We start from the raw sequence: 144,179 nt of genomic DNA on the forward strand, positions 1-144,179 counted from the left end.
CCTTTGGAAACCAATTTTAGAGTATTTGTCATTCTACAGAGAATACTGCACACATCTGTTTCCACTGGATAGATACTTCGGTTTCTGGTCAACAAACAAACAGTTTAGTTTAATCATATCTTTTAGTTATGCTATTCAAGGAATAGAAAACTGGGTTGCGTGATTTTGCTTTTGTAGATATGTGTACCAACAACCAAAAAACTGCAACACACCTTTTTTTTTTTTTTTATTCAGAACTATTTTTAATCCAAAAAGAGAAAAAGCAGTGTTCTTCACAGACATATATTAAATATTTATTATTTCTTCATATGCTGGAGTCAAATATTACAACCATATTAATAAATTCACTCAGAGGACACGTAACTTCTGTAATTTAGTCTGATATGACTCACTGGAAACAAAACTGTAAGAATAGTTACAGAATATTCTTCCACTTCTTGCAACCAAAGGATACTAAGAACTTTGTTTTTCTTCTCCCTTGCTCAAAAACAAATGCTATAGTAATTTAAGATATGTACCTCCAATTTTATACACAAGAATAATATTCCAGCGTATATCTTTGAACACAGCATAAGTGTTGACGTTAAAGCTAGATAGGTAATATATGAGAAGAAATGACTGAAATGTGTTAAGGTGCTCTACCATTACCATTCTCCATTCTTACTAGTCTAGTTAAGCTAGAAACGTGTTCACTACACTTCTTGGGATAAGTACTTTCCTAAGTGTAAAACACTAAGGCTTTGTTCCCTGTCAACATTCTCCTCATCAGACAAATGACACAAAGATAGAAGTAAGCAAACAAACCGTATCTCTTGACACAAAAAAGGAAGGAGATGAGTTGTGACCGCATGCTTTCTTTAGGAAATTTGGCCTTCAAACTAGAAAGTTTCCTTACACTTATGTTGTGCTTGCCCTATTTTGTCTCTATGAAGAAGAAAAAAAAAAAGATTTCTTAAACAAATAAACAATAGCATCAGTCTCCACACACTGAAAATAGGCTTTACTGAGAGAAACCTTCTATCTGCAGCATCTGTCGACAGAGACCAGCTCTTGGTATAGCACATTGGAGAGAACACCGTACTGTGAAAGCTGCAGTACTGTTAGTTAATCACTTACCAGATCTGAGAGGAGTTTTATTTTGGAAATGTTTTCAAAAAGAATTAAAGAGTTCAGGAAACACTGTTGATTTCCTGAGAACATGGAGTGCATTCACCATGAATCATTAACTCTCACTTGAGATCATCGCCACTCTTGTAAAAGCAGAATTGTAGAACAAAACGTTTTAGGAACAACTTACCAACCAAACAATTGGATACAATTTGCTAATAAAACCATGAGTAATTTGGGAGAAAAATTGATCCACAGCCAGATAAACAACAAGATGAGTAAGCTGCTTTAAATGACATTGGTCTCTTGTAAAACAAGTAGAGATGAGAACAAAGTTTTCAACCATCTTTCACACTTTCTTTTATATTCTAATAGGCTACATTTCAAAACAAATAAATTTTCATATATATGAGGGAAGGAAAAGTTATGGGCTATCCTTAAGTCAGAATGCTAAGAGATTTTTCTTCTAACCTTGCTAACTAGTAATACAAGATGTTTGTGAAAGGTTGACACCTGATTAAAGCCCTGATTTTTTGCCTTGATAAGGAGATGACATTAAAAACCTAAACTTCAAACATTAAGTTTTTGAAGAAGTTCATTCAGCAGCTTCACAGTCTTTTGGTTTTCTTCTCCATTTTGGTTAATTCTGTATGCAGTACGGATAAGAAGGCTACGAACTTCCTTGCTTATATCAGTTGTCTCAGTGATCTGAAGGAAAATAGGGAAGATGGGAAATAATGCAATTAAGTTATTGGGTACTAGCTATTCTCTATTTAGTATTAGCAACATAACCACAGATCTGTCCCTCAGATATCTGAACATGTGAGATGCTCTGATAATAAAAGCTGAATTCAAAGAAACTTCCCTTCTGCTTAATCAGTCTTTTTTTCACAAACCTTGGAGGAACTGAGCACCTTTGAGATTTCTACTGTTCTCTCAAATTTAAGTGAAAAAAATCAAGCAGTCAATAAGTTTTCAAAGGAAACACAAAAAGACAGACAGTACAACAATTTAGAAGCTATCTTCTTAGAAACCAATTGAAAATATGTTAATGGGTTTGGGGAGGCAATTAAATTCTTTAATGTTTTAAAAAGTAAAAATAAATCCCTTCCCCAAAGACTAAGAGCCAGGAAAAGACCCTAAGGTGGAATTTCTGCAGACCATGATGGACTTTCTGCCACATATCTGATGTGTTAATCCCAAAGCTTACTATGCTAGCCAAAACAACTGCCATGCATCCCAGTTTGGTTCTGTACCATTCTGCCTTCCATATATTGTTTCAGGCCTTTTCAAATCACTTCGAAAGCCTAGTTATAAATCAGTGATTACACAGATGTAATCAAAACAAATCAGACTGACATACTCTGGCCTATAACAGCTCTTGACCTCCCTGCACTGGAAATTGTATACTCGGAATTTTAAAAGTCGTTTTATGTTACTTTCTATGAAGAAATAAGAAGTTCCTTTCAGTCAGCTTTACAGCAGCATGTTGGCATACTACAGCACCACTGCTCAACAATCAAGTCCTCTAAAGAGAAAAGCTGAAGGCAGCAGACTGTAAAACTACAAACAACCCCCTTCGTTTTATAATATTACGGTCTTGTGCTGGGCAAAAATTGATCATTTCTGAACCTATATCTAAAATATTTAAAATATCTTAGCCCTCCTTAAACAGATAAATGTCATGTCTCTCTAGCCATTCAAAAGGAATAACCACCAAAATAGTTTTCCAGTTCTTCCTGTCACAGAATCACAGCGATTATGTAAAACATATAGCCTATACAGAATAGAAGGGCTCACTGCTGCTGGAAGGAAAAATTTTCAAAGTGCTAAAACCACACAGTACCTGCTTGTACAGGAAACTTGTACTTCTTAAGAAAAATCTTGAGAGACACAAGCACATTTTACAGTTTGCACCAATATCCCTGAAAGCTTTCAACAAAAATAGCAAGATATTGTAGCAAACATGCAACATTTTACTCCTTTTTTCTTCATCTTTTTTCACACCCTAAGTGACACTCTCTTGGGTCTTCGTTCTTTTTTTCTCTCTCAGTTCTTAAACCATTTTCTCTCTCTGGATTTGTTAAAGTACCAAGCATCTGCCTTATCAATACTGACACTTAGTACTTGTTTTACATAAAGGAAAACAGAGAGAAGACAGTTCCAGCACCTCTGCAGCAGCTGGATAATTAAGGTAGTGATTTGCAGCTGGGGAAGGCAAACAGCAAAATTTACAGCAAGATGTTTACACATTATGCCAGCTGTAAATTAACTGTAGGTATCCCTTAGTCGCAAGCTACTACTTGGAGTATTTCTGCAGTCAATACAGCAATTTTTTCAGTGGGATCTTGTCAAGATATGTCAAGAAGGAAAATACTTTGACTGTAGCTGAAATAGATACATAGCAGGTTAGCTATAGTTGCTGTAGTATGTAGTTTCTTTCTTAAGAGGATTTAATGCAAATCCAAATAGTAAGAAAAATACGTTTTGCTTAAACTGGAAAAAAAAACCACAAAAAAACACTTACATGGGAAATAAATTCCTGGGCAATCATATGTCCACTGGAAGAAAACAGTAAAAAGTTGGTAAGAAGATGTGTTGTAAGATGCTGGGTATAACATTGCTCTGTATCTGTTATATTGTTTACAGCAGCCTGCAGATCTCTGACAGAAAGGGTAGTAGTGTTGAAGAGCGCCATTAGATGGTTGTAGACTGCTCGAGCTTCTGCCTGTATGGAACAATTTCAAAGGATGCAGGATCAGAGAAGAGTAAAGGTCACCTATGGTATTTTTCCTATGGATTTATTCACTAACAGGACACTGAATACTTGGCAGAAACTACCCAAACATGAAAAAAGTCAGCATTTAGGCAGGGAGAACAGGAAAGGAAGGGCAGTACACATTTCTTTTACACTGATTCACACACGCAAAGGTGAGCAGAAAGGATTTGTTAACTTTCTTTAGTCTTGCAAACTAAGCGGGCAGGGCATCAAGCCAGGATTTGACCTTTTTAATAATAAAAGGAAATAGAGAAAGTCCCTCAGTAGAACATGGTCAGGTTTTTGCATTGTGGGAAAAAGAATAGAGACTCCTCAAGGGCTTATTTCAGTTTTGCTGGTACAAATCAGTCAAATCCCCATGCAACCTGACCTCAACTGATAAAATGTTCTGGTAAGAATGCAGTTCTTTCCTTCTTCCTGTGTTGTTTGCAACTTATGTTTTTACCTTTTGAGTTAGCCAATAAAAACTCATTTTTACTGGGTGTAGAAAACAGAAGACTTTGGCTCCTACACAACTGAAAAAGAATTATACACAACTATTGAAAAAAAATCATAACAGTAATTCTGTCCACCCTATTAAAAACAAACCAAAAAATGTGTGTTTAAAAATAAAAAAAGGAAAAGAAAAAAATCCACAACTGCAAACAGGTAATTGCATGGACAATGGAAAAATGTAACAACTGCAAATCCAAAGGAAAAGGACATCCATTTCTCAACCATGTTCATTAGGACAATTTATGGCAATCATTTACCTGACATCATTTTTCTCATCCCTTCCCCATAAAATAGCTTCTATTTTTGAAAAGAATTATGTTCACAATTACTTGTAATGCAACAAATGATACCAGAATTTAAAGAAAGGTAACTGGAATTCTCCAAAATCCTTTCTCCCTCTGTGCATCCTGCTCATGGTGTGCCTCCATCCCATGTGCCGGAGTAGGGAGACTGATAGCTAACAGGACCTGCTCCATGAGCTCATGCACCCTAGGACACTCATTCTTAAAGCCAAAGTTACTATGACCAACCTCCAAATTTTGTTCCTTCAATGTTTCACAGTCTAAAGGTAAGAAAGAGCAGATGAATAGATAAGTGAGGAACAGAATATTCTGTCCTGCATGTATAAGTGAACTCTAGTGAACAGCAAAAGCACCGCTGCCTTCTTTAAATCATTTTAACAGTATGTATTCCACTCTTTCTGATATCTAAGCTGCTACCTAAATTCAGTTTCAGGAATACACAATCTTAAGTCATGAGTGTGCACCTTTCCAGACAAAAATATACTGAATGAAAATGTCACCAGCTTGTTCTCTGCCAGAAAGTGCCATCCCATCTTAACTCTTAACTGGTAAAAGGTGCAGAGGTTGAAGATGAAACAGCTTCATTTGACAGAGCTGAGAGCTAACCTGGCAAGGAACAAATAATGGCAAATGTTTCTGGCAAAGAACAATAATAATAATAATAATAATAATAATAAATAAATCAAACATCTAAGTAAAGGCAGAAGCTTAGCATGAACTGTGGGAATACTTTTCAAGTAGCCTGACCTGTGCAAAAAGTCTTTTTCACTCTAAGTAACTGAAGAAAAGAACCATACTGAACTGAAATATGAGACCTCTGGGAACAGATGAGTAAACTGTGTGGGCTCTAAATGGAAAACATTTTTTTCATTGAAGTTTATCATACACTGACTGAGAATAACAAACTGATAGCATAAGGGACACACGGGAAGATGACTTTATATACGTGACAATATGATTTCATTCTGTGGTGCTGGAGGTGGACAATGCTCCATATATATAGATATCAGCACCTAAAGTCGTTTGGTTTCATTCACTCGTGTTTGTTTGGGTATTGCCTTCTCTCCCAAAACTGCACTCTAAAACCCTTGTTTCTTTGTTCCACTGTAGCTCTAACCTAACTCTACTTGATCAATATTCCACCCCTGCTCCTGGAGCATAAGAAATTTAACAGAAAGAAAGTAAAAAGTGATTGGCATGTGAGTTTGCATATATAGTAGGGGAAGGAAAGGAAATGAAATATTGCAAAACATACTGGAGATGTGAAAAACACACTGGAGATGCAAAATGAAAACATGATGTTAGTGTGGTGTATTGAGCTGCATTTTTAAATCTTTTTTTTTTTTTTTTTTAATTAAGAAAAAATAGATACTGCAGCCAGACTTTGAATCTGTGCTTTGTAAAGCAGATAGCTTGGGCTAGTTCAAACTTGTGAATAGATCTAAATGCATTTAGTAGACTTTCATGCATTTAATAGACTTTCATGCACTTGCAGGCACACAAAGACATGCACCAGTCCACTCGGTTACAGAGAGCAAAGTTAGAACACTGCTTCATTCTGTTAGAAATTTAGCATGTGAGAATATAACATACGTTTTACAGCCTCAAACATGTCAAGAATCAGTAAAGAGATGTAAGATAAATCAGAATAGATGGGTGAGGTTGGGATTCAGGGCTGTGTGTGATGAATGTCTTTACTGCTTCGACTGCTGTTGTGATTTCTCTTGTGTTTTGTTCTCAGAAGATGCCATAACACGGGAGTGCTGAATTCTGCCACACAGAGATTTCAAAAATACCATTCCCAGAGTAGTTTTATGTCTAATGAAAAGCACATGAGTTATTTCAAAGAAAGCTAAAATGATGCTAATATATATAACAGTCTTTAAAAGGGGAAAAAGTTTTCTGATTGTCAACAAGAAAATTCACAAAAATTAGCTTCCAGCTTCACTGCAACACTATTCCCAGGAGACCTTGTAAAACCAATACCTTCTCCAGTACAGACCTTTCATTTTTTCTGGTGTGTACAATTTGTTTTATAGCAATAAGACATAAGCAGACTATTAACTGCTTATCAGTGATTGCTACTGTTACATTACTCACCATTGTTTGAATCCTCTGTAGGTTTTCATTCTGAGGACAGTAGTAAAATGCCAACAGCCACAGCAAAGCATCTGGTTCTACAGCTGCCTTCAGCAATTGTTCTGCAGCAATATCCAGCCACTCTCCAAAACAAGCAACCAAAAACCAGATTTCTAAAAGGTCAGAGGAACTGGAATATGACAAAGATCCAGTTAAGTATTTCTTCTTATTAAACACTCAAATTTCTTACATTAACTGCAAAGGGTGTTGGCATGAAAATAAAGACCACTAAGCTATTCTTCAACAGATAATGTCTTACCTGTTAAGCAGAGCCATGTACTCTGTTATCTGCAATAAGGTCAATAGGGACACCGCCCAGTGCTATTAACAGATTAATTTTATCAGCAAAAGAGAACATCCATAACACCAGTTTCCAATAAATAGCAGTGACAAAATATTATGTATTAAAATATACATCATAAAAGTATTCACAGTTTATGCTCTTCAGTCTAAAGATTTTCAAAACTTTAAGTCATATATTATGTATATTACTGTATTATAAAATGCTGTTGCCTTATATTGGTTTTCTGTTTCTCTGTTTTGCTTTTCTGGGTTATTTTCTGTTAAAAGCACATGTTTTTGGTAATTAATGAGGAAGTACATTTAGGTGGGATAAATATAAAGTTTTTAAGGATATTTATCTCCTGACTTTTAAAATTTGGATCTTCTTTAACGAATATTTTGAAGATATTACAATCCAGGCTATTGCATTAAGGAAAAGAAAGATTAGAATGGACCACAGCTCATCTCTACACTCTCTCACATTAGTTTGCACAGGGAGACGCAAACTATTGATGGGCTTCCCATAAGTAAAAAGGCAAACAGAGTGAGGAAGGAAGAAAGGACATCTGGAAGGAAACCAAGAAGCAGGAACTAATATTACTATTAAGTGTGGCAAAAGGTTTGAAGAATCAGAGGTTTTCCTTAAGTTTTATTCATGGGGATTCCAAGAGCTGCTGTACCACCCCTTCCAGGAAACTCCAAAATATTTTAGAAATTTCAGGAGTTAATGCAGCTGTTTGATCACATCACCTGGAGAATATCACGAGATGATAGTTGGAAAAAACTGCTTTATCTTTAAGACTTTCTGAAGGAGGCATGCCCTGTTGTATGATGGAAAATGTAATGCACACAGATAATATTCTATGTCTAGAGTATACTGTTGACTCACGTTGTCAATGAGTACCCCAGAAATTACTGACCCTGTAAATCATACTTTTATACCACAGAATCCCAGGATCTCAAAATTCTATTCCTAGGACATAAATCCGCCAAAAAAGCTTATCCTTATTTTTGGATAAGCTTGGTCACTGACATCAGACATAAGAAGTTGATATAGGATGGGCTGGAAAATAGTGTACTGAGGTAACTGCTACAGAAGTCACTGCTGTTGATATTCCACAGCTTTTGGAGAGGTAACAGCATGTCTCTGACTGCAGAGAACTAGATATGTATGACAAAATGTGAGACAAAAATTCCTTAGATAAAGGAATTGGATCAGCACTAGTAAAGTATTTGAAGTTATTAGAATCCAGAAATAGAACATTTAAAACCTTTAAAAAAAAATAAAATGACGACAATAAACAAATGTGACAGTGATCTGGAAAAACAGCCTTCCCCTCAGCAAAATAACCTACTTATCTGACTATAATTCAATGTTGTGACAATGTAAGTGGATAGGCTAGCTCTGAAACACAGTGATTTACAATCAAACAAACAAAAAAAAACTAATTAAAAGTTAATTACAGAGAACAGATAACTAAGGGTACCATTGACAATATTTACGGCTGGAAGCATTCATAGCTCAAAGGGTAAATACATGTCCTTAAACTTGAGCATTAAACCGATTTTAACAGGTATTAAGTAGAATAGAGTCCAACTCTTTCCTAGACAGTCTAGGCACCAGTGAACTTACAACTCACTATGACTTTCCATCAAACTGCCTGGTTTGGAATCACATAACCTCCACTTCTGACCCCATTAAAGTTTCTGTCCACTCTGTACTGACAACTATGTCAACCACACTACTGCCATTGCCAAAAGTAGCCCTTCACTTCTTCTGGGACATTTTTTTTCTCCTAAACTTATGTGAGTTGATTTAGTTTTAAAATGTCACATGATATTTACTGTTTACTGAGATGACTGCATATAATAATAAGTAATGGAACAGAAGCAAATTCTTCATTAGAAATGCACAGAAAGCGCTTTGCTGTAAGACTTAATATTTGGTGTAAAACAAAATCACTGAAAAATGAAAGCATTGTATAAACACAGAGTAGTAACTATGAGACCAGAGGATATGTTGTATAGTAGCTTTTTTTGCTCCCCTGTTAATCTTATTAAGTAGAAAAAATAGAGAATCAGGAATAATGCAATGAAAAAGCAAATAAAATACAGTTAGTCATTGATATTAGTACTGAAGAAGACAAGTCAGATCCATTTTCTTCACAACTGAGAGGGATTTGATGGAAAAAATAATTGTTGTGTGAGTCCCAAAGAAAGTAAGAAGATATTCTGACAAGTACAATATTTTTCAAACTAGTATATTATCAAGGCAGAAGAGGTGAAAAGCCAAGAAAGGGCTAGGTAACAAAAGCAGAAAGACATGCTTCTATTATTGTAACACATTAAGATGGATGATACTTGTTTGTTCAAAGTCTGAGTTATTTTTCTTTAAGAAATCATGGTCAGCTAGTGGTCCCACTTTAAGGGCAAAAAGGTTTGACATCACAGCAGAATGGGCAAGACGTTGCACTGAACCGCAGCTCATACAGAAAATAAGAAGCAAGCAGCAGACAGCCAGGTCTCAGGGGGAAAAAGCAAAAAGCTTTTTTATGCCACGCAACAACAAAAATAAAAGCTTTCATGTGTTAACTGAAACCAAGTATGGATTTAAGGATCTGCCTTCCAGGATGCTATGAACAGGGGGACAGTTGGGTGTCTTACTTTGCAAATCTATCTGGCCTAGGCATTCTATATTTCTATTTAAATTTTCAGTTTTTAAATCAAAAATAAATTGGTTCCTTGGAATTTAAAAGCAGTTCAATATTCTTTGGAAAGCTCATTCTTGGAGCAGATCTATGCAGACTCATATCTAAACTCTAGCCAAGTCAAGTCTTGTCACAAACCCAAAAAGAAAGAATTACAGTGCAACAACAGATAGGGATGTATCTTTTTTCCCTGTAGTCCTGGAACATACACTACCAAAGCAGAATTCATCTAGACAAACACTATCATTCATTACAGTAGCTATTTAGGAAAACAAAACAAAACAAACAAAACCCACAAACAAACAAAACACCTAAGGGCAACAGGTCAGAAACACTGGGTGTCAGCTCAAGGAGCAATATAGCAAACAATGTAGTAGTCTAGCAGACATATCTTTATGAAACAACAACAACAACAACAAAACAATACAGGAAGTTTGAAGATTGAATGTTCGTACAAGCCTGCGGAAGCCCAACACCATCTCATACGTAACAGAGTAAACTCACAACGGACTCTTTCCAATGCTAGCTGTTTTGTTTTGGTTGGAAGAGTTCTCTTGTTACAGCAATAAAATGGAGAAATGTCAGATCAACTTTCCAATAAGTATCCTCAGCTCCCCCTCCTCCAGCTCATAGCCTAAGCTCTGTTTTTCCCCTGACAATCCTCCCCATATATTTTCTCACACTGCTTCTTCAGGACTTTACTCCTGATGCTTTAATGAGCCAAAATGGGCTCATTTTAAGCGTGCACTGTGACTCTGCGTCCTAAAGGCAATGGCAATGCCCAAGGACAAGTTCTTGTTGGCAACTTGCATCGGACCCTCTCTGGATACATTATTGCCCCAATAACTTTTGAAAGTTCTGGCTAAACAGAATTAGAAATTCAATCCAGAATCAGTTTTAAAAGTTTCATGGGACAAATGGCAAAGTAGGAAAGTAAGCATTTCTGTTACACAGTTAGCTATTCGCTGAAATGAAAGCAAGAAGACTTTGTTTACACAGGAGCTTATTGGACAGGTCTATAAGTGCTACAAAGTTCTGGTTCAGTAAGTAATCTAAGTTTTTAAGCCAAAGCTATATTTACAGAAGAAAATTACACTTAATGAAATGTAGCCACTAAAGAGTTCAAATGGCATGACTTTTCACAAAGTAACACATTCAAAAGGCAAAAAGTTAAGAAATACTGCTTACCTAATGTTTGTGTCTTCTACCAAGGCTTTGAGCATATCAGAAATGTGCGTCAAGTGTTGAGACCAGTGTGTAGCTGGCAATTCTGAGGAGGAACGATGAAATAAAGTTCTTAAAAGATGATTTTTCAAATTCAAAAGATGACTTTTTTTTTTTAAATGAAAACTTTCTGTCCAAGTAGAACAGAACAATGAAATTAACCACATTTAGCAAGCATTAAAACTTGTTCGGGATTCAGTTATTACAAAGCATTTATAATTTCCCAATTTTCAACAATAACTGTCCCTATGTTTCTTAGAACAACTCATTGACAGAGACATGTGAGGAATTACAGCTAGGAATACTCTCCAAATTAGGCCGATGTACCCTTGTGTAAATCCTGCCTCAATATTAGCATATAATCAGTGGAGTAACATTCTCAAAGGCTCTTGTATTGAACAGAAATTACTGCTCATGAAAAACTGTATGGCATTGAGCAGTGATTTCTTGATCTATGTAAATGGGAAATATAAAAAAAAAAAAAAGATAAAAAAGTTTGCAGAACCTAAAAGAACAGCAGAATTCAAGCTTCAGAGACAAACAACAAAGCAACACAGTATTTCTTGTCATATACACACTAGAATTTTAATAATGACAATTACTGGTATTATAAGAAAAGTGTGTGTGCGCGTATATATGTATAAATGTATATATGCAGACCTCAGCAACCTATCTTAATTCCTAATATCGCAGTTTTCATAAAAATATAATGTACCTTTTGTTATCCTCTTTTAGTTTTTCTTGAAGTTAATACGTGTATATGTTTGTAGATGTTCCTACAAAAAATACACTAAAAGAATATTATTAAAACTGCTAAGTCAAAACACCCAATCTAGAAAATGGCAAAATTTAGTCTTAGTCCCTTTGAAAGTTATTTTAAGACATATGGAAACAATGCAAGTTGGCTAATGCTGCAAATATATCATTTAGAAACTTACCAAAAGGACGTCTCAGTAAAGCTATTACAAGGGGCTGGTGATGGTGAGGGAAGTAGGCCTTCAGTGGAAATTTATGCTAAAATAAAAAATATATATATATTATTTTAAGAGCTTTCAAAACAAACAGTCAGTTTTCAAAACAAACTCACAGCAAACAATCCTATCTAACATAGTAACTAGCAACACAGTCTGAAGCAAAAGAACACAAAACTAACTCTAAACTCAATTTTAAGATTTAGTATACAGAAGGAAGGGAGATACTTGTGAAAAAAATGATTATAATAAGTAATTATTTATGCATTTAAAAAATATATATGCATTAAAAAAGATTCAGACTATAACAAAAATTACATCTTAATATTCTTAACCTTTTTTTCCTGTAATCAGAAAAGTCTTCACTCTTAATACACAGAGGCTAAGAGATACTAATTAGTTTAATTTTATTTTCCACTGTAAACAGGTTCATGGACCATATCAAACCAAGAAATAATAATATCCACAAACTCTGAGGGTGTAATATAGATTATTGCATTGTGTTCAATTAATGGAAAACTAAAATCCTTTGGATCTGATTCAGCACAACGTAAGGTTGTCGTAGATAAAAAACCTGTCCTCTATTTATCTGGGTGTGTGAAATTTGCATGACGTGAATGTCGCTGCTTGTGTAAATGTGAGACTAACAGCAGAATATCCTTTAATCTTGTTGTTCTGCAAGCATCTACGACAGGAATGTTCAACGTATAATATGAACTCCATTTGAAGTGAATTGAAAACTGGCTGACACCCAGGCCCAGAGAGTGCTGACGAGTGGCACAATGCCTAGTTGGAGGCCACAATCAGCAGAGTACCCAAGGGGTCACTGTTCAGTCCAGTTCAACATCTTTATTAACGATCTGGACGATGGGGCAGTGTGCACCCTCAGCAAGCTTACTGATGACACAAAACTGGGAGGAGTGCTGAATATACCAGAAGGTTGTGCTGCCATCTGGAGGTGTGGGAAAGGAATTCGCAGGCGGCTTCGTGCTGTTTCACACGTCCCTGAATTAGAGATAATGAGGAAACAAGCGGTAGAAACAAAAACTTGAGCAAGGTCGCGATAAAGTAAATTGGCTACAGTGTTAAAGATGAGCTTTGGACCGTGGCCAATTGCTGGCTGGCTCGAGGCGCGTGTCTGAGGGTCTCTAACCAGTTGTATGACAGATTCGGGCGCGTGGACAGTGTGTGGGGTACGGGGAAAGTATACGTAGTAGTGAAAAAGGGCAATAAACGTCTCCTGTTCAAGAGCCATCAGGAGTCCGTGTCTTTCATCCCTTCATGGAGGCACCTCAGCAGGCTGGAGAAGTGGTCTGATGGGAGCCTCATGAAATTCAGCAAGAAGTGCAAGGTCCTGCAAATGGGGAGGAACAATCCCAGGCACCAGTACATGCTGGGGGCCACTCAGCTACTCAAGTAGCTTTGCAAAAAAGGACCTAGGGTTCTGGTGGACACCGAGTTGGCCATGAGTTGTCTACATATCATTGCCACAAAGAAGGCTAACAGTATTCTTGGCTGCATTAGGCAAAGTATTGCCAGCAGGTCAAGAGATGTAGTCCTTCACCTCTACTCAGCATTGGTGAGGTGGCATCTGGAGTTGTGTGTCCAGTTCTGGGCTCCCCAGTACAAGAGAGACCTGGATATACTGGAAAGAGTCCAATGTAAGGCCACCGAGGTGATCAAGGGACTGAAACACCTGTCCTATGAGGAAAGGCTGAGAAAGCTTGGACTGTTCAGCCTGGAGAAGAGAAGGTTTGGAGGAATCTCATTTATAAACACCTGAATGGAGGGTGCAAAGAAGACAGAGCCAGGCTCTTTTAAGTGGTACCCAGTGATGGAACAAGAGGCAATGGGCATAAACTGGAACACCAGAGGGTCCCTCTGAACATCAGGAGACGCTTTTTCACTGTGCAGGTGACTGGTCAGGCTGGGCTGACACAGTTTGTCCAGAAAGGTGGTGGAGTTTCTGTCCTTGGAGTTATTCAAAAACTATCTGGATATGGTCCTCTGCAAACCTGCTCTAAGTGACCCTGCCTGAAAAGAGGGTTTAGACCAGATGATCAACAGAAGTCCACTCCAACCTCAGCCATTCTGTGATTCAAGTCTCCATACCAATGACCTTGGAACTCTTCTGGCTTCTTCCTTTAGGAATAAGAGACTAGTCAGCAAACAGATCACCTCTTGAAACGCAGATTGGGAAGACAGACTATAGAATGTGACAAATCTCTAAACCCAGTGAAGATGACATTCAGCCTAAGAAAACTTACTTAATTTGTGAAATTCATCTATGCACTTTATAAATAAATGGAGTGACACATTGTCTCTCTACTATTTTTGTTGTTATTGTTCTGTAAACAACAGTTAATTTTAATTACAGCACAGTAATATGTGTAGTATTCTCAGGCAGTCAATGTATCACTAGTATGGTAAGACTCTAAAAGTGTACTTGTCAAATGGAATCAGGCTAATTAAAAATAATCCCTGTACTAAAGTATGCATGTAGCCAATTAGCTTCCGTCAAGAATCCCCATGAAAAAGCAGCTCTTGACACAGTCGGTAGTGGCCAAGACAAACTGCAGTGTGAGTTACATATCAGAACAGTATTGCAAAGCATGTAAAAACCAGTTTTCAACATATGGTTTAAGCAAAGTAAAAAAAATAAATAAAAATTGCCTTCTACCATACACACAGTATTTTAAGCAGTTGTTTCCTGACATAAACCATCTAGAACTGCAAAACAAGGTACCAAGAGATGGAACTACTTTGGATGTAGCTGATTATAATAATTGCCATGATATCAAATGGGAAATAAAAGTTGATGACTGGCTTAAAATATTTATGCAGCTATTTAAAACAACATTCCCAGGTGAAAAACACTGACAATCCTAAGGGAAAACAACCCTGGAGAAAATTATAATTTCCATCAAATGAAAACATGAGCTTTCAGTTCATTAATTTACAACTAACTTGACCTCAAGTCAGCTCTCACTACTGTCACAAACTGGAATGAAATTTGCTTCTACACAAGACAGAGAAGATCATCCCAACAGTTGAACCCAGTACAGCCTACAAAGTTATTAGAAAAAACAGCACACACTGCAATAGGGAATCATTCTCCTCCTACCTACCTTGCAAACCTGTGCAGCTGCCAGACATGACCTGGTTCTTCAAAACATTTTTTGGACACATCTGTTTGCATAGCTTTTTTTCAATCAACTGTACTCTAAATTCCTATGGCCTCAGATGATCCAGCCATAACCTTCTTCATCCTCTGTCATTAATGATTTTACCATTAATATTTACCATAAGAAATGTTACTGGAGCAAATTGAATCCCCCATCAAGGACATCCAGATACTACAAAATGGTTGCCCTATGAATATATGTAGTACTGGTACGACCACAAAAAAATAAATAGATAAATAAATCACAGTGATTTAAACAATATTTAGGAAGTAGTCTGTGCCTGCATATTTTTATGTCGACTGTTAGTTAACATTACAGTTGATTCATAAACTGTGAAACAAGGGATTTTAAGTTCTAAGAATGAAGATAGTATCTAAATTAAAAACCCATGAATTAAACTGTACAAAAGTCAAATACAGGCAACCTAACATTTAAAACCACTTTCAAATAATTGGGCAATAGTCCATGTTGCGATGTCAGCAGATGAAGAACTTTCACCATGAATCAAACATCACCTGCACAACAGGATTAGCCCTTGGGTGTCTGATGGGTGTGGGATCTTTACTTGTGTTCTCCACCCAGTCACCCACACCTGGGGCTACACAACATGCTGCTGCCATGAAACCAGGGTGGCATAAAATTATGCCGCACGCACGGCACCAAAATATTAAGCAACACAGCTGCAGTTTCATCCTTAAATCATATTGCCTGAAGCTAGAAGATAGATTCAATCACAATGCTAATTAAAGGTCAGTACATCACAAGTTCCCGGATGAAGTCGCCACATTTTCTTAACTACCATCTCCCCAAATGGATGCAAAAATCAAAGGAATGGAAAATTTCTTTGAGTCTAAACCAAAAACTATTAAATGATAGGATAATTTCCAAACTTACATCATATGCATTGGAGTTAAAAACAAGCAAAACAAACAAAATGGTCAGGATGCGAAGTGACAGTGATATCATAATCTAAAAAAAGTTTGTAACCTATAAACAGAACAAAACTTATTCATATCTCCCATTGTAAAAATGTAAAGTAAGAAGCTGATCTTGCTGATGGTTAAAGTAGTGCATACAAAAGTAAATCTACTTAATTCAGTTCAGTAAGAACAGTGTAAAATTCTGTGCAGAAGAAGTGATGTGAAGCTGGAAAATTTGAAGCTTTAAACTGAGGAAAAACTTCTGAGGCATTAATGACCAGAAACTGAAACTGTTTTGTATACTGTGTGTTCTACCTTTTGGTATTTGGTATCCTACTTACTGTTATTTGTGGAGGGATTGAGTGGGGGGAGACAGACAGGGAATGGGAATGGGGTTGGGGTTATTACCTCTGTTTCATGTATTATCAAGAACCCTACAACTGCAAAAGAAAAACTAATCTAAAGTTTTTCATCCTATCTGTCAAAGGTGCATGACGATAATGATGCTCATTGTACAGGCAGAAACTTCAGCACCATGACAACAGCTGCTCTTGAGAAAACAACAGCTTGTATGTTCTCAACATGTTGTAGGATTATTCCAGGATAAACTCAGGTAAATTGCTCTGGTATATTGGTTTCATGCTGCATTTTTATTCACAGGTGAAAATATCTGAACTAAACTTTGGCGTGCATGTACAGCCATAGAGTCACTACCATTTCACTCATTATATTCAGTCACCATTCCTATCAGTAGAATTGTTATTTTCTTGCAAAATTTTGTGTCTTCTCACTGAAAAGAAACATTAAGAAGTAGGTCTTGACCAACCTGCTTGTTCTCATTCTGGTGAACCTGAACGAAGAGCTGTGTAAACACCTGTATTATGGTCATAACTTCTGGAGTTCCATCAGTTTCCAGCAGTGCATTCCTAAGCATAAACATTGAAAAGTTAGATTATGACAGATTAGCAAATTAGTCTCCCAGACACACCACTGTTATTGAAAGGAAGGAAAAAAAAAGGTACATTCCTTCTAGGCTATAGCTTCAAGCTGTGTTTGAGCTCATCATACTAATTATGCCAGTGTGGAAACTGACAGAATACCAACTTCACATGTTTTTGTTTTGTTTTGTTTTTAAGAAAACATATCAAACCCTACAGATACTCTGGATTTATGTGCATAGAGTACACACACAGAAATGTAGAATTTTCCTTACCAACAGGGGAAAAAGGATAAAAATAAAACAAGACTATCAGACTATCACAACTTTACTAGGCAAATTTACTATTGGAACAGTCTTATTGGGTTCAAGGCAAGTATTCCTATGCCTACAGTTAGGCATATTTCTTTGCTTTGTGGGAAGGCATCCATGGCCCATCTCAAATTAGAGAGAAATTACGATCTCCTGGGGCATGGTACCTGGAGGAAAAACATGAGAGAGAAAGAGGGAGAGAGAGACTTAAATTGTTAAGTACTGCACTCCTAAAGTAGTCAGGAGAAAATAATAAAAAAAAAAGTTGTCAATCAAATTTAAAAGTTCCATCTATAGCAAACTAGACAAGGAGACCAAACTTAAATATTAAATAATACAGCTGCTGTTCAATCACTGTGACTCCGTAGTGATCATCAAGTAATGAATCAGCAGCGCAAACAGAAATGAGTATACACCAAAGGCATACTTTAGATCAGTAATTACTGCAGATTTAATTAGAGACAGATTCCAAAGTCCTTTCATTGGTGAAATCATAAAATCCATTCTGGAGGTTCAGGAATGTGAACCCTTTAACTGGCTTTCCATAAGGCATAATGAAACCTTGAGCAAATGGAGCACAAAAGCACGTGGACAGCCAAGAGTAATTTTCATTCCCATCTTTAAAAGGTGTGTAACGGTCAGGAGAAAATTGTTCAAAGTAAGCTGCCACTGGGATTTAATATATTTTTTTACTATAGACTTGTTTATTTTTTTACCGTAACTAACACATTCCTGTAATTCAGAAATTTCATAAAGCTGCAGGCAAATATAATCTCTAGTTTAAACACAAGAAATAGTACACAAACTCAGGCTAGGCTTATGGACTCTATAGCTGCACAGAGCAACAAAGTAAGCTTCTACTTTGGTGGGGGAAAAAAAAAAAAGTTAATGTCTTGTATCTTCATTCATTAATATCTTGTATCTCCATCTCCCTGTGATGAAACAAGTTAGCACAATAAAGCTCAATAACAAGCATGCAAATAGTAGGAAAAGCTATTCCTGAAAGAGACAAAGTTTAGATGTGTGCTTCTAAGAGTGTGCTGGGGTCGCCTCTGCCCTGTGCTACAGTTTCTGCAGTAGAGGCTCTTCTGTCAGTACCTGAACAAACGTAAGCATGCACAAATGCCCTGGGACACATGCACCTGGGAGGCATTTTTTTTTCTTATAAAGGAAAACACTTGATGAACAAAGATCATCAGCTTCTTCTTAGCAGGAAATACACTACTGTTGTATCAAATCTGATTACCACAGCAACAGACCATCTTAAAAATGATAAAATAGAAGAAGGACAAGCAAAGAGAAAAAATCATTGAAACTACAAAGGACTGGAAGCCCCCATGTGGTGAACAATATACATAGCTTCAAAATAATCTCAATGCATCCAAACACAAACTCATTAATAACAGGCAGATCAATAGTTTAGTGCAAATAAGAGCATATCTGATGTCAATCCTGAAGATAATTAACATAATGTAAAAGATGCCACATTGGTAATTGCAAATGTTATAGCTACATTCCATCTTCATGCTGGCATGGGCCAAGCTATTACAGAGTATTTGCAGTTTTCACACCAAAATAATATTTCAACCACAAATCTCTACTATATAAATAAATTCTAACTTCTAAAGGCTAAAATACAATGTAGTCAATTGCATCAATAATTGTTATAATGTAACTTTCAAATAAACTTCCCAGGATTTTTAACATTTGCTATTATTTGCAATATATTGCACAAAGGAGTATACTGAGGCATTCTGCTAAAGAGTATATCATCCAGAAATTATAACACAACATATTCTCATGAAGAAAAATCTCGGTGTTTAGACTAGTGATTTGAGACACTTTCCACTATAATTTCAAAACTTACTTGAAGATTTCATTAACAATTCTGAAAATGGCAGGATGGCTTGCTGCTTGTGGCTGTTCGTAAACAAATGAAAGGAAATTAGTCATTAAGAAGCAACTCAAACAACTGTCACTGTATAATCTATGGCTTAATTCATGGATACTATTATGCTGCAATTATTAAAATGTAAATCTCAACTTAGTTCTTACTAAACACTCAGATTTTCTCAGGGTTATATTCTCCAAAATAACTACATGAAAATTGTGAAGGGACAGCCACAACGATACCAAGCAGGCTAACAGCTGATAAATGCAAACACCTGGGATACCAAACTGTTTATGACAACAATCACTAAAAATACTACGACTGGCAGATAAAACAGGTTGTTGCATGCAATTGCTGGAGGCAAAAGACAGGGAACAGATTTTAAAAAGTTTTTTTCTTGCCTTTAAAGACAATTCCTTTTGGATGTGTTTAGAGATTCTTGACAAACCTTCAAAATGAAATTCCAGAAATTAAATTTATTTCCTTTGTCTTTAACACTACCACATGCATTTTGGTCCAAGACATATTTTCATAGTATTATGTTCTTCTGTGAACTTCAGAGTTGCTAATATGAGCTAAATATCTCAGTGCATCAAACTATTATTTTTTTTTTAATAGTGAAGCTTTTTGTATTTGTGGTTCTACCACATAAAAGACTATTTTAAGAAAACTATATTAAACGTGCACGGGTAAACACACTACTTACTAATCCCATGTTCTTAAATTCTAAGATTTATGTAGGCTTTTATACAGCACTAAGATTAAATTACTATTTACATGTTCTCCAAAGTGCATTAGCTTAAGTAAAAACAAAACAAACATAAAACAAACTCATGTTTTTTGTTTGTTTGTTTGTTTTTGTTGTTGGTGTTGTTTTTTCCTGAAATTAGCACCTGAAGATTTTGATGAGAACATAATTACTCAGCAATCTGGAATAATGCATGTCTGGTTAATTGCATTTTACATACTTCAGGATGCATGGAAGGAGTACACATGGCATTTGTTGTAACAGCTCTAAGTGTCTGAAGCACCATTCCAAAGAAAACTTTTTTGCATCTGTTTCAAGCTAAAAAATATCAAGTAAATGTGATTTTTCTTTTTGCTTTTTAGTTACACACAGACAGAATGAGGACTTTACCCTACACAACGTATTTTTATGTTTTACCACACTGTCTCTTTGTCACACGGCTGTAGCTAGGTTTGTCCTATTGAACGTATGCCATCTAGCGTTCGTGAGTATTTACAGTTGGTTGCTTTGATGTATGAAAAACAGCATGCAGCTTGGTGCAGGGCTGGTCTCCAAAATTCCACAGTTAGAGGGAGAAAAAAAAAAAGCTGGCTGGATGTGACAAACAAGCAAACAAGACTTATTTTTTTCTTTTAAAGAAAACCTGGACTAGACAACCTCTAGACATCCTTTCCAATCTCAGCCACTGTATGGAATCAGTGGAGAGTTAAAGCTATGTTTACCAGTCCTGCGGGTTAAATGGTTGAATTCAGCAATTTCTGTGCTGCCTTCAGATACTCTACCCACCTTTAACATACAAACCCCCTGTTGCCTAAGACATGTTGAGTATAAACTAGAAAGGGTCCACCAGTACACTGCCACACATACAAAGATCAAACCATAGCTCTTTTGCAAAAGACCAAAATAAATTTTCAATACTGAAAATCTTTCCACCCCTTCCTGACCCACAGCACCAATCTACAATACCACCTATTCATTAAGGAAAAAAAAAAAAGACAAAGAAAAAAAGTTACCTAATTTCACAAGACTTTGATCAACAGACTGTATCCAATTCATTTGAAAATACTCAAAATAAGAATACTAACCATAGCACCAAAGACTCCAAGGCTATCTGAAGATGTGCTTTTGGTGTAGCATGTCATACTAGATCAATTTTGGAGTTTGGGAGAAATTCTCAAGTTTGGGAGGGTTTCTCACAGGGTTTCTGGGTTTTAACATTATTTTCTTTTTTTTCTTTTTTCTTTTCCGCCCAGATGAGAGCTTTTTATATTTGAATAATCTTGTCTGTAACTACATGATATTTTTCAGAGAAAGCTCAGAAAATCTAACATCTTGTCTACTGGCAGCTTGTTCAATCACTTTTCAAACATGCACATTCCATATAGCACAACACATGCTAAGCTGAAAAGATCCAAATGCAGGGAAATGGAATTGCATGTATAATATCATGATTACATATTTTCAAGCGTGTGAGATGTGGAGCTTCAAAAAACAAAACAAAAAAAAATCAAAAACGTAGCCATTTGCCATTTTTAAAAGGAGGAAAATAGGAAAAATACGTTTTCCCTTTTTCCATTCACCAGTGACTTTGCCTGACTGCCATGCCTTTTCAAATATGATTGAGATTGGTTTGGCAAGTACATCAGAAGATGACTAATATTAAGCCTTCTCAACCTATTGCAATATGGTAGGGTTTTCTTATATCTTTGGATGAAATAAAACTTCTTTGGAAAACTATCTAAGAACAGAATACAAATTATAATTGACATTGATTTGTTTGCATACTTCTTTACAAAAATGGGCTTAAAATTTGTGTATATATATGCATATATCTCTAGTAAAGTATAACATTCTGATGTGTTTTTACTTAGATTTTACTAGTTAATTCACACACAAAAACTTCAACATTACTTCAGCAAGGAAGACATCCATCCACCCACCAAATTCTGAAGAAGCCAAAAGACAATTTGTGATGGTCACTTCACTTGTTTTTGTTACTTCTCAATAACCACAGAATTTCCAATATTAATTCCAGTTTAGACCAAAACCCCAAAAACCTAATAGCATACCACATAAAACTACAAGTTAGTGGACCATCACACTATAATTACACTTGAAATTCAAATATGAGTATTTCATATCAAGTTGCTATTACAACAGAAGTATAGTATTTTATAACCGTAGGGGTACTGTAGGTCACTATGAGGTTTATGCACAGTTTGGTTGCTGTTTCAAAATATTTTGCTTAGATAAATGGCCCTGATAATGCAATTACAAAACAGCTTAATGATTTTTCCTTCTTATCATATATTATAGTCAAAACACTAACATATATCTGCCTATTTGTACTCTGTAGGTCTTCTTGCAAACAGAAGAAATGTCTAAACCTATCAACTGGCGACTCGTGTTTCCACTTTTTTATTACTATACCCATAAAGCAAAGAGGTCACATCCTATAAATGCCTTAATCCAACTGTCAAAACATGCATACCCATACTCCTAAATAAATATTCAAATGTCTTTCAGGCAGGCTGTTGGATTCAAGGTGCTGACTGATCTAATACCACACAACTGTCCTTACAGTACCAGGTACAAGCCGTACAAAATATCATTAGATACTGTAGACCATAGTTTCTAGATCCAATCTTTTCCCTCTATAATTCTGAAGATTGTCATCCCATTGTTTTTAATTGCTAAGCCATCTCCCTTTTATACATCCTCTCTCTTCTATCAACTCCTACCAATAAACTACATCCATCTTCCAAATGCTCTCATCTTTATGCCTGCCTTCATTCCACTCCTTGTCCACAGGATGTCCTCTCTAAACCAGCATTCAGAGCTGCTGCACTGGTCTTTCCCCTTCATGAATGTCGTCTTCTGAAAGCACCAAGTCTTTGGAGCAGAGACAAAGAAGTATAATTTAAGTGTGCTAGCAGAGTAAGGTTCTGTTATTTTCAGGTATCAGGATGCAATAAAACAATGTAGACATGAAAGTCATTAACAAAACAACTATAAACCAATAATTAAAACAAACATTTTACTTCCTGCTACATCTTAACTTAGACTTTTTTCTTCTCAGCCACGTGTGGTACCATGTACTGTATTCAATTCATACTGTATCTGATACATAAAACTACGTACAGGCCTTGTGTATAAGCTTTGCCTTCTGGGACACCTAGAATCCCAGATGATGCATGATACGCTGTTGATGCCAAGCATTTATGAGATTTGTAAGTATTATAAAGACCCCCTGAAATAGAAATTTGCAGATTCAATTAAAACAGAAGAATTTTTAAAACTCTAGTCTTCCTATCTAAAATACTCAATCTTTCATAGGCAGAAAATAAGATATGATGTACCATTTTTGAGTGCTATCCATTTTAAGAAATACGTAATTTAAATGCATAGTACATATGTTTTTTCACACTCTAAATAATAAGTTTGCATATAGCATTGCTAACTATCTCATTATTTTGTAAGAGGTACAGCATCACTATGTTTTTCTAACAGGAAAGATTTTTGGTGCATTTTAAAATAGACTGTAATCACAGTTTAGGAAATGTTTTGTATTAAGAATTTTGTTCAAGTTTTCAAACAAAACCAAGTAACTAAGCAATCCACAATAACAGTAAACTACAAGGCATTTCAACTTTAGCAGTCTAAACTGCTAAACTTCAATGGGCACAGAGACTGAGATAAAAACAGATTCAAATCCTCCCTGGCAAAAGAGGATAATATTTAAAGACAGAGGCAGGTATGCAGCACTCCCACCAACAGGATTCTCAATTTCTTCATCTGTTTTTCATCACAGGATGAAACTTCTTTTTTGCCTTCAATCAATTAATTATTAAAAATTAAAAATTTAGTGAAATTTATAAGACTCAAGATTTGCCTTTAGTAATGCCAAAGTTATTGCCACATGACAGCCCGGTTCCCTCAAAGATGCTGACATATTTGAAAACCATCACTTCTTAAGCCTGAAAGAGCAGTATCAAATGTACTACAACATTGTACATACCAGAAATGAATCTTTTATGACACAAGCCGCTTCTTCCAGTGAATTCATCTGAATGGAAAACAGCTGGTCTAAAACATGTAACGTAGTGTTTTCAAGGCTTGGTAAGTGACGAAGCCAGAGACTGAAGACAGCTGATTCAGAAAGGGAGATTTTCTTCCTGGGTTAGAGGAAAAAAATACTATTTTTTCCTTGAAAAACTGGAAGACATGCAAAAATGTAACTTTTACTTTTTCTCTTTTGCTGCAGGAGATCAACCTGCAGCAAAAGAGAAAATCTTGTTTGCAGTACTCTATTCAGTATAAAAAAATAGTGGCAAAGAGTAATAAGGAATCACCATCACCTAAAAATGATACTTTCTTACACATCTTTAAAATCTAAAAGCATGGTTAAGCCGGACCCCATCAAACGGAAATAGAGGGTTTGAGACTGGTATTTGCTTAGCCCCAGAGAAAGGTTAGACTCTATGCCTACTCATTTTCATGGCCAGACAGTTTCCTGTAGACCTGTCTGCCCAGAGAGTATCAGCAGCTGGCAGGTAAGCATGAAGGTCCTATACAACTTTAGTACTGGCTGCATCAAAGCATTACCTTTCTTTACAAAGAAATAAGGAAAAAATCAAAAAGAACAAGGCAGAGGTAGACAATTCTTGACCCTACCAACACCGACAGGAGCCAATGCTCCTGTCAGATAAATGCTTCAGAAGAGAAATATCTCTTCACCTAAAACTTTCAGCTATAGCTCAGCTGAAGTATAGTGTTATATCGCTAGGAAACAGAAGGCATAGTTTATTTTGAGACAGCACCACAATGTGCTGGCACACATCAAAACCTTTTACAGTAACCACCCAAGAAGAACAGGTATTGCAGCACAAAACATCCTGGAACATTTTTGCAGCTATTATTATTGTTTCAGATCAAAAACTTAAAAACAAAACAATACCTAAATAACAAGAAATACGTGTCTTGCAGTTAAGATTAAAAATAATTAGACAGAAGAGTACATGCAGACTGAAGCTACTGATAAAAAAGAAAAGAATATTAGCAGGAAGATTTAACACCATTTTAGATTCTCATTTTTTAATGTATTTTATCATAGTCTTGCTTAAATATCAGCCTTCGAAATTCTGATTTCCATTGAAAAGCTGTTTTTTCATTCACGTCTATTTAATAGCTTACTTTAAAATTATACTTCTGCAGACAAGAAGAAATATATCCTTAGAATTTCAATTTTTTTTAGTACTGCTCAGTTTTGAGATGCTGTATAATTAATATGGTATCACTATTAAAGCACATACGCACACCAGAATAAATTACGAATCATGACAGATATTTTTCCACAATCCTCTTTTTTTCTTTATTTTTGCAGTAGCACAATAGGTATTGTAAACGTTATGCCAAGAAAAGAAATCTAAGAAGGTGTTCTTAGAGATATTCCAGCTCCTAGAGTTAAAAACCATATAGGAAGCAAACTGTAGTCATTATCTTTCTGCAACTGAAATTTCAGTCTCAGTGGGACACCTCTAAGTTCTGGAAGCACCATTAGCCACAGTTTTCTTTCTAGCATTTAGTGACCCTGTTTCTTGGAGCAGGCTTCACCCGTGTTCGGAAAGAAAACAGCATCCAGAACGTAATGAGAGAGTTAGGGAACAGAATTAAATTATTAAAGTGGAAAAGAATACAAGTACATTCATCTTAAGATCACAAGATCTTCAGTAGCAGGCTAAGAGTGTACCATGCAAATGTCTTGTGAGCCTACATCTGCTCTCAGGGAAACCAAATACTTTTGTCAAGGGCCCTGCATGAGTCACTTTGTCAAAAGACACATGAACTGAATTATTTTTGCTCACTGTGATAAACAAGTAGCTCAAAGATTAGCAATGTTTATTTTAATCAGAAGGACCTCTTACAACTATCTAAAGGATTCAGATTCACTTTATGAAGTGCCAAAAGTATGTCATGATCGACTGCCTGTTGGCTCACTGTCATTAGTAAAAACTGTCATTGCTGAAACTGTGTACTTGCTCTGCATTTCTGCTTGTAGACCACATTCAATCTGAAGCCATGCAAAAAGGACAACTGAAAGGTAGGTCGTTCTTTTTGGGGACTCATCTTTCACTACAGACTTTGCACCTTTCACTACAGACCTTCACACTCCTTTTCCACCTGTTTTTCTTGACTTCCAGGAGCACGTGCACAAACTAGTACCTGTGCTTTTTCTATTGATTACTGATTTTTGCTGGAACCCTCAGAGGAGCAATGATATATATAATGTTAAAACATCTCAGAAATAATGCTGCTGGGTACAGGGAAGCAATTAAAACTTTGATTAAAAAAGAAGAGTAATGGATAATTGTAGTAAAGGATTCACAAAGGATCCTTTCTAGTATCAAAAAAAAAAAAAATCTGTAATACATAATTGCAATTTGATCACTGTTTTTTGTTGTTGTTTTTGTTGTTGTTGTTGTTTGTGTTTTACATTTTTATTTGCCTTTTTATTTTTAAAGCTTTGATTTATATTTCCCTAGCATTAGGTGATCTTTTATTTGTCCCATACCAAGATCACCAAGTCCTCTGAAAATAATGACAGTCCTAAAGTAAGTCAAGAGAAATGAGCAGTGCACAGATCTGATATTCTTGCAACTGCATCCTATGTTATCTCATAAATATGTTGTAACATCCTGCATTTAAATAGGCTACTTCAAGTCTGGCAGCTTCAGAAGGAGTTCAGAGAAAGTCATTTCACATGCGATCAAAACATAAGATGCCAGAGACTCCTAGACCAAAGATAGGCTGTCATCTGTCATGATTGAGTGGAATTTCCTAGCTAACCAAAGGTGACAGAAATTGTCCAGTGACACAGGTACACAACTTTGTCACAAAACAAAATTCAGAACCATCTTTCTCAGTTACAACTTGCATAAATCAAACTGTCTTCTTCCCTGGCACAGCCAATCTTGCTGATGTTCAGCTTCTCTCAGCTGGCTTTCATCCATAGATTGATTTTATCAAAACAGTGGCTTTAGTGGCAGCAAAACAAGCAAAACTGTATTTCACAAATTGCTTCTATAAGCCTCATTAAAAATAATCTGCTGAAAATCAGCAGAACTGAAAATCTTGAGAACCATTTGCACAGAAAAAAAAAAAGAGAGAGAAATATGGAACCACTTAAACAAGAATTTATCTTGCGCATTGAAAAGTAAAGATGGCTCTCAAAATGTCCAGTTATGCATGCTGATACACCTAGATGAAAAGCAGATAACATTTCTATTAAAAGTGATCATATCTTTCACCAGCTTCCTAAAATCCTAAAACTTTTACCTCCGTTTTAGAGAAAAGGTGGGATGAAGTCACAGTCAATATTTAAAGCTGTTATGCCACAATTTGTATACCAGCACTAAAATTCTGCTTTGGCCAAAAACCTGAGCTCTGCTATTCAAATGTAAAGAAAATATTTTATTATAACACAGAAGATGTACAGTGCACTCAGCATACAAATCTGAATCAAAGACATTTAATTGAATTAAGAATTTTTATCACAGAAAGCAGAAAGATCATACAGACCTTACTTTAAATCATACAGCTACTTACTTTAAAAAGGCATCATTCACAGCCTCCAGGAACTGTGAGCTCAAGATTTCTTTTGGTGCGCCTCCATGGTAAAGAAGAAGAGTTTCCAGCAGTGGAGTTATATCAGGCAAAGTAATAAGAGGGAGACAGAAAAGGGACACAGCATTCACACGACTGGCTGGAACTCTGAGGAAAAATAAATACAGTTCCTGTTTTAGAAAAGTCAAAATTTAAATTTCTAAACCAACAGGGTAAGAGAAACGAAATTAATTCCAGAAGATTATACACAACAGATGAATACGTTGATTTATAATTATACATTGCCTATTGCATACTGTCTGAGAGAAGCGTGGTATTTTAGTGCTCAAAGAATACCATGTGAGGGATATCAACCCAATTCTGAAGTGCAGCTAGTTATGTTCGCTCAGTAATTACTGCCTTCCTAGCAGGAAATGCTTTGCCCTTCCCAGAAAACAGCAAAGCACAGGTAAAGACGACTACAGTTTCACGGCTCCCATGTAGGTTTGCTAGATTCTCACAAGAGACAACCTAGCTGCTTTTAACACCTCCTGTTTCCTTGACCTCTCTCCTCTCAACAGAGAGAACTTCTATAAACCAAACACTACAAATCCTGCTGACTTCAAGCATTCGGGTAAAAACTGTTTGTCTTACAGATGAAGAAATATGTAATGAATTTCAATCTTTATGTACGAACCACTCACTTGACCTGCTTGCTAAAACTGCATGCTTGGAAATGACTAAAGATAGTGATTTAGCTTGCCACAAGACTAAGAATAAAAATGTCACTTATAAACATATTTTGAAACATGGAAGCTGATCCCAAAATATGTTGCCTAAAGGTCATTGGCATATGTTGTGACAAAATGCTATGATTTGTAGACACAGAACCATAGTGATATCCAGAGTGAGATAAATAAAACATGACACCTTTTCAAAGACTCAAATTTCTGATTAAGTACCCAATCAAACATATACTTAAGGTTTTTCACGCTGAAATACTTTGAGATGCAGTTTTGCTATGAGAAGTGATTATGTAGGAATGGTAATTATTAGGCTAATATTTATTCTGCAGTAGTATTTTCCAGGCTATACATGTAAAGTTCACAGGCCTTAGACTCTTTTAGAATCAGTTTCCTTTAAAAAAAAATTCCAGGATTAGCAAACGTTAGCTGCTTACTTTACTGTTACTTTTAACTCTGGAAGAAAAACCCTGCAAAGGCATTTTTTTCTTCTTTTACATAATCTTTAAAATATGTTCTTGGAGAACACTGTGCAGTGCATGCAGCTCACTGTGTGCAATGAATTTCCACAGATATTGTCCATGTTGCTGTGAGCATCACTAAACAGAGAAATGAAAACAATGTACACCTCTAACTGCAAGCCCTATTTGGGGGGTTGGAATTAGATGATCTTTAAGGTCCTTTCCAAGCCAAACCATTCCATGGTTCTACGATTTGTCTCTGTAAGTTAAACAAACAGCCATATCATCATTTCTATACTCCAAATCCACTTGAAGTTCAAACTTTTCCTTTTTTCCTGGTAGAAAATAGATATTCCCCTTCTCAACAGTCTCATTAGCTTTTCAGCTTAGTCTGCTTCACCCTATATTATAAAATGTGAGCGTTTGTTTTCTACATTCAACAAAGCTTTGTGGTGCTCCTCACTAATCTGTCTACATGATCATTTATACTTTTTTACACATACATCTAGGTGCAAGAAGGAAAGGAGGAAAATAGCCAAACTATGCAAGAAAAACAGAAGGCATCACAACACTGTGAGGATCTTTCAATCAGCCTCCTCTTTCCTATAAATTTGCTGGCTATATGGCATTATATAGGTAATAAAAATCATTTCATCAGTGTCAGCAGCTTTGACTCTGAAGAACAGGATATGCACCAATACACTTTGAGAATAATAACTTTTAGAATATTTCCAAAGATCATGATTGATGTTTCAAGGCCAGTAGAAAGGCACAATCATTTCGAAAATAGTTGTAACAGGCAAATGTATTCCTTTTTTTTTTTTTTTTACGTAGTGTGGATGAAGAAGGTGATTATTCACACTGACTACATCTAGACATGTACAAACACACTACACAACATTGCAAAATGATTATTAGCATCTCCTGATAATCTGGATTGGAGATCTGCCCACAGCACATCACAATTTCCCACACACCCACTTTTCCAGACTTTCTTCCTTAGAAAACCAGGGCATGGAAGCAGTTAAAGGGTGGAGATGCTATGTGCTTGGGTACATTTAAGATATTTGTTTGTGAAACACACGGTATTGCCACAGCACTATTTGGTACCAGATTAAGGAACTAATAATAGAAGGAAAATGAGGGAGCTTATGTAAATGAGCATGGAAAATTTTCTCATTAATAACAAGTGCAAAGTAACACTTACATATAAAACCATTACACAAGAAAAAAAATCCTTTGGAAAAAAAAAAGTGTTGTTTTGTTTTGTTTTTTCAGTAACTGCCAGTTAAGTTTGGCTATAAGAAGGTATGCAGCAGTAAACACAGTGATTATCAGGTAACATGAAGCACAGCTTAGCAAGCTTCTCCACACCTGAAACTATCTACATGCATAACCAAAACTTATCAACTGAAGCCTAAGTACTTGCATTTCCAAGACTGCAAAAAGGTCCTCACTGTACTGTAATGATCAATATTAAACATATCAAAATAATGTCTAGGTAACACCTACCTCCCTTGAACAGTAAGTCCATTAAATTGATTTCCTCTGAGTTCTGTTACTAATGAGGAGACCATCTGTAAAATAAAATAAAATAAAAATAAAATAAAATACACATACTGCAAAGAAATAGACATTAGTCGCATGGTTCTCTGTATGGCTGACATTCTGTGAAGTTAGAAACTTTCCCTGCTGTTCTATTTAGTTCTATTTTTCAATGCATTGGGGCCAAATTAAAGTTGTCCAGATCACTGAGTAAACTGTTCAAAATGTTTTTGATCATGTTATTTACCTTCCACATTTGAAAACTAACAAACTATTTTAGCTCCGCCAAGAGTGAGGCAACATTTTCAGAGAAGCAATAATCCTAGATGTTTTGTCTGATTTAAGCCAACCTATTATGAAATATTACTCCTATTTTTTAATATATTAAACATAAAATACACTTTCCTTAGGATTTAAGGCATATCTACAATTTTAAGTGCAGTCAAAGAAACATTTAAAAAGTCATGTTCTTGCACACAAAATAATATATGTAACTTAATCTTCACAGGGAAAATTGAATGATAGGGCAGGCATTTTTGTTACAAAGCCACAAAAAAATATCAACCTCTATTACAACTTCTATGTTTTAATCAAAAATATTCTCTTCCGTCCAAAGATCTCCCACCTCATTTTCTCCCTTAAAAGGCTGTAAAAGGAACGGAGGTAAGAAAAGATAAACAAAGTTCAGTTCATGTTCCTTATAACAATGACAACTCCATGTATGTGCTTATAAACTGGTGATTTATTATAAACAAAATCTCAATTGCACAAAACACTTACATTTTCAACTAAGTGACAGTAATAATCTGCTGATGTGTAGCCAAGAGCTGATATGAATGTACCGGTTTCAGCTTCATTACTTTCCCACTTAGATGAAGAAAGGAGATGGCACAGCAAATTCTGCAAGAAATTAACAGAAAGGGAAAAAAAAAAAAACCACGATGTGTTAGGCTACAACATGGCTTGTGAAAAGAACTGACTACTATTTACCTGTATCTGGGGAAGATCTCTTGACGGGTTGTGGTCATTTTATACCATATCATCAAGACAGAGGAGCAAGCAGCTCCTCCAAACCATTAGGAGAATGCCTGAGCTACACTACAGTCAAACACAGGTCCATATGCCACATGATTTCCGTAGTTCTAGAATGGCAAAAGAGCCCATGTCAAAGTAGACTGAGCTTAGGCAGCTTTCAGTTCTCTAGGAGCCATTTCAGCCATTTCAGTCAGATATGGCCCAGACAGCAGTAGTCATGTTGCAACACAGGAAAAAAAAATAAAACAAACAAAAAACTATGCATGTAGCAGTACCCTGATCAAGAAGAAAAAGCATGAAGTTAAGGTTTACTTTTCCATATCACTCCTATAAGAGGCCCCAGTATGTGCAGTCATACCTAACACCTTGTGACATAGGGCTAGGATTAGCAAACACTGCAAAAGACCTACATTTTAAAAATATGTTATTAGAAGAAAAGTTCAGATGAAAGCTCAGTGACTTCTATGGTCTTGGGGGCGTTACTCTATGTGTACTTTTTAGAAGGGTGATCTGATTAAAGACTCTAGAATAAAAAAACAAAACCCACTTAGTTAATTTTCTGCTTTCAGAAATCCAAAAACATTTTTACACGTTTTTGTTGAATATCCCTAGACAACTGCTTCAGAAGTCCTGGAATTAGATATATGCTTTTTTTGATATATTAATGTAGAAGAGAAGATAAAAAAGGAGAAACACACCAGAAATCTAAGAAAACTATTACTACAAAGTAAACAACAAGCATTTGGGACACATTATTTATAGTATTTTTGTTTAGGGTTACTTTACTATGTTGGAGACTGAAATGCCTAAATACCATTTTCTTTCATTGTAAACTTTTTTCCTGAATAGTCATCACCAGAAGAAATTGCTGCTCTTGCGCCATCTAGTGACGTTCCTGAAACTAAAGAAGGAAAACGCTAAGGCAACACAGTTTCAAAAGAAATAACTTAAAAGCAACTTTTGCATTCCTAAGGGAGGAAATAGGTGGGGAGGGGAGGGGATTTTCAAAATGTGTAAGTGATTAAAAAGACTAAAATCTGTTAAACTACACAATCTCATAACATGCCTTGAATAATTTATTAATATGGAACCATTAATTATATTTTTTTCCATTTCAACTATTACTCAAGTTAGCCTTTGTTTTCGGAACACTATCAAGGGTTCAGACAAGTAGTTCCCACGTAGCAGGAGGGTTTGGCAAGTAGGATCAGATCTCCAGCTGAAAACAAAATAAAGCAGGAGGTAGATGAGATGCTGAGATGACATTTTGCTAGAGGTAAGGTGGAGCTTGAAACACACAAAGTCAGTTGGACTGTTCAGTGAAAGACTTCAATAATGGGATGAACAAACTGTTTTCCTAAGGACAAAACAAATCAAATGCTCTTTATGTGAAGAGTAATGCCCTCGTGTAACAGCCATTGTTAACCTTTTAATGAAGGAAAAGACACAACAAAATTATGAAACATCACCAATCTGCTTATGGCCTCCGACACTTACCCAAGGATCTTTTGCTTGTTTGTTTTGCAAGGCTTTGGTTTGTTCCCTCACCCCTCTTCCATAAGTTTTACTACATCCCTGCTGGGATTTTGCAGATCACTTCAGCTATTTTTCTGGAATACACAAAACCTCTGAACAGCCAGAAGGGGGCAAGGGAAACAGGGCCAAGGAAATGCTGTAGTCAATATGAATGATGTATTAGGTACGTATAAGGAAAGGTAGGTATTAAAAAGTGAAAAACATTAAGAATTCAGCTCCATGTCTTCTATACTTCATTTTGCAGACCCTACTGCCATTGCAAAGCTTGAGACATACTTACGTTCAACATAGATAAGAAATTTGGTGACAATAATATAAAGCATTTATTTTTCTTTAAATACGTTTAAATGCTTTCTTTGGTGAAAAAGATGCCCAGAAAGTTCTCATCCTCTCTAGAAAATTTAGCTTATTTAGTGCACTTAACTCTGGTTGTAAGTAATGATTCTATACTACTATACATTGCATTAGGAGATAGCTGTCTGAAAAAAAAAAGTAAACATAAAATCCACTTCAATATTTGTATAGGCACATTGTTTCTTAAAAACAAGATGCTTTACTTTATTCTATCACATCATCTTATAACAGCATACTTATGTGTAAGCACATAAATGGAATGGAAGGGGTAGATAATGGCCAGAAATAAAGCTTATACCTAATAATCTTCAAATACAGGTAATTTTTTTTTTATTATTATTATTTTTTTTTTTGCATGTGTGTTTTCCAGCCACTTAGCAGACAATCTCCATAAGGCAAACTCGGTAGTTGACAGAGACCAAGTTATCTAGGTAGAGCATGGTAAGAGAAAATGAGCAAACTATTCCAAGAGGCTACCAAGTCAGGTAAAGCCAGAGGACTACCACACATTCCTACTCTTTTGTGTATGGTTGAATGAGGCTGCAACAAGGAGACAGCAAACTATTGAAAGGGACTTTATATCCCTTGGAAAGATGTCACAGGGATCAGGAGCACATAAATCTCTAACCTCCCAGATGGAGAACGGAACCCAAGAAGAAGAAGAAGACAAACAGATTGGGTGAATGGTGGGGTGCACAGCTGGTGCCACACTCAGGGTTTGGGCTTCTACAGTCTCAGATGCACTTTTGAGATGCCAGGTGTGTTGACACCAGATGGGATGCACCTGACAGGGGGCAAGAGTGTTCTGGTCCCAAGCCCTTATTATAGCAAGACTTTAAACTAGATTCAGCAGGGGAAGGGGATGTGCCTCTGACTGACAGAAAAGAACCAGGGAACACTGACATGTTAGGAAGCAACAGGGAAATATACCTGTGAGTTGTCCCAAAGGAATTATGAAGGGCTCCTCTAAACAGGTGATGCAGCTGAAAGCCCAGCTGAAGTGCCTCCACACCAACACACACAGCATGGGAAGTGAGAAGGAGTTTGAAGCTACCGTGCGATTAGAAAACTATGACTATATTTAGAAAATTATGATATGGAAACGTGGAGGGACACATCACATAACTGGAACACTGGAACGGAGGGCTACAAGCTTTTCAGAAGAGAGAGGCATGAAAGGAGGGGCAGGGGTGCTTCCCTCTGTGTTAAGAAATGGAAAGATTGTGAAGAGCTGCCTCTAAGAAACAGCCATGGACAGGCTGAGAGCTTGTGGGTGAAAGTTAAGGATTGGACCCATAAAGTACACTTGAGTCTATGGCAGAAATAATGCATTCAGAATGGAAAATAACAAGGTGCCACGGTTCTGGAAAATGAACAGCAGCAAGGCACATTGTCATATCAGAAATTATTTCTTTCTGTTCTAGTTTGATTTTCCTCACCATTGATTCAGCAGGAGGGAGAAAGGAAACCATCTTAGTTCTACTTGCAAGAGGATACATCCATCCCCACAGCCTTGGATTAAAGTTCTGTGACAGAATCCCTTTCAACTTGAAATTGAATTAATCAATTTTCATAAAGCTTTCATAGTGAACAACTTCCTTAAACTACCTTGCCCATGTCTTTATTTTACTGATGCATTTTATATTGAGTAATACTCTACTAACTGAATTTGCCATCACCTGATGCACTGAGGTTTCTGATATCTTTAACAGACAGAAAATCCTGTAAGTATGTGCATGAAAATATAAAATTATTTACGTCATCCATGTAAACATGGCGCTTGGTATCTACCAAGCTTTGTAGCAGAGGAGGCCTGATGTAACTTTTACCCCTCTGATTCATAGATTGGCTATAAGAGTGTCTCTCATCAACTCACTCAAGGAAGGTGGTGGGAATGAGAATAGACTTGAAACTGAAGTCTTTCCTCTAAGAATGGAAGTGGAGAAATTGAATCGCTGTGTTCCTGCTTACTGTTCACCTGAATGTAAACGAAATTAAGTAACTGAAAAACATTTCCTTCATATCACTTTTCCATTAAGCTAAATACCATTTTCCAATTAAGCTAAGACAACTCTTCAGATACTTCTTTTGAAGTAACAAAGGCTGATTTCTGTGTGTTACAACGGGTTTGCTGAGTCGCTCCATTCAGTTTGTTTCCCAGAGACAAACCATCTCTTTGAATGCATGCTTCAACAAGAGCCTGGAAACCACTTTCCAGAGCAGAGTTTGCACCTCTGCTGAGATAAGCTGCACGGCACTGGGCAGGTAAAACCCAGCCAGCATACACGACTCCGTACAGGAGGAGAAGGTGTTTGGTCTTTTGATAGTGCTATTACTAAGCAGGGATTCAAACAGGTCTAAAGGCTTTTCCTCCTTCTTTCTGTAATAGCAAATATCACCTCCAGTATTGGGGGGGGGGGGGAAGCCAGATTTAAAGGTATGATTACTTTTGAAATTAAATAGTGGGGGCTTTGTTTTGTATTTTTTACAATTACAGGATTGTGTGACAAGTTTTATTCTGGAATCTGCATTTGTGTAGCAACTGTCCTGGAACTGCAGACACCAAGGCCTTCCAGAGAACCAGATAAACCAATTTGTTTCTGGAAACTTCTCAATGCAGTCTCTCTAATGTATTAACAATTTTGAATGTCCTTGAAAGCAGATGTTAAGATCAACAGCAGCAATATGTTTTGGAGAGAAAAGATGGATGGTTTCACTGGGATGTGCCTATTGAATCTGATACTAATTAGGACTTCCCAGTGACACTATTGTGCTTTTTTGCCAACTTGGATGAGTCAGTCAAAGTGACAGGTAAAGCAGGAGGGAACAGAAGGAGCTACCATTTATCCTAAAGGATATTTCTCCTTTTTTTTTTTTTTTGTATATTATCTTTCTAAGTAAAGTGCCATTATTTTTGAGAAGAGATTATTAATGACATTTTACCGAAAATTACAACATATGTGAATTTGTTGGAATTCATACAACACGGATACCCAAGGGTAAATTTCTTAAATCTGATCACATAACTGGTTTATTTCTGACCTTTCCATCTGCTTAGACATGAACCAGATTTTGTCTGCTGTGCAAAGAAAAAGCAGGTATAATGCAAAAAGCTAAATCTTATTCAGAGGAAGCATTAGAAGTAAATGTTATTTCCTCTTCACATTTTATCAGGTTTGGGAATGAATATTTCTCGTATAGCAATGATTTCAAAAGTCTCCAGATAAGTTTTGTTCTGAAGTGCTCCCTGTACTGTCAGATGGGTCCATTGCTTTCAACACAGGTCTAGAAGAGAAGAGATCTCACTCTATTTCCAACCCGGCATTAAAAATGCTTCATGACTATCTAATAAGTTGCAACATTAGTGATGATTTTGATTCAACATAATTTCCAATCTTTCATTCAAAATTTCTTTCTTTAAAGAGGAAGTGTTCCATCTTTTCAAATTAATTCTTAAATCATTTGACCAGGGTCCTCAGGAAGCAAGGTAAACACATTGCCCTGATGTGTTTAAATTATTCCCTGGTTGCTTTTTGTTTGTTTGTTTGTTAGCTTTCAGCAGCCCAATCCAACCCAAATGCCTGCCGATAATTTTTAGTCAATTTTTCTTTAAAATCCTGCCTGAAGGCTTGAGAGTTTTAATGTAGATGGTATGGGACACAATAAATGATTGTCAATAAAACACAAGCTGGTCTGGTATTTTTAGAACCTTTTTACTATGAAATAAACAGACAGTTATGGAGAATCATAGCAGCTAAGTCTGTAAATGTCAAGGAAGCCTGCTCATTCAGAGACCAACCATTTACAAAAGCAATTCTGTCAGCAGGATGCTAACATATCACAATTTGTATTATTTCCAAACACTTATCCAATCATAACAAAGTCTGTGACTTTTAATTTTGCTTACAGGACCTCTTGCTCACTTGCTCCTTAGTTCCAGGAAAAGACAGAAAATTAGTTTTCCACAAACCAAAACCAACAAGAAAATAAGGTAGTAAAACATCATACATATTTAAACATAATGTAGCTTTTAGAGCACTAGTTTACTCTAAACAAAATTGTTTTCTAAACTTTTTATACAAATCTCAGCATTTAAACTAGGGGGAATTACATGGCATATATTGTTAACAACTTAATTATTACCAAAATGTAAGAGTGTGTTTTACAATCTAGTAAAAAAAAAAAATCTTTATTTACTTATCAATGATAACCTAATGAAAATCTCAAATTTCTGCCTTAAAATTCAAACATTTTTAAAACATATTCAAATACACAAGTTGCTATACTACATACACTAAACACAGTAAATGCTATACACACATATTTAAATGATTAGCTAGTCAACAGAACCTCCCACTTTACCCAATTGAGTCTATTCCAGTAACCACTCAAATGTTTTGCACAAACAAATCACTTTAGTTTCAACATAACTTTAAACTTAAAATATTCCTCAGTAAATACTGGATCATGGCCAAAGTGCCTAAGTATAGGGTGGGGAGGGGTTTTCTTCCTACATTTCTTTCTGACATTTACTGTCAGGAAGTTTTTTTGTTTCAGCCCAGTTTATGGATACACATTTTTTACATTTATGGGATGGTTTTCATCAGCTAAATTTCCATACCAGCACATTAAATAAAATTGTTGGCCATAAGTACATGGTTTGTATTTATTGGAGCTTCTCATTTTTCTTCTTATTCACTTGGAATGACAATCCAAAATCTGCCCACATCTAAATCTCCATTGATAACCATGAAAGACTAGCCAATAGTAAACAAATTACTCTGCTAAACTCTCCTACAGATACAAGGCCTTGGCATTCGAGAATCTGATCAAGTTAAAGAAAATCTATAGACAAATGACTATACTGAGTTAATATTACTTTAGAGTTTAAAAAAAAAAAAAATAATCTGGAAACAATATTATTGTTTCACCAAATTGATGTTGCCAGATGTACAGAATTCATTGATTTTCACATATTACTGGGCAGGAAGGCATAGATTCTATCAAGTTCTCCACACTTTACCTGATGCAAGAGAGACCTTCATCCCATTTTGCCTTCCAAGCACATAAGCAGGCTTACCTTTAGTCCATGTTTACAGCAGAACTGCTCAAATGTTCTTACATTAGGCCAATTTCCTTAATTTTGCATCAACAATTGTAACTGCAATTTGTTTTTTTTAATAAAATAATAACTGCTAAAATACACAGAAGGACTATGAAGGACTAGAAAAGCTTAATGGCAAAAAAAAATATATCAAAAGATCATTCAGACTGATTTCGTTTTTTGTTAGAAACTAATAGATGCTATTAATTGCATTCATCTTGCTAATACATGTAAATTCACTAAAAGTGTAGGCTTACGTTTTTCCTCTAATTCTTAAAATGGAAGAAAAGTGTTACATTCTTCCATACAATTCAAAATTAACCTGATCCTGGTTTCCAAGTGGTATGCAGCAAAGAAAACTATGGGAAAGGGGGAGGGAAGCTGCATTGTTGTTCTCTCACCAGTTTAAGCTCTGTTAATTTCTGTGAGACTAGGATAGGAAAAACATGTTGCACTACTACTGTGGCTAAGACCACACAACTTTGTAATGGATGAGTTCCAAAACCTAAGTTCCATCTGCAAATCACTAACAAAACCCTTGGAAATCATAAGAAAAAGCTTAGGAATTGTGGGGCTGGCAAGCTTTGAGGCTACACTTGGCCTCAAACAGGAAAAGCAGTTTCAAATCTCCTCTTTTCTTTCTCCTCTCTCTTTTAAAAACACCCACCTAGAAAGCACTATTACTCTTTGTATTAAAAAGGAGAGACTTTTGCTGCTGAAATAAAACACACATTTACACTAACTTACAAAAGGAAATTCAATAGCTTTACCAGAGTCAACCGTAAATCTCTTTTTTTTCAGTCCTTGGGTTTAAGTAGCCAGAGATTTAGAATTAATTTCCCTCTTCCTTCCACAATTTTCAAAAGCCAAAATGCAAGCTTTCCACAGAAGAATTCTTTAAATAAAAGGCAAAACAAAACAAAACAAACAAAAAACACCACAAGATGAAGACAATTAAGTTTAGGAAGACTGTGTGCATCATAATTTTTTTTTCACTTTTCAGTTTAAATCTTTAAGTCTAATACTTTCCAGAGAAAATAATTTATCAATAAGTGTATGTCCTCCATATCAGTTTTTTATGTTTCCATTTGGTGTGTGTTGCAAATACTCAAAGGTCATCCAACCTAGGATGATGTTCAGGAGAAATTATTTTTAGCCTGTTGTTTTTGGACTCCATAAATATCAGGTTGTTAAAAGTTTAAAGGGATAAAAACGTTCTTAAACTTTTTAGTTAAAAAAATGCACATATAATGGTGATGCAATAACTGCTGGTCACTAATTATAGTAGGCTGAGCAAAAATAGATAATGCCAGCAGAACTTCTTCAAATGGAGACCACTTTCTTGTTTGTCAGTAACAAATCATTATTCTTTACTAGAGCCACCTGGCACTACTAAAGTGCTTTGAGAAATGTCAGCTGGCTAGCAAATTGTGACACTTGCTGTTAAACCTCAAGCAGCCTTACAGGAAAGCAGAATCCTTAGTTTCCCATTTTGTTCTTTGAGATACTTAGCTTTTGTTTATTTTGACCCAGAAGCCAAGAAATTATTTATATTCATGTTAGCTTGGCATTGTTAAAGAATTGTCTATTTGAAAAAGTAGAATTGAGATCTGCTTTTCCACAGCCTTTTGTTATTATCACGCTATTCTTAACCAGAAGAATTTGGTAAGAAATCCAAATACTTTCACGTCCTACCAAGCGATTATCTATAGGTAGATAGAGAAAGTCCAAATCAACTTGTAAAGTTGATTTACAAAAGGGTTAGTGAGAAGGCTAACAATCTAGATGCATAATCTTCGATAGGTTAGAAATGACTAAGAACTCCTTCAGGTTGACTTCCAAAAACTGAAAGATCAACATTAGAAAAAGTTGTCAGTGAACTAAGTAAAACTTGGGATAATAATCATCAAAAATTGATTATGCGCTGTGTGTAAAAATCCATCTCCATTCCTAAATGTTCTCTCTATATTAAAATGAGCCAGCCCCAATTTCTTCTTGTATGAATCTCTCTTAACACCCTCAATCACTCTTTGATCCTTTATTAACAACACTGATTTAGTACATAATCTATTAGAATTCTTGAATATATACTATGACTGTATTAACTACTTACTAAGCTTTTATTCACAGGTCAATTGGCTAGAGTGACACACTCTAAACAATCCTAAGAATCTTGATTTTTAACCTACTAGTGGCAGAATTGTGTATTAGCAAGTAGAAGAGGCAGATATGTCAAACCTTAAGCAAGTATTATTAACTAATTCTAAACAAAACGTAGTTTTTAGAATACTTGAATACTTTTTTTTACTACAGAAACATTTTAAATTCTGAGCAAAAAGTATGGATGCACAGACTGTACAAAAAGAAAAATGCACAAGTGGAAAATTAAACTGCAGCCAGAAAAGCCCTTATATGTCTACCACAACCAAGCAATACCAGACATTTAAAGTCATTTTTATTAGCACATGCTTGCACCAATCAATATGGGGAGAATAATCTATGGTCTTCCCTTATTTCATGAGCATTGCATTTCTCTAAAAGAAAAATAAGAAACTCATAAAGAAGAAAGTTTCATTTGCCCAGACCGGGCACAGAACAGATCACACTGCTAGCCTGACTTTACCCAATTGTTTAACGACAAATATATGCATTATCAGAACGTGTTACTGAAATTGCCAACGCGTTATAAAAGCCATCAAAGAGCTTCCCGTAAATAACAACTAGAATTTACTAATAACTTGCAACTAAAACATGATTTAGCAATCCATGAAAAGTAAAAACAATTTATGTTTCACTGATCCTAGACCAAATTAGAACTTCCTCCTGGTGTTCCTGAGAGAAGCAGATCTCACTAGGTGTGTACCCACTGTAATCACACACGCTTAAACAGCTGGTGCAGCTGAACAAACAAACACATTAAACAACGGTTCCAAAATTACCCCGTCTCTGGCCCACGTATTTTGTGTATGCACATGACATATACACCAGGGGACAGGAATAAAGAGGGCCAGCAGCTTGGAAGAGCCTGTTATCCTTTCCAAGTTGATAAACGGGACACAAACAAATTGCAGAAATGAGTAAGAAAAGTGCCTTTATTGCTCATTACTCCCTTGGGGCACGCTGCAACACAAGCAGACTTAGTTTTCAAAATGAGGTTTAACCAGTAACTTATAAGTTGAAAGCTCCCATATCGCATTAGGAATTCATTAAGTCTTAGGGCTATAATCAATAATGTCAGATCTTAAAAGTGCACATATATCTCATTTAACAGTCATTTGCTTTCTGTTTTGATTCAAAAGAAAGCCAACTTTCAACTGTGAGTTATACAGTGAAAGAGTTAAGACATTCTTTCAAGCTCATTTACATACTTGAGTTCTTTCCACATATGCTTCAATACTGTGTAAAAACTCATCTGTCAAAACCTATCTTTTCATGCCTGTACTCTTCTATAATGGAATTACAGCATTTGTCCTCAACTGCAACTGATTTACATACTCCAAAAAGGCCTATAAATACTGTGTAAGTATTTGCATGACACCCACCTTAGCCATTTAAATCTATTTCATGAAATTCAAGACTCCAGGTCAGTATATGTCAAACATTAAGGAGGTGAAATCAGCTTCCAAAGCAGTAAACAGGATGCCAGGTGCAAAAAAAAAAAAAAGTTCCTGGTCATTTTGTTTGGAGGAAAAGTACTGTGCTAAGGGCTAAACTAACAGTAAAACCTTTTAGAGAAACAGCAAAACAACACTGAGCATCAAAGAAAAACAAATAGGGAGAGGGAAAACAGGGAAGATAAGAGGTTTTTAAAAAAGGATTAAACATTATGCAGCACTTAACATAAGTGCAGAGGTTACTTCTTATTGTCAAAAAACAACAAAACATGCAGTTTTTAAATGGCATGTATTTTCAAGAAAAAAACTTTCTGGAGAATTGATATATATATTATATTATATTATATACTATTAACTTCAAACAGAATTGATTTGGTAGGAAGCATAACCTGTGTGGTTACAGCTGACAGAAGCAAACAGACCAAAGGAGGGGCCAAAGAGAAGCTATACTTTCTCAAAATTAAAAGACCCTGAAAGTCTGTGGAATGCTGTTTACTTCAGTTCTGTTTTACAACCACCGTTGCACGGAGAATGGATTGACTGAAATGTCTGCAGACTGTGACCACCCACACTATGGGAAGCACTATGATTAAAGAGAGTTCTATGTTCTAGTATCTGCCAGCAAAGTCTGCTCCATGCTGTAATTATTATACTTGCAGTCTTCTTATAATCTATTGCATGTGTTGCGGCAAGTCCCCCTACATTGTCCAACAAGAAAACCATTGAACACGAATAGCAAGTTATTTTTAATGTGCACAAATGGCTTGAAAACTGGATACTTTAAATACTTGTATTTTAAGTTTATGAAAACATTTTGCCTTACAGTATAGCCAGTGCCATAGTGAAAGCAGACCTATGACCAAAACTTTCACTTTAACTTTCTTATCAGAAGATATACTGACACATCACCTTTTCACCCAATATTTTACAATGAGCTAAGTTGTAACTTTGTCTTTAAAGCACAAGAACTATGCGACTTGTGGACTAGGCATATACCTAGAGAGCACTGAAGTATTACAATTCCATCTGCTACTTCGTTAAGTGATTACACACATTGAACATTTCCGAAGATCCTAAGACTTAAATGCATTACAACTTCTCCCTTTCCCTTTCAGAATGCTCAACAGTTCATTGTAAAAATAACTTAAGGGAAAAAAAAAAGCCTTAAACATCAAAATAAGCTGCAGTTCTCTAGCAGAAAATTTTATTTATTATTTATTTATTTATTGTATGGTGCTCTATCACACGAAACTAAGCAGTATGATGCTGTTGCTGGAAACACAACATATAGCTGTTATTGCACTCTTCCCTACCAAATTTACGAGGCAGCCTGTACCATTTCCACAATTTTGCCTGGAGTTGGCTGCACAGATGCTCCTGTGAAAAGCACAGACTGTCTACTGGCTATAAATATGAAGTGTTACACTGAACAGTGTGCCACTGCCGAGCAATGGAGGGAAGAAGGATGTACCAGAAGCAAGGCTGAACGAAAAAATTCAACGACTGGTTAAAAGCCCATTCGTCTCCACCCACCCCAGACCACTTCCTGTGGAAATGTCTTCAGACTCCCTTTGATACAAGCCTTTGATTACAGGCAAGGTTAAGTTCCACATATAGTGACTGAGGAAAAGTGCCACAAAGACTGCTGAAGGATGAGGGGAAAAATACAGCAAGAGTGAGCAGGAAAAGTATAAACAAGATACATACTGTAATTACCATCAGATGTCTTTCATCTGGAGGAATACACTACAGCCTTTGCAGTGATCAAAGTTCCTGATGATTATTTGCACAGGTTAGAAGAGGAATGACAACTCCTCTTTTCCAAACATACCAAAAAAGCCATAAGATCCCTAAAACCACAAAAGTGAGTCTCAGAAAGTGATTAAGTAACTTTGAACTACTTTGGCCTCCAAGAGACTTAACATTTTCCATTTCTCTCTTGGAAGCATGCCCCCTGGAACACAGACCTCCCTCTTCCCACAACTGCTAGGAAAAAACAGATCCCCCAGTCCACTCCTCCCCTACTCTCCTAAACTGGCATTCCCTTCTAATTATCCTGTGTTTTACCTATGGTTAAATATTACAGTAATACTGTTACAAACATAAGAAGTAGTCTATTTATTTATTTTAGTCTGAGCATTGCTAATTTAGAAGGGAGAAAAACAAAAATAAAGTTTCAAACAATGTATTTATAATAAAACCATTCTAAACCTTATGTTTTATGAAGCATTATTTCTCCTTTAACTTTCTCAATAATAACAAAGGAAGTATGTTCATAATTTTAACTCAGATATTTCAGTTTAGCTTTTAATCTCCCACTTTCCACTCATCTTCCTCGTGTTACCTTAGAATTACTTTTAAAAGGTAAGAGAATACTAAACAAAAAAATAATAATTCAATATTATATCTGGATTACACTTAATGTATCACGTTCTTTCTTAATAACAACATTTTGTGAAGCGTTCCTGCAAAGAATTAGTCACATAGATCTCCTGCTAAGGTCCACAACTATTCTTTCTACATAGAAAATGTAGTTTTGGCCCTAGATCAACTGTCTAACAAAGCATAAACATAAATAAAACTAGTGTATAGACAGTCTTGTTAAAAAACAAGTATGCTGATCACAAAATCAAATGAATGCTCTTCACCTTAGAAAAGGTTCTCCTAATTCCTGTGTACAATATATATCTTCACCTATAACTTAATGTCTTTATTAATATAATGTTACAGAAAATAAATGAACAGAAAGAATACTATCTTCTAAAATCATGATTTAATTTATATTAAACCAAACTTACAAGCAACAACACTAAAAACCAGACAAAAGACTTGTTTTACAAAGCTCATTTTCCAATAATGTCACTCCCTTTCTTCCAAAAACTACAAAATACAGTGCAATTGCAGTTCTTTTGAGATGTGCTGACACGTATTCTATGAAAGGACAATCAAAGAAAAGGAATTGTTTTACAAACAGAGCATATCACACCCTGCCTTACCTTGTTGTGGGTGTATGCCCTCAGAAGGGGAGTATACACCCTATTAAATTCAATACCTACTAGAAAGAGGTCAGTAAGGAAGTTGAGTAAATGTGTTACAAACTACAGATCTTCAGGGTGTAAAGAGAAAATCTCTCACGTTTGAGGACTTACCAGTATGCAAAGTCACATTGTGGGAGACTTTGATCTTAGCAAAAAATATTCTGCCAAGGACAGTATTGTTTCAGGAAGCCTCCATGATGATCTGTTTTTTGGTTAGGGTACGAACAGAGCTTCAAGCAATTATCTCACACATACTGGATTGAGGCCTAACATCTGGTGGAGTGTGCCTCAATCTCTTGACTACATTTGCACTCCTACAGGAAATACTAACAGAACATGGCACCCTTATGGACATTTTCTGCATATAAGTGAGTCTCAGAGAAGAAAATAGCCAGGTGATCTACTGATCCATAAATAGACAGGATATGCAGTTGAGTCCAAAGAGACCGCATGATAAACAAACACTAAAAAAAAATGTTGATCCTGGGGAAAAAAGAGGTGTGGGACAGAAGGTGTATCAGTCTGTGACCAACAGATGAGTACAAGTTCCAGGCAAAATCACAGAATCATGGGACGTTTTGGGTTGGAAGGGACCTTAAAGATCACTTAGTTCCAACAGCCCTGCCATGGGCAGGGACACCTCCCACCAGACCAGGTAGCTCAAAGCCCCATCCAGCCTGGCCTTGAACACCTCCAGGGATGGGGCATCCACAGCTTCCTGGGCAACCTGTTCCAGTGCCTCACCACCTTCTGAGTAAAGAATTTGTTCCTTATATCTAATCTGAATCTACCCTCTTTTAGTTTAAAGCTATTAATTTTTGTCCTACTTTTTGTCCACCCCCTGACAAAGAGTCCCTCCCCAGCTTTCCTGTTGGGCCCCCTTTAGGTACTGGAAGGCTGCAATGAGGTCTCCGCAGAGCCTTCTCTTCTCCAGGCTAAACAACCCCAAATCCCTCAGCCTGTCTTCACAGGAGAGATGCTCCAGCCCCTTGATCATCTTTGTGGCCTTCCTCTGGACTCGTTCTAACAGGTCCATGTCCTTCTAGTGCTGGGGGTCCCAGGGCTGAACACGGTGCTCCAGATAAGGTCTCACAAGAGCAAAGTAGAGGGGAGAATCACCTTGCTTGCCCTGCTGGCCACTCTGCTTTTGATGTGGCCCAGGATGCCGTTGGCTTTCTGGGCTGTAGGTGCACATTGCTAGCTCATGTTGAGCTTCTGATACACCAATACCCCCAGGTCCTTCTCATCAAGGTTGCTCTCAATCTATTCTCCACCCAGCCTGTATTTGTGCTTGGGATTGACCCAGCCCAGATGCAGGACCTTGCACTTGGCTTTGTTGAACCTCATGAGGCCCACCTCTCAAGCCTGTCAAAGTCCCTCTGGATAGCATCCCTTCCCTCCAGTTTGCTGACAGCTTGGTGTCATCAGCAAAATGATCTCTTGGTCATCGCCGAGGCAAAAGGGTGCCTCTCAGAAAACCTTCAGTCACGGAAGATAATCCAGAAGATGATATTCTTATTTTCAAGCTCATAATCTTATAAAGATAACTTGATAGAATCAAGGAGAAATGACAGACAAATGGGTTTGACGATTCACAGTATGCACTGTTGCCTAGTTCAGAGAAGATTATGTTTTATTATTGCTTTTATTTAAGTAAAATAATTATTACCCACTATCAGCTGCACAGGATATCTGCATATAGGGATTGCAAACAGTTTGAACTCTCAGACATTAATACACAAACTTCTCTCAATAGGGGAACACAATTTTTAAAACTATTTTCTGTGTCTGAAATAGTCTCTTTGACCAAAAATAAGTCACTATAACAATCATCCAGACTAAAGAGGCAAAAAGTGAAAGCAGCTCATTCACCAGATGTTAAAGGACTTACCTTCACAAGAGAAAGGATATTCCTGGATGCAGGGAAGTATACTGTGTGGATTAGATATTGAGAAAATAACTGTTTATTTGAAGTATAAAGGTCCTCGGTGTGAAGTCATGCCAAAAGGGAAAGACAAGCCTCATCTGACAGCACAGGGTCAAACTAGTGGGCAAGCAGTCAAAAGAGAACTGTGTTAATGGAGATCAAGTCAATCCTACAGTCTCTCTATTAATTCAACTAAATATATGAAAGAGTGTATGTTTCGTTGTTTGCCTAAATAACCAGGATGCTCCATACATATGACACGTATGTGAACCTGAGCTGCTGGATGCACTTTCTCACAGCTATTTTTCTTGGTGAAAGAGAATCAATCTCCTGAGATACTCACTGATAGGAAGACTTTCACAAAGCCACTGGTACTAAGGAAAGCTAAATGTCTGATCATAGGCATGAGCTATTATGAAGTGCTGATACTTACAGCAAGAGTGTGTTCATAAGGGAATTTGAGATTGGAGTTTGAAACTCTATGTGGCAGAAAAACAGCTGCATTACTATATATATTAGTGCACCTCTATTTACTTATTGTAGCAGTCCGTAATGCCTGCAAATTAGCCAACATAACAGATGGAATCAAGTCATCCAGAGTCCCTGTGTAGACCACTTACTTAAGAATTAAACCAAGGACAGAATGCTTGGACAGAGAATGCCCTAAAGAACGGGTTTCACCTTCACTGTGACACACCCTCTACACCATAAGATGCTCCTCTCATCTGCCAGAATAATTTCTGTTTCTACTCTTCAAAGCTTTACAGTAGCATGGTGCAATGAGGCAGCTGATCATGCTGGATGAGAAGGAAAAAGAAAGTGTTCAGATTTCAAAGCTCAAATGGAAAGGAAAGAACATGCAGTTTTCTGCTTTGACTGTTTCTATTTTCGTTTGAATTTCAGGGTGGTGCTGAGGGTTTTTTTGCCAGTTAAAATCAGGATAAGTGATTTCTGTTTTATCACCAAGACTAGTGAATCATCTCGCCCTATGTCAGAAGGAAGAATGACACTGCCTGGTGGGGTAACAAAAGGTGATACAATAACATATTCCTACCCGAAACAGAAGATAAGGAGTTGGACAAGGAGATGGATGGTCCTTGCTCCTCAAAAAAAAAAAAAAAAAGCCAACTGATTAGTTAGGACAAAAAAGAAAAGCTTTATAAAACTAAAGATAAACACTGGCATTAAATTCTGGAGGCTAGGAAGTCTTATGACTTACAATCTTCTTGGAGTCCTAAGAGAAACTTATGCTGAGAAACAGCATCTCACATCAAAGATTTAGCAGAACATGCTGAGACAAGGAAAAACAAACATCCAGACTGGTACCAAAGTTTACAGGCAAGTTAGAACGGAGTAGTTAAGAGAGACAGAGAAGAAACCTTGTACATCTTTTACATTCCATACTTCATTCTTTCTACATCTCATATGAAATAAAGCATTTACTTGGAAAGTGGTTCTTCCCCAAAGTATACAGAGTACTCATGGCAGAAAAATGATCATCACAAGACAAAATTTGAAACCATTCTTTGAAATCAGCATGATATCAAAGAAGAAACAAGAGAGGAAAAGGTAATCTGGAATATGGAAACAGAAGGAAACTGGTGAGAAAACAGTGCAATAAGGATCAAGTAACCAGGTATCCTTCCTCTTAGCCTCACAGTGCTGGAATAGCACACATACAGAAAAAAATATGTATGCATATATGCATACACATGTATACTATAACGAAAACTTCAAGCAGGAGACAGTGATTCAGGCATAGAGTTCTAATCTCACTAGCAAAAATGCTCTGATTTGACTAGATACCTGAGGGAAAGTCAGAGTAGTAAAGCACAACACTGGTGCATGATCACTTGCAAAGGTCATGGAGAAACTGGATGTAAGCCCCACCAAGAGTTAGTATTAAGTTAAACATTTTCAAATTTACAAAACTCACAATGTATATGCCAGAATTAGAACTAATAATATATCACAGATTTCCAATATAATTATGCTCTCTCAGCCTTATCCATGCTGACGAGCTGAAGCCACCTATATGACTTGCAGGAATATGAATCACACCAATAAATGATGGAGCTAGAAAAGAGTCTCTCAGAAGGCCAGTGATGTTACATTAGATAACAGCATCTCAGGACCAGTGTAATAAATGCACTCAGCTTTGTATTTCAAACACAAAATCATCACACTTTGCTTTGGCCATCAGTAAGAAATATACTGTGACCTTTGGTCAGAAAAAAATCATACCTAATAATCTGTTCCGCTTCCCCACTGTAAATCCTTTTTACTGACCCTTGTAGAGCTCCTCCTCTCAGTGTGCTACTGTCCAGTTGTATCTCAATACAAGCAGCTACTGAAAGATACAGGAAAATTAACTGCCCACACCCTCGTATGATTTTTCAAGCAAAGTTTTGGAAACTGTACTCTTAGATCTTGAACTATGAAGTTCAACAAGGCCAAGTGCCGGATCCTGCACCTGGGGCGCAACAACCCCGAGCAGCGCTACAGGCTGGGAGATGAGTGGTTGGAAAGCTGCCTGGCCGAGAAGGACCTGGGAGTACTGGTTGACAGGCAGCTGAATATGAGCCAGCAGTGTGCTCAGGTGGCCAAGAAGGCCAACAGCATCCTGGCTTGTATAAGAAGCAGTGTGGCCAGCAGGTCTAGGGAGGTGATTGTCCCCCTGTACTCGGCTCTGGTGAGGCCGCACCTCGAGTACTGTGTTCAGTTTTGGGCCCCTCGCTACAAGAAGGACATTGAGGTGCTTGAGAGAGTCCAGAGAAGGGCAACGAAGCTGGTGAGGGGTCTGGAGAACAAGTCTTACGAGGAGCGGCTGAGGGAGCTGGGGTTGTTCAGCCTGGAGAAGAGGAGGCTCAGGGGAGACCTCATCGCTCTCTATAGGTACCTTAAAGGAGGCTGTAGAGAGGTGGGGGTTGGTCTATTCTCCCACGTGCCTGGTGGCAGGACGAGGGGGAATGGGCTAAAGTAGCGCCAGGGGAGGTTTAGGTTGGATATTAGGAAGAACTTCTTTACCGAAAGGGTTGTTAGGCATTGGAATGGGCTGCCCAGGGAAGTGGTTGAGTCACCATCCCTGGAGGTCTTTAAAAGACTTTTAGATGTAGAGCTTAGTGATATGGTTTAGTGGAGGTCTTGTTAGTGTTAGGACAGAGGTTGGACTAGATGATCTTGGAGGTCTCTTCCAACCTAGACAATTCTGTGATTCTGTGATCTTCTAATTCACAACTGTAGAAACCGCATTATGTATGACACAAAAATCATGTGAAGCAACAGTGAGACCTGAAAGAAATTTCAGTCAAAAACAACAACAACAACAACAAAATATCAGTAGTGTGGCAAACTCAAGAACAGCCTACTTATGTGTGGCCTACTAATACACTACACAGAAGCGATTTAAATGCCATATATGTACTGAATATGCTATGGCTACTACAATTAAGTGGTCAGGGAAAAAAAAAAAAACACTTATTAAATACAGTATCTTATAGGGAGGCTATTTATAGGAAACAGAACAATAATCAAAGTATGTTTATTTTTCTAAAGAGTACATATTTCTATGCCTACACAGCTTTAGGGGATTCTCTCTTTACTTGCCCTGCATTTTCAATGTCTGAAGTAGGCCTTAACAGATTTCTCAGTATCATGTCATACCCATTTCAGAACAGCCTAAAACATCTCTACCAAAACTAAGAATTTCCTAATCTGAAAATAAGATTTATTTATCTCTTTTAATATATTTTCCTCCAATGCCTTAAAAGAACCACCATGACAACCATTATACAATCCAGCAGAGTACTGCAATAGCCTCCCTTTGTCCTCTCAAACAAAGGTAGTTAGAGCTATGTTGTTGTGACCTTCTGAACTAGTATTCTTTTACCACATTCTTGCTCTCTTAAATTACATTCTCTAATGCTACCTTTAACAATTACTACATATGGTATGTTTGAAACAAGACAACTTTAATTACACAGTAGCATAATTACCAAACAAGTAACTTTCTATTTACTCAGTATGTCCTCTCTGACAGCAGGTAAAGGTAGAAGCCTTAGGAAAACTTTTATGACCAGAACAAGCATCTAATTGTATCATCAGTTTTAACATCTTGCAGCTCAGGATCTGTTCAAGCTGGAATTGGTACCTTTCTACTTTGTAACCTTTAGTGAATTTGTCTTCAGTGAACCCAAGTGAACTAAAACCAACACCACTTTGTGTATCCTATCCCCAGGCACAGTTAAACTGTATTTTACACAGAGAAATACTACTTTTAGTTTTCAACCTATTACTTCTCAACTAATGATCCCTAGTCCTTATATTGGAGCCCACCAAAGAATTAACTCATTCGCTGTTGACCCTCTCTAAAACTTCTGGGATTTTACAGACATCTGATATTTTATTCTATGTATAGGATTTTTTTTCAAGGTGAATGGTCTGTAACCATAAACATAGCCTAAGAATTATCATTAAAATAAAGAGTCATCACAGTGCTCACAGATGTCATGTACCTCACCAAATAAAACCTTCCCATGCTTAAGTCATAATAACATCACCACAACACCAACAAAGGTGTACAAGTTACATACACAGTAAAAATCCAACCTCTGTCCCTTTACCACCACATGACAACAGCAATGTCCTTTTAGTCTTTCCTCAGACAGAGGCTACCCAATGCCTTGAACTGTATTTATAGCTCATCCCTTCACCTCTTCTACCTCTAGTGCTCTTTTCAAAATGGTGACAAAAGAAACTGCACCAATTACTTGTGACACAGACTACCACTGTCATCATTTTCTTAAGCAGCATTAAGTATTTTCCATTTTGTTTCCTATTACTGTCATGATACTCTCTTGAATAGCAGCTACTGATCGGTGGCATGTCCACAGAAATATCCATTCTTATTCCAAGACCTTACCCCTGAGCAATAATGAACACCTAAGGGTCTGATAGTCCGTTCTGCAGCCACCTTGCCCTCCTTCCCAGGGGCCTGGCCACCTGTGTTCCAGGCCAGCTCTGACACAGCGCTGTGTGAGCAAGACTTGTACAAAGCTGGCTCCTTCTGGGTTTCCTAGAAACCATATTTAAGCACTGGCTTTGGTCCTTGCTTGAGGTATGTTGCAGGTATACTTGTGGTTGATCACGTACCAGAGCCTAGCCCACAGCCTTGGCTTGATGGCTTGACCTTGGATCCGCCTCATCACCATGATCTTGCCCTGGTGATCCCTCTCCTCATGGCTGAGCCTGGTTACTGTCACTGGAGCTGCCCTGCTCTTCTAATCCACATACCATGCAACCTTCTGTATAGAGTACCATTTCTGCAAAACACCACAGCCACATCTGTCATGTTGTCACCCTTGGATCCTGGCTCACCTTGTCCCATGTAGCAGCCTATCCTTTGTGCTCCCTCACACCCACATGTGTAGCATTTTCCATTTATCTGTGCTGAGCTTCATCTGTCACGTTATGGCCTCAATACTCAACCTCACAAGGTGCAACCAACACGTATTTTCAATTAGTCTTTAATACTCTTAGATATGACACTAAAATAGTTGATCTACCTCCAAGTTTTGCCTCACCGGTTTTTCCAAATGCTTATTGGATTTTCCAGTAAACACCAATTCTCTCCAAGGTCCAAATTTAGGTTTGTAAATGCAACACTTAGAGCTGAAAAGTGTTTGATTATTATATTTATCCTCAGACTTTTTTCTCCAAATGCCCATAATTGGATTATTATTATTTCATCTGAAGTTCGACTCCCGCAAAGAAAAAAGAAGAGTGTTCTACTGCATGAAGTAAGGCCTGTGAAAGAGCGGGAGTTCTTACTCTCACTTTTGTTAGGCCCATGATACAAATAGTAGTAGTCTCCCATTTTAATCGCAAGGCTGCAACATGACTGCAGTGATACCATCTATTCTTTTGCAGAGATGATCACAAGCATTGAGGATTCTTTTCTTAAATTCATCTTCTTTTTCTCAAACTCTTAACAAACGCATAGAATGCTTATTAGACAGCTTTTCACAACATTACACATACAATTATCGTTCAGACAACTTAAGTACGTAAGGTCCCTTCAGAAGACTCTACACAGTCCATGCACGCTCCTCTTAGTACAGTCTGTCTTGCTATATGATTCTCCACAGGCAATGTTACATCTATGAAAAGGTATCTTTGATTGTTTCGCTTAGAAGTTCTGTTTCTTTCAAAAACGGTTTGGAGCTTCTCATTCTACTCTTCCATTGTTGGGTTTGGTGTGTGTTTTTTTTCATTCCAGAATCATAGAACTTCTATATTTTCAAACACATTACTGCAGTGGAGAGACAAACTGACTGCTGTACCCAAACCAAAGACAGACAAAGAAACAGAAGCAGTTTTCCCTGTGGAGAGGGCTGAACTTGAAAACATTTGCTCTGTTTCCCTAAGAACAACTATTAAACCCTGATGTTACAACAAGTTTAATATCAGGCATCAGTCACTCCTTCAGATATATTTCTCCTTGTGTGTCATTATCAGATATTCTCTTTTTAAATATTTAACTTGTGGTTTTAGTTTAGGTTATTTTTGTACATGGACAACAAATGTACCAGTCAAGTGTTCTTTAGAATAGCCAGCCTTCAGAAAAGAATCATAAAAGCATAAGCACTTTGAATATTACTCTTCTGACCTGGAGATCTATTTCTTTCTTCTATTTTTGCCCACTGCCAAAGCTCCTGACAAAAGTTATGAGGCACTGCCAAGAGTTTTGAGATATTCATGCCTTTTCGAATCACCATTTTGTTTTTCCCCTGTCAGATTTGATTTGCAAGGGGACCCTGACAAAATGAGCGCTCCACCTCCCCATGCTTTAGCTTTGACTGACACAAGTTTGTTTGGTTAGTTTTGACAAAACTTTAAACGTCAAATTGCTGTTTAATGAATAAAAGGCATCAAAAGTTAGGTATACATCTGCTGAAGTGTGGCTCACCATTTACCCCATATCCTGATCACATTGTGATCTCTTGTGATTCCACCCTCAAGTCTGTAAGACTGATTTTCTTTCCACCTTGTATTATTTAGAAACTTTTAAATAATTTACTAATTGCACTTTCCCTATGCATTCCCTGCCTAAAACATCTAATTTTTGTTTCATTTTATACCATATGTGTATAGCTTTTCTATGTATGTCTGTAATAAGAATTCACCCAACTTTCTCCAGTTGAATTAACTGAAAATTGTTCTAAAACATCAATTAATTTACTTGCAATAATTATGAAGAGGAGGACTATCTTCTGACTTTTCTGGGTTTTGATACAAATCAGAAAATCTGAGTCTTTTATATGTTCTTTCAGCTCTCTTAGGGTGGGGTATAAAGCTGTTCTATCTTCAGTCAAAATAGCTTTTTAATTCCTGCTATTACGAATAATTGGAAAAAAAAAGCAACAGAAGAAAGTGTTCTTCAGATACCCATTTCAGTCTCCTCCTGTAATCTAGTCCATCAGTGTGCATATGCACTACATGTCAAGAGAATTGGACTAGGTGAGCAAAAAACAATCTTATAGTCATTGCCATGACTACATATTTAATTTTCTTCATATAGCAAGATGGGCTGACCTAGAAACTAGGGGGGAATAAACACTTCTGATCCTTTTTTTACTTAAGTAAACAATGGGAAAAACATCAGTTTAACTGTTGTGACAATTGTATTCACTCAGGTACGTTTGCTAATCTTTAGTCAACTTCCTAATTAAACACATCAACTTTAAAACAAACAAACAAACAAAAACCTGCACATTTAGTTTCACACACACACAGAACTATGCAAACAGAATTTTAGACAGAATTGAGTAGCAGTATATTTTATGTTTTCCCTTTAAATCTGAGGAGCAATTTTAAATCATCTATTTCCTATTTAGGGATATACTTTTTCATCATTCCTTGACTTACAAGGTCAAACACAACATTCAGGTTTCTTGGATACTGCTTCAATGACTTGTCAATTTATAAATGCCATCGAAATCTGCATTTCCCATCCTGTCCACAGGATGTGAGCCAATGTGGGATTTAAAATTGGATTAAATTTTATGAATAATGAACACATTAATAATTGCATTGCATAACAACAACATTTCTAAAATTACATTAAGTTCAAAGTGTTTCAGTTTTCTGGTGAATCATGAGTTATAAGAATGCCTGGTTTCAGCTGGGATGGAGTCAATTTTCACCTTTCCCTTCTTCAAGATAGTTACAATAGCCCTTAAGAATTCTGAATATCCTTGGGATGTTCAAACCAGTATATTCCTATTGGTATGTTTCCTGAACATGTTTCTGGTTTTGTTTAAGGTTAAACAACTGTTTAAGAATACCACCCAGAGATCTGCCCTGAGGCAGGTTGGTTATAGGTGGCAAGCAGCGTGGGAGGATATGTGCAGGTATCTATCACAGCTGTCACTTCCAATGGTTTGGGAATTCATCCCAGAACAAGTGCGGAGCTCTAAAAAACTGACAGAATGTTTGGAAGAAGTATGCCTTGACCCTATCATACTTCCACAGTTACAGCTTGCTGCACTTTGCTGGGGCCTGGCCTGTTCCTATCGAGTAATAACAAACACTATTGAGCACCCTCAAGGGGAAGGGCAAGGAGGCTGTTGTTAATCCGTAGCAACATTTAAAATAATTACTGTTTAAAAACAGTGAGTGAGAGTGCATGTTCGTTTATATATGCACACTCGTGTGAATGTACGTACTGGTAATCACTTAATAAACAGAGTGCCATCTACTGGTGTTCAGTGGTGTAATTTTTCTTAGGTTTTGGTAGGGGCTGTAGTAATGCACTGCAAAAGGCTTACTCTTAACAAGGTATCAGAAACAAAAGAATGGATGCTTTGTTGTAGCCAATATTATGGGGACGGTCTGATGCCAACAACAAATAAACCTTTGAAAATGACCCCAGTAGAACAGGGGACTGAATAAATTAAACCATGGGAGCAGCAAAACAAGTAATATGATGACATGCAAACAAAAAAAGTTCTGATCTATATAGAGGTTTTGTCCTTAAAAGTACAGTGCATGGCCATACATAAATGGGCCACCATAAAACTGGAAACGGTAAGGTTTGAGTACGGAAAACAGAGAATGGGAGCTACAAAAAACCTGCACTGTTCAGTATATTACCTGTAACTTTATAACAGTGATGGATGGAGGAAGCTGGAGGAAAGACATAGTTGTTTATTTTGATTCTTTCTTTTAAACCTATTTGCATGATAGGTTCATTGTAACCACTTCAGAACCAAAAATGTATTCTAAACTGTTTGTTTACAGTGTTTAACAAAACAGATTCTCAAAATCCCTAAATTCATAAATAAATAATTAAATTAAATTAAAGAATTAGCCACTATCATCATAACAAGTAAAAACACGGGTAGAACTGTTCCGTATCCCTGGAATAATTATGGGCAAGAAAAGACAAAAACCAGTTCACTGCATGCATTACATATACAGGAAATTAGGAAGACCATGAAAATAATTTTCCTATTAGTGAGTATCCTGAATTTGTTGTTGCTAACAACTTCAAGAAATCTTAACAGAATTCTCACTCATGCAGGTATCAGACAGCTAAGACACACAAACTGGACAATAGTGAAGTTGTATTCTAATTTGGAGACACATTATAAGAAGAAAATGTTAATGTTCCCTTTGAAGAATATGTACTAGAAGGCTGTGAAATGGAAAACCTTGTACTTATTAATGTAAACATACGCATACCTGTATATAACATGAAGAATGCCATCTGCTGGTATGTAAGAATATACACTACTGGTTGTAAGGTAGAAGCTATCAAAATAAGCAAGAAAGTTGTCATTATTATTTACTGTGAAAAATTGTGTCCTGTTCTAAACAATCTCTTTCTACATACTCTGCATACTGCATTTTAACAAATACATATGAGCTATATATCCCTCAAATTAAACTTTGTTCCACAAAGCAGACACATGAAGAAGATGCAATGAGAATTACAGAGTCCATCCCCCTTTTTCTTCTTCCATTTCCCAAAACAGTTTTCATACTATTATAAAAATACATTGAGAAACTCTGTATTTCTCATAGATAATCTAGTCCTTTTCAGTTCCTTCATGTTTTAATGTGATACCTTATTGTCCTCATTGTGCTGGGAACACAGAAACCGTTAAATGAAATGATTTTTCAGAGGCCAATTTCGGATAGAAGCCAAAATACATGAAATTACACACGCTTTCACAGTCTCCAACCTTTCCTTAATATGACTTCTTTCCAGGTTTTTTTCTCAGTTATTCTTTGTAACTTGCCAGTAACTCCATCCATATCTACTATCACTCTTTTTTCTTGTAATACTTTCTATTTCAATTTCTGAAGTAAGTAAATAATCTCACAAACTCGCAATAAATCAAAGATGAGCAACTCTTCCCTGGCAGACAAAACAGGAAGTCCACTTGAATCCTAAAATTTTAAGAAGTTTCACTTTGCAGAACTCTTTTTTTTTTTTAATAACAATTTTCTTTTTTGTCTATTTCTAAATATTCAAATGTGTCATATTCAAAATATGTCACTAAATTAAACTATTAAGAATGACAAATTTGGTAGCACTAAATAGCTGCATGATGCAAAATACAAGACAAGAAGCCACGGAAAAAAAGGTAACCACCCACAAGTTGAAGTTTATAGTGAGAGGTAACTACATATTTCAGTGCAGGTGCAACTGCTCCAAGAAGTAAATCACAGATGTTTCCATTTTCAGCCATCACTAAGAGACCATCCTTCCAATGATGGGTTAATTCATTTCAGTATTACACATACATAGCAAGATTAGAATGACATTCATTAAGCGAATGCTCTTGTATAAAAACAAAATACTGCTACACAGAAAGCAAAGGCCTTAAAAGAACATTTTGCTGAAAATACTGGCACAGATTCAGCACTAGGGGTGAAAGGTCAGTGCTTCATTAACTGAACCAACTCAATTAAAATCGTAGCTTAATGAAAAAGTCAAGATGATCATAAAAAAAAAACAGGTCATCCGGAGAACATCACTAAAAATCTCAAACATCCTGTGCTTAATTGGCAGTAAATTTCTTGTTCTGGCTTATTTGAGGAGTGGCAACCCACTGAAAAACAATTCAATACAATTCAAAGATACAATAGACAGAACTCTATCAAAATTAGAGTGAACAAATACAACCTTAGGGTACATAAATGTTGGCATGTGAAAGACAAGGATATGCTCTTCCATTCTTCTTGAAAAACAAGACTTCCACTCAAGATGCTTTAACATGTCCTCCACAGGTTGGCAAATGTATCAATGCTAAAGGAAAAGATACTAACCAGAAGGTTCTCCTTGGCATTATGTTTTCATATTAATAACTGAAATTCAAAAAAAAAAAAAAACACCACAAGGAAAAAAAACCACACACAAAAAGCCCTTTTTACCAGAAACATTTAAGCATTGTGTATAAGTAGTTCTGCCAAACACTTACTGTATTAAATGAATGGTTTTCAAATTGTTTAAGTGTTTACTATTCAAAAATAACTTAGGACGATGATTTCGCTAAAACTCAGGGGAAAGTCCAGAAAGCAAATGTTGCAGTTCTCCTGCAAACACTGCATTTGGCCAAAATGGAAATCCTGTATCTGAAAAGGCAATATTTGCATTCTCAAAGAAGTAATTGGGTGCTTATCATTGTTTACTGAGTGCTGACAGTGTTCAAAGGAAAGAATAATATGGTTTCTGCTTACTGGTAGCATATATTTGGAAATAAGTGGTCTGCCACCTTTCCATCAACACTGTTTAGCTCAGCAGAAAACCATGAAGATAAACTCAATGACAATAGGGAGGGGCAAGGACTGCAGACCATAATTCAAAACTTTGATTTTACAGCAGAAATACCTCAGCAACTTAATGAACGAATAATAGGTAAGTCTGAGATTTAGAGTTTTGTTTTTGTTGTTGTTGTTGTTGTTTTTTAAATCAGTTTTAGTATTTTCATAGAAACATTTCTTTTACACAATTCTGCTGAGGAACTTTTGTTGCTCACTGATGTCAACAAAAGTAAAGGTTTCTGAAGGAAAAATTTTATATTAATTTTGCATCATACCATCTGTTTTTAAAAAACGACCAATAAAAAACAGTGGTAAAAGATAAATATGTATGAAATCTTATGCAGATAAACCACACAAGTTTACTTACATATTTTTACAAAAAATAACTGGAATTTTATAATTACAGTGCCATTAAATAACTTGAACTTTATAATTACAGTGCCATTAAAAATTATTGTTATAAAGGACATCTATTACTTTTGTGGCCATTAATAAAGTGTGGCCTTGCACAGCATACAGATAACCAAAAGAACCACACATTTCCAGAAAGGAAAATTTGGCCAGGCCCCAAGACCATGTTCAAAAATACATGCAGAGGCTGATAGGCCTTCCACCCCTATGTTTAAGGTATTACACATACACTGTCTTGTTTCTTTGCTTTCCTTTGAGGGAAAGTAAACTATTAAAAAAAATCTTAAAAAACAAACAAACAAACAAAGATATATTAACAGTTCCTGTTTTTACCAAGCTCTAAAGGAAGGAGGCTGCAACACTCTCACAAGTATGTACGGCCTTCCAGAACAATACATCAAAAGCAGTGATAGTATAATAAAGTAACAAATTTCAAAGCAGTAAACAATCCATAAACACAGTTTATAAATTTAAAGGAGAGGAGGAGATGTGATCAAGTTAATAAAATGGAAAACTATTTCAGAAAAGTAGTTTTCAGTCTCTTGTTGGTGCAATGCCACTGCAAGAGCAACCTGCACTGTGACTGAAACGAAGCATTCTAGCCCCACCAGACAGAAGCCCGTGTTAGAACAGCTTACGTGCAGCTCCAAAAGCCTCTGCTCAGAGAAGGCCAGATGGAGAAACTAAACCATTTTCTGATAAACTGGTTTTACCAGGTCACAACTGATTTATTCAGTGACAAATCTGTGGCAGGGTGTATCTTGGCTTTCTATACTGCGCCAGAGCTGGTACATAAACAAGGAATCTAGCTTTCAACATTCTAACTCGGAATGTAAATAAACGAGAAGCTTCTCATTATTTTAAATAGCATACCATTTTAAGAACACTGCAGTTTATGTTGCAAGTGTTAATTAAATATCAAGTCTTTTCTCTGCACATTTGATTCTTTCAAAGGACTTACAGACATGCATCATCTTGATTTCTGAAGCTGATTAATAATATAGATCAAGTGCAACTACCTTTCTTTCCATATTTAACTTCCTTCTTCCCAAACAACTCAGATTTACTATTACAATGGCAAGAAATTTAAAGAGTAAGCAAGCAGCAAATATATTTTTTGCTACTTGATTGAAAACCTAATTTAGTAGCTGAAAGGACTTCAGATCAGCTTTCCTATCAATGACCTTAATCAAAGAACCACTGACAGTCCACAAAGTATTCTTTGGGAACTGGTACTTGCCATGACAAAAAGTAAGGTGCAATTTAATAGTCAATGGACATTGACATGAAAACAAAGGAAAGAAGAATATTCACCACTATGCTGGCTGAATAGCATCATTTTGCAGTCACATATAACCTCACATTCTGGGAGAAGAATTTTAATCTAACACAAATTTAAATCCCATAAAACTAGGAAGCAATCTTCAAAGGTCAATCTTAAATTTTTTTACCTTGTTAAAATTTACCCGTTAGTAGTGAAGAAGTAAAGTTTTCTATTCCACCACTAACTGTTAACCACTCCTTCTTGCTTTTTGTTTGGATGTATTTGTTTGTTTGTTTTATGGTTTGGTTTTGCTTTTTGTTTTTGTTGCATTAGCATTGACTAAAGGTGCACCCAGAGGTCTTCATTTATCTGATACATGGTGGCTTACATAGTGAACTACTTCACCTCTTTAAAATATAAGTATTCCTCCTCATTGCGTGCTGAGGCATGAAGCTGGGGAGATAATACCAACTCTGAGCTGCAGGGCAAAAAGGACAAGGCTACTGTTAAAGTCAGTTATGCAGAAGCTGAAAAGCAGTTCCTATATGTAAACCAGTATCTCTTCCATAGCTCCTGTATCAGTGTATACAGAACTAACACAGAAGTCCGTTCAGTGTACTGTCGTGGAAGCTTACCATGCATACCTCCTAGATAGAGCTTAACTAGTTTAGAGGATCATTATTTCATTCCAAGAATAGGCAAGTTTTCCATAATACTAAAAATATTGTAAGTAAAATCTGAATTTCAGAGGTTTATTTAGAATTAATTTCTGGATTTCAATTTCCTTACACCACATTGTTACAAAATTATCTTCCTCCCCATCCCCAAGAATTTGTTTCAACTATATATTTTAACCTTTGGGTCATTTTTTCCATAGTGAACAACTGTATTAGGCATCTTCTCCACAAGACAGTCAATATCCCCACTGTAAAGAGCTCCCACTGTATAATGAACAAGGCTGAGGTCAGACCAAGGCACTGCACAGGTTGGTTATCAAACCACTAGGAAAACAGCCAACACAAACTTCAAAATTATAGTTGTTATAGCAAAAGTATGTTGATCCCCCACTGTAACAATATTTTGTGATGAATAATGTGGAAAATAAAACAGATCAGGAGGAAGTAACTGTCAGTATACATTAGATGGGTCAACAGACTTACTGTATGTTTCTTTTGCAATCTGATATTGATTTCTATTTTCATAAAAAAGAAACCATTCAAGAGTAACAAAATACTTAACTTATATTCTTCTGTACAAACAAGTGTAATAGTCCTTATCATATCACATTTGCTGGTAAATAGAACTACAATGCTGATTTGAAAAAGGAGATAAAACCACTTTCTCTAAAAAGTGGTTGCACTATGATGCACTCCGGACTGTGAGGAAGTGAGAAGAAATTCTAACTACTGTAGAAAGCAATAATATACTTTCTTTTAATCTCAATTTATGTATCATTTTACTGTGCATTTTACTATCTCCATTATTTAACCAATTTTTTAAATCAAAATTTTCTAAGGGTTATTTCTTTCTCTCTAATCAAAATATGAACTTGTTACATTTCAGACCATATTATGCTACACACATTTTAATCAACTAGGGAAGTGCTGAATGACAGAAATAGATTGCTTTGAGTTCCTCCATGCCCTTTTCCCTGTCACTTTTACGTTAACTCTTGACCCATCAAGTCACAATTATTATTTAAGGTTGATTCAAACTCACAGACTGGGTAGAAGAATTCCTGCAGAGTACAGTGTGTCTTATATCAAACGCTTACATGTCAGTCCCAACTTTGGACAGCTTAAAGTGGCAGTGCTGCCAGGAGCAGCAGTCCCTCCTCCATCCATCCCTAAAGGTTTGTTCATGTTTACTTGACGCTTTTTCTCATGCCACCAAAGCCACCAGTCCAGTTACATCAAACATAGGTAACCGATCGAGGTTAAAATGGCATGTTTTCCCACCACCACAAATGGAAGCTATCAGTAGATCAGAATCATTGCCTGGGTTTAGCTCCCCCTCCCCATGGCATATGTGTATGCTGCTGTTAATAACACATACCATGACAAATTCTTCTCTGTGGAATACCTAAGTGGATGCTATTGTCAATCTCCTATGTCCATATGAAGAATATGTCCAACCAGTAAGAATGCATAAGAAAAGACAGATTTGTTTTTGCATCACTTTGCTTTGGTGTTCGAACAGACTTTTAAAAAGTCCTTTACTTTGCTTCACCGTCAATCACAAGTATACTAACCTCCTGAAAAGCCTCTTGAGAAAGGTTCAAAACAGAAAGAAAATAAGAGTAATTTTAGTTATTATAAAATTAATGAGAATTTCATGGTTTATTGTACCACCAACCAAACACACACATATAGAAACGCAGGGGCATCAGAATGTGAGAATGTACTGCTGAGAAATAATGCACCAATATCAATATTACTACTTAGCTAAGTACAGCTGGTTACCAACATAAACATGGCAAAACCATTACCTATTTTATAATATTCTGTATTACATTAATACCTACATAAACTGAAATGTATAAAGTCAACTAATAATTAAGAAATGAACTACTCAGAGATGTAAATTTCTGCTAAGCTGAATTTTTTACTTAAATGATAATGAGATTGGTGCTGCAGTCTCACTAGTTCTGAGGACGATAAGCTATAAAAAATGTATTGACAATTCAATTATTTTTTTTAACCATATGATGACAAAATTCCACAGAGAATGCAAAGATGTAAAAATCAGCAATACTGCACCCAAAAATTGCTATTCAGCAATGTATAGCATTACGCATCAATGTGCTGCAAATTATTTACATGCTCATGCGCTTCGCTGGTTCGCTGTGGAAATATACAAAATATGAACAGATGTGCCTATGAAAACCCCCTAAATTTGGGATTAAAGTTAAGGATTCATTACTCCTTAAGTCGCTAAATATAAATCCACACACAAGCACTACCCCTCCCCTCTATGACTGCCTTTGAAGAAAGTTTGGATACAATTAGCTTCTTCATAGGCAGGAGACTAAACAAAAGCAAAAAAGAATGAAATTAAAGAGGAAATACAAGCTGTTTTCAAAACAAACTATGGTATTTCGGCAGATTATTTATTTTATCCTAATTGAAAGGTTCTTCTTTTTTTCTTTTTTTTTTTTTTGATAACACTTGCTTCCCTTCTGAGTTGTGGTCTTTGCTCACTATTCACAGTTACTAGATTTAGAGACTCTAGTAGGCTATAAGCCATCAGAACTACCCACTTTAAAATGCCACATCTTTTTAATATTTGAAATGACAGGCTAGCACAGATTGTGTTATAATTAGAGCAGTACACACTTCAATGCAATATGTATGGAAGTTGTGTTTGAAACGGTTTCTTAAATGACAGTGTCTCTATGCTGTAGATGTAGCACCTTTAAATAATCAATTTAATTCAAAGCAGTCCTGGGAAGGATTCATTCACTTACCCGTATCCAGCTGTTGGCCTTCAATTCCACAGGGTTCTGTGGTTCACTGCTGTACAGACAACATAAGCACCACATCAGAGTCTTCTGGCTTTCATCTAGAGAAAAAAAGTAAATAAGGATACATTTAGGGGAAAAAAAAAAAAAGGAAAATCAAAACATAGACAAAATTACACACAACAATTCCTATCCATCCACAAAAATAAAGCCCCGAATATCAGTCTCAACTCATAATGCTTCAATCTACCAGATTTGCGCAACACATTTAATATTATTCATATGTAGTAGTTCTTGTGTAGTCATTTCCTTAATAGCATTTTAAAAGGAGTCAAATTAAAATCTACAGAATATTTAGATGTTCTTAAGAAACATGTATGACCTAGTGAATTGTTTGCATAAAAAATACTTGAAGCTATCATCAAGAAACATTCATTTAAGTATCTAATATAATTAATAAACAATAATCAACTGTAGTAAATAGTTATTACATTGGTGTCCAAACTCTGCACAACTGAACCTGCTCATTCTGAAAAATTTAAGTTTGCTAAGTATGAAATCATTCACAACAAGAACGTAGAACATGAAGTTTTCTGCAAAAATATATTACAATTCCCCATGCTTCAGGAAAATAACAGTTCTGCAGACAGCACAACACCTAAATGCTGATGGAAAAAATCCTATTTTCTCTTCAGCATGAGATCAGATTTTACTTAATTATAATGTACTGCTGGAAACAAGTTGCCTTCTCTAAAAACCTACTATACTCGTCAATATTGACACCACTTAGATGCACATATATTATCATAGAAGAACTGATTATTTGGAGTAAGCAGATAAAGAGCCATGTAAGTCACAATTTTTCCATTACTTTGCTTTCAATAGGCTTTTTTTTAAATGTTCTTAAGCAGATACAAGGAGTCTCTAAGCTGAATTTTATCCCAGAATAAAATTGCATAATTGTAACCCAAACTATGAAAACTAGATGCATCATTGTAGCTTTGATATTGACTTAATAAGTGCTATTATTCTTAATATAAATGATACAAACAGATAATGCCACATAACTTTCAGAAGTTACATTAGGAGATAATTTAAATATTATCATGTTCAACAAATGACGACTTCTGTTTTCTGTATATTTGCTACCCAGGATGTAATAAAGAGTATTATTTAGAAGGGCTTTGTTGGCAAAGCCTGAAGAAAAAATAAGAGCTCCATTAAGTAATGCCTGTGTTTTCACCAGGTGATCAGAGATGTTAATTTTGATTTAAACCAGTATTCCTCAATAAATGTCCAACAAGCCTGTAGGCCATCACTGGCCTCCCACTGACTAGCATCTCTGCTCTGAAATGGTTTCTTATACACATTTAACTGACTACAGTTTAAGGTACTCTGACATTGTGTGTTTGGAGATATATTTTTTTTAATATGGGTTTTTACAAGGCTAATGATTTCCTACATTTTTTAAGATCAGAGCAAGAGACAACCTGCATACTCCTCAGCAGAAATTTAAAGTATCCTTAGACTTTGATTGCAACTATATTGAACCGGCAGTCAGACATCAACACGAACAGGCAACTCTATCTCCTTCAAAAAAAACATTTTACCCAATACAACTCTAATCAGCAATTTTTTGGGAGAAAAAAAAATGTCTTATTTGTTTAAACAACTAAGTGATAACCTTTTGCTTTTTGGAAACACAGAAATTTCTGATCATTACAAATAGATATTATTTTAGTACCAGTAATTGGTAAAGTTCAGACTTTACTAACTGAAAAAGTAATCGAGAAATAAATTTACAAAGTCAAAACATACTGAAAAATAGACAGGAAAAAAAATTTAAAAAATCGAGTTCAAATCACCTATCCTGAACAAAGTACCTGTAGTTCAGGTGTCCCTTCTTCTGCCTCATCCTAGTTACACTGTACATCTACAGTATGTCATACAGTCCTTTTATTTAAGTGATGTTTATTTAGGGCAGGGCAGGGCAGGGCAGGGCAGGGCAGGGCAGGGCAGGGCAGGGACATAACTACTGAATTAGACTTCTGGATGAGAAGAACTTTTGCTACATACAAAGTCTTGCTGCATAGTATAGCAGTGAATTATATATACTATTGCCTGTCAGAAATGCAAATCAGTATGAAAAAAGCTAAAATGATGAAAGCAAAGCTTCGGTGAGCAACGTACACTTTGTCAGTACAATGAGATTACATGGATATAACTACCTTCAAACCTCAACCTGTGTTTGAAACCAGGGTATGTTTGTATCAAAGCCATGCCAATGGTTCCCCCAAGATAAGGGACTTTTACAGATTCACAGTTTTCCCAGTCAAAATTACTTTTCAGCTACAAGTGAAGTAGCTTCCCGCAGATCTGTGAGAATAAGGAAAAAGGATCACTTAGTCCTCTTGCTGAAGTACCAGTGGTAATCTGAGGGCCATTCCCAGGTTCACTCTTTCCTTTTCAAAACTTTCTTTCCTTTTCCTTTAGAATTGGGGAAGAAATATAGGATGCCTAAGAATAAGATGGGATAGACCTTTCTAAAATAATTGTGGCAACTGTGAGAGACAATTGCATGAAAAGACCAGAGAGAACCATAGAAAACTTTCTGCATTTTTTTCCTTCCATTTTGCTAGTAACTGTGATCACCATGAAAAATATACCATTGTCGCATGCACTGAAAACCATTTTCAGGATATGAATCAAGATGTCTGATCTTACAATAGCACGAAAGAATGCTCACTACCCAAGTAAGCCATCCAAAGGAACAAAATTAGTTACTCCAAGGTGGAAATTATACGAAAAAAAGAATGTTTCCAACTTTCTGCTGGACTTCTTAAACACGTTAATGTTGAAACTCCAACTACATTAATGACAATTTTTAGAAAGAAATTTAAGACAGCTTGGAAGCTGTGTTGAGAAAACAAAAAAGCTTTAGTATTAATCACATTGCACTCCTTCCCTGTCACTCTCTCATGAATAAAAAATAAAATAAAGAAGACAAAAGCCAATGCTTTTTTTTTTTCTCATAACTAAGTGTGGTCTCAATCATTCTGGGATGCAGTCCATTTATCAATAAACCATCATGAACCAGGCCAAATGCACAGAATTAATGAGAAAACACTTAGAACTAGAAATATTCTTTTTAGATCCTGTTGTAAAATTTTACTGAAAAATGCATAGAGATATTACATATATACAAATATATAACACAAAATGTAGATTAGCTAAAACTGAACTTTCAGGGGAAATGAATACATACATAAGCATGCACGCTCACACACATATGTTGACATAGAGAGCCACCAAGAAATTCCCCAGCATTTATAGTATTAGTTTGGGATTCAAGACATTTGGGCTCAAAACTTAAACCAGGAGGGGCCTACTGAGAACATAATCCCCCAGCCCACAGAAAAAACACTGGAATTCCTTACCAAGATTGAATTCCTCATGTGTCCCTTGTGGTTCAGGACCACAAGTACAGCCATGAGATTTTCTTTGGTCGTGCTTCCCTCACATAAGCATTCTATATATGGCTAACTTGGCCCCCTCCTGATCAAGAGTGTTTATGAGGAGGTTATTTTCCATTGGAGACCATGCTCCCTGCACTGAGTGGTCAGCCATGTCAGCATCCAGCACCAGCAGACATACATCTAAGGTGATAGGTATTGTAGTTTGGACAAGATGCAGATACATAATGTTTTCTGTGTGCTGTGTTTTGTTGTTTTGTTTTGTTTTTTCCTCTTCCATTTATTAGTATGAAAGACTGTACTGAACAGAATTAGTTTCTTCTACTGCAAGGGTGGCCTGGTCTCAGACATGTCTGAATGAGCTATTTATCCAAATGAGAAATTATATGAAACCCACTTGAGAGTCAGCATCTACTAGCACTACTTAAAGAATATCTTCAAAAATAGTGCGAAACAAAATGAGAACTAGCTGAATCTAAAGTGCCAGCAGCCCAAAGAGAGATCAGGTGGCTCTAAAAGAAGGAAGTGGTGGGAATGGATAAGCAGACATCTTCAGGTCTACCGATGTTTGGAAATCTCCTTCTCCCATCTCCAAGCACTGAAGTGAAAAGAAGGATTCCATTTAAAGCAAGTGAAGTTCTCTGAATTGGATTGGTTGCAACCTTGAGACCAAAACAAACAAACAAAAATGTAGTAAAACTCATTGTTTTGCAGTCTTCAGAGGAAACGATCAACTTGAAGAAAAAGTGTTTTTCCTGCTTTAGAAAATACACAGGGATAAAAAGGAAGGCAGAAGTAAAGGAAACTAAGAATGTATAGCTGGGGTTGTTGTGGAAATGATTCAAAAGGAAAAACAGATGAAAAAAATAGATGATGCTCCATTCTCTAACATAATACATTTTTGGCTCAGAGACACTGGTGGTCTAAAGACTGGTGGTCTGAAGTCTTGTTATTCCAAAGTAAAAAAGAGAAGAAAAGCATGTGTGTATCTGTAAACATCAACAGTTATCAACATTCCCAGAAACTGAAACTATGATTAAAAATGCAACCTCACAAAAATAAGTCCATGAAGTAGAAGACATCTGTTCTCAAAAGATGTCACAAAAGCACAGATTTGTATCTCTGCCATAGTGACCTACGTTTAAATCTATGGTTCCTTCCCAAGTCTTCCTTTTAGATGGGAAGTGCTAACATAAGGCACATCTACCATGTTTTTCGCAGGCAAGTTCACTCTGCCTGTGCTTGGAGCTAACTGGAAAAAGATAAATCAAGCCAGAAGACATATGATCAGTCTAGCGCAGTGCACTTCTTGACCTAATAAACTGCTCCAGGAGACCAAAAAAATTGCCCTTTCCTGTATGTCTCCAAAAGAAAGCATGAACCAGAAGAGACAAAATGCAACACTTTTTCTTTTTGGGGGGAGATGTAGCTGTAGCAAACTGATGTAGGACATCAGCAAAATACTATTTCAAGGGGCTGACAGAGAAGGTCAGAATTAGCTTTCTCTTCCAGAGTAGATCCTAAGCCATTTATCAACATCTCAATGCATGGTAAGTATACTGGAACTACAGGTAGTGTCCTACCTGTATAGTTCTACAGGTAGTATACAGGTAGTATACCTACCTGTATAGTACTACAGGTAGTATACAGCACAGGTAGTGTCTGGTCCTTCCTAAAAGTTTTCCTGTCTGCAGTTTCTCTCCTTTTATTTGATCTCACCTACACCCCAACAGTAAGACATTTTTGATTTTTCTCACCTTTTCTTTCTAAGTCACCATTTTACTGCTTTGCTTTTTAATCTATGTGTATTTTCCACTAGTTTACAAGTTAGAAAAACAAACATTCAGAATAAAATCTGTAAAAACAAACACAATCGTAACACAGTACAGCTTTTCATTAATAAAAAAAGAACACATCAGAAAAATTAATTCTTCTATGTTAAACTATCTGATAGAATATTCTGACATATAACTGGAAGAAACCTCAGTTGAAAGTAATCTAAAACTTTTTTGTACATTCTGGGAGACTAACAAAATTAATAGAACATGAAAATTTGAAATACAACAGAAATAATGATGCACATAAACACTCACTGGGTTTAAAACCTACTGTTTCCAAGTCAACATTCTGTAAATAATCCATGAAATTAATTATCTCCAAAAGTAAAAGTAAATTTAAGATTTCTCAGTCACACATGTTTTAAATAACTTGGATAGCATTTTTATTTCAAAATTTTACCTAAGTAAGAAAGAATGCTGCATTTTTATGGAAAAATTGAAGTATATATCAAGTTGTACTTTTTTTAATTCCTAAGGAATAAAATTTATGGACTGTTACAGAAATATCATTACAGGTTCTTACCATATCCTATAACAAAAGGATTCCAACAAAGCCTTCCTAGTAGCTGGCCAATTAAAGGGAACTGCTGAATTGCTACAATTGAATTCTGTTAAGACATAAAAGCAAACAAAAAGACAATAAACATACTATACATCAAAAGCAAATTAGAAGAATTGCTAATGATACAGATTATTGTAAATTACAGTCCCAATGATTTTGCTGTGAAATGCTCTGGAAACAAAACACTTGCTGGTAGGTAATAAAAGCAGACCTTGGTGAAATCAGCTATAATATCATAACTCACATAAGTTAACGCTTAAGTAATTTCCTCAGCTAATGTTTAATTGTGGTAGAAGATTTACTAATTCCTCTTACATATAGTAATAAGAAAACAGTATTAGTAACCAAGATTTAGTGATAAACAAAAGCACAATTAAAATATACTTTTGTTGGTCCTCATTACTTTAATATACTGCCTCACAGAATTTCTGAAAAAAATAATACTCACTACGGCATAAAACTAAGTATTTTTCTGTTACTTCTTACTTTCTTTAAATTAGCTTATTTAATGACTAGGCAGTAACAAACTGCCATTTAACTTTTAACCAAATAGAAAGCAGCTTCACTAAAAAAGTAGTAGGCAATGTAGTTTATACGCAATCCTGTGTAATCAGTCTTATTTTTCCATTTTTGTAGCTTTACTATCTAATAAATGAAGGCTTTTAAAAATGGTGCTGTGCTGAGATAACATGCAAGTAGCAGGAACGATAACCATCTCCTGCTGCTGCAATAAATTCCTTACATTTGTCTCACATTTGGGGCTAGCCCCAGACTTTCTGGGGCCATATTCACAAGGTCCATTTCAGGCCAAGCCTCAGATTACTTGAAGTAGCAACATTAAAAATTGTTTGTTTTTTTCTTCTGAGAAAAAGACAGATATACAGAGGAAGAAATGCCACTCCTTGAAAATCTTGTATTTAAAAATTAAATTCAGATTTTTAAAAACTGCAGTTTTTAGAGAAGAAGAATATTTAACAAGAATTGCTTCCATAAGAAGTCAGCCTCATACCATAACACAACTTTTCTAAAGCTAATTAAAATTAATACATATATTGAAAAAGCCACACTCAGGAAAATGTATACATAACTATGCATAAAACCAACTAAACTTAACTTGGGAAAAAAAAAAGCACTCTAGTGAGTGCAGACAATAATCAAATTAGAAAACAGAACAGTCAGCAGCATGTGCCAATGGAATTCACTACATATGCCACAGCACTGGGGTTAGCGTGTCAACAGACTCTCTGAGATTTAAAGGATCAGTTACAATTTTGCATGTTAAGGCCTTTAAACAATCCAATATATGGCTTGAAAACCAGAATCAAATTCTTGTTTATTTTAAAGAGTTTTTTAAAGAGGTTAGAGCATCAGCCAGGAAATCTCACATGACAATGACCAATCAAGAAGCAAAAGCTCCTTTCCTGATAAACCAGGGGAACCGGAAGCACATTCCTGTTTACATTACCTGTGACTGCTTCCCCAGTTTGCTTCTCTGGTCCAGTAATACATTGGGTCAGTAACCCAAGCCTCTTTGCTTCTGGTTTTGTCAAAACATACTGCAGATTGTTTCTGAGGGTGTCTTCAAAAGAGGCCACTTTTTCCTTTTAAAGTCACTTACCATATGTTTCAAAGTCTCGTAAGTCTGCTGTAGAAACTCCTGCAGCTGGGGCAAGTGAAGGCAGACATCTTTCTGGGTTTCCAAAGTGGTGGCTTGACCCCACTCAACAGCTTTATCCAACCAATATTTGAAGTCCAGTGTTGGCGCTGTAGTATCCTGGGCCATTCTACAACCCTGGGAAAAAAATTAAAAAATAAAAAAAGTATACAACTCGAATACAGGCATAACCAAACACTGGGGCTTGAAACCTTGAATGAGAACAAGAAGAAGGATTTCTACTACCTTTTTCTGTGTTCCAGTGGGAAGGTGGGAGGGAATTGCACCTCATAAAGGTGCCAATTTTCTTTCTAGTAGTAATAGGCTAAAATAATAACCCAATTGTGACAAAGTAACAAAGGCGGCATAGTAATCAGTAAATTAGCTTAGAATGTACCACCCAGTTGTGTCTCAGGCATTTATGATCTGAACTTGTCATCACCAATATTTAACTCAGAGAATACTACAATAATATGAGTGCACACTAATTTAGAATGCTTTGCATGAGGAAAAACTGAAAATGCCCATTTCAAGATAAATGAAAACACTGAAAAAAAAAAAAAGGTTCAATCAAAACAAAAGGGGCTGCAGGGCATGCGCTGGGGCTTTGCTTGTTTTAAGATCTGCATTTGTAATTGATCATTATATTTAAGTGCAAAAGGAGGATTCTCTTTAAAAGAAGCCAATAAATTCAGTATTTTTGCTCTGATTTTCTTTCTATGTTCTTTTTATTATCACACAAAGGAGAAAGAAAAATGACCACATTCAACTTTACATATAAAAGCTTTTGAACAAAAACTGTACAATTGCTTGTATAATCTACAACCAATTACATACTTCAATGTAAAAACTAGATCTTTAAGAGGATTATTGTCAAGTACAAATGTTAAAAACTAACCAAATTTCCCCAGTAGAAGACACAAAACATTTCTTTTTTTCCTCCTTTGCTGTATTTTTCCTTGGCAGAAGGAGACAGAATAGAGCAGCAGGTGCTACAGCAACCTTTAAATCTCTTTGAAAGAAATACCCCACAGGCTGAAAGAGTAAAGGAGCTCTTGCAGCCATTCAATCATTGTCTTTTATGTCAGATGGTAAAGACAACTGTCAATTAACACACACAGTGGCAGTTTTCAGAAATTAACTGTAGTCCACTTGGAGACGAATTCAGACACTCATTGAAGCAACAGAAAACAGTGAAATTTTCTTTTGTAAGCTACAGACATGAAGCTACAGACCAAAAAATAAACCTGAACCTGAGCAGCAGCCCTGCAAATCAAGTCTGCTTTATACAGCTAACTCTTTATAATCACTTCACTTAAATAGCATGTTAATCCAAGCCAGACAAAAACCTAAAGATTATTAATAAATTTGTTTAGTTTCTAATGGTAATAAATAAATACCTCATAATGAATGTCAACTATTATTTGAGTTTGGATTCTGTCCATAAAAAAAAAAAAAGGTAAATATGTTGGTTTGTCAGAGTTCAAGGTATGTTTGTCCTGATCATTTTCAACACAATGTAGGTAAATCCCTTTTCTATTTCCATGCCTATTTCTATGCCTATTCTATGCTCTATTTCTATGCCTATTTCCAGCTATAACTGTTGCTCTAACCTGTAACTATTAATCAGCATGTGCAGGGCCGAAATCTCACTGATCTTCTAAATACCCCTAAACCTTATTAGCTAGTAAGCATCTAAAATAGGGTATGAGACTTCATCACAGTAGCTCTCAGAAGTAACAGAAGTCAAACATCCAGCTGCAATTAGCCATCAAACTTTCTATCATCACAAGAGCATAATAAAGGCTTCAAGAAAAAATTACATTCGGAAGTTGGACTTACAGATTTGAGTAAAGAAATTAGCTTATTTGATGTTTCCAGGTCCGATTAATCAAAAATAAGTCCTCTAACACAATGGCTCCTGAAAGTTTAAAAGAAAAAAAAAAGGCGGGGGGGGGGGGGGGGGGAGGGGGAGGGAGGGGACAGTGGAAGAAAAGAAAAAAGAAAAAAAAAAAAAAGTATCACAAACACTCCAGCATTTTGGGGCCAGCCATAAGAGATGACTGAGTATTAACAAAGCACCCCAGGTAAGCAAATCAAACAGGCTTTTCTCCTACACCAGGTACATGCAATTACTATTCCACGATGCAAAGGGGGGAAGCTATGACAGAGTAAGCATATCCTTATTCCAGAAGTCTGAAATCCCAGCTCATTTTGCCGCATCACATTGCTTATGTCAGACTAAAAGAAATCCAGAAAAAAATCTCACAAGCTCCCATTCTATTCACAATAGCATGATTTTTAAGCTGTACTTGTGTGTTTGCTTTCTTTAGAAGCCTCCAATGAAATAGCGATTTTAATGATTGCTTATAGCATCTAGTCCTGAAAACAACTATTTTGTTAGTATCACTTACTATTGTCTTCACCTGAACACTACAGGAAAGCATACAGTAAAATGACTGATGTATAAATAACATAATTAAAAAGAAAATACAACACAGTTTTATCTCAAAAATTGTCAGAGAATAAACAGTTTATTGCTGAGAGAAATATAAAACTGCTGGTTAATTAAATTTAATTACAAGTTAACCATTTATACCCCATTATAAAACGTATTAAAATGCCTACAGAAATTATAAAAAATAATTTGACCTGTCAAACCTGACTTGACCTGTCATACTGTCAAGGGTATTCCCAAGGTCTTTTCAGCCTCTTTTCCACTCTCTTCCACTTGGGATTCCTTTTATTTCAGCTGCCAAAAATCTAAAACTGCTTCTTATTTTGGACTATTTACCCAAGAATATGAGAAATTCAGAAGCTGGATTTACTGTGAATCACCTCATAAGATATCCTTTACTTCCAGGAAGAAGGAGGAGAAAAAGCCCTAGTCTCCTCTATCAGAATCTCTCCAAGAATCAAACACTCCTGGTCTTGTACTTTCAACACCAGGAACCCTGTGGAGCTTACTCATGAAGGTACTTGTTTAGAAGCGGAAGGCTGCATTTCTAACAGGGTACAGATTAGCTTTATTTTGCCAAGAGAGCTCTCTGGATTATTGTCTAAAATATGACATTTTACTTGGTAACTTTTGTTACCAGGTCTGGAGGCAAAGTTCTACAGTATGACGCTCCAGGTAACAACTGAGCTACTGTTCTGTCCTCCTGAACAAATACATGCAAGATGCAAGTACCACATTGTCACAGCCTTCCACAACAGATGTAATATTCATCAATGATAGATAAAGAACTATTTGCAAAAGCAGATGAGACACCACCAGGTTTCAGAGAACTTGTTTGCAACTATCTCCTTATCTAGAGTCTGAAAATGAAATCATATTTGCACATCCAGCATATAAGGTAGCAAAATAGTGAAGACTTCTTCTCTGGAACTGTAGAAATATAATCTTTTAGAACAAAACCACAGAAGACAAAAATCACATAAAAGCGAAGTAACTTCTTCACTAGTCCAAATCCTGAAACTCAGGACTCAGCTATTATAAAACATTAAGGGAATCTGCAGTAGCTAAAACGTTACAGCTCCTTAGAGCTATAATGTTCATAGCTTTCAAAACTACGTTTCAAAGCTATGTTTCATAGCTTTCAAAGTCCCCAAATTTGTCTTTCACAGAATCATAGAATATCTGAGTTGGAAGGGACCCACAAGGATCATTGAGTCCAACTCCTGTGTCCTCAGAGGACCATCCAAAATAAATAAATAAATAAATAAATAGAAACCAGACCCTGTGTCTGAGAGCATTGTCCGAACACTTCTTGAACTCCGGCAGGCTCGGCGCCATGACCACTGCCCTGGGGAGCCTGTCCCAGTGCCCGACCACCCTCTGGGTGCAGAACCTTTCCCTAACACCCAGCCTGACCCTCCCCTGTCCCAGCTCCATGCCGTTCCCTCGGGTCCTGTCGCTGTCCCCAGAGAGCAGAGCTCAGCGCCTGCCCCTCCGCTCCCCTCGTGAGGGAGCTGCAGGCCTCCATGAGGCCTCCCCTCAGCCTGCTCTGCTCTGGGCTGAACAAACCAAGGGACCTCAGCTGCTTCTCATATGTCTTGTCCTCCAGACCCTTCACCATATTTGTTGCCCTCCTTTGGACACTCTCTAACAGCGTTATATCTTTCTTATACTGTGGTGCCCAAAACCGCACAGACTACTCAAGGTGAGTCTGCACCAGACTGCCAAGAAGTGCTACTAAATTTTATTACTTAGTTTGTTTTCTTACTTGCACATTCAGCTATTATTTTGAAATAAATAAAAATATTTCAAGTAGAAGGATCTTTGAGATAACATTAAGGTATAATATTGTCTTATGTCATAGCATCAAGGTTTCCAAGTAACTCCGATGAAAATTTCTATTCAATGTATAAAGCTCTCATTGGCGTACCTTTCCTTGAACTGGTGATAAGTACTTCCACACCCCAAAAGAACACTTCACCTTCCATTACTCCATCTCCTCTCTGAAATCATACCCACCAGCAACCCCAGCTTGTGAAGAAAACAAGCAAACAAACAAATAAACGGATAGATAACAGCAAGTTTGCCTATTCCTCTGTGCCCACATCCACAGTTATTTTACAGAAAGAACAAACCACTGTTATAGTAAACTACTTGTCTTTATACAGACTTTCCAAATTAAAACAAATTGCATTCAAATATATCTCCCTCTGGGAACAAAACCAACAGAGTTTTGCCAAAAGAAAGGAACCAACATTGACTAAGTAAAATGCAAAATCTGGTAAACTAAATAGTTGTCAAGCAGATGTAAAGCGTGCTAAAATCATTCATCTTTTAGACTGGTAATTCTCTTAGAGAAAGTAATTAGTATTCCACATCTCTGTGTTTGTTTTCTCTACTTGCTCTGATATTTAGTATTGGTATTTTAACAGTTGTCATATCTGCCTTCTGAATTCATTGTCAGGTCTCATTGGAAAAAGAGCCCAGTTTTCGTCTTTAAGGGACTGTGGATACTGACAGGATCACTTCTGTGGACAACAAATGTATGCAACCTCCTACACAGGTTTACTCTGAACAACATTAAGAACAGCAAAATGGTATTTCCAGTTGTGTTATGTTGCCCTGCTGGACTGCAAAAGATCTGACATCATGGGGAAGCATGTAATGCATTGCTGGGATTCATAAAAAGATTTCCATTTCTACAGCACTCTGAAAACATTACACCTCCCCCTCTTCCTGCCCTGCATAAGAGCTATATGACCATAATAAAGGCTTCTCCTTCATGTTCATCGGGCTATAAGCTTCATAACCAATAAATATCATTTATGAGCCTTTCTTGTTAACCGCAACCACTTCACACAAAAAATAATTTTAAAACTTTCTGGTCCTAATGGCAGGCTTCTTTTGCAGCAGTAGTCCCTCCTTCTGATCCTCCCCATCTGAAGAGCCTAAGAATAAAACTTTCTCTAATACAAAAGGCAGAAATAATATCCCAGCACATCCATCTAACTCTTATCTTTTGCCCAAGGGAACAGTAAAAGATGTGAAAGACGTTTTGGAGTGATATCGCTGAATTTTACAGATGTTATTCGTTACCTTTCCATAATGAATCTTAACAGGAAAACAAGGCAATTAATTATTATTTCCATATACAAGAGATGTAATTACCAGCCCACAAAACAGATTACTAAGTCTTTAGGCACAACATGAATAGAAAGTCTGATCACAAGACAATGGAAGCCTCTCCTGCACAAAACCACCCAACTACGTTATTAAGGGTCCAACACAACAAGTATTTGAAAGGAAAAGTTAAATTTAACAGGAGAAAACAGACAATGAGTTAAAGCACTTTTATATCTCTGACAGAAAGCTCTTATGCAATCCAGCAAAGTCCTAAACAATACGAGGTGCTAATATAAAAGAATTCCAGCATCAGGACTAGCCAGATCAAAATCCAGCAAGGCCCAAATAAAGCTGTGCATACCGGGGAATCGGCTGCATGTACAAAATGGAAATTTGTTTCGAGGCAATAAAGCAAATCCCAGATTTGACTGGTGCATACTGATGTTAAGCAGATCAGCGTGGACCTCCAAAACAGAAGCCAGACTTGAAAGAAACAGGGGACTTCTAGCTCACCATTTAACTACTTGCTTGTTCTTCCATATCTGAATTGGCAATCTCTCATCAGTCCACAGTGATCTATCACAGAAAGGCAACAATATGACAGCAGAGGCTAGAAACGACATGCTGGGCATGGTGGACAGAAGTACAAACAAGTACACACCTTGACGACATTCTAGAAACAGTGGTGGACTGGGAAGGTGGACTGGATCACTGTCTTTCAAGGTATTTCCCCTGCAAGGCAAAAAGTTACATATCTCGTCTTGCACAATCTAAACAGCAAGCCTCCTGAGATTATTTTGCTAACACTGGTTGGTAACATTTCAACGTGACAATCTTTCCTAATGCTGAAGGGATAAACAGTTTGGGGGGATAGGTCTAATAAAGTTGAACGTTAAAATATTCTCAGATTTATTTTGCTGGACAGAGCCTTTTCAATCAGCCCAGTTCTTTCTCAGCTGATTTATTTGGCAACAGCTGGAATTAAGGCCACACAAAGAAAACCACAGCTCAGAAGACTATGCAAACAAAGAATAAATGCAGTTCTGGAAAGAGGCGGAAGGTCTGGTTCTGCCTGTGAACTGCAGGAGGTAGGACTGCTCCTGAAGAATATCTGTGAACATAGAAGTAATCTGTTTTCACACCACTTTGAAAAAAGTCCAGTCACCGCTAACACCAGTTTATCTTCACTACAGCTAGTAACACCACAAATCAATTGTACACGGGCCTCTGGTATCAGTATTCTAAACACTGTATAAATTTTACCTTCTTTGGCAGGCTACATGATAAGGAAAGAAATTTTGACCCTGTTTACGTCAGCAGCCAAATTTTTGCTAGTGTCAATGGGGCCTAAATTTGGTACATTCATAACACTGATAGGATTACCCACATCATAAGGGCTCTCACTGTGTTGGCAACATCAGCTAAGTTAGACCACTATTGGCAATAATGGCAAGTTCTTGTAAGATGAAATTTAACGCTTTTGTCACTTCTAAACCCAATCTGCCAGCCAATGCACCACTCATGGGCTATCTGTTATGAACTTTGTCTAAAGTTTTCATTACCCTCTTCTGGCAAACAGCATCCTCTCACGTGGCATTATATAAGTCAATGCAAAGGTGTGAATGAACTATGACTATCTAGACACAGAGTCATTTTTGTGCCAAATACAAATTGTATTTTCTCAGCTAAACTTTTACACCTGGTTACCACTGTTTCCTGCAGCTTATATTCACAGTGACACATTTCTAGTGTAAACTCAGATGCCTACAAGTCTTTTGTCACCCCCTTCGCTATGGAACATCTTCAGGGAAAAAAAATAAAAATCTGATCTGAACATAAACAGACAAATCATAAACAAAACCAATCATCCAAACTTCCCCATCATTGAACCTCCTCTGAAATTAACTTTTATTTGTATATTGCTTGAGTGGAATACAGAGAAATTATTTGCTCTGTATATTAGTTCCTTTGCAAAAACCTTTAACTAGAGATGAATTCAAAGTTGCACCCTGAAATATGCATGAAGTATTTGTCTCTTTCCATAGTTACTATACCAGCATGGGGACAGCTGCATATATAGTAATTGTTTTTTTTGTTTTGGTTTGGTTTTTTTGCTTGGTTCATTGGTTTGTGGTTTTTTTTGTTTTGTTTTGTCTTGTTTTTTGCTTTTTATAACTTTCACTCAAGTTTTGCTATTACCAAAAATGCATTAATTCCCTACTTTCAAAGCATAAGTAGAAGAGAACATAAACTAAATTGCAAGCAGCAAGATAGAATATTAGTCCCCTCTTCTGTGATTCTGAAGAGTTATGTATGATCCACAAGGTAACAGAAAAAAGTATATTCCTTTACACTAGTATATCAAGGAACAGTATTCATTTCCACCTGTGCATACAATTACTAGGGAAACAAAGCCTAAAAAAGTTCCTGCCAGAAAAAAGTCTGCTTGCAATTGGACTACACAGAAGATCCTGCAAACTGGAAGCATGCTCCCAAAATATTCATGTTTGTTTCATCATTAAAAAATAAAAAAAAAAATAAAAAAAGGAAGGGGGGGTACAATCTATCTAGATGTCATGAAGAATGACTAGTCTTTTTTTAATTAAATTGTAAGTTAACACTAAGGGCTTCATATCGCCAACAATTGTGTTTCTTTAGTAGCCATGCAACTTTGCTGAATTCCAAGTTTTAACCCTGAGTTACACAACTATAAGAAAAGAAGATACAAGGCCCATACTTTTCAGCACAAGTATCTAAAAATCAGTTGAAATACTGCTTATGGTACTGACATAGTGTTATTCATGGAGAGTATAGAATTGTCTTGGTTATGCTAAGCGAATTCTTTTTCTCCAAAATTTCTAGAACCTTTTCTTTTTTTTTTTAAAAAAAAAGAAAAGGAACCTCTAATATATACCCTAGTAATAAAGCATTTACCTTTCATTTTAATTCTCCAGCTCTACAGAATTAAAGTACTTTTAGATAAACATCCTAAATGTGAGGAAACGAGAGGCACAAACAGAAAACAGTGGTGAAAGGCAACATTCCACCAAAAAGTAAATGATCACACAACGAACACATAAAACATTTTCTATCCAGGCTTTACTATACATACTTTTTTATATGCCCTCTAATGACAGTGCAGTAAGTGTTAAGTAAAAGTGATACAAATTTATTCCAACATCAGTTGAGAATACTGAAATTCTGTGAAAAGCATTCACATAGTCCATACACAGTATAAGCAAGTCTGCAAATGAAAGAATGTGTTTCCCTTTGGCAAAAGAAAAACTCACCAAAAATTCTGACACTTCTCTCCCTTCTCCCTGAAATAGCCACAGAATAAAACCTGAAGAAAGATGTCTTTATGGCACTAAGTATACCTGACAGAAAAAGAAAAATGTATTCTTCAGCAGAATAAAAAAATAACTTCATGACATCCACATCAACATTTACACCTTTTTGTTGTACATTATTTTAACACACTCCCACAGACATTTGTCCCTTGAGTCCATTGACAAGGTTTCATGCTATTCACAGGCATTAAATCAGCCCATTCATTCTTTGCAAATAAGAAGAGATAAGTTTCCTCAGAAACATCTAAAGCAAAGGCTTTCCATGACTCAGTCAAACTTGTACCACAGCAACAACTGTGAGCAGTTAGACTGGAGACACAGCACTGATATTTGAGGCACTGATTTGAGGGATTCTCAGTCAATTATTCCTGCATATTCTGTGCCTGTGTATTTGTTAATGTGCTAATAGTAGGTCCCTGTGACTTGCCAGTAAGATTTTTGTCCCATCTCTTCATGAAAAACTCACAATCTAACAATGCCACGCTTGGCGTGAAATTAAAGCCATATAGATCTGCTGTTATACGGGAAGGGAGCTCTTTATCAATTTGTGTCAGCTGATGAGAATTTTTGATGTAGAACATAGGAAAAAAGTATTAGGTAGTGGTACGCCTCTTTCTTGAGCTATTCTGCTTGGACACTCATGTATACCAATTTAGTTGTATGTTACGATACTTCTATTACAGTAACTGCTTGGAATATTTCAGTTCTGTCACATAGTTAATCTAGATTTATAAAATAAACATGTCTAGTGAATCTGCTAGTAGGGAGGGAGGAAGGACAACCCTGCAGTTTGGCTCCAGGATTCGGATGCCTAGAAGTCTGATTCCCATTTCTGACACATTTCACATATGACACTAAAGAAGTAATTTCATTTCCCAAGGCTTGTTCTACTTCAGGAACCTGATTAGTATTGATCTGAGACTTAAATATTACTTTCTTACTTTATTTTTTTTTAATCAAACTATAATTACACATCTGAGAGCATCCATTTTGATCTATTTGTGAGTTAAGAGAACTTACTGCTCTCAAAGATTCACAAAATTCCTCGTGCTGCTGTAGCCTGGTGGACTTTATTTCTCCAGATTACCATAACTGATGCTGTACGAGTTACATTTCAGCAAGTCAGATGTCTTTAGACTGTGTCCAATAGTATCTGTACAATTAAGTAACTAACAAGTTTATGCAAATATAACTCAAGACATTTCTTACCTGCAGAATTTCTATTCAAAGTTAAAAACACATAAAAAAAAAAAAAAAACGCACACAGAAACTACTGCATACATCCATATGCAAGGCCAACAGTTCAAAAAACCAACAGAAACCTCTTGCAAAGAGGTAAAGTCTGACATCAGTCCATCCTTTACCATTACAGGTAGAGTAATGGTAACAACTCTTCAGAGATGTTAAAGACGCTGTAACTCAGAAATTCCTGAGTTCAAAAGATTTAAACTATAAGTGTTAAATTAATATAGATTCCTCCATTTATGATTAATATAATACTGTGTATTTTTGTAATACAAGGGACAGAAATCATGACCATCATATACTGTTTTGTCATAGCCATCTAAAATCATATTCCTATAGTAAAATGCTTAAGTAAAAGTCCCAACGATGCACAACTAGTCTTACTGATTTTTAAATACTTTTGCAATACCCACAAAGTTATTGGCCCTCACTAAAGAGAAAATATTTAACATATTCTACATTCCTATAATGTAAAAAGTGGATTCAATATTTGGTCCTAAAATGCTCTCAGCAATTGGTGGGATGTGCCACCAAATTTCAATACAGAAAGGATTTTTTTTTTATTCCAAAGTTACATAAAAGAAAATAAGAAACAGAAAAGATTTTTAATGAATGTTACCATTGTATTTAATTTAGCAACATTAACAGCAGCAATTTATAACATTTACCAGAAAAACAGAGATGGGAATAACCAATTTGGTGAAAGTTATATTGTTTAATTAGAGATTTTACATGAGTTATAACAGGTGCTGTACCGTTTATACATGCAATAAGATTTTTATGGCCTGGCATACTTCTACCCATTTTTCAGATCAGGTTGGTATGAAACATATTGTACTCATACCAAAAAAGTCTGATAAAATGAAGGCTGAATATTTTTATTTGGGATTAGTCTCACACAATATATGAATTTTCCTGCTCACACAATATATGAATTTTCCTGTAAATGTCCAAATCAGCTCTATGTTTTAGAGGACATGTATGGAGTCTCTATCAAAGGACTGTAACATTTTCTGACCGATTGTTTCAGGAAACAATTGTCTCACCCACCACAAGATCCTTCACCCATCTTTTAGGAGACATCTTTGTCAAAAACAACACCTTTGCAACTCTAGGTCAGTATACGGAAACATGCATCTTAGAGGAAAAGAAACAAAAGAGATTTAAGAGATGGTTTTAGAGTACACAGCGTACAAAGCCGCCCCATTAACAGGAGAGTAACTGTGTCTAGTACTTTCTAACAGGGTATCCCTTCTGGAAGGTGAGTTGATCACCTTCAAAAAACCTAACACATGGTGTCCCCTCTGACACTTTGACCCAGCAAAGGCAGTATCCTACAGTTGACTTGACATGCACTGGATCCAGCTGGCCCACCCATTCGCATGTGAGGGCTAGTGGTAAACAAAATATGGAACAACAGAGTTGTACCCATCTCAGTCTCTCTGTTTCACCCTGCATCCAATTTCTAGAAAACATATGGGAATAGAATTGCTTTCAAGACTTCTGTGTTGCTTTCAAACTTGGTTAAAACTGGTTAACAAGTTCAATTCTTAGTTGCCAAAGGCAGGATGGTTCAGAATCACGTAGACCTCATGTCCTTAGGAAACTAAGAACGAAACGCAGAGAAATGATTATCAAAACTCGATCTATGCCTGCAAGCAAAAAGATAACCTCCAGTATCGGTTCCTGACTCATACGCTCCCACTGCCTTATTCTCGAAAGACAAGTCCCCGGCGGGGGGCAAGTCCAGCAGCAGAGCTTGCGTTGCCTCTGCAAGCCAGCCGCTAGAGGACAACCAGCACAAAGGCTCGGCGGGCCTGCTTCCTTCCAAGGGATGGCAGTAGCGAACAAACATAGGCACAGGGAGGAGGGTCGTGTGTCAGGGAGGGAAAAAACATAACCGACTGGGAAGGCTTTCCAGCAGCGCCAGAATTCAACAGGCAGAAGATCTTCGCAGGCCTGTCAGCAGCTCACAATATAATCTGATAGCTATCTCGAATTCTGCTGGAAATAGAAGGATGAGTTCTGCGGGGCAATTTTTCGACCTTGGACAAAGAGGACAGGAACGCAAACAGAGGTGACGCAGCTCACAACCACCGTGATGGGGAAAGGAGGTTGGGCGATGTTTGGTTTTGTGGCGGCAGTCTGAAAAGTTTTCTTTGTAATAGAAAAAAAGGATTTTGAACTTAAAAAAGGCTTCGAATCTTTATTATAATTGAATACTAGAAAAAAAAAAATCCAAATTGCCCAGACTCTCCTGGCTTTTGAAGGCCTGCCACTGGAGCCACGCAGTGCCCACACGCGGCACAGACGGGACCAAGGGCAGCGCCCCCCGACGTGACGTAACGCGACACGACATGACGTGATGTGCCGCGACATGACGTAACCTGACACGACATGACGTGACCCCCCCCGCACAGCCCATCTCCCCTCGCGGCGCCCTCAGGGCCGCCGGCCCCTGCTCCCCCATCCCCTGCCCCCCGCCCAAGGCGATCGCGCATGCGCGCTTCCCCGACACCCCCCCCCCACCGCCGCCCCCTCCTCCCGCCCCCCCGTGCCCGCCGCGGCCCCGCCCCCTCCGCGCGCCTTACCGCGCGGCCCGGCTCGCGCCGCCGGTTTGGAATTTTCGCGCGCTCCGCCGGCGGTGGCCCCGCCCCCTCCCTTCCCCTCATACACACACACAGACAGCGCCGTGCGCGTGCGCGGGAGCCGTTGGGCGGCCGTTAACGGTTAATGGCGGGCGGCCGGGCGCTTGGCCCGTCCCCGGAGCCGATACGTGAACGGGGGCGGGAGGGGGAGGACGGGCATGCGGCCTGTGTGCGCGGCCCCGCCGGCGAGTGACAGTGGCGGGGCGCTTGGCTCCGTGACTGGAAAACGTTTTTCCTCGCCCGTGGGGTTGTTTTCCACAAGCAAGTAGTGTGGGTACAGAAGTACAGTAGGGTGAGGAACTTCGGGTTGAATAAACTTCAAATTTGAAGAAAAAGTAAGGTTTCTGTGGCTGGAATTTGTTCTGGTGGTAAAATGAGGAATACACGCTGCTAAACTTGTCCTCAACTTGTTAAAAAGTGTCCGAGTAGTAAATAAGCTGCAAATACCGACGTTTTGTCATTTAACCTCTCAGTCTGTTCCTGAAGGAAATCATGCTGAAAATAACAGCACTATACAGTTCGGCTATTTAGAGCAGTTTTGTTCATCGCTCCCTGTCCCACTTCCACACTGACTTTTATTCACCTTCTCGCCATTCTTCCTCTCACTCACCAGCTCCGTCTCTTCATCCTTGCACTTTTTCCACTCCTGACCGTTTTAACCTCCAGATTCAACACTTGAGATGAAGAGCTGGTGAGAAACAGCTACAGTCTTTCCACCCCCTTTTTTTTTTTTTTTTCCTTTTCCTACCAACATCACTAGTCTGAATTTACAGGCTAATTTGTGTTGGATATTCAAGAAGATTTGTCCTGCATAAATACAGGACCACTGCTGCTAAGGCTGAAGTTGTTTTTCTCTTTGCAGTTTTCACCCATTTTAGCTGATGTCCTTAATCTCATTCAGCTTTCATAGTCTTCTATTCAAATTTTGTGCAGTATGTCATCTTTTCCAATCACCAGTGCTTTCAACTTTCTGTAAAATGAGACACAACCCCCTTCCGTACAAAGACAAATTCAGCCTACCCTGTGCAGTAATATGTCCATGAGTCCTACGTTACTTTCTTTACATTTTGTCCTATCGAATCACCAACACCTGATGAATTAAAAGGCTCGGCTGTGGAAGTTCCAAAGTACTTTTTTGGGAAACAGCAATTGCTCGTCAGGCAATCCACCAAGACAAACTGGCTGGGATGTTTCCCACACATCCAGCACATCTGCACAGCACAGCTCGGAGCTTTGGGTGTAACGCCCATATTCACACTGTGAGTCCAGTTCATAACTCATGCAAGTCTTCAATCATTCTGCTCCTTCCCTTTCTTGTCAAGTGAAAACATGGGAGAATTTATATTTGTTTTCTACCATCAATTGTGTTAACACTTCCTTAGATGTCAAGATTATTAATTATTTCATTGCTGAAACGTGTAACTGTTCTGGTGCAGTGAAAAAAACTTGACTGCAAAAAGTTCGATAACATTATTTTTCATGGTTCTGACTGGGTACGCTCCATAGCTGTCCAAAGTCTATTTCTATCCTATAGTTAGTCACAGAGTCGCAAAAAGCTGCCTTAGTTATTCAGCTTGATATTTATACCACCAACAGAGCCAATTTTCTCTTTTCTATGCAAGAATCCTCATACCCGTTCTCATGCACACCCAAACATATGGCCAAAAATCATTGTAATATACCAGAAGCTGCTAAAAATAAATCCATGATTTAAAAAAAAAAAAAAAAAAAAAAGCGCTAAGAAGTTACAGGCAGCGGTATAACATATGTATAAAAATAGGAGTAAATATCATAGCAAAGATGAAAGCAAATGACTTATACATAAATTCCAATAGGTGGAAAGAATACTTGGCACTTACCTTCAAATGACCCTTATTTTAAATACTCAAAAAATAATTGGCATTGATTTGAATAATGAATTAGGTAGTACAAATCAAGTGAATGCCAAGACAAATGTTATGTTACTTCAGACATTCTGTGTGCAGCTTGCCACTATCCTACCTTTAATACGTGCAAAACATCTGAATGTTTAAAAATATTATTAGGACCATTTCTCATAGCCTTGTCCTTTAATAGCAGGCAGTACTAAGCATACAGCTAACCCAGCCATCTAGTTTCAAAGAGGGAATTACTATGAGTAAATCTTTGAAACTTCCAGAAATTATATGAAACTGATAAAAGTCACCAGAAATAGTACTGCTAGAAATAAGAATGCCATGACTTCAAGATCTGAACAGGAAGGGAAGGATATTCCAAACACGGGAGAGCTGCTGGCTGCTCCTATACAGCCGCAGCAATCTTGTCTTTCCTCGGGTACGTTGCAAAAGCCCCTCATTAAGCTGTGCACTTTGATGAGATAGAGCAGATACCACACTTCGGTTAAGGGCAAAATGTCACCATTTGTCTTTTGGTCAGTATTAATTTGGTAGGAAAGAATCCCCTGCTGGGAGACAAGAAAGAAATACATCTTTGACAGGTGTTGGAAAACAAAACAAAACAAAACAAAACAAAAAGCCCCACAGCTGTTTGAAGCTGCTCAGAGGCTTGGAATGTTAGAATAAATACTTGGGGAGATAGATTAATGGGACACACTGCAGGTGAGACACTCAAAAGGTGTGTGGTAAGTATAATTTATTAGTGTGCATCAGTGTGTATACAATATGTTTCGTACACATTATGGTCGTGAGCTAAAGAGCATGTGCTGCTTGAAGGACTGGAAGAGCTTCTGCCTATGGGAAGTCACAGTACCAAGCAAAATGCCCTCAGGCACCTTACCTGAAGTAAACATGTTAAGTATCTTCAGGTAAGACCACGTTTAGTTCAAAATGGTTGTTTTGAACAAGACAACAAGGAGTTAGCATATCCACTGAATATGTATTGTTGTCCGTTATGGACTGACCTGGACCTGCCTGAGTATTAGCCTGGCAAGCATAGTGTCAAAAACAGTCAAAAGGTGTCCTTTCCTTCCGGAGAAGACCATAGTGTGTAACACACATATACATACATGTTTTAAATGCCTATCTATGTTTAGAATCATAGAATAACCTGAGTTGCAAGGGACCCAAAAGGATCATCGAGTCCAACTCCTGCCTCCACACAGGACCCTCCAAAAATCAGACTTTATCTCTGAGAGCACAGTCCAAACACTTCTTGAACTCCGGAAGGCTCGGTGCTGTGACCATGGCCCTGGGGAGCCTGTCCCAGTGCCCGACCACCCTCTGGGTGCAGAACCTTTCCCTAGCACCCAGCCTGACCCTCCCCTGTCCCAGCTCCATGCCATTACGTATACACATACAGCACAAACCCTATCAACTCTTTAGCTGGGGAGCCTCTGCAAGGTTCTGAAAAATTGGACTTGAATACGCCAATGGTATTTTATGCTCCTTAAACTGGACCGTAGGAGTTCTTTTAATATCTGTTTAAGCTATGCCCTTGCTGTTTCCCAGTCTTGTGTAAAACGTATGTTCACAAGAACAAAATTTGGAAATTATGCCATGTATTGATCATTTAGCTGATCTTGACACTGTCAAGACTGTCGTAATTTGTCTCATCGCATATCTTTTCAATATGTGCATTTTCAATATGCACATTGCTTCACCAAGCTGAAGTATTTAGCTTGGTGATTGATTATGTTTCTGTCTTTATAAACTTCCTCGTGGATTCATATCCCGAGTATAATTCCTGTCCCTGTACCTATCTGCACTCTCAGCAGGTGCTGTAGAGAAAAACATGAGTGAAGTCAGTCATTCCCAAGACACCGAGAAAGCAGCAAGACATAAAAATCTTCCATGACATCCCACTGTTGTTGTGGAAAGCGCAAACACTTGATGAATACTGAGCCATTTCCGAAGTTTGGTCCCCAGGAACTAAGTGCGGCACATAGAAGCTGAGAGCTTACTCATTTCTGTGATATTCCCTGTTGATACGCCGAAATGTTTCTGGGACGTATTCGGACGGAGCATAAAATACTTGCTGCAGAGTGGAAAGTTAATGACTTAGCCTTGACCTGTTGTCTCAGTGACAGCTGTTACCAATATGAAATACTTTAGTGAGAACAGGCGAGGTGTTTACACATCCTAGAACCTGAAAAGTTTTAGCAAAATTTAGGATAGTAAAAAGGGAAACACCAATTTTATCGCCACCAAGCAGGAGTCAAAATAACAAATCAACAAAATGTGATAAAGATCATGCTTGAACCAATTTACAGAGATTTGGAGGTGTGGGAAACTGCCTGTTCAGAATCAAAATGCAGCTACAAAACTTTATATTCTCTCGTGACTTACATCATTATTCAAACTCGTGTCAAGTTATGAAGCATTAAATCTTAGAAAATGAAGTTACCAGCATAATTAAAAGTACATCAGTGAACTCTAAAACTTCACCCACTGAAAATCTTTAGTATATTTTTCTTTTGCAAACTTGATTATTAAAAATGAGATTATCAAATTAAGAAATTACATTTCAATGAATTAATTTTTCTTCACAATTTAAATGCATGCACAAGAAAGCTGAGCTCCGCCTGAAAATAAAATTTCAAACAAGCCCACAGAACTGTAAAGCATTACAAGGGAAACAGTTTGTAAGTTCTTATTCCATTAAACACAAGAAGTTTGAAATAAAACAAAAAGCAAAATTCACTCACATGAAAGGTGCACCTCAAATTTTCATAACATGATAGAAATCACTAACTGAGATAAAAGCAAAATACTGCCCGATATTTCCCTGCTAAACTAAAAATTCAGCAAAACAAATTGCCTTTTCATCTGTAAGTCTTTCCGTCAAAAATCACCAAAATCACCATTAAAAACCAAAGAAATCCAAAGTGCAAGGAATGCAAAAAATAAAGTAAAATAAAAATAAAAATAAAATAAAATAAAATTAAATTAAATTAAATTAAATTAAAAATAAAATAAAATAAATAAAATAAAATAAAATAAAATATGCAGGAAAAGAAGACTGGATGGAGAGACAGTGAGAAGATATATCTCTCAGGCTTAACCCATTCTCATACAGTCATCTTCAGCTAATCAGTTTAGTAAATTGTCTCCGTGGTCTGCATTTTTCAGCATTTGCTGAATGTTGTATGTGATCCTTTGCTCACAGTCAGATAGGCCAGTTCGCTAGCCTAACCTTCATGACTTTGGGAATTATGTGTTTCCTCAGCGTAGCTGATCCCTGCCTCACAAAAACAGTCCCCAAGTAGGGATTATTTTAAAAATGGAAAAGGTTTCCATTTACTGAGTATTAAAGTAACTACCAAAATAGTATAGCAACTCTGTAGAACTGTATTCACCGTGTTGTTGGTCAAAACAAGGTTGAAACAATACAGGTCTGCGGCCGAAAACAAGAACTGCAATTTGTGGATTGCTTGCTTTGCCCCCATGTTTTCTATATGTTAACTGAAACCTCATATTTCTCATTCCTTCGTTTAGTTTATTGGACACTACAATATGGTGCTTCTTTGACCTCCCAAAGGAAATATAACTCCAATATTCCAGTGCCTTCACTGCTTCTTTAAACAGTTTGTCATCCACACTCCTTTGCCTGCAATATTCATAGTTGCAAATCTCTGGAATGCACTCTTTCATAAATCTCCTCTCAGTTGTTTTAGCAATCCTTCTTCCTTTATTGGTATTAACCTTTCTTTAACCTTGTCTATCTTCAGATTTAGTCCTTTCCTTATGACATCCCAGACAAAATATCAATTTGTTTCCTATCGTTCTCTCATTAAAACAGTGTTCCTTTGTTTCCTTAATTTCCTGCCACCTTAACTGAGTATTTACATTGGATCACTTTAAAATATTCTATAATCTAATACGGTGAATCTGATTCACAACTGATAATAATTTACGTGCATATAATGCATACAGTTAAAACGGCTTTACACAGCTTCCTGCAGGCCCGTAAAGCCCAGTTTAAAGTCATTGATTCAGATATCTCTACAAAGGAAAGATGGGTATACGAATACATAATATGTAATAAAATAGCAAAGGCAGAAAAAAAATGTATTGTGATAGAGATAAAGTCGAGTATATGTATCACTAAATCACAAATCAATAAATTCAACATTAGTTGTGTTGAATTATCCCAGATCTGAGTGGGAACTCAGATTAAGAACTAAGGCTAAGATCACATATAAAATAAATCTAAGTGTATTACAAAACACAAAGTAAGAGAGAAAAATCTTGTAAGGCTGTTCATGTAACCACAAGATTAAAATACAGAGTTTGTTGCTCCATACAGAATTTTATGAATTTTGGAAATAGTTGCTTGTTTCCTGTTTCTCTCGTCACCCACAATGTCACACCCTTTATTTTCTCTTGGTGGTGACCCTGGAAGCTTGCTCAAGAGCTTTAACCCAGCCTTAGAATTTAACTATGCATTGCCTTACAGTTGTGTACTTTCATTCCACAGGACATATATGAACTCTAAGAACATCTACAGGGTTGCTAGAAGTTCTTTTGTATTTAATCTTATAAAACAATTTTTGTCATGAAATAACATGATATCAGATAAGGATACCAAGCTGAATCCCCTCACCACTAGGCTGTACAACATGGGGCTCATGGGGACCTGAAAGTAGGTGTAAGCAACCCTAATTCTTGCCCACAAAGCTCTTATCAGAAATCCACTAGTCTGGGCAGAGCATTCAATAAAGATATTATGGACCAAGTCCAATATATTAAGCTGTGACATGCCCATACTTCAGGTGCTCCTCTGTTCTCTGGTGTCAGGCTGCCCAGCCATGAAGGCAGGGGTGTACAAGGGAGCCTTTCAGCTACCAGCACCTGAGCTAGTGTAAGCCACAGAGTCTGCAGTGACCGATAATGCTAGCATAAGCAACTCTGCACCCATGAATAACAGCTCAGAGCTACTTATCCATGGACTACTACTGCAGACAGATAACCTAGATTGCTATACCGGTGGCCTGATCCATGATGCTAATTTCTTTTCTCCTCAGCTAGTTTGTACAGATGAAAATGGAAAAATAATTAGTATTACCAATCCTAAAATGTAAGCATTTAGAAATACTATTTATTCTCTATTTCCTAAATATCAAAAGTCCTCTTATTTTCTCATTAACAAGGCCCTTACTTCAGGTATTCAGATTGTACAAAGTGACTGAAGAGACAACTAGATTTGGAGTAACTCCAGAAATAGGTGGTATTTAACTGTAAGAGAACAGACGTAGTAATCTTTTCACCCATGATTTCCACCTATGCCTAAAAGTAAAATGCATCCAGACTGACCTTACCGAAAAGCTGAAGACCTAAGCATCCATCTCTGTCCTATCTAGAAAAGTTACCCTCTCTCACTGAAGCCACAGTGCCTTGCATACCATAGGCAATAAAACTATATTCAAAATAAATCTATTGGGCAATGAATTTTGTGAAGAGTGCACTGGAAGAACAACGAGTCTTCTGGCTGGCTAAAGACATTTACTTCCTTCCTCCAAGTGGCAATTTTTCCCCATCTGTTAAATGAGGATAGTGATACTGGCATTCTAAAATAATCTAGGAACAAGGGCTAAGGAACATGATGTAAAAAATCACTCCAATCATTATTGTAGAGTCAAAAAGATGGCTGAAAGATAGCCAGGAAGCCTGGTTCCTTAGAGTCATCGTTGACTGGCTTTATGATTTCTAGGAAGACATTAACCTTCGGCTTTCTCATGTGCTAACTAAATGCCACAAGGCCATAGTTAAAAGTAAAAAATTCAAAGTGTCAGTAGGAACTTACAGGGGGAGGCATCCAGGATGCAAAAAAGGCTGCTGGGCGGTTTCCAGTGAGTATAGTTACTGGAAACATACAGGATACATGTTTTAAATGTGGTAGTATGTAGCTGTACATTATAGCATAGGAAAGGCTGCAAACAAGTAACTAATTAAGTTAAGGAGACATCATCTGTCTTTAGTGGTTCCAAATTCTTCACTATTCGAAACAAAGGTAGGGGATGCAGCATTGCTTGTCACCTCCCAGAAATCCACTCCAGGCTTCAGGGGTGCAAGCCAAGCTGCTGACGGGAGCAGATGGCCAAAAGGACCAAGGGCTTGACCCCCATCTGGATTTTTTCTCTGGCTGCAACAGAGAGGAGCAAAAACTCGGTGGGATGTGGCACCTCTGTTGTCAGAGGTGCCCTTGAGCTGATGCTGCCATCTGGGTGATTCACACTTCGCCAGGCACACTCTTCAGAGGGGGCTGCTCTGTACCCCTGAGAGAAATTACAAATGGAGCATGATCAAATCATGCTCTGGGTCTTGCCAATGCACTAACATGCATGGGAAAGACATGCAACAACTGGTCTGTAACTGGGAAATGGTGTGATAAGCATTTATCATGTAATAAGTTAATTCTAACTAAGAAACAGCAGGGAGAAAATACAAGTATGTTGTTTTAAGAAAGTCTTTGAGCACTGAAGAAAAGGTTTTAAAATGTGATTTTGCTAGCTTTAACAGCACACAACTTAGAATTATAGAAGAATTTATATTCAGGAAACTTGTAACTATATAAGATCTAGAAAAGTCATTCTAGGCCAGTTACAAACAATGATATAATTGAAAAGATTGCAACTGTGCTACATTGTCCATAAGAACAACACCATTTTTTCTGTCAGCCGGGTTTGAAGTTATGTACAAGTGATATCTCATGCAGCCTTGTGCTCATCATCAGTTTTTCTTCATATCCACATGATAAAATTCCTGAGCCTGCATGTGCCAAAACTCATTTCTCATATTAAGTTTAGGACTGTCGCAGTATTACAATTTTAAAAGAGGCTGGTCTAATGGTGGCTCTTTAGGAGTTTGCTTCAGGGTCCAGAAACTCTGTACTTCTGCACAGCACAGCTGCATGCCCAGCAAAACCTGTACAGCCTTTGCTGGTAGCCTGGCAAAGCAGTTGGTCCTGTGCTTCATGCCAGGCAGACCATTCCAGCAAGTGACAGCGCAGATGATATGCACGACACCCAATGCAAGCCTACCTGGCTTTCCAGCATCAGGGTGAAATTTCTCAGCACCTCACTAAAGCTTGTGGTTGAGTGGAAAATGATGGCCTGAGTCTTTGACCACGTTGCTGGCATAGAGCAAGCCAGAAAATCTGGCTTTCGGCCCCCTGATTCCTCTGCTTTATCAGTCACTGGGTCTGTCTCTTCATCCTTCTGGTTATTAATGTCTCTGCATTAATGTTCCTGATGACAGGGAAGAAATTAGACTTACTTGGTCCAGCTCAGCCTGTTCAGTAATGAGATGTTCCCTCCGAAATCCCCTGCAGCATGCAGACATTACAAGTAACGCTATGCTTCCTTAGATGTAGTACCCATATTATAAGACTTAACTGCTTACTAGTTACATGAGCATATATATTTTTTTTTCTCCACATAGAAGCTCTGGTGGGAAATGTTTGAAGACTTTTGACATATTTCCCCAGGGGATAGGTAAACGTCCATTTAATTCAGATCCTCTTAACCAAAAGCCAGGGGTAGAAGAAGGTAATGCTTCTCTAGCCTATAGCCAGAATCAGCCGTAGCTGGCAGTCAGACAACCCTAAGGATGTCTAATTTCTCAGAGACTTACTGTGAAAATGAATCTTCTTAGTCCTGTCTATTACAAAATAAGCTATTTTCCCAGCAACAAAAATCACCTTGGCTTACTTTTTTTTTTTTTTTTTTTTTTTCAGAACCCTCAGCTTGTAAATACTTTGGAGTATTTTGTGAAGGAAGGTACTATGTGCATTTAACAATAATTATGTTTTCTCTGCTAACAGCTATTTAGAGTCCAGGTTGACTTGCAGCTAAGCAGTAACAATCAAGGAACAGAGCATTTCCTAAGAATTAATGACTGACTGGGCAGCGTTTAAAGCCTGAGGTACAGCCAAAGGCTATTAACTCCAGCTGGTCATTAAAAATCCTTCGGAAATACCTTGCTCTAAGGTCAGTATTACTGTTAAAACAAATGTAGGCAGATGGATTTATTTCATGGATTGCATTTTCAGTTGGTATGCAGAGGGCTTTTCTGGAGAATTTACACCTTCGTAACATTAACCAGCCAATTACTTGAGTCACCTCTCAGCATTCCAGTCTTCATACACTTTTAATTATACTTATTACGAAAAATGGAAGCAGAGCACTCTGACTTTTCAGATCAGTTTATATGATTATCATTTCAGATCTCTTTGCAGACATGGGATGTTTTTTGCCTCCCAAGCAAACAAACAAAAACATTGCAATGTACATACATTTGCCAAGAAGTAAGGACTCCATCTTCTTCTCCTCATTATCTAGTGTGTTTGCACAAAGACATGATCATTCAGAATACCAGCTGGCCAACAAGCCAAAATGAAAATTTAACAGAGGCAGGATTTTATAGGCTTTAACAAGGGCCTATAAATAATAAATAATTCCATTTAAAACATCTTCTGGGGAGACAATGTAGTAGCAGAAAAGAATTCAAGAAAATACATTTGGAATTGATTTGCTGGAACAGAAAAGGAGCATTCAGTGGAAGTATTCCTGCTCATAAGTGGAGATGGGAACTGGACAGTTTTGAATAAAAGAGGAATTGATTTAAGCACTACAAACTACTGAATAATTCTTGGGTCTTATGTTCCTAACAAATCAGTTATCTTTCAGAATAGCCATCCACACATGGCTTTTTACTTTTGTAATATTCTGATTCAAAGGAAAAAAGAAACAACAGTAAAAACATAAAAACATTGCTGAAATATTGCTACTGCTGGGGGACAGGAAGAGGAGAAGAAATTCTGGAAGTTTAGTAGGAAAAAACAAAACAAAACTAAACCTGTTTTATGCATTTGTACTGTGATACCACAAAGAAGTCCTGGTACAGATAAGGCTAAATCTTCCATATCGCCAATTGTATAACATTTGAGTCTGTAATCTCACTGATGATTTTCAGACTAAAAGTTAGACTACTTACCTGGAGCTTCCAAGTTTGGCCAGTGCATAAAGTTAATTCCGTTTTTGTCATATAAAAGCCTGTTATTTCACCAAAATTTCACTCCCTGAATGATTACCTTTTGAGAGAGGTGGCAGGGCTCCCAGCTTTGGGCTTCGACTTCAGCACTTAATAGTAAGATGGAAGTGAGTATCAACAGATCCCCTGGTAGCTGTTGTTGGAATCACTGTCAGTAAACAGGGCAGTTCTTAAAGCTAGTCCTCCTGCTGGGCAAACAATGTTTCAACTGTGAAAATAATTATTTTCTTACAGCGCTCAGAGCTGCAGAGCAAAAGATAATTCCAACAGTTCCGGCAGTGTCCTGTTGTGCTAAAAATCTCATGTCATTTCTAGTGAAATACTCTCACAACTGTTTGCTTTCTCTCCATACACACATACACCCCAATACCCTTTCCATCCTATTTTGATATTATTTCCACTGACATAAAGGTTTCTTCTATTTCCAGCTCAAAAACTTTTCACCATCCCAGCAATGTGCATGTATGTTATCTGAAGTCTTCTGAATATCTCAAAACCGAGTTTCTATTGAGGTTGGTAGGATTCAGAGCGAGTCCTAAGGCACAAATCCTGTAAACAGTTACACATCTGCTTAATTTTACAGACTTGAGAGTCCTCTGGGAGTTAAGCACTTAATAAACATTTGCAGAATTGAAGCTTAAGTATTTTTTATTGTAATACATTATTATGCATATAGGAGTATGATCATATCCTGTGATGCTATTGTCTGTTCACAATGTAAATTTTCCTTCTCTGCCACCAGCATCTGATGGCAGTAGCCAAATGCAATCCGTGAAGCCAGCCTCCCAGCCCGAATTCAGGGCAGTCTAAGAAATTCAAGTTTCTGCAACAGGAAAAAAAAGGCACTTTCCTAGTTAAGGCTGAAATAGTTGCAAATGCTGCTTGTGCCTGGGCATGAATTATGGACTTTTATACACTGTTTGGAAATCTGTGCTTTTAGAGTAAGAGACAGTGTGTATAAAACCAAATTTTGTCCTTCTAAATGTGCTTTCGAGATGAAACATCCACCCCTCCGACATTAACTGGATAAGTTGCAGCAGTTAGAGTGAAAGGATGCCAAGACTAAACTATTTACTTAAAGGATTCCAATTTGTCCAAGCACCAAATGGTTTAAGTCTCTCAACCAGACAATTAATAATAAAACCACCATTCCAAAACACAATTTAGCACCCCAGATATATACCCGAGTTTAGCACTATCTGATTGTCCAACATGTTGCACATTGCTCTGAACAAAAATTTCTCACCAAATGGATAGCTTCAACCCTGAAATCCGTACCAGACGTTCAGAAGGGATACTGGCAAAAGATATAAATGCCTCTAGGTTTTATACTGCAGTTTATCTTTCTGTGGACAAATAGAAAAAAAAAAGTCTTTGAAAATATATATATATATGTATTTTTTTCTTTTTTTGTTGGGGTATCCCAAGAACTAACACTTCTCCATACTAATCAGGTTTTAGGCAGAAGTCTTTCCTTGTGAGCATAGCTACATGTCCCTCGACTGGATATAAAGTGTTTTTTTTTTGTTGGTTGGTTGGTTTGTTTTTCCTAAGCTGAATATGTTGCATCAAAATAAAAAGAAGCCTTCTCATAGCACTACAACTTAGCATTTGTTATTTGTAGATTACCTGACACCCATTTAGGTGGCTCGCCTCAGTAAGTGTCACAGTTTTTAATGTGGATGAAAGATGAAAACAGGGGCAAACCCAAGTGAAAATCCAAGTGAAAAACACAAGTGAAAATATATGACCAATATGGAGGTCCAAAACAAAATGCTGAAAACTAGAAGTGAACACAAATTTCTGTATTTTGACAAAATAAATGCAACCACTGCAGAAACTTTCAGAAGTCACGGGCCTTACCAAGCAGCATCCACTAAATTCAGTTCATAATTTCAGACGAAAACAAATTGGAACAGTCGAAGCTCACACAGCAATGTGGCTGGGTTTCATGAAGGGTTAAACTAATCTATGCACAGAGATCCTGGGCTTAACTGCAGAACCACTGCACTGCAGAACCACTAACGATCATACCCAAAATAACAGGTCAGGTGTATGCCTAGTAGAAGGAGGAGTTCTGGAAGGTAGCGTGCACATGTTGGTGTCACTGCAGCATTTCATGGGGAAAGCAGAGCATCCTTGCTAACAGGATTCCAAGTATACTTCTCTTTATTCCCAGGGACTTCCTCAGATCTATCTGTATGCACCTTAAAAATGTTAGAGAGAACCTAGCAGAGGCACTTTCACATTAGACTCCTAGAATGAGTATAAATCATTACATATAGCAGCATACAAAGGCACACATTTTATAGAGACAGAGTCTTCTTTCAACAGCTTGCAAACAACACGCAGTTTCAAATTCCCGTATTCTCTAGAGTGCTGTACACCGTTGTCCCTTGGCTATGATAGTAAACTGCTTAAATGGGCATGCACCTAGGCAGACCAGTCTTATCAGAGGGCTTGGGAAAGAGGACCAGTATTCTGGCTATGTTTCTGCTGACCCAGTGAATGCTTTTTCAGCAACAAGTTTTGTAACACATACAAAGCTGTAGAAGTAAATACCTGCTCAGACTACTTGATCTAAAGCCTCTGCACATAGCATAAATCCTGCTGTCAGATTTGCATGTTCACTTCAGCTCATCTCTTCTTAACTAGTTACAGAAAAATCCTTCCCTGGCTCCTCTTTCCACGCTGCTAAACATGGAACTGATTTCAGGGAAAATTTCAGCAGAGCAGAATTGAAATCCTAATAAAGATATAGGGGGGACTTTAAATCAAGTGCAATTGTATGAAGCTGAGAGTCACACATTTTTTTATTAGTCTAAAAGATCATGCTGCCAGCCCTTTCATCAATTTTCTAATTACAGGATCACTCAAACTGCAGCCACACTAAAAAAGCAATATTTAGAAAACCTCAGTTATAATGAGTTAATCTCTGAAGCTGTCGAGGTAAATAATCCAATAAATACAGTAAAAATTTTGTTTAATATCTCGTGAGGGGCAGATCAGAGATCTATGTTTTCCATTAGAGTGGCAGAATGGATCTTAATAAGAGGGCCTTATTATGGAATATGCTTCAGCTCAAAACTCTGCAGAGAAAATGCCCTGACCCTATGCATTGTTTTAGGAGATCATATTGGATCAAAGGTGCACTGGGATGTGGAAAGTCTGTGACGGATGAAAGGCTTAGATTTTATCAGTTATTACAAGATATAATCAAAAAGAATGGGGAAGGATTCATGGCACACAATAAATAGGATGTGTAGGCATTTTTAATTTTAAAAAGAGATTAAAGGACTCTTCAATAGCAGTGTGCTGCGTAAATTACTTCAAACCGTTTTGATTTTCATATATTTTTGAAAGACAATACAGCTACCTCTGTTCTCCTGTGAATGCAGCACTCCTGAGATCGCAGAACAGCGGCTGAACAGATGAACAGATTGAATTTAAGCCATGATTTACAGCAGTGAATGTTTCCAGAGCCCACTTCCTTTGGAACAAAGCGTAGCAGAAAAGAAAAGCTTTGATAACTCTTTCCTACCTCTGTAGGGTGGAACAAAGGGGCCATCATCCAACACAGAAACCACAGCTGAGTTCTCAGCGCTCCTGAAATTTTGGTGACCTCTTTTGGTGCCTAAATAAAATTGTATAGACCTGGAGAGACCCACGGGAAAAACCAAAGCCAGACAAGCCTTTTAGGAAGGCAGAATTCCCTATCCACTTGCTGCAGTTAACTGCGTCACAGTGTATTTCTCTTTCCTGGTTGCTTTGAAGAGGTGTTTTGTTCTCGAAGCTTTAGAGAAACAAATGTTCAAGATGTTAACTCAGTGAGAAGTGTTCTTTGTCACAGACGGTAGATGTGCATTGATGAATTTGAAAGCAGAATTTCTGAAGTTAAAGAATATGCTTAATTGTATGGTGTTCTTAGCAAAGTTATACTCTTACTGACAGCCTATCATGACATCCTGACACCCCATTTGCCTTTTAATTCCTTGTTTATAAATAAGATGACAATTACAAATTTGATCTTGCAAAAAAGAAACCACTTTTAACCAAAACAGGAAAAAAGGTATAAAATTCATTCTTTACCACTGCTGATTTTAATATAGCAGAGTTTTGCAAGAAGAGGTTCTAGGACAGCACTGTCCCCTCCTTCTTCTTTTTTTTTTTTCCTTCTTTTTTTTTAGTGTCATTCCAAGCTATGAAGAAACTGACAGCAAAATGGGCGAAGTGTCAAGTAAAGCACATTTATGAGAGAACATAGCCTCCGGGACGCCAACACTTGACTGCTCTTAGGTCTGTGAACTGTAAGTGCATTAGCTTACCCCTATGATGGCAGTCCCTTTCCTCTCCAACTGCCTTAATCTTCCGTACTATTTATCATTATTGTAACGTAGGGCTCGGAAATATAATATTTGGGCCGAACAGATAACTATCCCCTGCTTTTAATGAGTATTTTACAAGAACTGATTTCTTATGATGCAAAAATAAAAATCTTGGTATTACATTTTATGTCAATTGCAAATGCATTGATTTCCAGTTTGTGCATTCCATTTTGTTGGTCTGTTCCAAGGTTCTATGAGTATTTTAAGTTTCTGAATAGTTTTAAGTAGAGAAGGTGGATTTGATGGCTTTAAACTAAAGCTTCACTCAGAGGGTGGTGAGGCCCTGGCACAGGCTGCCCAGAGAAGCTGTGGGTGCCCCATCCCTGGAGGTGCTCAAGGCCAGGCTGGATGGGGCTTTGGGCAACCTGGTCTGGTGGGAGGTGTCCCTGCCCATGGCAGGGGAGTGGAACTGGGTGGGCTTTAAGGTCCCTTCCAACCCAAACCAGTCTGGGATTCTACGTTCTACGGTTGTATGGTTCTATTATTTGTTCTTATGCTGTTTTTCATTCACTTTTTCTGTACTTTTACATTGAAGCAGTCCCAATTTCCCACAGCTGATCCCAGCATCCCACTCCTCCCAGAGCGATGCTTCTATATCAGAAGTCCCCTGCTCCTTCTAACCCATCCCCTCCTGGCTCAAGCCCCTTTCACCCGTCCCCAGCCAAATCCCCGATGCTTCCCAAACCTTCCTTGCCACTGCCTGAACACAAAGTTGGGCCCCATGGCCGCTCAAGGGAATATTGCTGCTGTTACCCATAATTTGGACCCAGACAATGCTCTTTCTGGCATTTTTCTCCCCATCTGCCACCCTTTTATTGGCTTTCATGGCTAGCCAAGTCCGTTCATTCTTTCAGTTCTTTTTGACCAGATGTTCAGGGATTAAAAACCACACACCAAGCCACATGTACCACAAATCCCCAGAGAAAAGCCAGGAAAAGCCTTTGTGGCACCCCGACCCCCAGGTGTCCCCTAAGTGATGGCTTCCTATACACCCCCTTCTGCAACGCTCTGTCATGAGGTCTTCCAGAGCCTCTGCTTTTTGACATACATAGCCTGTTAGGTGGCACGTGAGGAACAGTATGATGGTTATTAAGGGGATGTGTGCCCCTTGCAATAGGAAAAAGGCTTCTGCTGGGCCACAAACAGCTGACACAAAAAAATTCTGACACAAAATTTCAATGGGAAACAATTAAGCATTTGTCCCACTGCCTGTGCAAAGGCGACCTTAAAGGGAAAGGTATTTTCTCTGAGGCCAGAGAAAATAATTTTAAACGACACAGTGGAGTGTCATCAATTCAAAGCCTTTTTCTTTATGTATATGTATAATGTATAATAAGGAAACTAACATGTATAATAAGGAAGCTAACGACCATTTCCAGTAAGTCAGTGTCCTTCCATTCTTCCTAGTCCTACTTCTACCCTGGAGAAATGAATCAACGCAACAGGAGTATGGAAAGGAGGTCTAGAGACTCCCATAGTCTGTAGGGCAGTGCAGAAGAAAATCTTTAGGAAGAGTCAGTGAAGCCAGCCCCCAGATCGAGACAGTCTTCTGAAGCCTCTTCACCTATGCTTCCCTTCAGGATTTTGCCAATCAACAAAAATTAAAGCAGAAGCAGAGTATTAAGAGATGTCCAACAGGGTCGTCGACCCCAAGAAAATTCTGAAACCCCAGGTGCAACTTCCTGCATTTTGCAAAACTTTTAAAACATTTCAGGACAAAAAAGCACATGCAAAAATATGAGCCTACCTGGTATTTATCTTGGACTCCACGCTAGAATAACTTGCCAGTAGCAAATTCCACACACTGAAACCACAGTTCTTTCTACATGCTCGTGTGTTTCCCATCATACACACACACACATAGACACACACACGTTGCATAGAAAAACATTGAAAAAGCCAGCATCAACATTATAAAAAATATCCCCCAAAGCAAGTTATCACCCCCCCTATGAGTAGGAACACTGGGCTCTTATGCTCAGCATCTAGGCAGAGCTAAGCCTCCCTTGTCCAGCAGAACGGCACCCCTCGTCATTTTACACGGACTTCAAATGCACCTTTTAAAGAAACTTTTGTGAGTCCTCCCACATGCTCTCAGGTATAGTTCTCTCGTTTCGCTTTTTCTGCTGTTTCCCTTCACTTTCTGCTGTATGGCTCACTGGCTCTTTGGTTCCCTCTTTCTCTGCATCTCTTCTCCCTGCATCTATGAGGGCAAGCAAACAAGCGTGCTTGCTGTCTGTGCTGTGTGCAGAATATTCTGAGACCCATGCTGCCACACTGAACCAAGTCTCATCATCATTAGTAATAAAACTCAAACTTTCTTACATGTGTTTTTGCCAGATACAGCAGTGACATCCCATTTCTGCAACTACTTTAGCACTTGTGTAATTTTTCTGGTTTGAATAGTTCCAACTACTCACCACGATGACCAAAGGACTTAGATGTTTAGGGGATCAGGGCCCGTGTCACATTTTGTTAGAGAAGCCTGAGTTTTCTGTAACAATATGTTTTCTGCTAAGTATGTCTGATAAAAATGGCTTGGCTTTTAAAAATGTAAAACTCTTCCTTAGGTTCATGCAAAACTGGAACCATACATCAATTTGTGAAACGTACACACAAAGCACGGAAACAAAACAAAGCAGAAAAAATGCAGGTAATCATTTCCCAGGGAACATACCCTGAGAGGTTTTTTAGAGTCATTTCATTTTTGGGATTCCTCAGGCCTGCCCAGCCTCGAATTTGTACTATCTTGCTGGCTCACAAGAGACCTTGCAATTCTGCACCAGCTTTTTCCATTGGCTTTCTGGAGCAGCTCTGCTCGATGTACATGCCACAGTTATCTCTGGGCATTGCTGTATCTGCCAGGTAATGATGAGCCTTGCTGGATGGGCATCTGCATGGGGATGCCGGGGGGAAGCAAGGAAGGGGAAGGGAATAGAGAGGAAGAATAGTGTCATAGATATGTCTAAAATCCTATTAAAATGAAAAAAGAAAAAAAAAAAAAGAGCTATTTTCCTGCAGAAATCCACTGCCACAGAGATAAAAGGTACAATCTGGGTCATTGCACTTAGGTTATAGTAATTCTCTTGACTTAAGAGGTTTTGTAAGATTTAAATAAAGGGAACATAAAAAGGTGATAATTTAATACAGAATGGTCAAAATAAAATGCAATTTTAAAATATCAAAATAGTGACAGAAAGCTTGGATGTAATGGCAGTGACCTGGAGGCCTACAATTAAGGTTCTGGAGCATATTCTGGCATAGCTCCTCTGCATGTCTCAGATGGCAGAGAGATAGGTCACTTTCACAAACAAGGCCCTCTGCTCGCTGTCTTTCCTTGTGCAACTTCGTGTTTCCATTGCAGCTCAAACAGACTCCTAAGCATGTGGATCTGTTCAAGTCCCAGAGTATCATCAACAAAAGTACAATTTGCAGTCTGAGGGAGAGAAAAAACACCCTGACTTGATTCTCATCCACAATTTTGGGAATCTAGATCAAGTATGAGTTAGAGCCCCTACAGTCCATATACCTTCTGCAGTCAATGAGAACAGATGGAGGGATGACCTGCTGTGCCCAAGTCACATATTTTGGATTAAAGGACGGGTGTTAGTAGCATCACCAAGACCACACTTTTCGCTATAAACTCTGCAGGACAAACCATGAAAGATTGATACTGATGCAGATTTACCGGCGAGTAATCCTGCTGAAGACAATTAAAAAGCAGTAGTTGCTTAAGGCTCTTAAATGCCCTTGCTGACTCACAGTCTATTCCCACTTGATTTGGCAGGAATTTCCATGATGCTCCATGTACGTTCATTTCAACAACAAAATGTTAAAAAGTTCTTAATAGCTCCTAAGGAACCATAACCAGCTAATGTGTAAATCCTCATTAATTCATGGGCTACTGATTCAGTGGACTGTAACGATTACTTGGGAGCATTACAGCCTGTTGCATTAGAGAACATCCACTGAAATTGGTTTAAATCCATGTGTTACCGAATGAATTGGGAAAACTGCTTATGAATGAGGTTAGATCTTTCACAGAGAATATGCTTACAAACACTTTCTGCCTCTATACATACACTTTTCCTCAAAATTATGCTGAAATGCCTGACAACTGCGTGGAGACGTAGAATGAAAAGTTTAACTAAATCAAGCAATGTTAAGTAACTTTAATAGTCAGACACCACAGCTTATGTATTTGTTGGTATTTTTAACAAATATATGCATAATAATCAGCTGTATTCATACTCGGACATTTTAAGGGCTAAAAATAACTCATCTTATTTACAGTTCCATTTCCTCATTTGATTCAATGTAGGCCTAACTGAATGAAACAGCAACTGCATGGTGCTCACAGAGTTCATACCATGCATACTTCTATTCCATTCATTTAGTTACACAAGAACTTTGTTGTCAGTTCGGTTTGCAAATCATGAGAAGATAAAAGTGAACAAAAAGAGGTCCTCCCTGCCCTTTTGCCAGATAGAAAGCTCCGTACTACTAACTCCAAAACGCTGCTTTTTTCCAGCTGTTAGATGTCATCTGAAAATTTGCATAGGTCTGTGGTACCATACAATAACACTCTCCCTTAGCATTTGTAACTGTTTAAAGTTGAATATGTTTGTCTTCTAAAGTCTTGCAAAGTGCCACAGAACCTTATTAAATTGGATACTAAAGTGAATATTCTAAAGTTAAAATACATAGCCTGCTTAATATGATTGCCTAATTGGGAAGCAATAAAGTGAAAGAGGGTTTGACCAAACTATCTAATGGCAAATGCTAGTTATTTAGGGTGAAAGTTGTGAGCTTCCTCTTTACACCAGTTACTCTACTGAAAAAAGGTACTCAGATCCTTTATCTTTATTAGAGTTAGCAACTGATAAAACACCTGCTCTCTTGTTTAATGAGAAGAAACAACTCATAATAGGGATAAACTGTAATTACAGATGTGTTACACGTTTGGTAACTAGGTAAGGATAAATTGGTATTTTAGCCTCAAGATTACTAGTGTAAATCCAGCCCATCTCAAAGGTCGTTTGTCACTTACACTCAGAATCACAGAATATCCCCAGTTGGAAGGGACCCACGAGGATCATCGAGTCCAACTCCTGGCACCGCACAGGTCTACCCCCAAATTCTGACCATATGACTAAGAGCACAGCCCAAACGCCTCTTAAACTTCTGCTTGGTGACTTTGGGAGCCAGACGTACTGCCGACAGTGCAACACCTGAGCAGGAGCAGCACACTCTGGTGACAGCTCTCCTGAAGGAAGGTCCCCATGTGAGGCCCTGCCAAGATCCGACAGGTCTGGGAGGTGCAACCCCTCCTTCTGGGCAGGACAAAACATAGGTTGCGAGGGAGGGAGAGAGGAAAGATTTCCATTAGTTGGAGTAACATAAGATGGAAAAAGGAATCATAATAATGCTCTACGTGTGAGCTCTTTCTAGTTACCAAATGATTCTTGTTTAATTCCTTTCTCTTCCCCTCATCATTCAAAGGGCTGGCCCGACATTTCTCCCTACAGACCTACTCCCCAGTGCAACATTCAGAACAAAAGGTGTGCCAAAATGGACAGGATCTGGAATAGAGAAAAAATAATCAGCCTTACCCAGGCTCTACAACACATTGGCAAGGCCCTTCTGGGTCTCTGAAATCAGATGGTGGAGCTCTCTCTCTTTCAGAGCACTCAGGGTCTCTCCCTTTCGGCATAAATCACTTTGCAAACACCTCAGCAAATGGGGAAACCCACCTAATTCACTCACCCGTGAATGAGGCCTGACCTGTGCCTCCCAGCCCTCCCTTATTCAACCAAGACAGAGCCCTCCCGTGCCTAGGAAGCAGTTTCCAGCCTCCAGCTTCCAACACTCCTCCTCTTCCTGGTCTGCCCTGGTTTACAGCTTTGCTTCCTGGCAGGTTTTGTAAGGCTCTGGTGTCTGCAGACAGCCGGGGCCCTGCAAAGGCAGCCCCACTGCGAAGGCCTGAGCTCAAGGTGCTGAGAGACCAGGCAGAAAAGCCGAGGGGTTGTGCCCTGTTGTGCAAAACTGTCTCCACCGGGTGAAGGTGAGGTCCTTATTGAAATCCGCTGGCTCAAAGGCCCTGCAGCTCCTAACTGGCAGGGTGACCTAAGCCTGGGGAAAGGCCTGCAAGGAGTCATGAATTAGCAAGATAAATTAAAATGTATGCTGGTTTGTACGTGCTGCTTCTTTAGGTGAGCTGTTACAGCACTTTAACTAACCCCAGGTAGATACAAATTTCTTTGTTCAGCCTTACCCTACCTCAGTGCTGAGCAGGTATAGCTACCAGGGCAGCACAAACATTAGCGACCTGTCTGTGCAGTTACAGCTCTTAAAGGCAGGGTGGAAACATCTCTAAGAAAAGCTACTGTTGGGCAGTAAGAAGCTCAGATGCCGCTGTAGATGATGCCACTAAAGGCAGCCAAAAATCTGAGATAAAGATTTCATTTGCTTACATAGTACCTACAGAGTCAGAATGGTTTCTGCAGTACCAGCTATGCCAGTACGTATGTTTAACTGTTTTGTCAAAGCAGTCAAAGCAACTGCTTCAGTTTTGTATGCAATCGCCTGCAATTAACCATGCAAAGCTGAAGTGGGCAAGCATTTTTTCAAGCTGCTCAGACTGGGTAATGCAGTTTCCTGGCGTGCATCCTGTTCTAGCAGTGAGGTTCAACATGTCTGCAACAAAAAGGACAAGAATGATTAAATGGAATAGGGAAGTAGTAATTGTTCTCATTACTTGCAACAGCCATTAAAAGTAATTACAATTTGGCAAAGGTGGTTTTCAGATATAAAGAGTCGGTGTCTCAGATGCTCATTGGGAGTGAAACTTAACAAAAATGAAACACCTGTTCATACATCAGTGCTGCTGCAATTTAGCAGCATGCAGCATTCCTGAAGCTGTTAAATACATGCATTACGCCAACAAAAATTTGGCCACATGTTTACTTAAGGCCTGAATAAATATGGCCGATCTCTGACAAAAATCTGATTAAAGTCTTACCTGGGGTTAATAAGACTGACAGCAAGAAGTGTCATTTATAAGAAATCTACGCAGGACAAGTAGTGTAAGGTAAATAGCTTTCATTGATGTGAAATGGAATTTTGAAAGAAAAATCCTGTGCTCTGACTGGAAGAATGTATTGATTTATTCCCATCATCTCTGGTCTAGCGAGTGGAGCTGCTCCCATGCATAGCTGGGACACAAAGGGCGAAGTCAGTGATTTTAGCTAATGCAGGATTTCAGGGGACGCTGTTCTCATGGTGTGTAACCCACTAAGGCCAAATATGTAATCTGACTTAGCCTGGCCAGTTCCAAGCATCTGATGGAGAGTAGCGAAAATATGTGTAGGAGTTTGGCAGTTTAAGTCCTTTAGCTGTATTTTTTTTTCTTTTCTGGCTAAACTTTCAGAAAACATAAAGAGTTGTGTTTGTATTTCATCTGGCTGTGAAAAGTAGAGGCTGAATTCTAAGTTATGCTGAGACTCGCTCGAGCCTTTTAAGAAATTCAGAATACTCGTGATAAACGCATGCAAGGGCTGTAGGATGAAGCAGAGGATTGCTGCCTCTGTGGTACTCTCCTGGGTGCTTGCATGTGGCAAACCACGCTTATGGTGCAAGCGGTTTCTGACAGAAATGCAGTGGTCTCTCCTCCTTCCCAAGCAATGCTTGCATGGGCACAGGGAACTGCAGTCTGGCTGGCAGTAGTTGCTTGCATGCTTCTTAAGCCTCCCTTCCCAAGGAGCACTGTAGTTTTTAGAACCCCAAATTTATTTATTTATCGTTCCATGAGCTGGAAAAAGTAGGCTATTTCTCTAATCCAATTTAGGGAATGAACCAAAAGCCAAAAAACCTTCCCCTACTTCTAAACCCAAATAATCTGTGCATAAGCTGCTTCGTGTTCAATGTTTATACAAAATGGTTTTCTCAGAATGAGAATGAAATGTGTAATCAAGCCCAATCCCCATGCTCCTAAGATATAGAAGGAGCAACAGAAAAGCACCAGTTTATCACAATTTAGGCACAATTTTAGAATTGGCTCCTGCTGCAAAGTGGGCCAAAACTGAACCTCCCAGATATGTGAATCCCCTAAAACACCCCAAATCCGTGCTTCTAATCAGTATAGCTGCATGATTGTATCTGCACAGTTGACCAGTACATAAAAAAAAGCATTCTATAAACAAACAAGTCCATAAGCAGTAAGTTATAATATTTTTTTATTCATGTTAGAATTTCTATCAGTGTTTGAACATTAATATTTAGAGAGTTTGTAAAATTTCCATTCAAAGTTTAAAATGAGAACCACACTAGATCACAAATGGTAACTAAAACACAGTTCAGAATTGTATGAATATTCACACTCTCTTTCTCTCTTAACACTGTTAAACACTTTCTTTTCTGCCAGGGGGTTTACAAGGAAAAGTGTGCACCGTAATCACATCTCAGCAGTGTTCCAAAACATAATGGTATCATCATTACATATAACTCTTTAAAAATATACTTCTGTCAAAAGACTTGATGACTACTATGTACACTACAAAAATAAATTTTCATATAAATAAATTATATGGCATAATTTTATCTTTGTAACTGAAATGACACAAACCCACTCCTACCAAAACAGGCAGGCAATGAGACCCAGTTTGAATATTTTTTTCCTTTTAACTCCTTAACGCTAAAAGCTACAATGAGTCCTTAATGTAAATGTTATATACTCTTTCCTATTTAACATTAGTAAGCACTCTATACAAATAAAAATCCATTAAAAAGTAAAAACATAGCTGTAATAGTGTTTCCAATAGAAATAAAATCCCTGCATTTTGTTTGTTATAAACTGGCATGACAAATACTGTAAGAAAACATTCTTATGATACAAAAATATAAATATCACCCATGATTAAAAAAAAGTTTAAGACAAAGCCAAAACAGAACAAATGTTGCCAGCCACTGAGTTCAACCTTGGCCAATGTGACTACTGGAGGAGGCGGCGCACACCGTGCACGAAGCAGCAGACAGCTCACCCTGCGCACAAACGCACGGGGGTGGGAGATGCTGAGGCTCTCGCCGCCACCTCGGAGGAAGAGGAGGGAGGGAGGAAGGCGAGGTGAGGTGGCCTGCTGCGGCCATGCCGGCGGCAGCGTCAGTGGGAGGGAGCCCTGCTGACCTCTGACACAGGAGCGCGCACACTTGGCAGTTGAAGGTAGCTTCCAATTAGTATCATACAGTTTTGTTGCAGAGTTTTCATGATCTGAGGTCACTATGCTGCTAGTGCTAAACTGGGGCCCCTCGTCTTTTTGCCATTAAGAGTTTTCATGCTAAGACAGTGAACTGGACCAGTAGGCAGTTGCGACATTAACCCTTAGTGTACGTTGAAACAGTAGCTTATGTATCGCGGGAACAATACCAGGCTCTCACCTGCTCTTCGAGCGTTCACATTGGAGATCTGTAAACAAGTGCCTCATATCAAAGTGTTTTCAAGTGAGCAAAAAAAAGGCATGGAAATTTGTGCATTCTAGTTATCCCCATTTGCTGCGCTAGGAAGGTCTGTGGGCAAAGATAGACTCCCTGAAGCCACTGGAGAAATACCCTTTCCCATCAAAGAACCGGCCACTGCCCTTCAGGCATCGTACTTGAAGAAAAGCCTCACCAGTGCTGTATTTAGATACTGAATATTGGTTATGTTTACTTGGCTCCGAACACACATTTGCACTTCTACCTGCTCTAAAAAACAACTTGTAGAAGGGCAGAAAAAAATAATGGAGAAAGCGGAGGACAGAGATAATGAAAACTTTTCTTCTAGTATTTTAATCTAAGGTTCTCCATACTTAGGGTTTGTTTCTAACCAGAACACATATTGTTGTGTTTTGTTTTTTTTTTCAGACCCTTCACCTGCAGCAATCCATCTTTAGTTAAAAAATAATAATACAAAAAGCTAAATTAGTTTTGCAAAGAGATCCCCATTTAGCTGTTTTAATTAAAAGTGCCAATGCAGCATGGGAAAATACAAACAACAGAGAAAAGAACACCCCAGGTCTTGTGTGTCATTAATTACAGTCCTGGACCCAATAGAAAGCCATTTATACTTAATAAGTGAAAACAGAAGTTTTATATATATATATATATTTATCCTTCCATTTGATTTTTATCACTTACTATTAACTTCTTTCCTGCCATGAAAATAAGGTGACAGAAGATTCTGCTTTGAATGCTGTAAGGACAAAGCTGAGCTGTGGCTCACCATCAGACAACTCGATTATTCAGCTTCTAATGCCACTCATAGTTATTAACAGCATCAAAATACGGCATATGCTCATTGAATTTCTGTAACCACCAGCACCTCTCAATATCCAGCACCTTTGGAAGTGACAAAATAATATCGTTTTTGCACTTACCTGGCACCTTTTAAAAAAGTATCAAAGCACTTCACGAACAGTAATTAAGCCTCACAACTCTCTTGGAGGTAGGTAAGTATAATTATACCCATTTTACAGAATGAGAAACTGAGGCACAGGGCAGTTAAGTGACTTGACCAAAGTCACATGAACCAAGTCATTAATAGTGTGGGAAACAGAACCACAACACCAACACCCTGACTCCCTGTCTTCTCTTCTATTTTATCTTGGGCCTTTGTTGATGGCAGTCTATGGTACATGTTGGTAAACAACGCAGTTTTCAGTACTGCCTGCTAAGAGGGAAAAGCAGACTCACATCAGCATTAGTGGGTTTATAAGCCCACTAAAGGTTACCATACAGTATAAGAGGAACTACAGTACATCAGGAACACACATACACAGGCATGCATAATTCCAGATGCACACATGGATACACACAGCAAAACAAAACCTGCACATAGCTAAATCTATTTAAGCCTCCAAGATTAACGTGCTTTTCTTCATATCTGCTTATTTTAAAGAATTATCACGCATAGCGTGTTTGAAAGTTAACAGTAACATTTCATACTACCACAGGGTTGTGATATGCAAACTTAAAATATTTTAAACAGACATGTACCTTTACAAAAAAATCCTATTACATAAGCAATATTTGCATAGAATTATACAAGTAAATTATACAATATTTAAGCAGCAGCAACTTATGCTGAAATTTAGAACTAGATTAAGCTTAGTTGTGGCACAGAGATCAATGTACAATAAGTACAGAGCACAAACAAAAATGTCCCCACTCTATTGTCTGAAGGCAAATGACTCCAGATTATACTACTTTACATTGATTTTTTGTATATTACATATGTGTACATCTTTTAAATACTTAAAGAAATATTTAACAAAATAATACAATAGGTTACAGTAACAGTGAACTGTTGTCCTGATGCAGCATGTCCTTTTCCATAACTTCAAGCAGTTCTTCTCTTCAAGCAGTTCTGGAAATACAGTTTTCCATCTTTGGCCTCTTCTTTGCTTCAGTTATCACCCTTTAAAAATAAAGAGGGGGAAAAAAACAACAAACCAACAAATAAACATTCATTACAGTTGAAGAAAAACAAGCAAATCAAGCTAATCTAAAACTCATTTCATGATTCTTATGGTTACAGTTAGCAGTCAGGAAACGTGGGTTCTTCTTTCATTTTAGTCATGAACTTCCTGGTAAAAAGATACTGACACCAATTAAATAAAATGTAGATGCTTTCATTTCAGAGTGTACAGCTTTAGATACCTGCCACAAATTTAGTCAAAACCAATGGATGCTTCAGGGAGTAATAAACTGTATTGGATACTGGGCACAGTTAAGACTCTTGCATTAGCTTGCAGTTAAACCTGGAAAAGCCAAGCCCAAGTATTTCCTCATTCAATAGTATTACTTGCAGTATTTCTAGACTGTGAGGCTAAAGGCATTCAGGGCTATTCGAACTTTGAGATGCTTGGAGAGAAATTTTGTAAATCAGAAAGCAATTTTATCATGAGCCATCAAAAATTTTCCATTAAAACTCTCTACTTATGTGTGTGCACACAGAATACTTCTACAGCCGAAATAAAATGGCTTGCTCTGATCACACTAGTGTCTGTCCCTGAAAGCTCTGAAAAGAAAAGTGAGACAAAAAGAATCCACAGCTAACAATTTAACACTTCCTCTTCTCCCCAGTAGAGGAAGATTGAGTTAAAATACCGAGACATAGTTTTGAAGCCACAACTGAGTTTTTAAGTAGAAAAAGTTTTCTACTTAAAAAGTAGAAAGAGTTTTTCGGTAAAAAACTCAATTACTTTCTCCTCTTTGAAGCAGCACTCCCTGTGAGATTAGCGTAACGTTTTCAAGAAAAAAAACAGCATTTTTCTTCCTTAAACATCTGCTAAAACATCTCGTCTGTTCTAAACAGCACTATTTCCTGCAACTTTCTCTTGCTAGCTTTAGGGGGACAATGATATAAGTCTCAAGTAACACAAACTCCTGGGTGAATAAGGGGAATACTGTTTCATGGGAACACATTAAATGCCCTTGAAGGTCAGCTGTGAGCTACACAGATCTGTGACAGCCACTGCAGCTACCCTGGCAAGAGGGAGAGCTTGGCCAGGGGACGCTTCCAGGCTGTGAACGGGCAGGGCAGGTCCCTGAGCAGAGTGAAGGGGACACCCCACAGCTCAGCAGTGCACTAGCCAAGGTCAGGCCTTTCTGCCTCCCTCGTTCAGCCCATCTCCCATCTCTCTTAAAGTAGATAGCAGTTTTACACTCTCCCAGACAATGTCATTCAGTATTATGTTTTTAAAAGGCAGAAGATTCAGTAATCAAAAGACAGGATCTGTCAAGAGTAAACGTAATCACACAGCTCTGAACATAACACAACGTATCTGCTTCATTTTCCTCATCTGGTAAACCGGGACTGTACTATATACTTACCCACTTTGCAAGGTGCTTGGAAATAACTCATGTCTGGACACCCTATAACTTCTTAGTACTGTAAAGTGCTATCTGATCCAGCGTAAAATGTACTATCTTCACAGTCAGCAGATTTACGATGAACAGGAATCAAGAAGTACACCTACCTGAAGGTAAGGTACTTCAGAGAAATTTTATCTTTCCCCTTTCTTCTGCACACCATTGCCCAACACAGGCAAAGCTCACAGCTACAACAGACAGACCCACCTTTACACTGAGCTTTTGCCAGCTGTCCTTTCCTCACATTCAACATCTTGAAGCTCTATAACTTCTACTTTAGAATTTCTTCTTTCACACCGCACATTAAAAGGCACATGGGGGTCCTCGAACATCCCATGGTCAGCTTCATGGTACCCCTCGTAGGATGGAAAGCTTCCTCCCCGAGAGCTGTGGCCGTGCACAGCAGGGTGGACAGCGACAGTCACTGAAGCTGAGGCAGTCACAGTAGTGATAGGCTGGCAGTACGCTGGTCCCGAGGTGCCCATGGCACCGAACGCTGGGCTTCTCATGTTATGAGAACGAGCCCGGTGGCCCAAGCGATCCCTATTGCTGGGTCCTGAATGCCCTTCAGTAGAAATTTCAAAAGCGTCCCTGCGAGGACGGTAAGGAGGTGGTCGCAGCCCTTCCCTCACTTCCCGTTTGGGTTGTCTGCCCTGACGCCACGCCTGCTGTGTGCCGGCCTCTGGATTCGATTGTAATCTGGGACTTGACTGGTGCCTCGTCTCTGGCTGAACCACCTGGAAGATAAATGCACAGTCAGGCCTCTGAAAAAGCAAGGAAAACAAATGCCATGCTCTCTTACATCTTACGCTAGGAAGACTTATAAGACTGCTGTCCTGGCTCTACAAAGGTCATGTTCTGCAGCCTTGTAACTGTTGATTTTTCCAAACAGTTTTTGTCTGAAGTTATTAAAAACTGGAAAGTATAACACCACAAAAACACAGGACTACAGCTGAAAATATTATTATAGGCTTCCTACATACTGGTCCATGTTTTCAAAAGGATGGATAAGAAGCACTTCATCTTAACTGATTCAGCAAACAGAATTGCAGGCATTTGGAAAAGGCTCTGTTCCGTGCAGGGTACACACACAGGATGTTAGCAGGGCAGTTTGTATAGACTGTAGGAATCTGTTTTCTGATTTCTGTAAAAAGCGTGAAGCACAGCAGCCACATCAGTCAATAAACCGTGACCAACTTCAAATGTGGCTCTGCTTGTACCTATTTCTAGGCCTCTGCTGAACAAAAACAGATCCACATTGCAGCTCAGCATGCAGCATCAGCAGGGGTAGGAGACAAGAGCTTTTTCACTTTCCTTTGAAATTGCAGTTATGCCAACCCAGTAGCAAGATGCAACAGGCCTGAGATTTGGTACAACCCTAAAACTGCTTTTTGCTAGGCTGTATTAGTTTTTCTTTCCAAAGTTTGCTGTCAGAGAGAGGTATATGAGATGGTGATCCACGAGGAGCTGCACGGAAGAGGTTTGGATCTCTTTATCTCTCCCGACTCTAAGAGGTCATCTAGAACAGTCATCGAACAGACTGAGAGCTCTCTCTTGTGATTGGTGCCAATATGATGTAACAACAATTACACATCCCAGAGACCTCAGCTCTGGTACCATCACCTTATACCCAACGTGATTCTAAAGTGAGGATAAGAAAAGCCTTCACTCCCTGTTTGTAAGTACTCTAAGTTTTGGCACAAAGTCACGAAGCATTATCAGCCAGAAACATGAAAAAATCTTCCACAAAAAAAAAAATACATTTAAATAAAAATCCCCAGACACTCTTCTTGCCCATCCAGCAGCCAATATTTGAGATACTTACAGTGGATCTCGCAAAGACAGGATTCTCAGTGGCTTCCACTACTACTTGATGGACCGGTGCCCCGGGACCTTGGGTAGCCTCATAATGATGGAGCTCTTCACTGATGCCTGACACCGTGGTTTGAGAGCTGTACTCTGAGTCAGAGGAATCTGATCCATTATTTGTGTGCCCAGGTGGCAGAGCAAACCTCACGATGCTGGGGGGTGGCTCAGGAGATGGTGTGGGTAATCTGTTTTGTCCATTGGCTGGTGAAACCTGGTGATGACAATGCTAATTATAATTACAAGCATTCACAAACATATGACTAGCATTACCCTTTTAATTGTGATTGCTTGATACAAACGTTCTTCTGACAAATACACCTTTCAATGCTGTGAGAACCCTAGCACCAGTTTTCTGATGAACATTCGTACTAATCTGAAAAACATGCATGAAAGTGAGACACGATCTCCACCTGCAGATACGTATATGAACAGGATGACTGAGGTTCTTCTAGGTACTGTTGTTTCAGCAAGTGCATGTATGTGTACATGCACGTGCTCTTGCACTTATAAATACAGAAGTCACCTGTGGGCTTCCCTCCCCCTGCAGCATACACTAACAGTGGCTTTATAAATCGCCTCAAACATGTGTGTATAGTATGGTTCAGTGACTATTTGCAAAAAGAGACAGGTACACACTTAATAGAATGTAGTGGTAATAACATGTACATACATATTGTTTGAATAAGGGACAGGCTATGCATACTATTGTGAAGGTAAGAGATGTCACACTTGTCAAAAATGTTTTACTAATTCAAAAAAAAAGACATCTCACATTACTAATGCTACATACATACCTTGTGTTCTACTTTTATACACACACATATACAGCCAAATGAAGCGTGGCATACTTATTCTACTAATGCATAATAAAGATTACCCTATGTAACCCAGTAATTGTGTTAACGAGACTGTAGGTAATGAACAATCAAATACAAATTTGATAGCTATGAATCCTTTTTTTTGCTGGACTTGGGCTTCATACTGTAAAGTCATCGACATTTAAGTGAAGCCTTCCATCCATCAAGAACCTTGCTCGAGCCAAGAGCATTCTGCAGGGAGGGGCAATTGGACGGGGGGACCTTTTGGCAGACTTCTGGTCATGGTTATAAAGGTGTGGTCTATGGACCACCACTGGTGTATGTTGGCCCACACAGGCCTTCCTGGTGGTCTGCTCAGTTAAATATTTTGAGGAAAGCGACAAGAGGCAGTGAGGTTGGATAGGAGAAGGTATGTGTACAAAAGGAAATGTCCTTTGTGAAATATTGAGGAAAAGCCTAATTTTACAGACTAGTTTGTATATCACGTTATGCTTTTAGAAGTGTACTTAAACCTACATTTGTATCTAGCTTGCTGACAACCATCTAAAACAATACTTATTAAAAAACATACTTTAAAAATATAAGAATATTAAATAAATAAGAAATAGCAAATTTAATACAGATTTAAAATAAAACTAGAGCAAGAAACTTGTACATTTAAAAATCCAAGAAAATTTTAAAAATAAAGAGTTTCTAGAAAAGGGGAGTAGTCCTGGGAGGCGGGGTTGCAAAGAAAATGTTATTATTTCTTCTGTTTTCTGTGAGTTTTACTGACCTCAGGGTACGGTCCAAAGAATGAAAGAAGAACAGGAAGCAGCACCAATCCATTGAGAACTCCCAGAATGGTTAAGATTGCCAAAACAGCAAAGAAATACCTGAAGTGAGGTTTCAGGGATTGGGGGGAAAAGAAAGGAGCCACAAATATTGTTAGTAATAAGGGATTACAAACTACTCTTAAATATATTAAAATAATACATTTATAAAATTAAGCCTCAAGTATTACTAATATTGTACTAAATAATTGTATCACTTTCTATATAGAGATATAGAGTTTTTTACCTTTTGTATTAGAGAAGCTACATTCCACAACCAAAAGTGTTAGTTCATAAAGGAAAGAAAAAAAAATTACATTTGTTAATTTCCCAGAATCTGGAAGCATGCAATGTTATTTATGAATGTGTTACACAAACACAAAAATATGGAATGTGCAGTGAATAGCTGAATGGACTGAAAGCACAAATACAATGAAAAGGGGCCCCCATTAGTGAAAACCCAGCAGAAGCAAACAAATGAAGTGAAGGGTGTAGAATTTAAACAATTTAGCCTAGAAGGAAAAGAAGCCCTCTTCTCGCAGCAGCTAATCCACTGTGAAATGCTTCTGCATCTTACAGCAGAATCTCTAATTAAATCTCTAGTGTATCAGGTAAGGCTTTCCCTTGCTGTTCATTAATCACAACTTTCCGCCTAGAATTCTGTGAGTTCCAGTTTTACCAAATAGCTCAAATTGCAACCTTTTTACAACACAGGAACCCGCTTTCTGCAAAGAAAATGCTGCCCATTCTATAGCGAGCTTCAGCATTGTACTGAGTAAGAGCACTCCACAATGGCAGAGCTGCATTGCAGGCTAATCTTTTGTTGAACAATTTAGCATCTCTGAATACTCTTGTTTTGCGTCAGCCAATTCAAACATAAAGGCTGAAGTACTATGGAAGAAGAGGAAAGTGCACAAGTGGTTGTCCTTTCCCACCATTGAGGGCTAAGGTCTGGGATCCTTCATGAATACCAAGGTAAACCTGTCAGTAAAAGGAAAGCCTTGCTAGTTGGTATTCGGCACAGCTGGGGCTCAGACTAAACTTAAGGCTGCGTTGTAACTAATGATTTCAAGGACTCGGTCTTGGTAAATTCCTGGAGGAGAAGGGGTAGGAGAAGAACTGAGGGCAAGTTTGCTACTAATGGGTCTGCTGATTACATTGTCTAGCTGGCAACAAACTTTACTGCCTCTGTCTTTCCACATTTGATCAAATATATCAGACTCCTGTAAAACTACAAATATCCTACTATTATAAACATTTTGGAATTTCTGATCTGCATTAGCAAAAATCAGCAAACCAATCTACTCTACTAACATAAACCACCAGAACTTTATACTGGGACAGAAATCAACAACAGGCATTAAAAACATTTGCATCTCATCCATCTAACACTAGGATAAACAGCAGGATTTTAGCTCTGACCACTTGGTGTATACAATGTCTGTTAATTTACTTAATCTTCCACATTGTTGGACTAATCTATCCCCTTCCGGAAGTTTGGGATCTTCTTCACCCACTATAACAATACTTGGGCTCTGATAGTTTATTTTACTGTATTTTTTTTAAACAGGGCAAACTAAAGTCAGATTGTGCTAGAAAATGAGAAACTGATGGCCCAAAAAAGTAAAATAATGTAAGTTGAAAAGTTGAAAGGCACATTTTATATACTAAGAGAATATCCAATCCAAATTTGGCATGAAGGGCTGCTACAATCATCCATTTGCAATGACACAAAAATATTCTTGCCAAAATCTGGTCTGTTAAGTAGGAAAGTAAAACACCAAATGTACCCCTGTAAATTTAGGTTAAATCTGTAAGTAACCTGTATGTCAAACACCTCCATCTCTTACAAGATCAGCTCCTAAAAGAATAATTCTAACTTATTTGTTCAACGCCAATAAAATAAAAAATTATGACCTCAAAAAATGCCCATTATACTTCAGGAGATGCGGTATCTCTATAACAATAATCCCCATGCAGGTTTCATGAGGTCCAACTACAAACCTCCTGCCACCTTGCTTTCTTCAGATCTCTTATAAAAAAAAATCTTAATGAGGTTTAGCAGCCATTCTCTCAGTTCTTGCTTCTGATGTTTTGTTGCTGTTGTCAAGTGGATGTCAGCAAAGTCTGGTCATCTATCCAGCTTATGTCTACCTAAGTAGTTAAGTCATCTTTAAGACAACTTGTATTTGGCCCGGTTCTACCTCAGTTCTGTTTTAGGTCTTAAAATATTTTTTTTCATGCCGTAGTTTGCCACAAAGAACCTGTGTTACTTCTAAGATTAGCCATTTTGCAGAGTTCCACAGGTTGTTTGGAATAGAATAGGATCTGTTTCACTGCACTTCTCAAATTCCCCTCAAAAGAAAAACTTGCTCTCCTCTCATACTCGACGAATTCACATTCTTAATTAAATCCACAAGAAACAGTCTGCCTGTAGTTCTAAACAGAAGGGCCTTCAGGCTTTGCTTTGCAAAATTTTAATATGAAGTTCTGTGTTCATACTTATGGTTCCCTAGCTCCCAACCAGAGCTTTCTTTCTCTCCGCTTTCGGCACTGCTGTAAGCCTCGTATAACGACAGATGGAGAAGGCCCAGAGAGCGACGCTTGCAGCACAGTTGCAGCACGTTTGTAGGTTCATGTGTCCTTTCAACACAAATTTTTGTGCATACAAGAAGTCTGGAGGATCTAAAGGTTAAAGGTCAAACCCAGCTAATACCAGACAATACTCGCTATTTTGAACTGATTCAAATCCAGAATTAGCCAACTTTGCTAAAGAGGGCCATTTTTGTTTCCTTCCACGCTGGGAGTCAGATTTTCCTGGAAGAGATTTTAATACCAGCAATGGAAACACTACTATGTCTTGCATGCAACAAGGAGTTAATAAAACAGAAGGAAAGCAGGACCATGATGTAAGCATGCTCGACACACCATGCATAGTAATAAAATGACAGACACACTGAAATGACTAAATATTAAAAGCATACTTATTTTTATTTTTAAAATAAAGTCAAGACACACGCAAATGCTTTACCTGACAATAAAATCAAACTCTGATCCTGCAAGCATTAACACTCCAAGCAGAGTGGACACAGCTCCATCCAGCACTGGTGCAAACATGTGTTCCAGGGCAAGGACAGCCCTATGGTTCTTGTCTCCTATGGCAGTTAAGAATGCCTGTAAAACAATGAAATTCATTTCATTACACAGATACATACAACCTGTCAAACAGTCTCTCTCATAGCATGCACAGTTTTTTTGCCAGTTAATTACTTCAGTCTACAGTTTATGAAAATATCTCTGTAGCTGGCTAACCTTCAAGACAAGGTCTGAATCTGCAGTCATAGCACATAGCTGCTGCTGAAGTCACACGACCAGAGTAAGCACTGATTAAAGAATCAGAGCCCTAGCAATAATTTTTGGAAACAAAGCCTGCTTGCACCAGTAGACTTTTCATGTTGCCAGCTTTGCTTATTTCCACCTGGAAAGAATTAATTTCATGGTGAGAGCACTTCAGGTGTAAAAATTATAGAGCTACTCTTCAAACTCTCAAGGGGGCATGGCTTCCACTACTATCATGGGAAGTTTGCTGTAAAAACAGCCAACACTGACTGAGGTTTTCCTACACCAAGTTAGGACCAGTAGCCTTTGTTCAGATACGCCTACCCATGGTAACATTTATCAGTGAATCAGATCTTTCTGTCATATGCAAAGAAGTGTCCATTGGTACAGTGCATTTCTTCTTCACAGGTCTGAGGATCCAGACATCATAGGAAGGAAGTGCCCAACAGATTGAGAGTTGCCAGCATATTCAATGGGATTGGCATAACATAACACTAGACTATGTGCTGTTTTGACACTTCTATTTCACTCAAAAATAATGTTTCTTGCAACATTTACTACTTCAAAGCTAGCAACCTTATACATAGAATTGCCTTAGGAATAATAGGGAACAGAGTAGTGCATAAGCAACAATATAACTCATAAAACGTCCATCTTTCTCCTTAAGTCTCCTTAGTGAACAAGCTGCATCAAGAACACTCAAATGGTGTTTCTTATGAATTGGTCTTCTCATTGTATAGTGTAGCAGTTTAAGAAAACAGCAATCTGTTTGATATTCTCCCTGTGATTTATAAGGTCTCTCTCCTAGGTGAAATCTCTTGCATCTACTAACATATGTGCTCAAGAAGCTACCTTCCTCATGGTCCTGGTATTTAAGTATCTCTTCTCTGGCAGCTTATTTTCACTTACCTAACAAAATTTGTCTGAAATCAATCGACATATTAAAAAGTTACTTGGTGGGACAAACAGACCAAAAACATGTGGAGTGAGGTTCCCAACCCTCATTTCTGTAGGAAGCCCAAACATGTAATATTAATCTTTACAATTGGACTAACGATGGTATATGGAAAACTAATGTGTCCAGGACATTTTACATTCCCATATACACAAATGGATAAAGAATCCCCCTCAGGGTAAAGGCAGCTGTCAATGAGATGACTCTTGTGAATGGCAGCTATGGGAGCTGTGGGATTTGATCCACAAACATATTAAAACATTATCTAAACTACATATGTGTATGTGTGATTTTAAAGGATGCATAATACAAGAGTCTACTATTGACTCAGAATTTATTTGCAGGAATGAAAAAAATATGAAAAAAATGAAGTGACAATTCACAGGTGACAGCAGAGAACTGAGCCACAAGTAGACTGTTAATTACTCTTCAACAAGTTCAATCCAAGGTCTGTACCAACAGTGCCTTTTCTTTAATGCAAGACTGGTGTATATTCATTAAGTCCTATGAATATACTGCTTACCATCATCTGAGGTCTACTAAGCATTTATGTCAAAGACTGTGTTGGAAAGATTTTGACACCAGACTCAATGTGAAAAAACACAATTTTAAATTCACTTGGCACTCTAGCTTCAGCCACAGGTGATTTTTACTTACATATAAACAGTACTATAAATTAAATTGGTTTATTTCCATTTAGAAACAAACAAGTGTTTTGTACTTCTGTATTCCAATTTTCCTGTTTTAAAATGTCACTTCTATGAAACTGTGATTTCTTTCTTCCTCTTGTGCAGCTGGTTTCTAAAACTTCCCAATGTATCAAGTGCTGGCAAACATGTTTACCTCCAAAAGTCTAACTATCCATAGCGTAAGGGGAAAAAAAGCATCACCACTTCAGGGATCCGGTTGCTTCTATTTAACCTCCTTCCCCCACAACTTTTCTTAAAATTATTTTTATCATCCTGCCACTACTTGTGCCCCAATTTTGTATACACATCTCCAGTGTGCTAAGATCCCCTTCAGTTCTCATCTCCTTTTGCTGAGTGTGCAAAGTGTTGGAAAGTTCAGCACTGACACTATCAAGTGTGAACACAGAAAAATAGCCCTTTAATCTCTTCTTTATCATTAAATAAAGCAAGATGAGTTTTACAGATCTTGATCACCCAAAACTGCCCCCTTGCAAGAGCTCTGTCATTTTGCCTCATTTGTGTACATCAGGTTGACTAAGCTGGGTGAATAGGTGCACTCTAGATTTGGACACTTAACTTTGCAAATGTTGAAAATGTCTATATAAAATGCATTTCTTTTTTCCTCTGCTCCTCCTCATCACATTGGAAAACTATTTTTCAACGTATTTCATATTTGTGCCCAACTGTTCATGGGTTCTGAAAAGAAGGTGCAGATTTTTCAAGTGGAATATGAACCTGAATCCATTCAAATTTTAGTGGCTTGGAGACATTAAATGACAATCTGATTTTGAAAATCTCCTTTCAAAGGCTGCTATTCCACAAGATACAGAATGTACACACAAGAATAGTTTCTCAGCACTGAGGCAACAACAGCCACACTGCAGACAATGACCAGGAAAGTCTTATAGCGACTATAAGGATTTGTGATCTGAACATAGCCATGACGTTATTTTAAAATACTTTGAAAATGCTTCCTAGTTGTACATACCAAAGCAACATGAACAGTGAATTCCACACCAATCCCAACAGAAGCAATCAGGATAACCACAGGCACTGCACTCAGTTTTATTCCTATTAGACCCATCATGCCGAACAGCTCCACAGTCATCAGAGCCAGCACCACCACCTAGATGATTTCAAAGAGCTGTTAGTAACTTCCCATACTCTAGACAAATGAAGAGAAAGATATATCAGAACAACATGGTGACTATAAAAGCAGTCTTCTATTGCCAAAGACAAACTAGTTTTCCTTGTTTCATTGTGCTCAATGGCAATGACTTGCTAAAGAGCTGGTTTAAATTATACTCCTAAGAATCAGTTACCAGAGCGAGCATCAATTTTCTGTTGGCTACAATATTATAGGTGATCTGAAAAATAATTTATTCTTCTTAATGATGGTTACCCACCAAAACCTACATTCTCTTTTTCACCTGATTCTCTGACTATCTTTCCAGAAAAAGTAACTTTCAACTACCTTTACTGGAATTCTTTTTGTAGAACTGTGTATGTAAGTGAGGATGACTCTTGAGGAGGTTTAAAGCCCACAAGAAAGTGAATGCCATAATCAGCTGATGAGTATCATGTTACAGAGGGGCTTTGAGCTTTTAAGATACTTGGAGGGATTGACATGAACAAAGTGAACAGTTATATCTAAGGGAAAGCTTTATTTTTCTTTCATCTACCTTGTAAAAAAAATGAGGAAAAGGGAGGGGAGGAAATCTGTAGAATCAACTTTAAAGTTTCTAAAACCAAGCAAGAAAAAAAGATTGACATACTTATACAAGCAGTGGTAGACTCTGAAAATAAACCCCTTTTCTAAAGGAAAAAAAGTATGCACTACAATAAATGATTTTATAAGTTAATGAATCAAGAATAATAACATAAATTGCTTGATTAAGTGCTATGAAAAATATTCTAGACTAAACATTTACCTTTTAACATACCTGTCGTATAAACGTACATTACAAAAACTAGTAACCATTTTATGCTTTTCTACTTCTGGCGTTTTATAAACCATACGACAGTTTATGGAATTTAAACATAGGAACCTCATCATTCAATTTAACTTGAATGTTTACTGTGAGACTTATGGTGCCTTGCAGAAAGCATGGAGGAGTATTCTCTTCAGTTTAGAATTTTATGACTCTTTCTCATCAATAGCCCAGTTACACTCCTTCCACAGTGTGTACTGTACAACCTAACCATTTCAGTTTTTCCAGAAAGACTGCATTCAGAAATTAGTAGGAAAATTTACAGGCAAGCTAGTCACAAGCAACTGCCTTGAGAACTAACATTGTTTGATAGAAGAGGAGAAGGAATAAATAATTACAAGCAACTTTAACAAAACTCTTAATTTTCCTCTGTGTCTTTATCTCCCATGTTAGTATGCATCTAAGCAAGGGCAAAAGTTTATGTGCCTTTATAAGAAACTTTTAAAGCTGCAAAAAAAGAGGTGGCCAAAGGATTAAGGTTATTGAGGTTTGTACCTTTAGCGTGAACCCTACCCCCTCAAGTTGAATAAATATATAATGAATGATGCAATATACATACTCCACCAGAGGCCCAGACATAAACAAAACCTTCCCGACTACAGCAAGAGCTATGCTGAAAGGAATTTGACTTCAACAAAGACCCTTATAATAAACTTACAATGATCCCAGCCGTCCAGGGGTTTAGGAGGAAGAGGGCACACACCAGAAACGTGCAAGCCAAAACCACACTAATGGATAAGAGGAGCCAGTGGCGAAGCCCAATGTACTGCTCCCAGAATAGAAACGGGTAACCATTTGGGTAGCTGGCGATCCCCAGACTGGTGTAGTTACTACAGATAGCTCTCACTTTCTCGATAGCTTCCACAAAGTCAGAAGTTTCACGCAATCCATTGAGGTAGAAAGGAAACTGAGCGTATTCTATGGGCTCAGCTGCTGGAACTGAGAAAAGGATAGCAATGTTTAAATGCATGTTTGGGAAGAAGATACACAGAGAGCACGATTAACAAAACACTTCAATCTCCATAGCAAAATGTTTAAAGGTGTTGAATTTAAATTTTACATCTTTGGAGCAAGCAACATTTTAAAAACTCTAAATACAGGAGATGACTATACTTTACATTGCAATACAAGGGGATGAAACCAGTCTATATTAAGTTCCCAAACAATTTTATATAATTTAAGAGCAATGTGTTTAAGCTTCATCAGTTATATAGTGCTTTTTACTGAACAGATTGCCAAAAGTCCCTATCTGCAACAGAAAATTGAAGATCACATCATGTTAAATATTTTATCCAGATGTTTTATGCAAGTGCAGTTCCTTTGAAATTAAAGGTCATTTCCCTGAGATTGATTGAGGTCCACTGACAAAAAAAAAAAAAAAAAAAAAGAGGAAAGTGATATTCAGTCAGGTTGGTTGGCTTTTAAGATTTCCATTGAATACTTTGAAATTCAGATTCAGAAATCCATGTTTTGTTACTGATGCAAATGACTGAAAAAAGCACTAATATAAAAGTAATGGTTTAGTGAGGAAATACATAACCTTTTATCCTTTAATAATTTGACAAACCAAAGCTCTCCATGCTTCTTTTTAAGCTCAGTGCTAAGTCTACTGTACCACAAGAAAAAAAAAAAAAAAAGCTTCCACAACAAGCATTTCGTTACTGCCGTTGTGTGTTCCAGACCCTGCAGGGTCATTCAGTTGACTTGCTAAACATGATTTGCCCTATTATAATCTCAACTATAAATTTTCATTAAGACAAGACTTGGCTGACTGCCACAAAGCTCTAGGGTTCAGATCCACTGAAGCACAGCTAGCCTGTTACCCAATCACATTTCCAAGTGCACCAGGCCTCCCCCACATGCCCTCTCCACTTCTCCACCGGTGTCCAACTAGCAATCTTCCCAATAAATTCAAAGCTGAAGCAAAGCAATGCAAACTAGCATTACTACTCAGGAAAAAACAAACAGCATGGAATAGGACTGCTCCCCTACCTAAGCAGCTCTTGTACCATACCAGTGTTGGTAGCTTAGACATATGAGCTAACTTGATAAAAATCCCTTGGGTATTAAGAATTGAGGACAAGCATGATATAATCTGAGTGATAATACTTTGGAGTGACACAAGCAGCAATTTCAAGCAATCTCCAGGTTTCTCTCACAAAACTATCATACAGCATTAAAAAGCAATTCTTATTACCAGTTTTTAGAGCTTTAAGCTGTTATAAAACTCATTTTTCAACATGATAAAATCCTGCAGTGGCATCACATTTGCAATGGTACATTTGTCTCTTGAGGCTACAGAGTAACACAATATATTGTTCTGTTTATGCTTCTGAGCCCTGTACAGCATCAACCAACTAGAGAGTTACTGGTCCTTGAAGGAAGGAGTGGGGGCACTTATATAAACTGTAAGACATTAAGATGAAATGTTACTTACTTCTCAGCCTTGTTTCTGGCATATAGTCTGCTTTGTCATGGACCCATTCTGGGCGGTGAGGCCGGATGTTGGCTTGAGAGGCAGCATAGGCCACAGGGTCATTGCTAACCCAGGCTGTCAGGTAGATGTAGAAAGCATTTGGGTTAATGATTCCATCTGCATCCACCAGACGCTGTTTAGTCAACTGCAAAATGGAAAAATTAGAAGCCTTTCAAAATGAGCTTTGTTTTTGGGGCTCTTGCTGTAAAACTTTCAACGAAAAGACACATGTATAGGAGGGGAAAAACAAAGAGTATAAGCTTTCAGTTGAAGTGACTTATCACTGAACTGTTGTTGGGCAATATAGAAGAAACCTAAAAAAAGAACTAGTGACAGTAGAAAGTGGTTATTTATAAATTAATACTCAGATAGTATTTACTATAACCACTAAATCAGCAGCCGGTTCCAGAATAGACTGAACCAATTAAACCTGAATTCTAAAAGCCTGCAGCCAAGAGTGAAAAACAACCAAGTTGGAGAAACATATTTAAAGAAAGGGAAAGAAAATCTGGCAAGAGTCCCTATACACGTCTGTGTGCAGTTAACCTCTGTTGTTAACACTGAAGGAAATGCCACCCAGTAAATGGAGGAGAGCTATAAAAATAAAACAACATCTGTATAAATTTTGCTAACACTTGCCTCCTATGACCTATGTATTCAGAAAATGCCCAGCATCAAGAAAGCAGACGAGTGCCCTATGCTATTTGGGTCACCGTGGGCAACTGTATCTGTGGGGTAAACAGCAGTGGTACTCTTCTAAGGTTCTGAAGCTAAATACTGCACAGCTAGGGCTCTGACAGAGGACTCTGTGGATGAAAAGTATTGCTTTTTTGTTTTGTTTTGTTTATTTAAAATTCTGGCTGGGCTCCAGTTTCAGGTCTTTTTAATGAAATGAAAAACAACAGTGACAGCCGTTAAAAAAAAGCTGGATTCCAAAGATCTGGATTCAATTAATCCACAGGATATGCAACAACTGTATGTCTTCAAGCTGTCTTTGGAACTGCATAGTACAGGGCTCAGCCCCTGTGGGTGCACCACACTTTTCTCCCTCCCAGGCACAGGAAATTATATCAGCAGCTGTAGTCCAATCACATTTGTTCCACCACGTACCTGGTACACACTGCTAAACAAAACCTCACTAAAGGTTTTCTCTTCAACCCCCTTTCTTTCCTTAATTCATAGCTGAAGCTTCATTCAGACCTGACAGCATGCTGCATGTTGCTATACAGCCGTGTGTTTTACACACCATAGTAACTTTGAACAATGTACTCTGTAAATCTTTCACCTTTAATGCCAGCAAAAGAGAGAAAGACAATAAGCAGATCTGCCAAGAAGCTCATTAGAAAGACTGTTTTTCTGCCTAAAAGCACAGTGAGTCAATAGGGATTCTAGGACAGGAGAAGCTAAATTATTGCAGATTTTTTTCTTTGAGGTTTTAAGTACAATTTTAGCTAAAGGAGTCAAACCTAATGTGTTTCCACCTACCAATGGCTACAGCAGTCATATCCTGTGATAACCTTATGAAAAAGCACGTCAGACGTATTCTATTTAGGCAGCTCAGTCAACTGCCATTGCTGGTTCTACTACAGTATATCTTTTTTTAGTGATGACAGTACAAGAATATGATATTATCATTCATCAACATCCTTCCTTAAAATTCAGGTTTTGAATACACTGGTAGGAACTAAGCAAATGATTAGAAATGCTAGATGCAAAACCACAGCAAAAGCTGAGCAAAAATTGACCCTGTAAGGAAGCTTGATTCAAACCAGCAGCAATGCCTCTTAATACGACAAGGCTGATGTTGGCTCTATGTCTCACGTAGAACCAGGTTCCATCTATGGATGCAGCAATGCATCCTCCACAACTCCAGTGAGAACAGAGAGTATGTTTCAGACGGGAGCAGCATTTAACACAATCCACCCAGTAATTACCAAGGACAGGCATTCCCAGTCTTGACTTTGAACACTCTGCAACACAGGCCAGACTGTAGCTAATACATAGCTCTAGCAAAGTCGGCAAGGCCACGCAGAATGGTATAACTCAGGTATTTCAATTCTTAAAGATGAAAAAGGGACTATGACATGCTCTTTCCATCTCTCCCCACTCCTGATGACTTGTGCATTTCTGTATAAACCAGTATGGACTCTGATACAGTACCTGGCTGATGTCAATGGGCTTTGCTCTGTTGCCCGTTTGTACCAAGAGTTTGTAAGCCAGAACAGCATCATCAGATCCATTTTTATAATTGTTGTAAGTGATCTTCCCAGTTTCCCAGTCGCTGTCAAATGCATCCTGAAGTCCTGAAGAGTTAAGAAAGTCAAGAAGAAGACAGAACAAACAGATAAGAAATCAATCAGAAACAAATTTCGGTAGAAAGAAAGAAGAATGATTTTTTTCAATGTAAACTTTGACCCTGTGTAGCTGAAGCAGGAAGCAAATTATCCACCCACACCCTCCCAGATTTGGGTTCCTCACTCACTCACTCACAGTATGGTAAGGTAAAAGTACCACTTCCACGTCCTGTCTTTTGTGCAGAGAAAGGCAGGAAAACAAGAAGGTGTAAGGGAGAAGCCTCAACACTCTTCCCACATTGGGCTGACCAGCAAAAGTGAATTAGCATACCGCAGATGCAATCTGCGCTGGAGTAACCAGCCTACCCTCAATGCATACAGGAGATCTGAGGTAGGATTAGGACTCTCAGGTCAAGTGTCCTTCTCAGAGACTTTCTTGAGTTTATACAGCCTCACCACTGCCTGACAGGAATGCTAGATGTGACACAGCAACCTAGCACTCTGCTTGGAGAAATATCTTGGGAAGAATTAAAACTAAAATAAAAAGTGTTTACCCTCATAAACTACAATTCCAGAATCATTACACACAAAATCCATAACTATATCTCATTTATTGCCCCTTTCACATACACCCTCCTCAAAACAAAGCTAACACAGATGGTGCCAAAACAGAAGGGTCTGGGTTCAGCGCTCATTTAACATCACTGCCTACCTGAGAGTTAAAAACAGAGAGCTATTTAGTCCATTATCTGGAAGAGAAACACTCTCCGTGCTTCCCCCCCCCCCTCACCAAAATGCTGGCCAAGAGTATTAGGGCACAGAGGAGGAGGACACACACCACTCTCATTAACTGTTTTGGGCTACTGCAGAGCACCGAGGCAACAGCTCCTACGATATAACCAGAAATTCCACTACAAGGGGAAAAAAAAACACACTCAAACTTCCAACTTCAAACAGCAACTCAGCTGCTCCTCGAGCGCAGCGTGAGTGAACATGATTTTGTCAATTTGTTCCATCTGTTCAACTTGTGTAGCTAATACAAGTCGTGGGATCTGCTGCCAGCACATGTAAAGATCACAGCCAACACCTATTCACTCTCAACTGTTATTTTCCTCTTTGCCACCCTTTAAGGGGGAGGGAACACCTCACGGCACAAATTTGGATCAGATTTAGAACAGGAAGCCGCAGCCCGGTACAAGGAGGCTCTGTGCGAACAGATGACAAACCGCATGTCCAGGGAAGGGAAGGAAAAGGCCAGGGGGTGGTGGTGGTGGTGCTGGAAATCACCAGCCCACCTCACAGCTGCACTGAGGAGCTGTAATGAAAACCATCATTACAGATCTGATAGGTTAGCTACAGCTGTAAGAAGATAAGAGTGCTGGAAGAGAAAACAGGCCCGACTGACACCGCCCCCGGGCCTGAGTACTTGCTCCCGTTGACGAACTCTTCCCCCACTCCCTGAGAAAACTGCCTCCCATGTTGTCCTGCAAAATTGCACCTCCCAAAAAAAGCCAGAAAGTGGGGAACAAAGTCATGCAGAGGGCCTGGCAAATCTGCCGCTGTGCCACCTGGAGGAGGACGGTTCATCACCAGGCTTCCTGACACCACCAAAGGAGCTTCACAGCCCTCCTTTAAAAAGCACTGCCTACTGGTGCCCTCAGAGTGGGGAAAACACTGTTAAAGATGTGCAGAAATACAAATCCACCCCTCCATAACACAGCTCAACTCTGCGTCAGTCTCTGAGGAAGTGGCTAGGTGAGAGCATTTCTGCTATCATAATCATCACGTAAACGGAGGGACCACCAAAGAACAGCTTGACTTTTAAGTTACAGAAGAAATGGTTTCCTTCAGTAAGAGGAGTACACAAGTTGCTATGCTAGACAACGTTTGGGGTGGAACTTCCAGACTAACGTGCAGCTCCTGTCACAGGGCTACACTGACACACAATACCCAATACACTCATTTGCATGCAACATTACCAATTTGTGGTCACAAGGTATGTTAAAAAATGGGCACGTACGTTTTATGTTACTACAGTGGATGGAAATTCAGCTCTTTCACATCTCTCCCTTTCTGCCCCTTCGCTGTTCCTACAAGTTCGATCATCCTTCAAAACCTGTTCCCTGTTATGTCTTTATTACTCAGATGGCTTAACCACCTTGCAGTTTGGGCCATTTTATTACTGACCTTGCTGAAACTGAAAGTCTGTGGAAAGAATATCAAGAAACCACACTCAGTCGTGTCTCATTTCTAGAGAATTTCAAAATTTCAATAAATAAAATTTGCTATAACACCTTGAAAATAATAGCAGAGTCACTGCTTACAAAGCAAATAATACATTTATTATATATTGTTTCCACCGATGATTTAAAAGACCTTTAATCTACTGTAAAGATAACTGAGATTAATGAAATGATTCTGGTCAGAAAGATAAAAGTAACTTGTTGATGCTGTTCTGCAGAGAAGTTTTAAAAAATAGTAAGGGAATTTTTAAAATGTTATGTATGGGATTTTTTCATGTTAGCAGTGACTTTTGCTTAATACTTCAAAAAAAAAAAGCAAAATCCTCCAAAATTACGTGGGATGCTGGAATGGAGGTGACGAAGCAATTCCTACCTACCCATGTGAACAGCTGGCACCATGTAATGTGAGATAAGATTACTCTTTGCAGAAACAAGCCTAATGTCAAGCCAGGAAATTCAAGCTACCTCATTTACATTCAGTCACTTACAAAAATAATGCTAACATCCCCAGTTTAAATGAACGATTAGTATTAACTCTCTTCTGTTGCATTTTCAATAGCAGAAAATATGTTAATATGACTGGACACCAGGAAGCCAAATACAAGGGAACCTCTGCCAAAAGAAGCGTGTTAGGCTGATGGCACTCAACTGTACAGAAACTAGAAGTGTATGGCTAAACCAAGGATGCTGTCTTAATAAAAAATGCTTTTGTTCATATGCTGTTGCTTCCCTCCAATCCATTCTGTAATCTGCTGGACAAATGCATACACATAAACGCATGGACAACGCATATACATGGTCAGAAGGCCACCTTGAGCCATTAATCTCTAGTACTGAAGTACTCCAGTGAAGTCAGTACGAATTAGCCATTAAGTTCAAAGTTACCCCTACTTCAATTATCCTGCTCTCTCCAGCATGTAAAAATGCAGCAACAGAACTACTCCCATCTCTTAAAGGATCCTGCTTGGATCCAGCCTAGAACTGCATTCTGTCTGCAAATTCTGTTTTCGCCTTCCCATCCTTTACTCCCTTGGCTTCAGTACCATTTGGTAATGACCATATATCTTTCTGTTAATTAGCGTCTGCACCTTCAGATAATTCCATAACTATAATGGAATTGTTTTACTACAACAGTTTAGTTCTCCCTTTACATTAATGCCCTGTACCCTTCTTTACTGCTTTGTAAATGCATTACCTGTAAAGACAGCCCTGTGTCATTACAAAGCAGCTAACTGTTTTGTCCTAACTATGCCTTCCCCTTTTTGGGGAAGGTAGGGAACAGTGGTAAGGATACAGGCCTAAGTGCTGAGTAGTAATCATAATGATTAATTTGAAACCCGTGAGTGATCAGCAGGCAAAAAAATGTGCCTTCAGTCACAGAGCTGGCACGTCCACTTCAACCACCACAAGCCAACACTTCCATCCTGGGAATGCCCCTGACCATTCCCATGTAACATTTTAGCTCTGGGCATCCAGGGTACTAGGACACCCACAGCTCCTCTAGTGTGGGAACAGCAGAGGGCGAGGAGGGAGGGCCCGCAAGCTAATATGGACCAGAAAGGGAAAAGTAACCACGGGCAATAAGAAGAGAACAGGAACACCCCTAAGACTAGTGCAGACTTGGAAAGGTCATTTATGAACATGTACATACAGCACAGAGGAGATGTGTAGGCATTGGGTGGCGGGGCGCACAGACAGTCCTTAGCACTAGGAGGTGATTATGGAGAGGCAACCAAAATGGAAGAGATCCAGGGAGGTAAGTGGAAGGCCTGGGAGAGGAGGCACGGAACAACCCCTGGAGCAACACCAAGTGGGCTAGCCTCCAGCGTTTCACTGTGAGCAGACAGCAAAGACGCAGATCCAAGGGCACCTTTTCCTCGTTTTATCATTGGCAGGCTATGCTCAGATTCAGCACTAATACACGAAGATTGTGAACACAATCTTCTCAGATTCCTACCTACCTCATGGGTTCCACAGGGGTGGGACCAGACACATTTTTCCCTAGTGTTTTGGACAACAGAAAAAGTAACCGCAAAAGAAATAACATAAACAGAAGCATTATGAGAGTTTGGAAAAGCATATAGAAAGATTCTTGCTTACAAAGCTACAAAGTATATTAAGGTTCCAATCCAGAAAGACATATAAGCTATGTTGAATTTTCTTTCTGCTGGTCTTGCCTTCCCTTGCAGCTCAATATGCTTATGTGAGCAAAATATTTCAAGTAAAACTTACAGTAAGGAGACTGTAATGAACAGATCCAATACATGTAATAAACATCAAAAAACCAACAAAGCTAATAGCTGAGACCCTGCTCTGCTTGATTTTATCAATGCACTGAACACACAAGAAAATTGGTAATTTTGTTTATTACGCATGTCACTTAGATGCCTCTTCTTTTCTAATATTGCTTGGGATATTTTCAGAAGGAAGAAAATACCCCAAATACTGGCAGCTATGCAAATATTTTCTAAGATTCATTGGCTACATTGGTTATCTGTGAACAGTTACGGTTAAAATTTATATTTTCACTAGATCAGCATAATTTATTCTTCTCTTGGCAAAAAGCTTCCTGTAGATTCTTCCAACAGAAAAGCAGAGGTAGGACCGGCATATTTCTAAGCAGAACGTGTTTGCTTGCAGCAGAGAACTGTTAAATTTGCTGAGATGTAACTGTACCATTTATTTTAAATACAAAACAGTTATTTGTCTCAACACGTGTAATTATAATATCTTTAACATCTTTAATAAGCTGGCTTCAATTTAATTATCATCTTAATTATCATCATAGTACCTGAAAGGCCATGCCTCCTCTTGTCTCCCCACAACCCTTTACAATTCACCTCAGAAAAAGCAGCACCACAGAAAGAGTGAGGACACTTGACTGGAAATCTAGAATGTGTGGTGCACTCCCAGTCCAATAAAACGCCTAAGCCACACTGAATTTTCTTCATGCCAGCAGTCCCAGCTGAAGCCAACAGGATCACTCATGTGCTGAAAGTTAATCGTGTGCCAAAATACATTGCTGAACTGGGACTTTTCATTTACTGTTCTCAAAACACTCAGCAAACATTTATTTTCCCAAGATACTGGGCTGTATTTAGTCATTAATTAGAAATCAGAACTCCTCACTAGCTGCTTAGAAATGAATGGCATGAGATGGCCTCTCAAGAATATAATCTTTAAAGCTTCAAAACTTTCTTAAGAGGGAGTAAACTTAGCCACACAGAACTGAACTGTTGGAGAAACAGCCAGGCATTGTCCAAAATCAGATCAGAACCTAGATATGCCCCTGATGCAAGCAGCCTTTAACTGCGTAGTCATACTGGAAGACAGGAGCATTACTACATTGAATAAGTGGTTGCTACTGAAAAATGAAGAAAGGTTCATGCAATTTTCCTCTTACCTTGCAGCCAGTCTCGAAAGTAGTGCAACCACATTTTGGGAAGCTGCCTATCCTCTTCCAACAAAACGTATGTCACATTGCTGAAACTTTTGTGAAGTTCATAGAGTAAGTGCTGGACATTTGGATAGTCTGCTTTCTGTGTCACAATGTACATGTTGTAGAATGAAAAGTACTTGAACTGTGCGGCAATAAAGTCATATTCCCGTGTCTCCCGTGGTACAATGTCTGTGAGATCTAGTCCATCTCTTACCCGGGTAGTTCCATAAAGGCTGAGCCCAAGTAAACCCAGGAAAAGAAAAATAACCACAATCTGCAAGAAAAAATGGAAATGCATTTGGTGTTAGGTTTTTAAAGAAACTAGCAATTCACAACAGCATGCTGAAGAACCAGGATCAAAATTTGCACCCATCAGCATACTTCTAAAGTTTCATTTCTTTTCTTTTCATATACACATACGACAAGGCTAAACTGTGTTTTATTGAAGGGGCTCTATATCACTGACGAAAAACTTACACAGTAACAAAGTTAAAAAGTGGCTTTAGTTTCAGAGTTCACAAGCTTATGTTACTGAAAGTCAGCAATACCCTCTCTCTTAACTTAAAAACTATGTCACTACATGGCTATAAAGATAATTTTTTTAAGGTATGAATATAGCTTTAAATTATTATGAATTATTACTCCAAAATAATTCTATTTATTCCTTATATTTATTATTCCTGTCAGGATAGTTTTCTTACTAGACAAGGCAGAAGTCCATTTTTGAGAAACAGGTAAATTGTTCTCTGGTTACCTTAGCTTTTGGTTTTAGGAGGAATGGAGCGTAATGTTTTTCTGCAAAAGTTGAGAGTGTCCACTTTGTACAGGGTGGCTCAAGGCAATGCATACTGGAGTCTGAAAATTGGGAAAGCAAATCCCTCGTCGAGCTTGTGCTTTCTGGGCTCTGGCAGCTAAGATTATCTTGAGTCACTGTCACAGGCTGTACAGATATTTCTGAGCGCGGTTCTGCTGTGGTGTAGTACACCTGCGTATGGGGATCATATTCTGTGCGCAACTGCACGGTAGACTGCATTGTAATCTGGGTTTCATGTGCAAAACTGTGACTGCTGTACGGGGGTGGAGGACTGTAGCAAGTATTATCATTTTCCGCATATGCTTGAGGCTCAATCTGAATCACTCTAGTGACACATGGACTGTAAGAGAAAAGAAAAACATCTGTTCACATCTTTATTTTATTCAGACTAGGTTAGATAATCTGCTTCTGGCTGAAACTGCTTTTACTACTATTAGATGGTTTAAGTTAGTTAAGCGTCGTGCTTTGACATAGATTTTCTTCTGCACCTCTATGTGCAGACACTTCTTAGACGTGGTTCTAATTGCAGGCCTCAGAGAATATGCGCACGTTTCTTGTGCTCAGCAAAAAAGGAACCCGTATTTGTCTGAAGACATTGACATCAACTCATATAACTCCATTAATTACACATGCTAATCAGGTCAATAGCTAGGTAGTCACACAGTCTGAATGCACAATGCATGAGTTTGCATCCATGTGCCCATGCTGAGAATTAAGCTATTTAGATCAAAATGTAAACACATGACATACTGAGTTCTTCTGTTTAGAACTATTAAAGTAACTGTTAAATAATATTTGGGCCTTCTGGATAAGATCTCAGACGTTTGGGAGGCAGCTTGAAACCACTTGCCATACACTCACTGAATGTTTTAAAAATGAAGTAAACATATGCAAGGATTAATTTCCAGGAAGGATGGGCTACACGAAGAGACAAAATTACAAAAGTATTTCTTTGAAGCATTCCCTTTATTTTAGTCTATGCAAGAACCTAACATATACCTAGTTTATTTAAAAAAAAAAATAATACCAGAGACAAACCTCTTCCTTTAATAAGAAATGACAAATTAACAATGGAAAGCACTATCAGGTATTTTTCATCAAGTGAAAAAATCCACCAAAAAATGAAGAATTCAGAATGTTGCTTGCCTATACAAAGCATTAACTGAATTGCCTCTTATCTAAATGGGCCCAAATTCTGATACATTTGGCACAACTGTAGATGGGAGAATAAAGGGAAAGCCTGATTGTCTGCTACTTCTAGCAATTAGGCCTCCAAAATCCAAGTACATTAGGCCATCCAGTGAAAGCATGACTGAATCAGAAACAAAAAGCAAGACTACTCTCTTGTGATCAGTTCCCTGTTCTAACCACTCCTGCAGAAACAAATTTAGGAAAGTGCTTTCTCTCTTTGATATCAAAATGAAAAAGCCAAACCGTGTCTGCTCCTAGGTGAGTGTGAAAAGCAAAGATGACGAAAGGTGACGAGAGAGAGACAGATAGACTTTAACTTTTCCCCTCTGGTAAAAAACATAGTAGCAAACACAATTTAGTCACTAGAAATCAAACCATGACAGTAACACACAGACCCTGCTGCAGTGAACTCCCACTATTGACCACGGAGTTGACTGGCAACAGTGGCATTGACTGGTGACCACAAAAAAGACACACCTCATCTATCAATCTGTCACACATTCTCACCTTGTGAAACAGCAGAATATATCCAGCCTCCTGTCTTCTCGACGATAAAGGTCCATGCTCAGGATAGCAGGAAATATTAGCAGAACCATAGCAAAGTTGAATACCACCACAACTGCTGCCTAGAGATCAATCATAAGAGAAGCAGTGTCGTTACTAAGTCCCATGTAGGGCATCTCCTTCACAAAGCGTAAAACCTCCTTTCAGTTCTCATCTATCCACCCATTTATCATATCAACATGTCAGATGCTTTCAAGCTTCTCCCTGAGGGAACTGGGAGGTACATTTTCACTTTTTAGTGCCATTGTGGTAGTACTATTGTAGTTAATTAATTTCTTTTAACATTAAGCTTCTTATATTTTAATATGCCTGTGCCTGGAGATGTGGTTGCGCTGTGATTTTTAAAGCAGAAAAACAAAGTTAATAAATCACCACTCCTTGGTCTGAGATTGTGCCCTATTCAGAGTCTCACGGTAAAAAAAAAAATGGAAGCAAAAGCAAAGCTGGAACAAGGATTGAAGTTAAGGGATCTGAAGTAATTTAAACATTAGAATAACGTTAAAGCACATTATTAAATCAGTAATGAAATAAAGGTTTAATCAAATTTTAATGAAACCGCTCTATTTAGTTTAATATTATGCACTTGATGTACTTACTTAAAAGTCTAGCCAGAAAGAGTAACATTTTGGGATTATCTGCTATTATTTTCAAAGAAGAACCAAAACTAATTTAACAACACATAGTAAATCTATGTATTAACATGCTTAACAGAACTTGATTAATGACCAAGGCTACCAAAAGGAGTCTTAAATTGGAACAAGAATACATCCTAAATTGGAAGAATACTTGGTGTAATTTGTAAAGTGAACATTATTTAAGGAAAAAAAATAAACTCCCTGCACACCCACCTTCAAACCATATTCAAACCCTTCCCACACAGAGATTCACAGAGAATCTCCATAAACACACGTGATGCAGCTTCTATTATTATTATTAAGAGCATTTATTTGTAATGCAGAATTGCTGAGAGAACTAGCTCTCAAAAAGGGGAAGCCTGGGCACAGATAGGACTGGAAGACAGTAGTAGTGTAGGAGACACACTGAAAAAAAACACGTGTATTCAGTCATCATCAGGTTAAAAAGAAAGAATCCTTATATTTTATCCATTAAAATAAGCAATAGGCATCTCAAAAGCAGCCCAATTTCATGTTGGGGAAACCATACAAACTAGCAGTCAAAAAAAAAAAAAGAACTAAAGTTGGGCTACAAGAATGAAGTGGTGAACGTGACATAAACATGCCCTCCTTCTTCCAAAATAAATAAATGTCTGGTTTTGATGTTGAAAAATCAGGCTTCAAAATTGGCAGCTGAATATATGTTCATGTTTTAAAAATTCGTGACTTACGTGTCTCTAAATTATGCAATTTTGATTCTTCCCTTACCTTTGAAAATCAATATATTAACATACTTAATGATTTTGAGAGTTATGAAGCTGTAAAGTATGATTAAAAGACTAGGTACTATTTTTAGTTTTCTGAGAATGACAGAATCAGTTATGTAAATATTTTCTTGTTACTTCAATCATAAACATATTGTACACCAAAGTGGTGTTTACTGGTGCTTCTTTTTTGTTGTCTCCAGCCAGCTTAAAGTAAAATTTTGGTCCTGCCATGTGTCTGTAGAAATAACTACTAAAACAGAGTTTATCTAGTACTTAAAACCTAATTAGCACTTAACCATCTTAGAGAGAAAAGATCCAATAACTATTTCATGTTTTATAAATATCCACACAGAAAGGTATTTAAGGTCATAGCCAAGACTTTGAGATAAAGCGATTTCCTTTTGATCCTCTCCAGAATAAACTGAATCTGCCAGAAAAAAACAAATAGCTGTTGTTGCAAGCAAGGTGTTTGCTGGACCTGGTTCGTACAAACACTCCCTTTATTTCCGCTAAACCAGAGAAAGTTCAGTCACCCATATTACATGAATAATTAGTTGTGTCTAACAAAGATCTTCTATCAGCTAAATTTTACCGAGATGTTCAAAAACCTCAGCTGAGGCCTGACTCTAGTTCTTACTTCTCCCTGCATGGCTGAAAAACTAACATTAAGTCCTCCAATCCTTCTCTGTAAACTTCTACATATAGTTCATGCCTTACCAGTTCCCTCTATAGACCCCAACATCTTTGAATCTTAAATGCCACTAAACCCGAGAACTAATACTCAAGTGTATGGCAGGGATACATTTTTTAAGGAAGAATCAAAACTATTCCAACTACAAATAGTAAATCTACCTATTAGCATGGTATATCTTCTAGATTTAACTAGGTTTTCCAATGTGCCATGCCAGTGTCAAAGTACTAACTCTGCAAGTCAATTATTTTTAAAAAAACATCTCTGTTCTAGTTTGTATTTAAACATATTCCTAGAGCTTAACACCACATTTCTCTCCTTTCTCTCCCCCACCCACCTCACCAGCATTTCAAGGTTGCAACAGTGCTCAGTTTTCACAGTCGAATAAAATAGGTGAAACATTGTTCTTCTACTAATTCTTATTTGTAGGCTCAGCAAAAGTCACCCTATGACCTGGTAAAGTGGAGCATGCCTCCCAGTTCCTGCTGCACATCCCCAGCTCCAGGGGCACCTGGAATAGCACGACACGGAGTAGACCAAGTTAAGACAAGTAGAGAGGGATGGAAGAACCGTTGAGGGTGACCCAGTCTATGAAGGTGAAGCATTAGCTACTACCTCCCCTCCCAGTATCCCAGCATTAGCTACTACCTCCCCTTCCCTGATGGCTGGGAACGGGAAGATATGAAAAATGTGATCGCGGCAACATCATCTACCTGCAACGATTACATTCACTGCAAAAGCACCAACAGAAATCTGTGGTAGCAGAGCTTCCAGAGTATAGGCAATCTGTTAGCAATACCCATGCTGAAAGCATGCTTAGGACTTTTCAGAACAGGGCATCTGCTCTTGCCACTTAATAGAAAAATGATCAAATGCAAGGGGAAAGGGCGTTAGACTTCCTTCTCAAGAAATCAACAAAGGTAAGATTAGTACTAGAAGGGGAAAAAACAGGGCCTACCCATGGGTGGTAAATGAGGGCATTCAATGAAATGAGATCAGAAGGAATTAAAAAAAAATATCCATTTATCAGTATAAACACTGGTCATTTTCTGAGAAACCTGCTCTGATTTTGCATCTTTTCATAATGCACAGCCTAAAAATATGATTGCTGCTGCAACTGTTAGCTGAGACAGAAGAATGGCAGTCTGTGCTGGAGGCAGCAAGGGAGAAGGGAGCCAAGCTGGTAGGCTGGGGCCCTGCTGAAGGTATGTGCTGCTATTTGCCATTCCTGGCAGCCCACCCAAGGAGAATGGGTGTGCTGTATAGCCAGAGGTGATGAACAGACGAGGAGGTCTGTCAGGGAAACTTCCACCCCACTGCTGCCTATCTGCAACTCCCTCCTGACAGCGTACAGACTCACTTCCCCCTCCTGCGCCCCCCCTTCTCTTCCCCTTAGGCTTTAATTTTGCTTGTTAAATTCTCATGTCAGGAGCAGGGAAAGCTAAAAGATGTGGGTAAAAGGAGGGGGACAAACAGCTTGAGCAGAGTAAGATAATAGAATGAGCTTAAAAACTTACATTCTTTCTGTCCACAAACCTACCACCAGCACCTGGTAATGCACTTTAACATTTACAAAAAAAAATAAAAAAAAATAAACTTGTCATTCTTACCATGAGGGAAAAAGGTACTGCTAAGACTTAATGGGCAAAGTTCCACTTCTGCTCATTACTGAATCTACACCACTCCTCTGTTGATGCGGAGGAAGTTTGTGGTGTAAGCAAGAAAAGTTATGTGATTTTTTTTATGAAACCATGCCTTCTCTTTTTTCGGGCGGAATTTATTCCACAAAGGTGTCTGAACATTCTGTCTGAGGAAAGAATTCAGACCAGTGGTAGTTACATTCTACCATGTCTCCCTTGTTTACACTTTAAAAAAAAAAAAAAAAGTACTATGTTTAAGACATTCCTACAGCAAACTTCAAACACTTTCAGTGGATTTATTTGGTAACCTCTCTTCCACCTAACTCCCAATTTTAAGAGATGACATGCATCTGAAAATTCAGAACCTACTTCTTCACAGTCCTGAGCACTCTCCTACAGGTTATTCTTGGGACTGAATATTTGGGATACATGCAGCTTCTCAGAGCCTAAAACTGCTTAAATAAGGGGCTAATGAGATCAATAAATGAAAAAAATGCAAACATTAAAAAAGCTAAAATAGTCTCTATCCACATAACAGAATTCATTTTTAAAATCTCACTTTCAAAATGACCAATTTCCATTTTTTTCTAACTCAGCAAGAGCTAACCCTAGTGAACCAAACAGCAGCAAACTTGCAGTGCTTAAGTTCTGTGAAGTAAATGAAAAACTCAGAGGTATCAATGAACTGCTTTAGCTGGCAGAACAGGACAGAAGCTGAGAAAGAACAAAGCATTGATATGTAAAATGTGAGTTTCTAAATAAAAGTTTGACTTGCACATGCAGGAAACCATTTATTCTCCTTCAGCAGCTGGGTTATTTTACAGATAGTGGGCCTCAAAAGTTATGGAAACTTTGACAATTATCTTGCAATGTCTTAAGGAAAGTGTATGAAGAGCAAAATAAGGTCAAGAGCAATCCTTTTTTAAGCCCATCTGTTAAAAATTCACTATCTAGATGAGAAGAAGGCAGCATCTGTGAAAAGTAAACTGCAGTATTTCATTGCTTTCTAAGTCTTGCTAGGGAGCTATCAAAGACAGCAAAGAGTCCTTGTTTAAACAAGGCTGAATAAGAGGGAGAGGGAGGAAAAAGACTGTAAATAAAGAAATCTATATATAAACACAGACCACCCACCAAAACCTGCCATAGTTATCTGATTCTAAATGTTGTAATTAATGCCTCACCTACCACTGATTTTACCTGATGAAGATGGACAAAACAAGTAACAGATGCTTTGGGAATGTCGTATTAGCTTACGTACATATGTTGCTCTATTTCCAATAAATCCTCAGTACAGGTCTCCAGCTACCCTTTTTTTGCACATTTTTGCATCTTTAAGATACATGCACAGCGTTGCTATTTGTGACCAAAGACAGACTACATATGCAAGTGAGAAAAGATTGAGCAACTCAAACATCAGTTTCTGAACACCCAAGTGCTCCTACACATAAATTCCATATTAATCACTGCCTTAAGAAGAACTTTGATCGCGATGTTTTTATTCTGAATAACGTCAACGTGTTCATACAGGAATATGTTGAAATCTCATCGAGAACTTTTTGTTTGTCATTTTGTTTGGTGGATTTTCTGAACTTCCACTGATTCAGCCTACATGGTGGCAGCAGGCAAGACGACTCTAGGAAAGGTATATCTAACTTATATTCAGATTACATTTACAGCTGTTGTCTCCATTTATTTTCCCAAGGCAACCTGTCATGTTCTGATGTGAAGAATGAGAACAGAGACAGGCTGAGCAAAATTTCATCAGAGAAGAAAAAAATTAATTTTGGCGGCTCTCACTTGACGGCTTAGCAGTATGTTTAGGTCAAAATGGCCAATCTCTGTTGAGTACTTCTTACAAGACGTGTTTAAGCTAAACTAACTTCTGCAAAACACCGTTACTATAAAGCTAGACAACAGGAAAACAAGACTTCTCCTCAGATTCTTAGAGAAGGTCTCCAGTATCCCATTAACTGCTTAAGGTACATGTCGGATGCTTGATTTTGGGCCACAGATTTAAAAGACATAAATCACTTCTTCCAAAATAAGAAGTACTACACTTCAAAAATATTTCACATCTTAAGACTGGTCTTTGCCATAATATAAAATAATCCACTGTAACATTGCCTGTAAGAATAGACATTTAGGTTTTGGCAAGTCAGCAGAACTAAATACTTCTAACCATTCAGGACCAAAGCTCTAGTTTTAGTTGCCACAGATAACTGCTTCTCAATTGTGCAGCAAACCATTGAGGCCTTTACTTCCTCTATTATTCACTACCAAATTGCCTATTGAGAAAAAAGTGGTAAATGAGTTATTAATGCTTATTGGCCATGTAGCTGCGATCATAAACAGTTTACTATTTTACAGCTTAATGTAGGCATACCTAAATTTCAGAAAACAGCAATAATTGCAACATGTATTAAGAAAAATTACAGCCCTTGCTTCCTCTGGGTAGCCAAGGGCTCAAGGAGAATGAAAAATGACTGGAGAACCAGACTACATCAGAAGAAAAACGGCTACTGAAAAAGTATGGTTTGCCTGCTCTGCACCAAGGTCAGACAGTGCTATAAATTGTTTGTGTGTCAAAGCAGTGTCTGATGGGAACCTCCCAAAGCCTTCTTCAAAGAGCCCTTGCTTTTAAAGGCAGCTTTCTTCAGCACCCTTAACAGTTCATCTTCCTGAAGTTATATTGTCACAAACAAATACAAGAAGACAGAGGAAAAGGGAGAGAGAGCGATACATGGTTCAGCACATAAAATTCACATTTTCTCTCAAAGCAGTTGGAATATAAAATTCTTGAAGTTTTCTCCAAGGCTTTGTTAAAATTACATTGGGAACAAGGCAGTACAAAGAAGTTTTAGTAAAAATTAATATGGCAAATGCATTCTCGCTGCTGTCACTGAACTTTTATTGTAGTTCTGAAAAGCAGCAAATTCGACAAACCTGAATTAAAGGATTAAAATTTCTACTTAGGAACGTTACAGTGTACACTAAAGGACAGGCCAATGCTTTTGACTGCCATAAGAATGCAAATTTTTCTGGTGGCTTTTTTCTGCTTAGATGCACACATCTTGCTTTTTGCAACTCACCCCAGCTGTGGTGGGACAGGGTGTTCTTTCACCTGCCAATATGATGCAAGAGACTCCGGGCATGAGAAATGGGAGGAGCGCAATCAAGGGCAGACAGCTGTTGTTATTACCCAGATCTATGGTAGACAGTGACTACACGTTGGTTCAGTGAACTGCAGAAGCACTGAACATGGAATTCACTACTATCACTAACAGGTATCATCATCATTAGTCCCATAATGGGACTAATCTACAAGAGCTAACAAAACAGCATGTAAACTTACTTGGAGTGAAAATGCTCGTAAAGCAGGAATAGGGATTAAGGCAGCCATAAAGAAAGCAGTAACATTGCTGATAGATGTAAGGGCTACACTTGCTCCTGTTCGCTTCAAACATTCACCTGTTCTGTCCTGCAAAACAAATGGTGTATCTTAGAAGTCATGTGAATAAGGTGATGTCCTGCAAATGAAGGGGTCATCCTACAGATGTAACACATTAACAGTGAAAAACTATTACAAGGGAATTCTGAATAAAAGTGTGCATTTCGGAGTATTTCAATAAAAAATATACTAAGTATGCTGTCCAGGAGAAAAGAATATGACACATTAAGTGCTGATGTTTTTTTAAGGGTAAAAGACATTATCAAACCTGATTCTACCTTCAGTAGACACAACTAAACTGATACTGACATTACATCAAATAGATTTGTAATTTAACTAGAATGCATTGTCTAGTGGTGGAGTCACTTAGTGTTCTTAACATTTTTCAGACAAAATAAGTGTGCATTGATAACACAGATACATAACATATCTACAGATCTTGAAGATAGATATAACAAAAAAAAAACCAGCAACCCCAAACCCAGGAATCACACACAGATGGAAAAAAAAAAAAGGACAGAAATCAACATAAGCGCAGGACACTTTCCCAACCCAACAGGCTATTTTGAAGCAGAGTGAGGTTATCGTAACTGCATGCTGAACCAGCTGCAAAGAGCACATGGAAAACATTGTTTGTACAGAACAGGACGGGCAAGTGTACATTACTTTTAAATGATTTGTACTTTGGATATGAAACTTTGGACTGAGGATAAAAAAGGTCACTAAAAGGAAAAGATCACAAGATGACATCTTAGATTTTATAACATGAACATGTTACGCTTTGTAATGTCATTGTCAATTATAAGTAACAGTAAAGAAAAACAGAAAAAAAGTAAAATCTCAAGTTAAAGGTCATAACAAAAAAATAAAGGTAACATAATACAAATATATTTTTTTCCTTCTCTTTGTTTTCACCCTAAAATGTTTGTGCTCTTCTATTAAAAACACTCATCATTTTAATGTCTGACT

General features: G+C 37.9%; 2 protein-coding genes across 5 annotated transcripts in view; both read right to left on the reverse strand.

Moving 5' to 3' along the window:
* Nucleotides 1-230: 230 nt before the first annotated feature.
* FANCC (FA complementation group C) lies at nt 231-84,410 on the reverse strand. 4 transcript variants are annotated; one of them, XM_035565321.2, is made up of 17 exons: nt 77,696-77,718; nt 77,548-77,610; nt 73,296-73,374; nt 71,418-71,591; nt 69,761-69,845; nt 63,933-64,027; nt 31,132-31,251; nt 30,319-30,383; nt 27,606-27,770; nt 24,019-24,175; nt 19,229-19,281; nt 16,939-17,038; nt 11,975-12,050; nt 11,001-11,082; nt 6,784-6,952; nt 3,635-3,835; nt 231-1,815 (listed from the first exon to the last, which is right to left on the reverse strand). In XM_035565321.2, exons 4-17 carry the CDS (start codon nt 71,580-71,582, stop codon nt 1,678-1,680), a joined length of 1,671 nt encoding a protein of 556 aa, XP_035421214.1. In that variant the 5' UTR covers nt 71,583-71,591; nt 73,296-73,374; nt 77,548-77,610; nt 77,696-77,718; the 3' UTR covers nt 231-1,677. The 4 variants fall into 4 exon arrangements, with proteins under 4 accessions (XP_035421214.1, XP_035421212.1, XP_050572225.1 ...); XM_035565319.2 differs by lacking the exons at nt 73,296-73,374; nt 77,548-77,610; nt 77,696-77,718 and adding an exon at nt 84,221-84,410; XM_050716268.1 differs by lacking the exons at nt 73,296-73,374; nt 77,548-77,610 and having other exon boundaries at nt 71,418-71,583; nt 77,696-77,717.
* Nucleotides 84,411-107,071: 22,661 nt separating this feature from the next.
* Nucleotides 107,072-144,179, reverse strand: part of PTCH1 (patched 1) — a 67,498-nt gene continuing 30,390 nt past the window's right edge. The window contains exons 12-24 of the mRNA XM_035565313.2: nt 143,115-143,240; nt 135,994-136,112; nt 134,236-134,635; nt 133,446-133,755; nt 127,666-127,808; nt 125,467-125,650; nt 123,688-123,968; nt 122,027-122,164; nt 119,087-119,229; nt 116,019-116,118; nt 114,382-114,636; nt 112,764-113,293; nt 107,072-111,099 (exon numbers count right to left, since the gene is read on the reverse strand). Coding sequence (XP_035421206.1) covers nt 112,766-113,293; nt 114,382-114,636; nt 116,019-116,118; nt 119,087-119,229; nt 122,027-122,164; nt 123,688-123,968; nt 125,467-125,650; nt 127,666-127,808; nt 133,446-133,755; nt 134,236-134,635; nt 135,994-136,112; nt 143,115-143,240 — 2,727 coding nt within the window. The 3' untranslated portion in view covers nt 107,072-111,099; nt 112,764-112,765. The remainder of the gene's footprint in view (nt 111,100-112,763; nt 113,294-114,381; nt 114,637-116,018; nt 116,119-119,086; nt 119,230-122,026; nt 122,165-123,687; nt 123,969-125,466; nt 125,651-127,665; nt 127,809-133,445; nt 133,756-134,235; nt 134,636-135,993; nt 136,113-143,114; nt 143,241-144,179) is intronic.

The sequence above is a fragment of the Cygnus atratus genome, chromosome Z, assembly GCF_013377495.2.
Source record: "Cygnus atratus isolate AKBS03 ecotype Queensland, Australia chromosome Z, CAtr_DNAZoo_HiC_assembly, whole genome shotgun sequence".
In the NCBI taxonomy this organism is placed as follows: domain Eukaryota; kingdom Metazoa; phylum Chordata; class Aves; order Anseriformes; family Anatidae; genus Cygnus; species Cygnus atratus.

Bases quoted from the DNA above. Each gene is read 5' to 3' on its own strand.
- FANCC (XM_035565319.2), bottom strand. From the start codon at position 84,301: ATGAGGGGAAGGGAGGGGGCGGGGCCACCGCCGGCGGAGCGCGCGAAA. The intron at 69,846-71,417 runs GTAAGTGACTTT...ATGTCTTAACAG, and splicing joins ACGAGACTTTGAAACATATG to AATTCAATTGTAGCAATTCA. The intron at 30,384-31,131 runs GTAAGTGTTTTG...TTTATTTTACAG, and splicing joins ACTGTCACTTAGTTGAAAAT to ATGGTCTCCTCATTAGTAAC.